General features: G+C 39.4%; 1 protein-coding gene across 3 annotated transcripts; it reads right to left on the bottom strand.

The window, feature by feature from the left end:
• Positions 1 to 5920: 5920 nt before the first annotated feature.
• On the bottom strand, positions 5921 to 117505 carry SLC12A1 (solute carrier family 12 member 1). Of its 3 annotated transcripts, none has more exons than XM_055131928.1 (26): positions 117086 to 117505; positions 103615 to 103746; positions 103414 to 103489; positions 94734 to 94829; positions 91452 to 91591; positions 90190 to 90300; positions 85404 to 85515; positions 82946 to 83073; positions 74473 to 74557; positions 70338 to 70489; positions 68177 to 68284; positions 67748 to 67871; positions 65970 to 66071; positions 63685 to 63840; positions 62000 to 62099; positions 60985 to 61096; positions 47968 to 48108; positions 45171 to 45277; positions 39871 to 39953; positions 26412 to 26555; positions 22720 to 22851; positions 22368 to 22479; positions 19601 to 19687; positions 10163 to 10298; positions 8084 to 8151; positions 5921 to 6056 (listed from the first exon to the last, which is right to left on the bottom strand). In XM_055131928.1, the coding sequence occupies exons 1-26, from the start codon at positions 117503 to 117505 to the stop codon at positions 5921 to 5923; spliced, it is 3300 nt and encodes a 1099-aa protein (XP_054987903.1). The 3 variants fall into 3 exon arrangements, with proteins under 3 accessions (XP_054987903.1, XP_004609709.2, XP_004609710.2); XM_004609652.2 differs by lacking the exon at positions 94734 to 94829 and adding an exon at positions 94097 to 94192; XM_004609653.2 differs by lacking the exon at positions 94734 to 94829 and adding an exon at positions 93493 to 93588.
• Positions 117506 to 120907: the final 3402 nt, after the last annotated feature.

Genomic DNA, 120907 nt, shown 5'->3' with positions numbered 1-120907 from the left:
CTGAGTTAGAGCTCAGGCTCCACATGACCTTTGAGCACCACTGGCAGCAACCTCTAAGCACCAATTTAAGAGTAGCTTTTGAGCACTGCTAGGTATGCCCTCATCCCCACCCCCCTAGAAAGAGTCTCACAATTTATTTATTTATGGATTTAATTTCAAAATATTGTTTTGTTTTTTGAGAAATAATTATGGAGTGTTATAAAAATTGAATCTCTCTGACACTCCTATACTACATTTTGTCTTGTTTTCCTCCCCAGAGTCAGCCCTTAACAATTATATATAAATTATATGAGACAGTATATGTGGCTACAAATGCATATTCAAACAATTCTACATATTCAAACAATTCTGAATTATTGGAATGGCAACTAATGATCACTAAATATGATTGATTATGTTACCTTATTTTCTAATAATGAAATATATCTATATTCCTAGAGTATTGGAGTGTCCCTGATTAGGGTAGATTATTATTTGAATATGTTAATAAAACTGTGCTGCTAATATTTTGTTTTGGTTGTTTCCTCATTTGTTTATTAAGAGAATGACTTGAACTTCTGGGTTTTGTGGACTGCCATGTTTTGATATTAAATTTGTTTAGGATTTTCAGAATAACTGAAAAAGGGAAAGAAAAGTTTCCTCTTTTTCTGTTTAACAATAGGTTAGGGGCTGGAGCAATAGCACAGCGGGTAGGGTGTTTGCCTCGCACACACCCAACCTGGGTTTGATTCCCAGCATCCCATGTGGTCCCCCTAGCACCGCCAGGAGTAATTCCTGAGTGCAGAGCCAGGAGTAACCCCTGTACATCGCCGGATGTGACCCAAAAAGCAAAATAATAATAAATAAATAAATAAATAACAATAGGTTTAACAGAATATTGCTATATTCAGTATTATTTATTCAATAATGAGCTTTTAAAAATTAAGAAAAGTAACATAGAAGAGAACATTTGCATTGACTTTTATGGAGTAAATTATTTGTCAACTGTTTCTGAAATTATATGTGTGTGTACACATGTATATATATATCAAACTATAGTTTTTAAAGGTCATTATTCTCCAAAGAGTTACCTGTAGTCCCATTATTCCTTTGGTTATGTATTTTCATTTTTTCATTTGACATCTTATCAGTCTTTTTTATTTTTTTAAAGCAGTAGCAAGAAAGAGCATCTGAATTTATGAGTGTGCCATTTTTGTCTGTTCTGAAAATAATGTCTAACACCTAGTTAAGTATTTACCATAAAGTTCTCAGCAGGTACTCTGTTTGGCTATTAATATACATGATCTCATTTCCTGGCAACAACACTCACAGGAAGATTCTTTTGATAATTTTCATGGTATTCATGAGAAAATGGGCTTTTCCAGAAGCTAGATAGCTATCTGTAAACCAGTAAGTGAAAAAATCAGATTTTTCTCCTCTTTCAGCTCCAAAACATCAACTTTTAATTTTACTTTCCCACTTCACTTCTTCCTCATGCTTTCTTGCTAGTTTATACTCTCCTTCCTTCCCTTCCCTTCCCTCTCCCTTCCCTTCCCTCCCTCCTTCCTTTCCCTCCTTCCTTTCCCTCCTTCCTTTCCCTCCCTCCTTCCTTCCCTCCTTCCCTCTTTCCCTCCCTCCCTCCTTCCTTCCCTCCCTCCTTCCCTCTTTCCTTCCTTCATCCTTCCTTCCTTCCTTCCTTCCTTCCTTCCTTCCTTCCTTCCTTCCTTCCTTCCTTCCTTCCTTCCTTCCTTCCTTCCTTCCTTCCTTCCTTCCTTCCTTCCTTCCTTCCTCCCCTTCTTTCTTTACTTCTTTTTTTTCCACATCCAATGGTTCTTAGACCTTACTCTTGGCTCTGTGGTCAGAGATCACTTCTGGATAGGGATCAGAGGACAATATGGAGTACCATGGATCAAACCCTAGCTAGTCATGTGCAAGGCAAGTGGTGCTATCTCTCCTGCCCAATACTGTCTTCATTTTTTTTGCTATTTATGTATTTTGACTTATACACAGTGTTTCACATTGTTAGAAGACATGTGAACTATTTTAAACTATTTTAGGGGAATCAAAAATATTAATATTTAACATTTCATTTAAAAATTATTTTAAGATGTCATGTAATTTTTTCCCGCTGATAAAATTTGAACTATGTTTAAATAATTACACTTTGGCTGGAGAAATAGCACAGCGGGTAAGGTGTTTGCCTTGCATGCGGCCGACCTGGGTTCGATTCCCAGCATCCCATATGGTCCCCTGAGCACTGCCAGGAGTAATTCCTGAGTGCAGAGCCAGGAGTAACCCCTGAGCATTGCCAGGTGTGACCCAAAAAGAAAAAAAAATAAATAATCACACTTAAGCCTGTAACTATTCAAATCATTAATGTCAATAACAAATGGTGCCTGTTGGTTTTCCCTTGCAAGAGATGTTAGATCTCTACTGATCCTTCTGGGAGAGAGGGACTGTCTGGTGGAAAAACAGAAACTTCAGCTCAGAATAGAAAGGTGAATAGAAGAGCAGGAGTCTGGAGTGGATCAAAACTTAAGTTATATTTTCCTTTTTTTTAAACACACACAAAGAATAACATACAATCTTAAATTCCTATACCTAATAAGGTATCTCATTTATAACAAGGCTATGTGATAGACTATGTTATCCCATGCTAAATGGCAGATACTTTTCCTTACAGGGACCTAAAATAATGCTGTCTAGAGTTGTATCATGAGAACGAGATTTGGTGGGGAGGAAGGGGGGCGAGTGGGGAGAAGAAAGTGTATTATCTTTGACATCTTTCTGTAGCCTCTAAAAGGAAAGTGAGATGGCTTTCTACTTCTGAAATTTTCAAGGAGGTTAAACTGTCCACTATGCCCGATTTTGAGGAGTTCTAGCTGCTGGCCAGGTGTGGAAGAGCTGGTCACTCTGTGGGAGTTCCTGGGTCTTGGGCAAACAAACAACTGGGCCTTGGGCAAAGCTCTTAAAGCCTTTGGTAGGGATGTCAGGATCCACGTACTTTGTGTAAGAGACATCTTAGCTCCCAAATGTCTCATACCTTCTGGGAAATGTTTCCTGTTTTTGCCTGGTAAAGAGCAGGCAGATCTCAGTCTGGCCTCTGAATCTCTGCAGAGGAAAACATCTTAAGAGCTGGGTGAACTGAGTGCTGCTGAGCCAGCATCTAACCTTCCAGGACATTGAGGGTGCTAAGTCACTACAAAAACTTATGGCTGGTCCTTTGTGATTGGCACAGAGGCGCCACCCCACTACCTGATTGTCCTTAGGGTACTTCCACTTAATCAGAGTGAGAGTCCTGGTTGATGCCAGCCTGCAACTGACCGGCTCAGTGAGGCACAAGGGATCTCTGTGAGTTTCCTGGCTGCTAGGTTTGACGTTTTTTGAGCACTCAGGGCAGATTCTGTGACTTGAACTCTGTGGCCGTGTCTTCCTGGAGCTTTTCCCAGTCATCTGTGAAGAGCTCCTCTGAGTCCATGTCCTCTGTTAAACTGGAGCCCACAGGATATATATGACTGTAGTCATTCTCCTGCTAGAAGCCTCAGAAAACAAAATAGTTTAAGGTCTGCCAATAAATGGTGAGACCAAGATAGGAACTTAGGCCAGTGAGAGCTTCTGGTATTTTTTTTTAGCTGCTCTTGCCATGGCTCCTGGGGTTGAGTGGTGAAGCCCCATATAGACTCTCTTCAGTGAAGGTGTTACTGCCCTAGGCAGAGCGAATGGCAGCAGTGAACATACTTCAGCTCTCAGGCCTTCAGGGCCCTCTCACCCCAGTCCACATCGGTGACAATCATGTCAGGAGTACAAAAGCCTGGACCTCTCATCTTTGTTAGGATGGTTTGAAGGAAACTTCTTTTTCCTGTGTGGTTCTCTAAGGCTCAGGCTGTCCTGAGGCCTGGCCTCCCTCCCAACATCCTTCAGACTCACTTCTTCTCTCCGCACCCATGCTGGCCATAGAACTTCATGGAAAAGCTCCCCTCCAAATTTTCTCTTGGAGTTTGTTTCCCAGAGAAATGGGGCCTACATCAGAGCCTCAAAGAAACAAGAGCCAGAACTCCTGGGTAGAGAAGTCACATGACTTCTCATTCATTCTAGGGTCCCTGAGTGCCTTTCCAGTGTTTCTGGGAACTGTAAGCCTAGGTGGAGAAGGAACTTCATCTACTGGGCATGAGTGACTCTCCTGGTCATTTGAGTTTCTGATATAGGGAGAGTCTGCTGCTTAAACTTCATTATTTGATTCCCTTTTCCTCTTCAGATGCCCGGAGTCCAGAATTTGGCTTAAAATTTTTCATCTTGAATCTCAGTTTAATGCTGTTATTATTTAAAATGTAGATTTTTTTTCATCTGATTTGGTTTGGGGGCCACATCTGATGATGCTCAGGGCTTGCCTCTGGCTCTGTGCTGAGAAGACTTCTGGTGGTGTTTCAGAAATCACACGCAGTCCTGTGGGTCGAACTGGGCTTGGCTGCATGAAACACGAAAACCTTACCCTGCACTCTCTCTCCAGCCCTGAACCCCACACTCAAACAACATGAAAGTAGAGCAGCTGATTGAAATGTTTAGGCTTACATTGGACACACCGTTACACCATGAGTTTAGACAAGCAAAGAAGTTTCAAGGTTTTTATTTAAGATTCGTGGTTTCCCTAATATTGTATGAGTCTATACGCTCAAAATAAGCCAGGAACAAAAGTCAAGCCATCAATTAGAAAAATTAATTTGTGCTCTTCCCACTTCATGAACTATTATAGAATTAACAAAATGAAAAAAATTAAAACTTGTATATTCAAAATTTTAAGGGGTTTTCACTTCACATTTTAATTATTGTTTCAGATCTATACAATCACTATATGAAACAATTAAGCATTAATTCAGGATATATTTCTTTCTAATAATTGGAACATTTGCAATGTCTGATTTTTGATTATATGTCTATGAAGTCTTCATCTGTGCCACTTAATTAGAAACAAAAATGCAAAGTAATATTATGATGGAAATTTCAAAACATTTAGTAAGCATAATTATTTAAAGCTTGCATTAAGAATAGAATTTTTTTTTTTTTTTGCTTTTTGGGTCATACCTGGCAAAGCACAGGAGTTACTCCTGGCTCTTCACTCAGGAATTACTCCTGGCGGTGCTCAGGGGACCATATGCGATGCTGGGACTCAAGCCCGGGTCAGCTGCATGCAAGGCAAACACCCTACCCTGTGCTATCGCTCCAGCCCCAGAATAGAATATTTTTCATTCTGTAGAAATATATGCTATCTTCTAATCCAGCTAATATATACTTTTCAATCTGCAGTAAATTAAAGCTGTACATTACCCATGGCCACTCAGACAGCTCTAAATATATAATCTGGCTCACATTAAATTACTTTATTTAGGAAACTACTTTAAACATTTCATAGACTCAAGTACTTCTTAAAGTTTTTAGTTATTGATTTTCAAATCTTCTTTGTAGGTATAAGCCTCTGACAGGGCCAGCCATAATCAGTTTCCTACCCAGTCGGTCTTTTCCTTTGATAACCACCCATGGCTACTCCACCAGTCTGTCAATAAGCACTTAATAAAGAGCCTGCTGTGTGCTGGGGCCCATATCAGGACCTGTGGCAAACAAAAGATTAAGTTTTCCTGGAGAAGCATACAATCCAGTTGGACTCTTTCATGAATAAAAAGCCAACATGGATTTTTAATTCTCTGATTTATCGATAGAACAACAAAGACATTTTTCTAGAACACAAGCTCTGACAACCAGTAAGCTGACTTCAAAAGTAGTTCCTAATTAACTGATTTTCTAAATAAGTCAACCTTTTTGGGAGAATGCTAGAAGATTGTCTTCTGAGGCTTGTATCTGCATAGATCAGATTTATAATACAAAATGTTGGAACATGTTCCTTAATTATTCATCTACTAAGTTAAACTGCATTAGAATCTTTCAGGTTTTAAGAGTAAAATGTTAGGACATTTTTGTGATTTCCTCTAACAAGTAAGACAGGTGGGAGGTTCTTTGTGAGAATTTCCAGCCAAGCCATGTACAACCAATCAGAGATAGATCCTTTTCTTGCCACTGGAAGGCTCCTGTTAAGTTGGAAGAAATTAAGACAAAGGTGATGATTATTACAGACAATAGCAGCACTAGCTACCTGAGCTATTTAATAATTTCTGGTATAAAATTCTTCATACCCAACCCCCCAAAAAAGAAAGTATTGAACTTATTTTGAATATAGATATTAAACAAATATATTTTTCAGATGACAAAGTAAAGTCAAATCAGGCCTAAGCATCATAGATGAACAATAAAGCACAGTTATAAAATTTTACACTGTTATAAATTTTATTTTAAAAATTCTTTGTTTTTTTATGGGGTGGGAAGTTGGTTTTATACTTGGCTGTGCTCAGGACTTACTCTTGGCTCTACACTCAGGTTTCTTTACTGGCAATACTCAGACAACCAGGTGATGCCAGGACCAAAAAAGAATCTAACCCCTCACTATCTCTTTTGTCCTATTTTACTTTCTTTTTCACATAAGCCTTTCCAAAAGTGTTTATGGAATCATGACATGGTGAGGATCTAATGCAGGGCCTTTCATGTACTAAGTATGTTTTCTACCACTTAAACCACATCCACAGCCATTCAGCCTATTTTTAGAAAAGAAAACTTGACATACTAATACCATACCTTTTTACTGTTTTGGAAGAAATGATTTTACTCTGATAATTAAAACTTTTACTTTGGGGAAAAATCTCAGAGATTTGAACTCTATCATCCAATTTGGGAGACCCTTCTAGGTCTTAGATGGAGAGTTAAGCTTTTGGTTAGGGACATTTTAACCTTTGTGAATAGGAGCCAGTTTATTTATTAACTTATTTTACTCATTTATGTTTGTATCAGACCTTCCAAGTAGTGCTCAAGAAGTCCCTGGACCCACTAGAGATTTTTGGCCAGCCAGACCAGAAAGCAGCTCAATGCAAGGACCTGAGGATGTGATTGATGCTTCTGAGGCCCTATGGCACTGGGATACCCAGGCTACCCCAGTCAGTGTGGGGAGGCCTTCAGGTTCATACTCAGTAGTTCCTAGTGGACCATCAGTGTTGCTGTGGTCCTCAGAGGGCCATGTAGTACTGGGTATCAAACCTGGGTTGGGTGTATATGTGCCTTAACTGCTATACTCTTTCCCAGTCCTAGGACACCGTTCTATAGGAAAGACATACAACAGTTAATCTTCATCTTTAGCTAACAATCCATAGTTAACATACGTTTGTATTTTCTGGAGGTAACACCCTAACACTTCAGGGGTGGAGGTCAAAGAGTTGAAATGGCAAAAACACTGCATTTTCCTGCAGCTTTGTCTTTCCCACCCAGCATGATTCAGGAGGATCACACTGAGGATCCCTCCTTTTAGGAGCACCTTCCCCTGGGTGGTTGGTGGCCTGAGGACCATATGAGTCTTGTTAACAGACAATTTTATGGATATTCTACCTGGAGTGTGGTCTGGAGGAGGAGCCTGTGTTCTAGTTGGGCCCCTTGAAATGGGGTGACTCTAAACAGAGGTACAAGGGCCCCCAGAAGCCTATGGTCTTCATTGTTGGCTTTTGTTTTCCTCCACCATCTAAAATTGCCCCATAGCTGGAAGCCTGCTTCATGCGCAGAGGGGAGAAGGCAGATGGAATAGAGAAGGGATCACTAGAAAATGATGGCTGTAGGAATCTGTCAAGATCGGAGATGCGTGCCGAAAATAGATAATGGACAAAACACTGATGACCTCTCAGTGTCTGTGTTGCGAGCCATAATGCCCAAAAGTAGAGAGAGAGTATGGGGAATATTGTCTGCCATGGAGGCAGGGAAAAGGTGGGGAGGGGGGTATACTGGGGATATTGGTGGTGGGGAATGTGCACTGGTGGAGGGATGGGTGTCTGATCATTGTGAGATTGTAACCCAAACATGAAAGTGTGTTACTATCTCATGGTGATTCAATAAAATTAAAAAAAAATCCCCCAGGCTTTGCATTTCTAAAAATGTTTTACCTGAATTGTCCTGACCTTTTACTTTCATTTTTTACCTGAAATTTCCTAGTTCATTCGTACACGTCTGCAGTGATACTTACAAGACAATGAGATTCGCAGCTCTTGAGTGCTCCTGCAGGAGTTCATTCAGCCGAACTTGGCGGTAACTCTGGGGACAACGCTCACAGTTATTAAGGACAGGACTCCCAGAATTACAAACTTATAAAGGAGAATTTTTCTTCAAATTTTAAACTATGGACAAGTAGAAAACCCTCCTTTTTAGCAGGGCTGGAGTGTGTTGGGGCCACACTCTGCAGTGCTCAGGGTCTGTTCCTGACTCTGTGCTCAGGGATCCATCCTGGAGGTGCTCAGGGGACCATAGGTGATATCAGGGATTTGAACCAGGGCTGTTGGGATACAAAGCAAGTGCCTTAGCCTCCATTTTATCACTTAGCCTTGAAACCTCCTTTTTTTTGTAAGTAAAATCAGGATCACTTCATTCAGGCTTTGAAATGACCAGTATTGGTGCTGGAACGATAGCATAGCTGGTAGGTTGTTTGCCTTGCACGTGGCCAACCAGGGTTTGATTCCCAGCATCCCATATAGTCCCCGAGCACTGCCAGGAGTAATTCCTGAGTGCATGAGCCAGGAGTAACCTCTGTGTATCGACGGATGTGACCCAAAAAAGCAAAAAAAAAAAAAAAAACCCAAACAAACAAAAAAATAAAATGACCAGTATTTTAGAAAAAAAAAGTCATGTGAGGAATGGGACAAATAAGTTCAGTTGCCACTGTGCTTCATGGCCTTATTTAATTTTAGTGAGGAGCAGTTGGGTGGGTGTGGGGTTGGCAGGGTGCGTGAGGGACAAGCAAGTAAACAACATACCAACCAGTTAAAGGAAGGCAAGAAGAATGAGAACGATGCATTCAAGGGAATTATGTTAGCCTAATCTTGCCACCAAATTGGTGGCCTAAGAACAGATTATCTTTAAAGCTCTTTGAATAGCTTATTTGCACAGGAGACTAGTTTCAAGTGAAAAAGTCACCAAAGACTCACTTGGAAAAAGAACAACATTAGCTACTTTGCAGAGATGACAGTAATCTTTATTATTCTAGGTCGCTGGTTCAGAAACCAAGGCTCAGAAGAGATTTGCTCAGTTACAAGGAAAGCCTTTGTTAGAATTGGGAAGTTTATTTTGCAGAGTTTATGATTCTTAGTTCAGTGTTTTTTTCCACGACATTGAAAAGACTTTCAGTATTTCTTCTAATTTGTTCCAACTTCAAGTGCCTAATGATGTTTACTTAAAAATTTGTAGATTTTGTGTTCCTCCCTCTTGCATGTCCAATCTGATTCAGATGTTAGTTTTCTCCTTAATTCTTGTGCCCCTGCACTTCTCATTGTCCTCACTAATGTGCCTTCTTCAGCAGAGGCAGGTAACTCCCTTTGCATTTGAGATATTTTTCCTATTCATTTTACAACTTGTTCCCAGCCCAACTTTCATATTCATTGCTCCAATTAATCTTGTCTCACATCCTTTTGTTAGTTTTTTATAGCTACCTTTCCTGGGGTTAAAATTCTTTATTATTGTGTCAAATTGTAAGTCAATCTACCTTTATCTACTTTGTACATGTGTTGATTTACATTATTTTAGATTGATGGGCCTGTCTCCTGTTCTATAAAATTAAACTTAAAAGGAAACTTCACAGTATGCATCAATAACCTGCTTTTTTCATATTTTAGAGAAACTGATTTTTTATTGAAAAAAAGGATCCAAGGAGATAGCTTGAAGGTTTTGCATGGGGGCGGGGAAATGAGTTTCCTCCCCAAAACTGCACTGGGTGTAGCCCTGATGGCCAGAATCAGAGCCAAATGTCTTCACTCAGCCCAAGCACTGAATCTATTGGCCCACACAGCTGTCACAAGGAGTGGCTCCCAGATTCTTTGAACACCGAGGGACAAGGCTCCTCATAAGCAAAGAAAGAAAATGGGGAAAAAAATGTTTTCTAACTTTTTATATCTTGGCAATATAACATGAAGCCTTTGAAACATGTAGACAGTAAAGATCTTGAATAATTAAATTCTATAATAGATTCATTACTTCTTGATCCTGAAGTCTACCACTGTTTTCTTTTTCAGTTAGTTAGTCAGCAAAGTGAAAATTAAGAAAGACAAGTTCTTACCTTTTCTTTCACTGTTTCCAGTTCTGCATCTGTAATTTTCCATGGAGTCTCTCTCTTTAATTTCTCAGCAGTTGTTAAATCTTTGCAGCTTTCATGGAGTCTATATGGTTCAATCATCTCTTCAAAGAGTTTCCAGCTGAAATTGGAATTATAAAGGAGGCCTCACAGTGGGAAACGAACTCATTATTTCACAGATACTCCAGGTATGACTGGCACTGCTGTCTGCAGAATCAGAGCTGAATGTCATGCAAATCTCTTAAGAATTATCTTTGCAGGGGACTAACTGTGAGTAAAACCAGGGCTACAGTCCTGCCTCCATGTCCAAGGAAGGGCTTAACATATCTGAGGCCTTGTTAGTCTACCAGTTATTAATATAAATGCACAAACACATAGACTAATTATCCTAGAAATACATTTTCTACATAGCATTGTCAAAGGTTCAGTTGAAAGGTAAACACTTTAGCCCATAAATGAATTTCCATCTGTATAATTGAGTTTGCATCAGCATGTCCAGTCTTTGCAAGACACATTCAGGAATTAATGTAGGAGATGAAACAGCTATTTTGGAAGTTGGATAGAAACCACGCTTCTCACCTTTTGTCCACATGACAACTCCCATTCATAGCAGAAGCTCCTTGGCAGGTAGAACAAACATTTCCCACAAGTTTAATAGCTAGAGAATAATTCAGATGTTTGCTGCAAATAGCATAGTATCGTAAAATTTTCAAGTGGCTATTGGTTAGGTACTTTTGAGAAAAGAATATGTCTGGGTGCTTCATGAGCAGAGGGGAGAAGGCAGATGGAATATAGAAGGGATCACTAAGAAAATGATGGCTGGAAAAATCAGTCGGGATGGGAGATACGTGCTGAAAGCAGATAATGGACAAAATATGTCCAGTGTCTGTGTTGCGAGCCATAATGCCCAAAAGTAGAGAGAGAGTATGGGGAATATTGTCTTCCATGGAGGCAGGGGGAGGGTGGGAAAGGGGGGGTATACCCGGTATATTGGTGGTGGGAAATGTGCACTGGTGAAGGGATGGGTGTTTGATCATTGTGAGATTGTAACCCAAACATGAAAGCTTGTAACTATCTCATGGTGATTCAATAAAATAAAATTTTAAAAAAGAACATATCTGGGCAGAAACGAGTCAATTGGCTAGAGCACATGCTTGCATGCAAGAGGCCTAGGTTCAATCCATAGCACTGCATGGTCTTCTGATTATCACAGGGAGTGACCCCTGAGCACAGAACTGAGAATAGCCACCAACTACCACTAAGCATGACCCAAACCAAGACCCCACCTGGAAAAAGAGAAATGCAGAAAAATAAGTATTTTAACATCTAAAAATCCGTCAATGTCACTTTCATCCCATTGCTCAATTTGCTCGAGTGGGCACCAGTAATGTCTCCATTGTGAGACTTGATGTTACTGTTTTTGGAGTATCAAATATGCCACGAGCAACTTGCCAGATTCTGCCATGCAGGCAAGATACTCTCGGTAGCTTGCCGCGCTCTCCAAGAGGGATGGAGGAATCAAACCCGGGTCACCTGCGTGCAAGGCAAACGCCCTATTTGCTGTGCTACTGCTCTAGCCCAGACATCTGAGGCCATTTTATTCTATTAAAAAATTCAAATTGCCAAGCAGTGTGGGGAGGTGTGGGGGAGAAGTAAGAGGCCATCTATAAGTAACATAAGGACTGTGGTGAAATGTGGTGAGCATGCACTAGCTTGCTACATCAAAATGTAAATGTTGACACTATTATAACCATGTTATCTAAAATATTATTTGAAATACAAGTCAAAAATTAAAAATACAATTATACAAATTAATAACAAGTATGGGATCTAGGAACAATACTGGAAAGATTTTGGAACTCCAGTTGTGAGTTGTAGTAATTTAAGTCTGAACATTTGGGGGCTGGAGTGATAGTACAGCGGATAGGGTGCTTGTCTTGCATGCAGCCAACCCACGTTTGATCCCTGGCATTCCATATGGTGCCCTGGTCAACCAACAGGAGTGATTCTTGAGTATAAAGCCAGGAATAAGCCCTGGGCCCGCCAGGGTGTGGCCCCCAGACCAAACCAAACCAAAAAGAGCCTTGAACATGAAATGCTAAACATTTTTTATTTAGCCTTGAATAAACATTTAGCCTTGAAATGCTAAACATTTTTTATTCATCAAAAAACTAAGGCCACTTTAGAGCAATCCAGTAGTAAGTAAACAACTGAGTAGTAAGCAGGAGCAATATCTCAAAACATTGGAACTATTTTTTTAAATTCTGGAAATTTGTCTTTCATTAGAATCCTATTTATTCATAAGAATCTCATAAGGGTCTAGGTACGGAGCTTTGGGGCTGGAGAGATAATATGAAGGTTGAGGCACTTGTCTTGCATGTAGTCAACCCTGGTTTTAAAATCCGGCACCACATTTGGTCCCTGAGCACTTTAAGGGTCATTCTTGAGCATAGAGCCAGAAGTAGTTCTTATCACTGCCTGAAGTAGCCCCCAAACAGAATCAAAATCTAGGTATGGGATTCAGTGGTAGAGGATAGGTGCAAGGTCATGGGTTCAATTCCCAGCACTGAACTGCAAGTGTACTGCAAGGTATGAATGCCCAACCCCATCACAGAAAAAAATCTAAAAAGACTCTCCTAAAATTAACTTCTTAAATGAGAGTACAAAACAAACTAGATATTTTCAGTATGCTACTACAAGCTGATCTCAAATACAAGCAATTTTCTTTGATTTCATATAATGCAGCTCATCTATAATTTAGTAACTTTGAAATGAGGGATAATTGGAATTAATGTGCTGTTAGATTAGGAAATTAAAATATGAAGTGGTGAATTCAATAATAACATCAGGTAGACTGGTTTAGGATTTACAGATTGAGTGCAGAGATTATCAAGGAATAAGATGTCCTTAGCAGTGTGCCTTTATTATGAGATTAAAAAGATAGGAAATGTGGTGGATTTTCTTTCCATTGATGACTTTAGAATGACAGGGAACATGAGGAAGGAAATGGGACTGATTCACCCTACTGTTCGTTCAACCACACAGTATTTATTCTTGTTATTTCTTCAATAATACCATGCCACTAGAAACCTCTGGCTGTAATCCATGCAATCGAAAGATGCTAGTTTAGGAGAGAAAACCCTGGGTTTTGGCTCTACCCAGATCTTCCTTGATCTTCCTTGATCATGGAAGAAGGAAGATCTTCTTCCATGATCTTCCTTGACTTTGTCTATCTATGAGGGAAATGATGTCGGTTTGGAGGAGTGAGTATTCTTCAATGGATGTCAGTGTGAGGACTGGTGTAAGGGTCATTGTAACTAGTTGGAGAATGTTACTCTGAAAAGTATGCCATGTCCTGTAAAAGAGAGGCCTTTATTTTACTGAATAGCCACAAGGACTCAGGTTAGTCATTTTGAACAGGGTCAGAGTTTTCTTTGCATCTTAGTCCAGGTGTTTGGGCTGGAGCGATAGCACAGTGGGTAGGGTGTTTGCCTTGCACGTAGCCGACCCGGGTTCAGTCCCCAGCATCCCATATGGTCCCCCGAGCACTGCCAAAAGTAATTCCTGAGTGCAGATCCAGGAGTAACCCCTGAGTATCGCCGTTTGTGACCCAAAAAGAAAAAATAAAAGATGTTGCAAACTCTGTTTAAAAAAAAAGCTTCCTAAGAAATGGAAGGTAGAGTAGAGGTTGCTGCTAAGCCCCCAGACTCCATACTATGCTGCTATGCCATTAAAATTTAGATGGGTGGGGCTGGAGTGATAGCACAGCAGGTAGGGCGTTTGCCTTGCACGCAGCCGGCCCGGGTTAGATTCCCAGCATCCCATATGGTCCCCTGAGCACTGCCAGGAGGAATTTCTGAGTGCAAAGCCAGGAGTAACCCCTGTGCATCACCAGATGTGACCCCAAAAGCAAAAAAAAAAATTAGATGGGAATGGATCTATATCTGACATCAGCCAATTAGCTGTTACATTCCTGCTGCTAGAGTCACGGGCCAGGAAGGATGCTAAACCAACACAAATCTGCCAATAGGAGCCAAGAATTCTATTGGCCATTAAATGTCTCAGTGACTAGTTTGGTACAACCTGAAAGATACTTAGGAGTTGAGTTCAATGATGTAAAAGAGACAAATGTCCCCTTTCTTTGCCTAAGAAGGAGCAGCTATGTACTGCTTGCTATTGGCAATGCTCTGGTCTTCATAAGCCAAATCAGCTTGGATTGATGATTTTGCAATGCAAGGTAGAATAGAGAAAATGGAAAAGAATCAGTCCTTGATTACAAAATTAACCTTCTAGATCAAGCTTTGTTTGAAAGCCAAAATATATTTGGGTTTATTCGTTATGTTTGACAATAATTTTTATTACTGAAATCACTGAGTTTTCTTTTACTTGCAATTGAAATATACCAAATGACACAGTAGGTTATAATGAGCTATATTTGCCCTGCTAATTTTCCTGAGCCCTTACTGAGCCTTGCCTTTGTTCATCTCTGATTTCTTCATCTCTGATTTCTTAAGGCTCAGTTTTGAGCTGGCCATTTTTCTATCTCCTAGCTAGGGAGTCTAAAGACATAAGATTTCTACTTTGGGGGTCAAAGAGATAGTACAACAGATAAGACACTTGCCACGCATCTGACCAACATCCCCTACACCCCATATGGTCCCATATGATCCCCCTGAATACCACTAGAAATGATTCCTTAGTGCAGATCCAGGAGTAACCCATGCACATTGCCAGGTGTGCCCCAAAAACAAAAATCAAAAATGATTTCTACTTTGATTTTCAGTAAATTTCTCTCCTTTTTCTGTGGGGATGGGATTTCCCAGATAGTGCTCAGAAGGTCTAGAGATTCCTCTCAGCTATTCTCAGTCAACTGGACCGGAAGCTCAATATGAGGCCCCCAGAATGTGGTGCCACTTGGGCCCATGGTATGAAGGATTCTCAGGGTCACCCCTGCAAGTGCTCAGGGAGCTTGCTAAGCTCTGTATCTGGAGATGCTCAGGGGACCATGTGATCCTGGGGATAGAACCAGGGTCAGCTGCATGCAAGACATGTGCCTGAATCCTATATTATCTTGCCAGTTCCTAAGCCTCAATTTTTAAATTGATTTTTATTAAAAATACCATGATTTACAATGTTGTTCATTACACAGTTGTTTTAAACACCTAGTGTTCCAACACCACCAGTGTGACCTCCCTTCACCAATATCCTGGTTCCTTTCCAATCTTAACCTGCCCTCACCAGCCTCATTATTTTTAAAGGATTTTAAAATCAGTGCTAAAGTAGCCCAAGAATTACATGCTAGTAAATGTAAAAATTAATTCAATTTTTAAAAGGCATAGTTTCTCTGCTTTCCCCACCCTAGTTCCTCATATTGAAAAATTCTTTTTTTTTCTTTTTGGGTCACACCCAGTGATGTACAGGGGTGACTCTGGCTCTGCACTCAGGAATTACTCCTGGTGGTGCTCAGGGGACCATATGGGATGCTGGGAATCGAACCCAGATCAACTGTGTGCAAGGCAAACACCCTACACACTGTGCTATTGGTCCAGCCCCCCAAAATTCTAAACTGTTTAAAAACTCCAAGTTCATATAAAGTCTCTCCTTTCAAAATAATGTACTACTTGTTTTGTAACCACCCTCACATCTTGAAACTAAATTATCTAGTTAATTGCTTCTAGTTTCTCTTTGATTTCTATATAAAGATGGTTGTCATTTTGGCCTATGAATTTGAATTCAGTCTCTACAATTAAAAATGATTTTAACCAGGAAAGCCTTCCAGTTTCTCTGGGCTCAATTATTTCTTCATTAATTTTGCTTTTGTTCTCCCTTCACCCTTGCCCTATCATATTTATAGATAACGTGTCTATGATAAAAAGTCTTCATCAAGACATACTGATATTTTACGGGTAGCTGAAAGCTTTATTAAAGGCACTTTAAGGGCACTCAACATTAGCTTCCAGCATGACACTCATAGACAAACTATTTTTGACAAACTATGTGTGACCCAGTGACCAGAGAAGAGCAGTGATTAGAATGGGTAGAGCAGAGGGGCTGGAGCAATAGCACAGCGGGTAGGGTGTTTGCCTTGTACGTGGCCACCTGGGTTCGATTCCCAGCATCCCATATGGTCCCCTGAGCACTGCCAAGGGTGATTCCTGAGTGCAGAGCCAGGAGTAACCCCTATACATTGCTAGGTGTGACCCCAAAAAGAAAAAAAAAAGAATGGATAGAGCTGGGCAGTTTGGCCAAGAAGGGCCCTGTGGGAGCTAAAATGGTGCCAGTGCTTGAGGCTTGAGAGAACTGAGAGGAAGAATTCTTTCTCAGACTGAGAAGATGCTTTTCAGGAAGGGGCCAGATGATTTAACCCGTGTCACTGGAGAGACAAACTCCATGACTACTGTCCCTTCCCAACTCTCCCTTTATACACAAGCTGCCATCGTCAGATCTGACTGTTCTTTGCCGCATTATGCCAGCAGTAGGAGCTGACATTGCTTTTCTCAAGGGGCCTCCATCTTCACACCCGAATGCGTACAAGGATTCTTTCAGTACAGTAGGGATGAGTTTGTCTTTCTATACCTTCCAAGGATCTTGAACTATCAGAGAGAAAAATCTCCAGAATTATGAAAACTAATTTGTTCTCTTGGTGGTGGTGGTGGTTGGGGCCACACCTGGCAATAGTTAAGGGAAAGGGGTGCCAGACAGGAATGGATATCATGCATGCAGGAAAGTAGCACTGTAACACTGTCACCCTGTTGCTCATCGAGTTGCTCGAGCGGGCACCAGTAACGTCTCCATTGTGAGACTTGTTACTGTTTTTGGCATATCGAATATGCCACGAGTAGCTTGCCAGGCTCTGCCGTATAGACGGGAGACTCTCGGTAGCTTGCCAAGCTCTCCGAGAGGGACAGAGGAATCGAACCCAGGTTGGCCACGTGCAAGGCAAACGCCCATCCACTGTGCTATCACTCCAGTCCATGCAAGGAAGTAGTTGTTTTAATTGCATGATGAGGTTTGGTGAAACATATTAAACAGGTGTCCAAAATCAAATTTAGGGGGCTGGAGCAATAGCACAGTGGGTAGGAGATTTGCCTTGCACGCAGCCGACTCGGGTTAGATTCCCAGCATCCCATATGGTTCCCTGAGCACCACCAAGAGTAATTCCTGAGTGCAGAGCCAGGAGTAAACCCTGTGCATTGCTGGGTGTGACCCAAAAGCAAAAAATAAAAAAATAAAAAAAGCAAAAATGAAGTAAAAGATAAAATCAAATTTAGGTGCTAGGATATACGTGAAAAGGCTTAGTCATTTATTTCTTGCTCATGTTTTAATTTTGTTATGTTTGTTGGGGGCTACACTCAGTGGTGCTCAGGGCTTAGTCTCAGCTTTGCAGTCAGTGATCACTCCTGGAGGGCCTACGAGACCCTATGGGATGCCAGGGATTGAACTCTGGCTGGCTGACCCTCTGTACTATCACTTCAGTCCTGTGTTTCTCACTCTTATGTATGGAGTTTGTACCAGGGAACAGAGATCAGGGGCAGTATGATGAAAAGGTTTTGACTCTGACTGATGCTCAAAGAATGAGGAGACATGGCAAGTGGGAATGAAAAACACATCATCATCTCCAGGGATCAAAGAGCAAAGCTGGGTTTGCAGAGAGAGTGATGGTGGCAGCAGGGAAGAGACTAACGTGAAGAGAGTAAGAGAAACAAGAACTTGGGCAGAGAAAACCAAACAAATGAATCAGTAGCACAGACAGACCTTAACAGCTGATAAGACAGATAACAGCAGCAAGAATTTGGCTATAAGAAAGAGAGAATGAATTAGTTCCCAGCACTGCGTCAGGGCTTAAAGAAAGGCAGTGATTAAGGGACTAACTAGCAGGTCTGCCCTTTAGACAACAGCAAAGGGCTTGTACTTGCAGAACCCCAGACCTATATGGCACATGTAAGGGTAACAAGAGGGATGAGGGTCCCAAGGTCCCTGCTGTTAGGAAAGAGAATTTGTTTCCAACATTTAGGGTATTATAATGAGACTGATTGACCAGATTCCTGCAAATGACAGAGGTAATGCCTGAGAACTTAGTCTTTAAACAAGAAGCAGTAGGCGGGAAAAAGTCTTTAAACTTTAAAATGTGGACAGCTGCTAGAGATGATTGCATGAGAATTTAGTTAATGTAAGAATGCTAATTCCATTTACCAAAATAAATAAATAAAATCTGTTCTTAATTTTTCTCAAATATTGATAGCTATAGATATATTGGAATATTAGACATTAGTGGTACATCTGAAACACAGTGAGAACCCAGGTCAACCCTGCAGATTCTAGCTCTCTTGTCACAGGGAGGGGGTTTCATAAAGCCCGTTAAACTGATTGGTAGCTTTGGAAATTTCACGGATACCCTCAAATAACATGAAGGTCAAGAGTTTATTGCTTGATCAATAAGGATGCAATTTGAAAATGGAATGATTTTCGGTTCCTATAGGAAAACAATGAACCTAAAGCATGGGAGAGGTGAGAGTACTTGGGGAAAACAGAATTGTAATTTATCAATTACTGTAAGGAAAGAGGAGAGCCAAGATAAATGAGGTTTCCAGTAGGCCAGCGAGAACCTTCCTGAGCCTTGGTGGTCCTCTGTACTCTCACTCTTGGCGCTGCACTCCACACAAATCATATTCATCCCAATCCAATCCAGAGGTCACAGTCAGTTTGACTTAGTACTACTAAAGTTACTGAGTTAAGAGGCTCTACGTGTTTAGTCCTCAGCATCCTCCAGCTGAAATGGCTAGGGAGCATCAGTACTGTCATTGTGTCAAGGTAAGACACAAGTTATTCCACATTTTCTTCACCACAGTTCCCATTCAGGAGGCCCCACCAGTAATTTTATTTATTTATTTATATTTTTTTATTTTTTGCTTTTTGGGTCACACCTGGCGATGCACAGGGGTTACTCCTGGCTCTGCACTCAGGAATCACCCCTGGCGGTGCTCAGGGGACCATATGGGATGCTGGGAATCGAACCCGGGTCGGCCGCGTGCAAGGCAAACTCCCTACCCGCTGTGCTATTGCTCTAGCCCCCCCACCAGTAATTTTAAATGATGAAAACACACCTCTATTTCTCTGGACAGAATCACCTGACCTGGTGATACCTGATACTTTGGCCACCATGGAAATCTCAAACCACAGGGCAATTCAAAAATGCTAACAGCATGAATCTCCACTCCTCTCCTCCTTCCCACACTCCCATTTTCTCCCTCTTAGAACATACCTGATACCTCTGCATTAGGATTTTAGGAAGTTCTTTTTACTATATCCTATGATGAAGTCATGGCAGCACATACATAATGTTTTTATCTTTTTATAATCAGCACAAAAGAGAATGTGCACAATTTTATTAATAAACAATGAAACTCATAGTATGTTTCATACCTCTCTTTGTTTGGCTTAATGTTGATGTCACCGATGATATGGATGTCTGCAAATTTTATTCGAAATTTGCTCAGAAGAGAAGCCATTCTGAAAAGATAAGAAATACTTTGTCATTTTCATTGAACTCATTTCAAAGAGGTTTTTGCTGGAGATAGCCAAAGCAATGGTGTCTTATTTTGGTTTTTGTTTTCAGACAGAGGCATTTGTTAGTGTTGGATTTTCATTCTAGCACTTGAGAGCTATGTTAAGCGTGGACTGGGCCAGTATAGGAGGCAAAGAGAAATGACTGCTGGCCCAGACACTGGGAAGAGCAGATCCAGTTCTGCGTTCCTCTTTCAGGGAAGGTAATGTAAAGCCATCCACACTTCTCAGCATTAAAAAAAAAAGAATAGTTTTATAGTTTTGAGAATTATCTTACTGATAACTATTGTAGAGTTACTAATAAACTCTAGTTTATATACAAGCAATAATTATAACACTTCATCATTTTCTAGAAGTTCTCTCTTGGCACCTGACCATTTTTATATGATTTCAAAGTTATGGAAAATTGAAATATATGAAGATTTATCAAAATTTTGTATTTTGCCTCATTTGATTGATTACACTCTTTTTGTGTATGTTCACACTGATCTCCATCTTAACTTTTTATTTGTTTTTTCCTACTTTTCTTATTTTACAGCTACCTGCTATTTTAAAGTAACTTGTAGATACCAGGCCTCTCTACCTCTAGACACTTCAGTGAGTATTTCTTAAGACAAAGAATTTTCTTCTTAACCAAAGGAAAGACTTTGAAATCAGGGAATTTAACGTTAATGTCACATTGTAATCTAATCCTAAATTTCTAAGCTGGGAGCCATATGGCTCCCTGTGGTTCTCCAGAATATTCCAAACAGGCCAGGTTTAAATCATATAAATGGGGAGGGGGTGTAGGAAGGAAACAAGGTTGGAAAGTCCAGTTAGAATAGGTTGAGCAACACTCACAGATCTCATCTACTGTTTTTAAATGTGATCAATTATCTCAATAGAATACCAGAGGCATTAGAAAATAATTATTACAGACATCATGCTTATTTCTATTTTAATATGCCTCTCTTTAAAATTAATGAAATATTGGGGCCAGAGCAATAGTACAGTGGGTAGGATGTTTGCCTTGCACATGGCCGACCCAGGTTCGATCCCTGGCATTCCCAATGGTCCCCCAGCACCACCAGGAGTTAATTCCTAAGAGAAGAGCCAGAAGTAACCCCTGAGCATTGCTGGATGTGCTGCCCCCATCTCATCCTTAAAATTAAAAAAAATTAATGAAATATTAATACAGATTTAGATAATAGATCTGTATGCTATCCCTGAGGGAGTGGGGATAAAAATAGGAACATTCCTGAGTAAGAACCCATAATTCATTTGGGAGTCTGGAAGTAGCAGTTCTGAGACTGAGCAGGTCAGGAACTAGGTGAGCTGTATGAGACCAGCTGTTGAAGGTAAAATTCCAGCTTGTCACGGAACATTCTGGAAAAGCCACTTGCTTGGGACACTGTTGTTGCAATCAGCTCTTCAGCCCTACATTAGGAAGGAAGACTTCTTAATTGTTTTTTTTGCTTTTTGGGTCACACCCGGCGATGCACAGGGGTTACTCCTGGTTCTACACTCAGGAATTACTCCTGGCGGTGCTCAGGGGACCATATGGGATGTTGGGAATCGAACCCGGGTCAGCTGCGTGCAAGGCAAACGCCCTACCCGCTGTGCTATCACTCCAGCCCCAATTTTATTTTCTTAATGAAGAGTTTCTCAACAATTATTTGAATAAACTCTTTCCTGCTAAAAATGAGATCCTGGGGACCCAGCTTCAGTTGATGGTTATGTCCTATTGCTCTGTGGTGTCGGGATGGGACCAGGATAGTTGATCAGGACAGGTGGGGCCCATCTGCTTTCTCTTCATTGTACTGAAAACAGCTGGAATTGACAGGTTTGGAACTTTCCCCCAAAAAAGTCTTGGATCCCAATTCCTCCCCACTTTGGGGGTATGTTTATGAGTCCGGACAAAAAATAACATGACACATATAATGATATTTTCATTCAAAACCAAGGTAAAGCTTCTATGCCAAATTATTTTGTGGGTATTGGGGGTCACACAGATGGTTCCAGGGCTTAGTTCTGGTTTTGGGCTCAGTGGTGCTTAGGGAACTATATGTAGTACCAGAGATTAAATACGGGTTATCCACATGCAAGGCAAGGGACTTACCCACTGTACTTTCTTCCCAGTCTTTCAAATTCCTTATTTTTGGTGGTGGTGGGCACTCCTGGCAGTGCATTGGGGTCCTTGGAGTTCTGGGGGTGAGATGAATAGCTCCCTCATGCAAAGCATGTTTTTCAGTGTTTTGGGCTATATTCCAGGTGTCCCAATTCCTTTTTGAAAGCGTTTATAGCAGGGGATAAAATAACTTGGAGACCATGATGAGAAAAATCACACAGATAATTGATTGTGTTTCAAGGATACCTACCGTTCTTTTTCATTTTCTTTTTTTTTTTTTGCGGGGGGGTCATCACATCCAGTAATGCTCAGAGGTTACTCCTGGCTCTGCACTCAGGAGTTACTCCTGGCAGTACTTGGGGGAACCATATGGGATGCCGGGTATTGAACCTGGGTTGACCACGTGCAAGGCAAACATCCTACCTGCTATACTATCACTCCAGCCCACCTAACATTCTTTACATTAAAGCATGTGAGCAAATGCCTCCAAATTTCTAATGCCTGAGTGATGTGACTTACGTAATTTTTTCTTCTTCAATGCGATTTATTTTTCCTCCGACATAGATTCTTAACTTACAATCTTTCCATTTTTTCCGGAGTGTCAAGATATAGGGGATGAGAAGGGTTAACCCTAAAAACAGGAGCAAACGATGACAAAAAGGATGAGTAAATCTAACTTCAAGTAAAAAACTCATTTTATATCTGTATTTTTTCCCACATTCATAGCTCTTCAATAATTTAAAATCTTTAGAGAACACTGAAATGTTATTCTTTAACCGGTATCGTTTTCAGATACCTTCCCATGCAGTTTGTTAATTTTATCAACATAGAAACTATGCTTCCCAGTGCTGATTCTGAAATTTTTTTTTACCTCCATCATCAAACAACCACCAAACATCAATGGTGCCTTTTCCTTGCTTCTTTTTGAATTGAGTGCTGGCCTCCACAAGTTTCTGGTTGAACTCCCCAACATGCATTGACTGGACGGTGTTGATACCGCTGTCTGTAACGAAAGAGAAAGTCATGTTCTTTTTCTTATTTGTTTTCTGGGTAAGAAACATGGTTACTTCCTTTGCTTGGGAAAACTGAAGGGCCATGAATTTGTGTCTGTTTCTGTTGCCTGGGGAAGTGATGTTAGAGAAGAAAACCCAGGGCCTCACAGATATGAGACAAGTTCTACTGGCTGAGCCACAACCCCCAGCCCGCTTCTGCTTCTTGTACTTCTATGTGAACAACCAATGATCTCTGTTCTCTGAAAAGGGGAAATAAATATTGAACCCTTAACTGTTGTAAAATGCAACAGTGAGGGGCTGGAGCAATAGCACAGCGGGGAGGGCATTTGCCATACACAAGGCCGACCTGGGTTTGATTCCCAGTATCCCATAGGGTCCTCTGAGCACTGCCAGGAGTAATTTCTGAGTGTATGAGCCAGGAGTAACCTCTGTGCATTGCTGGGTGTGACCCAAAAAGAAAAAAAAAAGATACTGGTTTTATAATTGCAGTTTTCATTACAGAGCAAGTGGATTATTTTCAGGTCCTCAGTATAATCTGTCTCAGAGAGGAATTATTAGTCATGAAATGTGGTTAAATTATCTAATACAGTTGCCAAGAGTTTCCAATTTATCTAAATATAACTCGATCTTACTTTCAGATTTACTAGGAGTAGAGCATGTGGTGGTTGGTTTTCTAGAGATGAACTAAAAAAAATTAATTAGGCAATTGACTCATTTGAGAGCAATTTTGGGGCAGTCTGAATGTCGGGTTTATAAATATTACTAGGGGCCATATGTATTTGACTCTCTATGACCCTTTCACAATGTCAGTCTGGCTTCCTTCTCTATTTTCTTTTAAGATGTCTTGTGAAGCAAAGGTAAAGTTTTGTATTTGAGCTACTTGTATCTCTGTTAATAACTTGAAAACCAATCCATAATAGGGAAAGACAAAATACCTTTACTTGAATTATAATTAAGACAACACAAAATACTCAGGAGTGGGTGGGATGTAAGGCTATTTGCACCCTAAGATGGGTATACAATGAAAGCAAAGCCAGGAACCGACCCAGAGCCAGCAAGATCCTCGGTCCTATTTGTTAGTAGTTGGGTTCTTTTGCTCCAACCATATATCTATATTTTTTTTCTCATTTCCACTTCTTTGAAAGTTGTGACTTCACTGCACTATTTCAAAGAGTTGTTGCAAGGAAGTGCTAGGAGTCGAGCTGACAGCCTCTTCAGCGCTGCCTCTGATCTAAGAGGTTCTGAAGATGCTTTGTTCTGCCTTTCTCTGTTTTCGTGTTTGGAGCTGTCAGTTCCCAAGCAATTATCATATGTTGTTTCTATTTCCCTAGGACAGCTAGGGGAGAAAGTAAATACACTTACAAAATGGACCAAACTCTGCCCCTGCTTGCATGCAAATTAAAGCATCCAGCGTTTCAGCGTAGGAGATCCTGGAGGCAGAGCAGGGCCTGGTGTAGAACTTAAAAGAATTGTCAACCGATGCCAGCCCAGCCCAGGGCATTAGAGATGTGTTTGAAATAGTAGGTGTTGGAAATAAAACAGAACACTGCGTTGTTTTTCTAAACAATGAGACATGTTAACTTTCTGAGGGGTACACTTTTGCCAAAGGATTCTGCTGCAGAAACAGGCTTTGTGAATAAATGCCGCTTTCATTTGTGAGAGCATTACTGCTGCCTGCATTCCCATCAGAGAGTCAACAGTCTTGGGCTAGGATGCTAAACAGTCTATTGTATTCCAGGCTGTACCAAAGAATATAGCGGATTTAAAGGCTGGGGAAATGGCTGAAGGGCATATACCGTGTGTGTTGGAGACCTGAGTCCCATTTCCTGCATTGTGTGGTACCCCAACAACCCTGGATATGCTCTCAAAAATAAAATAAATATATACTGTATTATATTATATAATGAACCCCTCTTAGTATTAAAGCAAATAATTGGCAAGAAAATAAGATAGCATTGGCACATAGATTTTTATTCTAATATTTTGTACACTGAAATCCCTGAAGTGCAACCAACTGTAGATTCAAACACATCATTTTATATTAGAAAATGTCATTTTAAAAGTGAACCATGCAATTTAGGCTCTCCTACATATTCCATGGGACTTTTTTTTTTTTTGCTTTTTGAGTCCCACCCATCAATGCACAGGGGTTACTCCTGGTTCTGCACTCAGAAACTACTCCTTGTGGTGCTCAGGGGACCATATGGGATGCTGGGAATTGAACCCAGGTCAGCTGCGTGCAAGGCAAACACTCTACTCACTGTACTATTGCTCCAGCCCCTCCCATGGGATTTTATGGGTACTTGAAGACACACTTAGCAATCTTTAAATTTCCTATCATTTTATGTAAATACCTAAGAATATTCTAAGTGAATTTTGTTCTTCGGTCATGGTCACAAAGAACTACTTTTTTTTTCACACGGTAGATGCATTCTGTAAAGAAATTCTTTGCAAGGTTGACTCACAGCAATGCAGAGAAAATCCAGCCAAGTCTTAATAAAGACCTGACTATTTAACTTGGAGACCCTTCTTGAACTGTCAGGCCAAGAAAGATAATTTCTTATGAATTCTTGTTGTGATTCAAACCCTGAATATACAAATAGCATAATTCTAAGTTTCTACCTGCAGATGGCACTGTGGCCCTTATGAAATTTAAACCAGTAGGGTTTTCAGAAGGAAAACAGTTTTCAAAAAGAAAGAAAACAAAATTGGATGTTTGAATCACCCCTCATTATATGATTCTCCATTCCTGTAACATACACCTGACATTCAGAGATAAGTATATTATTCATCAGAAATCTACAAATATCAGTGAAGTTCCAAGGTCAGAATTCTGCTTTGTGAGAAAGATGCTTTTGTCAAACTAGAATTTGAGCTGAACTCATTCAACTGTAATGGTCTTCTAATCTCCAGAAACATCTTCAAGGAGTGTGGTATATTTGTGGAAGGGCAGGGACGGTATATAACGTAAGAACAAGTACCCAACCATTTTGGGTACTGGTTCTTATATTATTTCATGGACCCAAACTACTTCTGAATAAAAAACTGCACTGTGGCACTGTCGTCCCGATGTTTATTCATTGGCTCTAGTGGGCACCAGTAACATCTAGATTGTGAGACTGAATAAAAAACTATCACTTAAAAATAGGGTTTTTTTAATGGTAAGATGCCAAACAGGGCTTTATGTTATTGATAAAAACAGTCGCTTCCACCTTTTGCCCTATGTCACCTTCTCAAAAGAAATATTCTTTAATCCTTACTACAGTCACTGTATCAACACTACAGGTGACTTCTAACCAGATCCCGGTCATGGTTCATTTTTAGCCTTCCCGGGGAAGTGTTAAAAACACTTACTTTTTTTGGGCTGGAGTGATAGCACAGCAGGTAGGGTGTTTGCCTTGCATGCGGCTGACCCGGATTCGATTCCCAGTACCCCATATGGTCCCCTGAGCACCGCCCGGAGTAATTCCTGAGTGCAGAGCCAGGAGTAACCCCTGTGTATTGAAAAGGTGTGACCCAAAAAGAAAAAAACAAAAACAAAAACGCTTACCTTTTTTAGGTGTTGGTTTGGTAATGTTCAATTTGCCAGCTTTTTTAAACAAGCCTCGGATGCCCCCACTTCCTTCTTCACATTCATTATCTTTGATAGTAGCTTCCAAAGCCAGTCTCTCCTGTTCTAATTTCTCTAATTCATCTGGTGAAAGAAGACAAAATCACAACTCAGAGTAACACCATTTCTAGGAATACTTATAAACTATTTTCTATTAGAGATGGTACCCATGCAATAAAGTAATTCTAAGAATATGATTTTTCTAAATGATTACAAAAGTGTTAGCCAGTAAGCTGTATTTAGAAATAATAACTAGCTCAGGAAAAGAGCCCCATGTGTCAAATTATAGCTCACAAAGTCACTAGGTTTTATTTGAATAGGCAAGGCAGGCTATTTAATGCCATTTTTGTTTGCTCTTGGCATAACCCAAAAGTCCAGAGTCACTATACATCAGATGCTGTACATTGAAAACCACTGATTTACTGACCTGACCTACCACCTCAGATATTTTACAACTGGAGTAAAGTAAACACAAAGGGACAGAAATATACTGAATATACATTGGGCACATAACAAAGCCTCCTTGAATTGATATCTAAAATTAGACTGGAGAACAAGAATAAAGAAAAGATAAGCAAATCTTTTAATAAACTGCATGGGCTCTACCTACAAACTACAGGGAAAATATTCACCAGCGGTGATTTCTGATAAGCAAAATACTTTCTGGAATAGACAAAGTGAAAGGAACAAAAGCTGTGGCTGTACCAGGGCCTTCACAGTGTAAATTTCTAAAAGGAATGTGGAGGAGTAAGAGTTGAACTTGGCAATATTTCCAATTTAGGCTTCAGATCCCTGGTCAAAGTTTAGGGGCTGCTCCTGACTGCCTTTGATGCATGTATGTATGTGTTTTAAACTGAAGCATCATTACAGACAATAAAATTGATATTAATGTTTTGGGCACATACTATCATGGCATCACACCCAACACCAGAGTGGCAATATCCCTCCAGTGCTGTCCTTTCTCACCCCCCAACTTTCCCTAGTTTAGCAGACTAAGTCTATGAACAGATGCTTAAGGTTTGTCTTCATTGGCCTTTGTCTAGTCCTTCACTTTGTTTCATTATACTCCACATGTCTGTAGATCATCCAGTATTTTTCCTTCTCTTTCTGATTCAATTTGCTTTTTTTTGAGAATCTGGTGCTGACGAAAAATTTCTATCTGCTACATAATGGGTTGCATCCTGCTCTGACCTCAACATGCATGGATTCAGGAGAAAGAAGACTTTAAAAGTAGTCAACTTGGGACCTGAAGTGATACAGTACAGTGGATAGGGAGCTTGCCTTGCACATGGCTGGCCCAAGTTTGATCCTCAGCATCCCATATGGTCCCGCAAGCACCACCTGGAATAATTTCTGAGAGTGCAGAACCAGGAGTAACCCCTGAGCACCTGTGAGTATGAACCCTAAGTCAAACCAAATAAATAAAAAAACAGTCTCGGGGCTGGAGCAATAGCATAGCAGGTAGGGCATTTGCCTTGCACGCGACCGACCTGGGTTCAATTCCCAGCATCCCATATGGTCCCCTGAGCACCACCAGGGGCAATTCCTGAGTGCAGAGCCAGGAGTAACCCCTGTGCATTGCTGGGTGTGACCCAAAAGGCAAAAAAGAAGAAAGAAAGAAAAAAGAAAAAAACAACAAAAAAAGTAGTCTCCTGAAAGTGTCTAAACCAAATGAGCACTCCTGTTTATACCAGACCAGGGCAACTCTTTGTCAGACCCTCTCACCTTACTGCCTGCTGAGAACAGAGCCTCAGAAAAAGAGAGCGGTGTTGGAAGGAGGACAGTAGGAAGCCTAGAATCAGTATTTCAAAACGCTGGCCTGGCTTCTGTAAATGTCAACCGTACGAGAGCATGCTGTCTTATCTATCTGGGAAGCGAAGCTAGACACACTCTAGAATGATCAATTATGTACTAACTAAATCTGTCAGGACAGTCACATCCCTCGATGAGCCTGCTCGTCAGCTCCACAGAATTGCCTGGCTCCTTTCCAGGTCTTAGCCATTAATCTTTTGCCAGTGGCATGAGATTTAAGGTCAAATCACCCATGTGATTTCCCTGAAGCTTCAAAGGGTTCTCAAGACCAGCAGCAGTAGAAAATTTGTGAAACTAGATGCATGGTATTAAAGTTCAGGCAGGAGTGGGTTTCCCCTGGCTTCAAAAGGTGAACAAAGTTGCATGACCCTGGGGGTTAGGACAAACTGCAACTGAGCTGTAAGCTTTCTGTGACATTAGGGAAGTCTTTTACTTTTTTCTATGACTCTGATTTCCAATCTGTGAAATGGAAAATTGTAATCCTTCCCCTTTCCCACCCTTCTAACTTGGCAGGAAGAATAAACTCCAGTGCCTTCACAGTTCTTTGGAGATCCTAAAAGAACAAAACAACGAGGGCAGGTATAAGACCGTGTATTTATGTAACTCCTGGAAATGGGCTTAGTCATGCAAAGTAAATGAGTATTTTGAGAAGCCTGGGAGGTATTTGAGTGGTTATTATTTATTGCACACCCATTGAGCACAGGGGTTAGATTGCGCTTTCGTCCTTTCCAAATCACTCTAAGAGAGTTACTTTTATCCTTATCACATTTTTTTCTTTTTTATACTTTTTGGTTTGTGGGTCACAGAGCTGTTCAGGGTTTACTCCTGACTCTGTGCTCAGGGATTATTTCTGGAAGTGCTTAGATGATATGCAGTACTAGGGTTCACATCCATGTCAGGCACATTCAGGGCAAGCACCTGAGCCCCTGTACTAATTCTCCAGCTCTATTCTCATGTTGTAGATGAAGGAACTGATGCTCAGAAAGGTTCAGGACCCTTATATGATGTCACCTAGCCAGTGACAGAAGTCAAATGCAAAGAGGCCTGCTTGATTCCAAATTCTGTAAGCTTTCCATTGGGGAGAGAATCCTCTTTTGGCTTATAAATGTTATTCCAGGCTGTCTTATCAACACCAATCATCAGCATTAGGTGAACCAGAACTCAGGCAAGAGGTTCAATGTCAAGTTAATGTCCCCCAGTGATGCCCATCTACACAGTTTAGAGGGAGAATTGCTAAGAGAGAGCCCTGTGGCTGGCTACCCCATAGTCTCTGTTCTGGGCATGGCTCTCTGGCTTTTTCAGGCTCTGGGGTGATGCAAAGGTACAGCAGTGGGTAATCTGATCTTTTCAATCACCTGGAAGGTGCACATGTCTGACCTTTTGGGGGACAATTTCTAAAGCCACACTATGGAGAGGATTCCTTTTCTTTCTCCTTTTTTGGGGGAAGGCCTCCTTCAGTGGTACTCAGGAGCCCTAGAGGCCCCCTTGTGATTCCCCATCAAACGGTCCTGTGGTTTAACACAAGAGCCTTAGGATGCTATACTGCTCAGGCACTGCATTGTAGGGATGCCTGTGCTACCTTGGCAATGCTTGGGGCCATCCAGGGCTGCACTCAGCAATGCTCAGGGGGACCATAGGATGCCAGAGATGGAACCTGGGTCAGGCATATGTCAGGCACACACCTTGCCTACTAGCACAGCCCTCTTTTGTTCCTTCATTTCTTTTGATGGGGGATCACACCCAGTTGTATTATCATGCTACTTTCTCAGCTTGGTGCTTGGGGATCATTCTCAGCCTCCTGCACGCAAAGCATGTGTTCCAGTCCGTGAGCTCTCTCCGGGCACCTACTTTCTTTCTTCATTTGGCATGGTGCAGCATTTGTGATTAGCTACTAGTTGTCACGGTTTTTTTTGTCTTCTAGCTTGGACAAAGGACTGGGTAAAATCTACTTTGTAACAGACTCGGCTGACTAAACTGGGAGCTACTCCAAGAATTTGCTTGAAGGTATGTGCACAACCTATCCTGGACTGAGGAAACTGCAAAATCCCAGGCCCGAGAGACAAAAATCAGACTTTGCTTGAGCAAATCCGATTCAACCAAAATATCTTCAGAGACAGAGATTGACAGAGTCTATTTTAAAGGCTAAAATCTGCTTGGTTGGCCAGCTCAGATTCTCGGATGCAAGCAGAAGCATATGATCATCAGTGATTCTGCAAATTCTCATTAGAATTAATTCTTAATTATTCATTTTGCTGATGATCTAAGGCCTCCTTCTGTGCATCCCCTCCTTTCCTCGTTTCTGTGCTAAATAGAAGTGATGTTTTGATTATCTCTTCTGAATTATCTATCTGGTATACTGCTTGCCTCTGTTTGTGTGGAGTATCAAGAGGAGACTGTCAAAACATTTCTTTCAGCAGGAGTGCTGGCTAGCTGATTTGTAAAACTGTACCATTAGCCACAAGGGGGTAAGCCAAGGAAGTATGAATGGAGAGACAGAAACAGATTTCCTTAAGGCTGGAGATGCAAATGACTCACCCCTTCCTTCCTCCCACACCTCCCACCACTTTTACAATGTTCAGGCTTTATAAAACCCTTTCCATATTGGAGATTATTGGATTATTGGGGATTATTGAATCTCAAACTAATTCTGGGATGCAGGCAAGCTAGCAGGATTATGTCTATTGTTATGTTAAGGAAACTGGGGTTCAGATAAGCATTCAAGAATCATCTGTTTTTGAAATAAAAGCACAGCCCAAGTTCAAATCGTTTGTTGAAGCTCGTCCAGCTAGTGACCTAAGTCTTCTGCTTCCATTTCTATTGTCCATATTTACCGGGCTTCTTCAGGGATATCTCTCACTGCTAACTCTTCTTATTAAAAAAATGGAATGTCTGCTTGTTTTAAACAACCATCCTGAATTTCTCAATCAGCAAAAGTTCTATAACATTCAACCACTTCAGAAGACACTACATCTCATTATATTCCACTAACTATAATTATGTGACATGACACAGAATTGAATTTTAAGATTCTTACCTATCAGATAGGGTGTTTGCCTTGCACACAGCTTACCCAAGTTCAATTTTTCTGTCCCTCTCGGCAGAGCCCGGCAAGCTACTGAGAATATCTCACCTGCACGGCAGTGCCTGGCAAGCTCCCCATGACATATTAGATATGCCAAAAACAGTAACAACGAGTCTCACTATGGAGATGTTACTGGTGCTCACTTGAGCAAATTAAGCAATGGAATGACAGTGATACAGTGATACCTATGTCATGGCCCCTAGAGTATTATTCTCCTAGAGGGTAGCGTGCAGGTTTCTTGTTTTCAAGAACAATGCCAAACAAACTGCAGCCTTTTTCCTTTTTATCCCAACTATAGTACCTGTATTATTATCCTCATTTGGGAAAGTAAAACAGAAAGAATGAGTTATTTGATTAAGATCACAAAGCCAAAAGATGTCAAACTGGGATCTAAATGCAGTTCTGCCTAAAAGCAAAGTTTATGATTAGATTTCACATATCTCCTCCCCTCTTCTTAATTATGGCCATACCTCTCTGTTAGTGTTAACCCCATAATATGTATTCAAGAATCATTTGTTTTTGAAATAAAAGCACAGTTCAATGTTGTTCAGTATAGTTCATCATATATGATATATAGGACTGGAGCAATAGCACAATGGGTAGGAAATTTGCCTTGCATTCAGCTGACCGGGGTTTGATTCCTCCGTCCCCCTCGGCGAGCCCAACAAGCTACTGAGAGTATCCCGCCCGCACAGCAGAGCCTGGCAAGCTATCCGTGGCGTATTTGATAAACCAAAAACAGTAACAATGAGTCTCACCATGGAGACGTTACTGGTGCCCGCTCAAGCAAATCAATGAACAACGGATGACAGTGCTACAGTGATACATATATATAAAAGTATTTTTCTCTTTAAAGGAAAAGAAAGTAAATAGTTGTTAGTGATTGGAGATAAGGAAAAGTGTATGTATGTTGGGGGTGGGGGTCTCAATACAAAAAGCGAAGTTAGATAAAATAAAGTTAGTTCTCTACAGAGTTACAAAAAAGAGGGTCTGATGGTACAGGCCAGGTTGGAATGTAACTGACAAATTCATCAGAAGAATGAGAAAGAAAAAGGGGTCCTTTCCTTGAAGGGTCACCACGAGGAAATCTAAAGCCTGCATATTTGATAATTCCATAGATAGTATGATAGAAAGAGATAGAGAGAAGAAAAGAGACAGAGACAGGAAGAGTAGACTTTCCTTCCATTCCAAGGTTAAAAGAATTGCTGAAGTTTTAATGATAGAAGAAAAAGCTTAGACATTAAGTTATATCACTTGAGTAGGTTTCGTTTGTTTGCTTGTTAATTATTAACCATTTTTGTTAAATGAATGACTTCATGTTCCTTGACTACTGGTTGGACAATTTGCCAGTATTTTATTAAAGCACTGACAGAACAGAAATTTAAAAATCAGTACGTTGATTCATTTTGATTGAGTGTTTAGAAACACTGGGGTTTTTTTGTTTGGTTGGTTTTTGGTTGGTTGGTTTGGGGATTTTGTTATGGACTGGAGTGGGTAGGGCATTTGCCTTGCACATGTCCCACCGGGTTTGATTCCTCCATCCCTCTCCGAGAGCCAGGCAAGCTACCGAGAGTATCCCGCCCACACGGCAAAGCCTGGCAAGCTACCCGTGGCATATTCGGTATGTCAAAAACAGTAACAAGTCTCACAATGGAGACATTACTGGTGCCTGCTCGAGCAAATCAATGAGCAGTGGGACTACAGTGCTACAGTGCTTTACTGGGTGCCAGGATTTACAAAACTGGTAATCATACTTTTCATGCAGACATCATTTCAATACTACCAGGAGGTTGACTCCATGGCTTCGAGGCTGGCCTCACGTTCCGGGGAAAGGTCAACTCAGAGAAGCGATCACCAACTACATTGTAGTCGAAGGCCATGTGGGGGAAGGGAGTTGCGGGCTGAATGAGGGCTAGAGACTGAGCACAGCGGTCACTCAACACCTTTATTGCAAACCACAACAGCTAATTAGAGAGAGAAAACAGAAGGGAATGCCTTGCCACAGTGGCAGGGTGGGGTGGGGGGGAGATGGGATTGGGGAGGGTGGGAGGGACACTGGGTTTATGGGTGGTGGAGAATGGGCACTGGTGAAGGGATGGGTTCCCAAACTTTGTATGAGGGAAGTATAAGCACAAAAGTGTATAAATCTGTAACTGTACCCTCACGGTGATTCTCTAATTAAAAATAAAGAAATAGGGGGCTGGAGCGATAGCACAGCGGGTAGGGCGTTTGCCTTGCACGCGGCCGACCCGGGTTCGAATCCCAGCATCCCATATGGTCCCCTGAGCACCGCCAGGGGTGATTCCTGAGTGCATGAGCCAGGAGTGACCCCTGTGCATCGCCGGGTGTGACCCAAAAAGAAAAAAAAAAATAAAGAAATAAAAAAAAAATACTACCTCAGAGCTCACTTCCCTTCACTAGTGTCCCAAGGAACGCTCCCAATTCCCCTTCACCCTCCATATAAGCTCCATAGATGAAATCTTTAGTTCCAATGGCTTTGTTGTTCCCTGGCTATGTTTCCTATTTATCCCACATATGGGAAAGATTTTTTTTTAGTTGTGGAAATAGTGACACCTATACACAGATAGACAGATGAATAAATTCCACAAAATTGTAAGTCAGTGATAAGTTAATAAAGCAAAATTTTTTTCAAAAATGATCTTTTTTCAGAGGTATATAAATTAAAAAATTATCATTAATATTCTATGCTAATGTATTTTAAAATTTACATAAAATTGATAAATTCTACAAATGTTCAATTTAGTAAGAGTAAAAGGAATTAATAAAATTTTAAGGGGAAAATATGAATATGGTTTTAAAATATAAAGTGAGTTTTATCCTAAGAAAGAGAATATTTATTGTATTACAGGTACTATTTAAGAGTCTGTATTAGTAAGTAGAAGATTGTAATAAAAATCTCTCTGAATGCTTAAAATAATCCTGATCAGACATAAGCATTAGTTCAAGAGGAACGATTTAAGAATTATTGGAGTTCCTGAGCAATAGTAAGACATATTTGACTAAGAACTAATAGCTAAACAAATAATTGATATGGATATCCCAGAATTGAGAAAAATAGGCAAGCCTAAAGGGTCCCAGCAAAAAACAGACTCAAGTAGGAAAACTCTGAGATGCATTGTGATCAGAATGACAAAAACCAAAGACAGAGACAGAATATGAAAAAGAGTGAAATAAAAAGAAACAAAAAAATAAAACTTACATACAAAGAAAAGCCCAGATCTATCAAATGAGTTCAGTGTGTGGATTTCTAAGCCAGAAGAGAATAGATCATGCAAAAAGTCAACAAAAGAAACACCTCTCCAAGAGTACTCTATTCACAGCTGGATTATAATTTAGATGTGAAGAAAGATAGAGTTTCATAAACAGGTTATAGCTTAAGGCATCCATAGCCTTGAAACCAGCTTTGCGAGAAACACTAAGGGACTTTCTTTAAAGGACAGGACAAACTTCCCAGCACATGGCATTGAGGATGGTACTCACCTGTGGCACTTACGGTAGCCCTCTACTAGATTAAGAAATGTATGTTTACTCCCAACTTGCTAAAAGATTTTATACATTTTCAATGTCAAATTAACATATCCTTAATGTTGAGTGGGCTTCTAACACTTTACATATGCTCCAAACAATTCTCATTGTAAGAACAAAGAAAGACTTCCGAGCCCTATCTTTATTCAAATGTCAAGCCACTGAATCATTAACTATTCTAATTTTCAATCGCTTTATAAATGGGTTGAATGGCAACCAACAGGAGTCACTATATCTTAAAATTCAATTTAGTTGTCAAGATTGCCTCAAATAGTCTATTCCGACAAACTCCTTCTCTCTTTTTTACTCTCTCTCTCTCTCTTTAAAGATCTCTTTTAGAAATAAAGAGGTGTCTGCACATTATAATTTACTTTGAATATTTTTAATTAATTTTTTTAATTAGTGAGTTACCATTTACTTTGAATCTTAAGGAGAAAAAGCAATCAATTATGTAAGGGATACGGGAGAGCTCGAAAACCCATTGAGGAACTGCATGCTTTCTTATTGCTCTGCGTTCTTTTTCTATATTAATTATTAAATTACAGTTCTTGCCTTGGTCAATCAACTCAAAGCTGTAAAGACTCTTGCAAATCAATGTGTCATACCCCAGGCAAAGTCTAGTTGAATTGAAGGCAGGAAGCAATCCTGTGGTGGTTGACTTCCAATCAAGTAATTATTTACTACCCTGCCATCTGTCTTTATTTTGCTAAACCACTCCATCAGACACAGCAGAAAGCTCAGGCTCTGGGATGGTCATAAATTGTGTAGTACTTGCATGGAACCCTTGACTGTAATCTACTGTGAATCCCATTTTATTGCCTAATGCCCTCTTAGTACAGTTAGAACTATTGGTTGTAGTTGGCAAACATGCTAACTGCTCCTGGGAAGTAAACACTATAAAGTGCCAGGTTATTTTTTGTGAGAAAATATATTAATTTATGCAGCAAAGTTATCAGTATTGGGTGAGTGGCTACAGTCGACCAGTTAGGAAGTTACGAGCATCAATCTTCTTTATATAAAATTATTATCTTCACTAAGCCGGTGACACAGTATAGAAATAATTGTCATTAGCTGGTAAATTACCTTTAAAGCTGATTTCTATTCACTGCTTTATTAAGTACAGTAGATGGGCACTCTGAATTGCTAATATTTCCTTTAAATTATGATCTGTGATGACACCATGGTTTCTGTGTTAGAAAAGCTATGATGATAATCATTAACATTGTGTAATGCCATATTGAAGATTTACCAGGCTCTTATTAAGCCTTATATTACAGTACAAAATAATGAAATGCAAGTTTATTTCTTCCCATTCAAAATCTAATATGAGGGCTGTGTCATAAATTTCATAAACTTCAAAACAATGCATGGAAATGTGACAGAGTTAATTTTATATCATTATTTTGTTGTTTTTCTGCACGTTCTTCATGTGTTTGTGCAACAGAACTTCTTTTGATTACCCCAGATAATTGGTACTTATAATTATTTTATTAGCATCCAGCTATATTTGCCCTTTCTCGACTAAGATGCAGAAATACTTCAAACATCAAAGTTGATTTAAATCAGACACTTCCCTTGGGAAATTAAAGGGGATGCAGTTCACTGCCAGGATTTTTCAGAAATACTACAGATTTTGCTTGCTGTCTGGCTTTGTGGAACTAAATTGATGGTGCATTTTGGTGAAATGAGCAGTGAGAGGTGGGAACAATATTTTTCAGTTACATCACATCTTTCAGCTTGAAGAGATCAATATAACACGTAGAGCAAATGTGTAATCTAAATACAAATTGTATTTAATATTCTCATGTTTATGTGAAAAACATTAAAGCACAAAAGGCAGAAAAAAATAATGTAATATATAGAAATTTAGAAAGAGAATATGCTCTTGTAATTGTCCTGGTTATCCTGTCTGAATTATCACAAACAGATGCCCTTTGTGGGTTTTAAAGAACACATAGAAATCACTTTGTTCCATTCCTGTGTCTCAGATTTCACTATTACTGCTCATTAAGTAAGTTGGTGTCTTCACTAGCTTTCTCTTTATAAAGTTATAATGGCTGTAAACAAAACAAACTAGGTTTGAATCTCAGTTATACCAATTACTAACCTGGTGAGTATTGAATGTCTCAGTTTTGTTAACTACAAAATAGGAACAATGGTAGTATTTTACTCATAACATAGCTGGGATGATTAATAACTATAGTATGGGTGAACATGAAGCACAGTAAGTACACAGTGCATAATATGTGTGAAAACTGTTAGCTATTGTTGCGTTTAATGTTTTAAATTCTCTTAGGAAAGAATATAAATTAACCATTGAGTGGGAATACATATGTCTGACCCAGATATATAAGGTCATAAAAGAGAAAATGGCATAAAAAATTAAGGCTGGACTGTAGGTTTATTTTTCTGAGGCTCTTCCCTTTTATAAGGTCACCACCATCTTGAATTTGGACCCATCCTAATGACCTCATTTATCTTACCTCCATAGAGATTCTATCTTCCTAGCTACATTCTGAAGTAAAACTACGCACATAAATCTTGGGGCAGCATACTTTAGCCAGAATATCCACATTCCCCCCCCAAAAAAAAATCTCTATTTTGTTGTTGTTGTTGTCAAGAATCAAACCCAGGGCCTCACATATGCAGGATAAAAACTCTACCACACAGTTACATCCCTGGTCACTAATTTGTCCTTTAAGACAAGGATTGGGTAATCCCAAAAGGATTTCCCAGAGGAGACAATTTCCCTGTTTCAAGTTGAACAGGATTTTCTGCTTATTTTTTTAGCAGGGAGACAGCCTCTCATGCAGGGCTCAGGGGACCCTGGGGCCACTTTCACTTTCACCATTCACCTAGGGGGTTCAGTGTGAGGACCTGAGGATGTGGTCCTGCTCAGGATCTTCATCACTGGGACCACCTGGCAGTAGTCAGGGCCTTCAAGAAAGCACCTCGCATTGGGGGAGGGGGGTTGTCAGGGGTCACACCAGCACGTGCCCTCACCTCTGTACTAATTTCCCTAGCTCCTTTCTCAAAGCTTCTCTTCCTCTTTGCTTTCAGTTTCCACTTTCCCCCACACCACATATTAACTCACAGGGCTGTCTCTCTTGCTTGAAATTTTTTAAAAATTCTTTTGTTTTGCCTCCCAAGTGACGCTCAGGCAGCGGGTGGAGGTGTGGGGGCAAGCTTCCCCATTATTCTCAGACTATTTCTGAGCTCAGGTCTTCAGGTTCTGTGATGAGTGAATTTCCCACATTATCTGGTGCAGTGGGGTTGGGACCACCAGGGAGATGTTCCAGGGACCACTGGTGCCAGGAATCAAACCCCACAAGCAAGGCGTGTTTCATAAATCCTTCAGCAAGTCCTCTGAGCCCTCCCTGCAGGCTACTCTCTATATCTATCTCCAAAGTACTTTTCCCCCCACTCTTTCCTACCAAAGGTGCTCCGGGTCAGATTCTCACCTTTTTTTCTCTTCCTTCGATTTATTAGAAAATAATTTTAATTTGTCTCTTTTTTTTATTCATTGTGGTCTTGAGTTTATGCTCAGTTACTAGAGATGGATGACATATAAATTCCACATTTGATTCGACAGTAATTCCCTCACTTAAATCTTTTCAATGATTCCTTATTGTCTACAGAGTATGGTCTATGGTTTTAAAACAATTACAGGGGCCACATTCGGGGTTGCCTTGACTAATTTCGGTGATGCTGGGTGCTGGGGGACGTTCAGTGCTGGAGATCAATCCTAGGATTTTCCACACATGAGGCGTGTACTCTGCGACTTTAGGACCCCCTGCCTTTGGTCTATATAGTCTTTAATATGGAAAATAAGACTGAAATTCTAAGGGTTCTTGACAAATCATAATTTTATATCTACAGTCCCATTGATTTAGCTTTGTCTCTTTGGTGGTACAGATTGCTTTTGATTGTTCATATATCTCATTCTTCTGTATGCCCAGGTAGTTACATTATTGCTAATCTTTTCCTATTTGTTAGAATGTTCTTCTCTAAAGTATTATTACCTACTTAATTCCAAAACTCATCCACTAGATCTCAACCCAAAGTCAATTTCCTTGAGCATTTATTTTTGAAGTTATCTGCTCTTCTCTCTTTTACATTAAACACATACACATGTCATATGTGTATATAAAGTATATATATTCAAATGAATACTATGTCCATTTCATTCTTTGGCAGAGGACACTTGAGAATACAGGAAGACTTCTATTAATTTAAATCTATCTAGCACTGATGCCTACATCATGTCTGCTACATAAGAAGTATCCCCCACACCAAATATCCTTTTGTTTGAGAGTCTGTCATCAGTGGACTTTATTCTGAGGGTCAGCTAAAGAGATGAATGATAGATCAATGTTCTGTCTAAATATTCCAGTGACTTTTCAGATGTGTTCTCTATTCCACACACAAGAGGGCACGTTTAAATTCTAAAAGTGAACAAATACACAAAATCCTCTGCAGAGATACGCAGTCACTAATCTGAATTAGTGTTTCTGCCTCCCACTTAGATTAGCCAGTTCACAGCATGACACACTCAGTCTCATTTCCCTGGTAGCTAAGAACCAGATCATAGAGTCTCAAAAACAAAATACAAAGTTTTCTAAGGAAAGAATTAATCTTCATTTTCCTAAAACATCTTGCAAAAATTAATTTGGCAGGCTATTTTACCAAAGGTGTTTATTTTCAGTGGGGTTGGCTTTGTGGTTTTCTGATAAAATAAAAAAAGAATTATTAATGACTACCCTGAATTAGTCTATATTTTTAATGAAAGCAGTTTGAGTTAGCAATGGGGAAAACAGTGGGGAAAGAGCATAGACCTTGAGTCAGCACAAGAATATAATATTGGAGTGAGGTTTATTGTACACTATTTGGTCTCCTAGAGCTACAGTAGACATGAAGTAGGTGCTTAATAAATATTTTTTGAGTAAAAAAAGTACATACCTTGCACCTGAAGAACTGGAGAGATATCAAATCCCTGGCTGATTCGAACAATGACCACACCAATCTCAAAATCAAAAGCATCACTGGAAGTGAATACAAAGTGGTTAGTGATTTAAATGACTCCGTTTATCTTTAAGCTTTGGATTAAAGGAAAGCTTTCTTCTAAAATTTTAATGTGATTAAACTATAAAATTTTAATTTAGAATATAGCCAAATGTTGAAGTTTTCTTTGTGAGTTTATTCTCTTTTTATTTCTTTTATAAATGTCTTTTGGGTAAGAGTAACTAACTCATTCGCTCTGGAACTAATTTATTCAAATAATACTGTCAATTAAAATTTTGATGAAGAGCTTTCATATACTTCTGAAATAATTTATTCTTTTTAACATAAAGAAAACAATCACTGACATCTTCAGAACAGTTTCTAGTCAACAAAGACACTTTGGAATTGTCAGTAATACACCAACATATTGAAGGTCAGTTCCTAGTTTGGGGCCTTGAGTGATAGTCCAGTGGGTAGGGTGCTTGCCTTGCATACAGCCAACCCAGTTTTGGTCCTCAGTGTCCCATCTGATCCTCCAAGTCCCCCCAGGAGTGTAGAGCCAGGAGTGGCCTCTGAGCACTGCTGGATGTGACCCAAAATATACAATATACATGTAATAAAATATCTTTTATTCCTCTAAAAATCTTTTAACTTTCATTTTTTTTAAGGTTACATCTAGAAATGGGCTGGAGCAATAGTGCAGCAGGTAGGGCGTTTGCCTTGTATGTGGCCAACCCGGGTTTGATTCTTCTGCCCCTTTCAGAGAGCCCGGCAAGCTACTGAGAGTATCCCTCCCTCACTGCAGAGCCTGGCAAGCTACCCGTGGCATACTCGATATGCCAAAAACAAAACCGAGCCTCACAATGGAGACATTACTGGTGCCCACTTGAGCAAATAAATGAGCAACGGGATGACAGTGTCAGTGACAGTGATATCTAGAAATGCTACTACCCTACTACCAGTTTCTTGCTCAGGGGACCATGCAGTACTGGGGATTGAACCCAAGTCAAGCAAAGCATGGCTCAGCCTTTTGTGCTCTCTGGCCTGAGAGAGATCTTTAGCAGGGATGCTTCTTGCAATTGACTTTGCTTTTGAATTGCAATTGAAGTTGATTATACCCAACCTGAAGAATTAAACTGTCGAGAAGGGAGAGTCTCTCCTTAATCCTTTTTGTTGAATATATTTTATGACTCTAAATATGGAACAAAATCAATTATTATTTTTGAGTTCATATGAAATTTTCTTTTTGGGGTCCTTTATTCCATCTTCTGTGGAACTGAAGCCTCGGACACTTTCTACTAGCCCTCATCTATCCCAAAATAATGTAGTAGTTTGAGTTTACCTTAGTATATTAATATGTTTCCAATCACCAAAGTAAAACTGAATTTTAAAATAATGACATAAGTAAATTTAGTATACTACTCAGAATTTAAATCCTAGGTAATGTTTTTACTTAACAAAATAAATTCATTCTAAACAATGAATTTAAGAAAAAATATTTAACAAAATAAACTCATTCTATCACAAAGAAAATTCGTGATAAATGTCACTTCTAAGATTTTATTAGCACTCTAGCACTGTCATCCCATTGTTCATCGATTTGTTCGAGCGGGTACCAGTAACGTCTCTATTGTGAGACTTGTTGTTACTGTTTTTGGCATATCAAATACACCACGGGTAGCTGCCCAGGCTCTGCCGTGTGGGTGGAATACTTTTGGTAGCTTGCTGGGCTCTCTGAGAGGGAGGGAGGTATCAAACCCGGGTCGGCTGTGTGCAGGGCAAATACCCTACCCACTGAGCTATCATTCTAGACCAAGATTTTATTATAAAATAAAACTTTTTTTTTAATCAGAGGTAGACAATGTATTCCATAACAAGATACTTGGGTTCTGAGCCAGAGAGATGGTTTAATGTGGGGTTGGGGGGGAGCACATGCTTTTGCATGTAGGATTCCTGGGCTCAATATCCAGCATTACCTGATTCCCTGAACACCAAGTGGGGAAACATATTTTTGGATTCCATGTTAGCGGAATAATGGATCCTGGCAGTCATTCTCTTTTTTATTCCTGGGACCTGTGACAATGTGGCAAAAGGGACCTTGCAAATGTGACTTGGTAAAGATTGTTAAATGGTCAGGTTACTCTGTTTTATTTGGGAGGGTCCAGCATAGTCACCAGGATCCTTACAAGTGGGTTTGGAGATGAAAGAGGGTGTGAGAGTCACGAGATGTGAGAAAGACTCCATCGATTGCTGACTAATTTTGTTGGCTTTGCAGTTGAAAAAAAGGTCCATGCATAATGGGCAGTCTCTTGAGCTAATAAAGACAAGACCAAGAGTTGTTTCCTAGAGCACTGAAGAGGTTCTTTACCCATCACCTTGATTTTAGCTCAGTGATTTCACGTAAAACTGCTACCCCACATAAGTGTAAGATGATCACTTTGTCTTGTTTCAAGCTAAGTTTAAAGCAATTAGTCACCATCAGTCAACAAAACCAATTTCAGAATATAATTAAAAGTAAACTATTATACTTAATGAATATTACAGACATTTAAACTACCTCATTTAAAGGAAAGATTAGCACAATATATATTAACAATAATAGCAATGCTTTAAATTGTAAACATCACTGTCATCCCGTTGCTCATTGATTTGTTCGAACAGCCACCAGTAACGTCTCTCATTGAGAGACTTATTGTTACTGTTTTTTGCATATCCAATACGCACGAGTAGCTTGCCGGGCTCTCTGAGAGGGGCAGAGGAATCGAACTTGGGTCGGCCGCGTGAAATTGCCCAATCGCTGTGCTATCGCTCCAGCCCCAATTGTAAACATAACAAAAGAATAACAAAAGTATAGAATAACATCACCCAAGGACCCCGTAGATACAAGGGCCAGGAAGATTGCCCAATAGCTGGAAGACTGCTTCATGAGAGGAGGGGAGAAGGCAGATGGAATAGAGAAGGGATCACTAAGAAAATGATGGCTGGAGGAATCAGTCAGGATGAGAGATGTGTGTTGAAAGTAGATAATGGACCAAACATGATGACCTCTCAGTGTCTGTGTTTCAAGCCATAATGTCCAGAAGTAGAGAGAGATTATGGGGAATATTGTCTGCCATGGAGGCAGGGGGAGGGTAGGAAATGAGGGGCATCCCGGGGATATTGATAGTGGGGAATGTGCACTGGTGGAGGGATAGGTATTTGATCATTGTGTGATTGTAACCCAAACATGAAGCTTGTAAGTACCACATGGTGACTCAATAAAAAAAAATTAAGAAGCTGGAAAGGGAAACAACTTGAATGTTTCCTTTTGGTAGCCAGGAGATGGCACGCTATTGTCACCCATCTCCCCACTAACCCCATCTAACCCCACTACCAAGAGGGTAAAGTCATGAAACTTTATCAAGCCAGCTAACTTTAACCTGTACAAATTTGGAACATCTAGTATCATGAAGCCAATCATTCACTTATTTGATATAAGAGCCAGAAATCTTGTCAGTTTAAGATTGTCAGTCTTAATTATTTTGTTCCCTTTGAATTTCTAGTATGTTTGGAATTGGAGAGGTTGAAAGATGAACTCAGGTATTTTTGTATCAAATATGCTCAATAACGATTCAGGTATTTTGTTGTTGTTGTTATCATTGGTTTTATTCCTCCATATCTACTCTCCCTACTGCCCCCAGGGAAAAATGAAATATTGCTGAAGAATTTGGATAACAGCACAAATCTACTTCCAAGATTATGTGTTCAGTGACAATGACTCTGAATATACGAAAATGCCATTTGCTGAGCCTGGTGAAATTCTAACTCTGATTTAGTCTTTAAAACTTTAGAGTACCAGCAGGAGTGCTAATGTCATATGCATCAGTCAGGCTTTGTAAATGTGTTTGGGGAACACAACTCAGAATACAGTTAATACATGGGTTTCCAAAACTGGGAGAACTGTTAAATAAATTTTTTGTCAGTATGCATATAATTTTAAAACATAAAAATCATTTTCGTATACTTTTTATTTAAAAGTAACATAGAACACCTCTGGAATGTTTTCAAAATTCCCTCCAAACAATGACAAATGTGATACTCATTCTAGCAGGAAGCATGAGACACAATCTGGTATAAGCAGACCTGAAGGGATGCCATTTTATAGTGAGGATTTCATGCCTGTGCAGTATGGACTTTAAGTGCAGTGGGATCTCTGAGGACACGTTCTTTACCCTGTGGTAGGAAATCAGAACTGAGCCAGATACCAGAGAGAAGTGTTCAATTTTCAGAGGTACTGACAGAAGAAATGACTTTCCGGTGCAGCTAACACTATCCCTCTTGAGACAAATCTAGCTAAGTTTTTCCAAACCTAGAAGAAATACTCAATTTTCTACAATGGTCTTTAAGGACAGCCTCATTTCTTTCTTGTGCCAAATTTGTTCTCTTTTATTCAAAAGATGGAGACAATTGAGGTAATACTTAGGGTCTACATGAATTTTTGGAAGTAGGACAACAATTACGACTTAAACTTGGAATTTGGAGGGTTGAAATTGTAGCTCCGTCACTTACAAAACCCAAACATGGCATATGCATAAAATGCATATGCATAAAATCCTAGTATTTTATGTGTGCATAAGATAATAGTACTCCAAAGGCTTCTTGTGAGAGCAAAGTGGGTTCATTCAAATGAAGGATATGATGCATGTTCTTAAGCTGGTGCACAGTATCCGTGAAACACTCTCAATATTACCTCTATTCCAAGGCTCCTGTATTTAGATATCTGATCTCACATGTCATTTAAAACTCACTTTCCATGTATAAACCAACACTGCTATGTGTCAGAGACACCCAGCCTATGAGATAATCATATCAGCAAAGGCAGGTCGGAGGCTCTGAGGCAGTGAATATTTAATCCAGGGCTCAGAGGATAATGACTGAACTGGGCACTCCAGCCAGCCCAAGATTCTGGATGTTTTGAATGAACAATTCCTTCTACATTGAGCTGTCCTCTGGTTTTAATCTTATAAATAGGTTTTAGAGCAGTAACTCAATATTCACCTTTTCCTTGGGCACCAAAACTCCCCCACCCTGCTTCTCAGGACACCATGCTGTTCTCCAGTTCTATTATTCGTGATGCAATATTTTTTCACTTTAAGAATTCTGAGAACCAAAGGCATGTCCTTATCTCACTCAGTTTAATCTGACACAACAATGTCGGTTAAGTTGGGCCCTGTTTGGTGCTGTGTTAGCAAGAATACATCTGGGAAGCTGACACTTACTGTATGATTCCCAAGTAGTTTTCAATCTCTGTCAAGGGAGCTTTCCTCCAGTTTTTTTTGTATCCAATCACCAGAGTGTTGGGTTTCATTCTTCCTAAGCCTGAGGCCTAAACATAGGAGATAAACACATGGGTAATCCTTAATGTATCAGGAAACCACCACCACAAATGAAAAATAATGTCCAAAAGGGCACTGAAGTAATGTTCTGGAGATTCTGAAGATTAGATTACACTTTAGTGCATGTCCTTCATGCCTGTACCCAAGCATAAAATAGAAAGATTAGTTCTAAATCATCTCAGCCATAAATGGATTTTAGATGACAGAAACGTAGTTTTTCTAAATTAGCAGTCATTTGCATTTCTTCTGACACACTCATTAAAATGGTTCAATAATTTAAAATCAAGTGAGGGTCGGCTTAACTGTTGGCATGCTTGTTGTTACTTAGTGGTTCAAAGCTCATTTCCACCTGTTATATCCACAATGTCATTAGCAATAAAATCCATGTTTGGAAAAATTCTTACGTACAAGGGTCACTGAAACTTCTGCTTCTGCTATGTATTGAAGAGTAACTGAGTGATATTTCCAGGACCTAATCCTCTTACAATGGCAGCATCATTAATAGCCATCTTCCATATCAGAAGTTTCATTCCTCTCCATTAGCTGAGAGGATATAGCTTCCAGTTAATTAAATTTAATTTGGCAATATCATTGAGCACCTATTAATTGCAAATTGCTATGTTGGGTGCTGTGGGAGTCTTGAGGCATAATTATTGGCCTTAAGGAGCTTAGATTAAGGGGAAGAAGGCAAGAGACACATAAATAAAAGTAGGTACCCCAGGAACATGTGGAAGCATAATAGGGAGAACCTGAACTCAGGCTAAGGATTCATGGATAGCTTCGTGGAGAGGTGGTGTTTGTTCTGGATCCTGCACACTGATTCCATGTTGACAAGGAAAGATAGAGATGGTGGAGGGGCTGAGGGAAGGATATTTGAAGTCAGTGAAAGGAATAACCAAAGTAGAATAGTTCAGAGTGGACAGTGCCAAGGAGGGTTCCTAAAATAAACGTTGCTTCAATCCCATTTAATGGCTAGCTCATAGAAATCTATAGGGAGCAGAACAGCACCTAAAAGCTGTCATTCAACACTCAGTAGACACCTGGCCATATGGAATCCATCTTTTTCAAGTCTGCAATTTGGAGATGTGGCCATTTGTACTTTTGAAATGCAAAGAAGCATGACCCAAACTGACATAGTTGTACAGTTTCTCTGCTGGCCATTTTTCTTATGAGGTCTCTGTACGCCACTTTTCTTGAAAGAAATTCAGGTGAACCAGATTTTTGCTTTGTCAACATTTTTACAGTTTCCTCCAGATTAATCTGAGAGTTGCTTTCGGTATCTATGTTTCTCCTTTCCCTGTTTTATTCTGTGCCTATTGTGCCACTTTTAGTTGGAAATTTTACATTTTACCAAGCTTCCAGGATAGTTTTACATTAGGCCATGTGACTTCCTTAACATTTAGCAAAAGAGCTACTGAAAAGTCACTTACTACTAAAGGAAAAATCAGTATCTTGCAATGATGTCTCTTTTTCTGTTTTAGTATCTTAATAGCAGATGAAAGAGACTCTTTGGGGGCAACAGGTCTTTCAGAAATTGTTTTTCTGCATATGGAGCAACTTTGCAAGTATTCTTGAGAGTAATAGTGCTGGTAATGCATCAAATATTCTTAATCTCTAAGACATTATAACATAATCATATTTTCTTGCTTGCTTGTATAAACATCAGAGTTATATGAATAACATCCTGAATTTTTATATTCTTTTACATGGCAAACCTGAGAGCTAAATGCATTATTTGATATCAGTCGAATCAGGGCTTTCAATCATATTAAAGTGAAAAAACCCTGCAATGTCAAACTCAACCATTTCTGAGGATCTCTTGCATTCTTTTGAAGAGTCTCTGATAGTCTAACAAGTGAAGATCAGGGGCTGGAGTAATAGCACAGTGGGTAGAGCGTTTGCCTTGCACTCGGCCAATCCGGGTTCTATTCCCAGCATCCCATATGGTCCCCTGAGCACAGCCAGGGGTAATTCCTGAGTGCAGAGCCAGGAGTAACCCCTGTGCATCGCCAGGTGTGACCCAAAAAGAGAAAAAAAAATTCTAACAATGAAGATCAGAACGAGAGGAAGATTCTATGTACTTATTATAGAAGGGGAGGAAAAGAAAAGAATAACAGAAAAGTTTGTGTACTTTCATGTTGGGCCACAGAGATTATGGCATTTTGTTCATCATTCTGGAAGTAAATTAGAAGGATAGGGAGATTTTTCTGCCCAAATCACTATGCTTTTATTTAGTGGAGTCTGGCAGCTGTACTCATAGTACTTGCAAAAGAAAAAAGGCAAAGGTGTCTGACTTGAGCATTGCTCTAATGCAATATGAGATGCAAAAATAGTTTGAAGTTTTAATAGAATCCTGACTGTCGACAACCATCAGAACAAATTTGCATTTCAATAAATGTGAGGACAAAATGTATGCTGGTGGCCAAAAGCAACCTCCTTTTCTATTTCTAGGATATCACTCAGAGTTCTTGCAATAGAACCTCTCTGCTTTTGTTTTAGTGTAGCCTATTCCCAGGAATTCCGAATGAATTCCTGAACCATCTACATTGATCTCTGAGGTTGGGCTGTTTAACAAGAGCCTTTTGCTATGAATGCTTCATTAGCATGAGATGCTAATTGCCTTTTGTCTTGGTCTACAGTCCTGTCGCCCTTTCCCCACCCCCATACACACCAGCCTTACCTGAAGGAGACTTCGGACACCATCCCTGAAACAATCCGCTGCCACTGCAGCATAAAAGGCCTTGATTTTGTTCTTTATAAGCCAGGCCTGCTTTTTTGCCATGCCACTGTTCATCTCTTTAACACACAGCTTGCGCGGTCCCTGTACGACACAATGAAATATTGGTTAGAAGCCCTGCTATTATATATCACATTGCTGTTGTTTTCCACAGGACAAAAATAGCCAGCAATGCCCCCTTTGAGCTACAAAATGGGAAAGAGGGGGAAAAAAATCTGCACAGAACAGGGCTCAATCAGATCTAGCCTTTGGGAGAGGACCTAGGAGCTCCCATTATTCACTTTCCATCCAGAATGTCTTCATGTATTAACACCTGCTTAATTATATGACTCCTGATTAAAGAGAGAAAGAGCTGAGGTTCTTGTGGCACACAGGAAAAATACTGAAAATGTGATCAAAGTAGTTTAGGATAAATACACCACCTATGATACGGTCAAACTTAGCCATAATTTTATGAATCACATTTAAGAATACTTAGGACATCTCAGCTGGAGTTCAATTTCAAGAAAAGGGCGATATTGCTGGAAGACAGAGTATGGTGAACTGCAGATTCTTCTGTAGACACCTTGACAATTCTACGCAGCACAGCGGTAGGGCATTTGCCTTTCACTCGGCCGACCCGTGTTCGATTCTTCCGGCCCTCTCGGAGAGCCGGGCAAGCTACCGAGAGTATTGTGCCGCATGGCAGAGCCTGGCAAGCTACCCATGGCATATTGGATATGCCAAAAACGGTAACAATAGGTCTCACAATGAAAGACATTACTGGTGCCCACTTGAACAATTCGATGAGCAATTGGATGACAGTGACAGTGACCATTTGTAGTGTGTGTGTGTGTGTGTGTGTGTGTGTGTGTGTGTGAAAAATACCTTTGCATCAGTCTTCCTTGAGTAATTTTTTTGTGGGGACCCACACCTAGTTATACTTGAGAGCAACTCCTGGCTTAGTATCGACACTTTACTCCTGACGGTGCTTGGGGGAGCAGGAGGTGCCTGGGTCAAACCTGAGGCTTCTGCAGGCGAGTCTGTGGTGATCTCCCCCGCCCTCCTGTGTGATTAATGTCAATGTTTTCCCACTCAGTAACTTAACACTGCCCTTTCAATGAACATGGTGGGAGCTAATGACATGCCTAAGACATAGAAAGAATAGAAGAGAGAATAAAGGAGGCAGCTGTGGTGGTGGTGTAGATTATATATTCTCCAGGTTTTAGTTCCAGAAACTTATATTTTTCTTTTGTTTTATAATTTTTAAAATTTGAGGGGGAGTCTCTTAAGTGGTGCTCAGGAGGCTCAGGCCCCTCCTTGGCAATTCTCAGCCAACCCAGCCAGAAGTTCAGTGCAGGGGCTTGAAGATGTAGTCTACTCGGGCCCTGTGCTCCTGGGGATACCCAGACCATCCCAGCATGCTTGGGGGTCAACATTGGTGCATGCATCTGCAGTTCTTGTGGAGCTACGTGGTGCCAAGGAGACGACTGAGGCCAGCTGCATGCAAGGCAAGTGTGTTAGCTCTTGCAGGCTCAAAATTTGATTCTTATTTTTCCTTCCTTGATTGGAGCAACAGCACAGAAGGTAGGATGTCTGCCTTGCACACGGCTGACCTGGGTTCGATTCCTCCGTCCCTCTTGGAGAGCCCAGCAAGCTACTGAGAGTATCTCGCCCGCACGGCAGAGCCTGGAAAGCTACCTATGGCGTATTCAATATGCCAAAAACAGTAACAACAAGTCTCACAATGGAGACATTACTGGTGCCCACTCGAGCAAATCGATGAACAACGAGCAACAGGATGATAGTGATACAGTGATAAAGTGAATTTTCCTTCCTTAAAGTACTGGCTAGGGGCTGGAGCAATAGCACAGTGGGTAGGGTGTTTGCCTTGCAGGCAGCTGACCTGAGTTCAATTCCCAGCATCCCATATTGTCCCCTGAGCACTCCCAGGGGTGATTCCTGAGTTCAGAGCCAGGAGTAACCCCTGTGCATCACCAGGTGTGACCCAAAAAGCAAAAAAAAAAAAGTACTGGCTAATTCTTTAGTTTTAATGTTTCAAATCAACCCCAAATCTGCTTCTGATTATCTGCTATGTGCCTGACAGAGTACAAATCTTTAATTTTCCTGGGAATTTATTTTGGTACATGGTAGGATGTGGTCTTTTGTTGACTTAGAAACCATCTTACATATCATCATTTGGATGACTTACATTTCTTACAAGTCCCCTGTGACTTTGAGAGTGCCATGTGCAGGCTTGGCAAAAAGCTCTGCACTACTAACAAATGGCCACGTGATGTGAAAGTTTCTGCTCCTCAGAGCCTGCTTGGAATCACTGTCTTAGATTGGAGAGAAAGAGTTTAAGATGTATCAAAAAAGGCATCAGACTTTGTGACCAGTCAGTATTGGTTTCAAATCGAAGCCTGGAAAAGTAATATCAATGAAATTTGTCTTGTTATCTTAGAATGGGGACCCAGTCTTGTAAATTTGTTTGAAATAGTAGTGAGCAAGAGTTTCAAACAATATCAGGAATAAAGTAGGTGCTCATCTAAAGTTTATTTTTATTTATTTATTTTCTTTTTGGGTCACACCTGGTGATGCACAGGGGTTACTCCTGCCTCATGCACTTAGGAATCACTCCTGGTGGTGCTCAGGGGACCATATGGGATGCTGGGAATTGAACCCGGGTCAACCGCACACAAGACAAATGCCCTACCCGCTATGCTATCACTCCAGTCCTAAAGTTTATTTTCATTCTCTTAAATGAGAGTTCCCAATCTCATTGAAATTCCAGACCTTATCCCATGCCTGTCTTTGTTCTACAGCAGAGTGAAAGAGAATTGACCTGGGAACCAGAATTTTCAGTAGTCTCTATAAATCTATACTCTCCTGTAATGTAGATTTGGCTCTGGTACTAACCAGGCAATCCTCTGACTATGCCAGATGCAAGCCTGAAGTGGGCTGTCCACACGCACAGGGAGAAGGAAATTGTTTAGATGATGACTGTCTGGTAAGATAGTCTATTGATATGACTATGGAACATTTGAAATTTGACTAGTGCACTCTGATATACACTGGAAATGCACACTAGGTTCCAAAGATTTAGTATGGATAAAATGAATGCAAAACATCTTTGCGTTTTTGTATTGACTATGTGGTGAAATGATAATATTTTATATGTGTAACACTAAATAAGGACTGGAGCAATAGCATAGTGGGTAGGGTGTTTGCCTTGCACGAGGCTGACCCGAATTCAATTCCTCTGTCCCTCTCCCCGACAAGCTACCGAAAGTATCCCACCCGCACAGCAGAGCCTGGCAAGCTACCCGTGGCATATTCGATATGCCAAAAACAGTAACAACAAGTCTTACAATGGAGACATTACTGGTGCCCGCTCGAGCAAATCGGTGAACAATAGGATGACAGTGCTACAGTGCTACATTAAATAAAATCTGATTGTTTTTGTTTGGGGTGACACCTAGCTGTATTCAAGGCTTACTCTTGGTTCTGTGCTTAGGGATCACTCCTGATGGGGCTCAGAAGATCATAGGTGGTGCTGGGATTAAAACTCAGGTTGATTCTGTGCAAGGCCAGCATCTTACACATTATGTTATCAATCTGTCTCAACTTGACCCGCTTTCCTTTCCTCTTATTTTTATTTACATATTTAATTTTTTAACTTGATTGAGATTCTGTGACTTTCAATACTGTTACTTCTCATGAACATAATTCTGACACCACATCATCACCCGCGTGCCCACCTACCTCCTCCAAATATTTCGTTACTTTTTGTTTTGGAGACACACCTGGCAGTACTCAGGCAATAGGATGGCTCAGGGCTTGGAAGTCACTTCCAGAAGTGCTCAAAGGGCTGTATAGTCCCAGAAGGGTGTGTGTGTGTGTGTGTGTGGAGTGGGGGGCGGTGATTGAATCCAGGCCTCCTGCATGCAAGGCATGTTCTCAGCCCACTAAGTTCTCTCTGACCTCTGTTTTCACTTTTAACTTTACTGTTTCATTTTAAATTTATTTTTATTTTGGTGGGGGGCACACCTGATGGTGCTGAAACATCACTCCTGTCTTACAGGGTCACTTTCCTGTAGTACTTAGGGAAACATATGAGGTGCCAGAATACATGAGGTACCAGGTACAGGGGTCGGCTGAGTACAAGGCAAATGCCTGATTTCCTATACTATAACAGCTACTGGAAAGTTTTACATTAATAAGGAGCACATATTATACTATACAAGGTGATCTCTGGGTTTCCTTCTATGTTAATATCTGTTTAAATTAAATCATATTCCTTCTATATATGTTTCTATCCATGTGTTTTTGAGAATATGTCAACTTTGCAAAAACAGTTCAGGTGACTTATTAAAGTTATAAAGAAAAACACTTTAATAAAGTTAAGAAGTTAAAGATACAGAGAGGATAGAAGACCCAGTCTAAGGGAAGATAATATTTGGATATTCTGGATAAAATTTTGATTGGAATTCTAGACATCAATACATTTTCAATCTTTACTTGTTTTTGGTCATCCACTTTAAATGTTTTCTTATAAAATATTTCTTTATAAGAAATATTCGTTCGGGGCTGGAGCAATAGCATAGCAGGTAGGGTGTTTGCCTTGCATATGGTCAACCCAGGTTTAATTCCCAGCATCCCGTATGGTTCCCCAAGCACCGCCAGGAATTATTCCTGAGTGCAGAGTCAGAAGTAACCCCTGAGCATTGCAGGGTGTGACCCAAAAAGCAAAAAAATATTTGTTTAAGAACACTCGATGGTAATAATGGTTATGAGAAACAAGAATGACCACTAACCAAGGTATTCAATCATCAGTCTATTGAGTTCTACCATAATTAATCATAAACTGTGAACCTCTGGAGAAAGCAGCATTTATTTAAATATAGTCTAACATATATCTACTAGTTTTAGCAAAATTCAGATTAAACATTAATTGTGGCAGAGAGATTTATTTTGATTCCTGAATCTGTCATATTGAAAAGTCATAAACATATTTCATGCAGTGTTTCTCTTTGCTAAATAAGTGATTATAATATCCTTGTAGCACACTTATTAATGAGAGCCAAGGCAGCAATAGCAATGCAGACTAATAAAAAACTAACAGAGGGAAAACATACTGAAATATAATTATTCAATGTTCAAATATGTGATAGTCACAAAAATGGATTTTACCATCAATTAAAATATTAGAGATTAGCTTCAATTTGGATCCAAAATGTGAGTGCAGAAATGAATTTAGGATTTGAACAAAGAAACTTTAAAGATCTTTTATATCTTAAAACTTTGACATTGATTGAGAAAGGAGTTGAGAATTTCTAATTATTTGCTCTGGAGGAGTTAATGTGATGCTGCTTCCATTAAATGAGTATTATAGGGATTGGAGAGATAGCTTCATCAGCTGAGGTTAAGGGCTAGCTTTTCATGCAGGTGGCCCAGGGTCACTTCCTAGCACATCATGGTTACCCAACTATCACCAGGAGTGACCCTGAAGCACAGAGTTAGAAGAGGGCCCCAAACATGTGTGCTAACCCCCCCAAAATAAAAAATATATCTATTACTTTTTATATATTGCAAAGGAGTTCCAATACCATTAGAATCTTATAGAGACATTTGGGCCAAGTAGAGTGTTCTTATAACAGCTACTTTTCAGCCCATAGAGTCTTACTGATATGTCTCTGCTTTCCTTGCTGCTCTGGTTGGAAGCGTGGGAAAGAGGGTTTTTCTCTTTGCGCTTTGGTTCATATTTCATCTCACCTTGCGTCCTAGAGCTTACTCAATTTCATTACTCCTGTATTTGATCACGTCACTATTTTAACATCATAACAGAAATTCACTGATCTTAAAAAAGTAGAGGTGCATCCAAAGATGCATTTTTCTTTTTGATGAACAGAAGCTGAGATTAAGAGAAGGTTGAAGATAGGAGAAGAAATGAGAATAATCATTTTCGCTCAGTTATTTGTAACTCAGCTACTCAGCATTGTATCACAGTTAAGAATTAGTTGTCTTCAGGGGCTGGAGCAATAGCACAGCGGGTAGGCATTTGCCTTGCATGCAGCCAACCCGGTTTCAATTCCCAGCATCCCGTATGGTCCCCTGAGCACCGGCAGGGGTAATTCCTGAGTGCAGAGCCAGGAGTAACCCCTGAGCATCGCTGGGTGTGACCCAAAAAGAAAAAAGTAAAAAGAATCCGTTGTCTTCAATGATAGAGGGTAGAGGCTAGCCCGGAGAAGGAGGTGCTGAAAGGTGAGCAAAGTGCTTTATTGAAAAACCCTATCTGGAACAATGCTGCAAACCTTAGTGCCATACGTTATTAAAAAGTGTCTGTTTAGAGGTGGACTGGTGAGTGGGAAGGAAATATAGGGCATTGGTGGAGGAAAATGGACACTGGTGAAAGGATTGGTGTTGGAACATTGCGTGCCCAAAACACAATGGGGAAACTTTGTAATTAATCCATGATGACTAAAAAAAATTTTTTTAAGTGGTTATCTTCTTGGAGTTTTCTTTAACACTCCTTTGAATTCAAATGGTGCTTCATGTTTAACTAAATTGTTTTAATAATTTATAGAAAGTCAGAGGGAGTTAGTTCAGGTAAATTTTGTTAAAAAATAAGCTGAAAGGTACAAGCTTACAATGTTGTGATTCCTGGCAGACATTTCACTAGACTTAGTTACTAAAATACAGAAATCCAAAACTATGCTGCTGCTAGTGTGGCCTCCTGACCTCATATCTCTTCATTCTCAGCAATGGAAAACAAATTACCAAATGCTTTCTTTTCAGCAGATTGACTTTAGCGGGGAGAAACTCCAAATCAATAATAGTGAATTTTTTTATTGAAATATTGAATGTAATCAAAGTAGAGTGAAAGTAAAGTGAAATTTACCAGTTACATATGCGGGGTGGGGGGCTGGGGAGGTGGGGGGAAGGGGGGAGGTATATTATGATTCTTGGTGGTGGAATATGTGCACTGGTGAAGGGACGGGTGTTTGAGCATCGTATAACTGAGACTTAAACCTGAAAGCTTTGTAACTTTCCACATGGTGAATTAATAAAAGAAAAAAATAAAATAAAAAAAATAAAGTTATGTAGAGTTACAAAAAAAATAATCTGTTTGGTTCAAATCAACCATTTTCTCCTTTATAATGGAAGGACAATCTAAAGAATATTAAAGGATAAGAAAACTATAAATCAGAATATAATCTACCACTCAGCACATATATGTGAAATGACAAAAAGAATAGTTATAAAACTCAGATAGCATTGACTTTAGAGTAAAAGAACTGGTAAACTGAATTTACATAAAGTCCATACACACACACGTGCCCACATATATATTGCTTGTTTGTTTTGTTTTTTATGTACTTATTTATAAAGGTGACGTGGTTTGATCTGTTTTATTTCAGTTAAAAGAATAATGGAAGCATATATGACAAACAACTAACAGTTGTTAATTAGAAGAAAAATATTGACAAATTTATTTTATATTAGTCAAGTCATAAAATCAGAATTCATCAGTATTATATTTATGTAAATATAAAATTTTTATGAGTCAACCTAATATTTTATTTTTGTTAGTTAATAGGAAATAATAAAAGCAGAGTGTAATAAAAAACTTTTTGTTTTTCAACCACTAACACCACACAACATGCTAAATGAAAGTTGTTACTCTAGACTTGAAAGTCTTTTGTTAATTTTTAATTTATTATTATTATTTTGCTTTTTGGGTCATACCTGGTAATGCTCAAGGGTTACTCCTGCTCTGCACTCAGTAATTACTCCTGGTGGTGCTTAGGTGACCGTACAGGATGCCAGGGATTGAACCCGGGTTAGCCTCATGCAAGACAAATGCCTTACCCACTATATTACTGTCCTGGCCTTGTCTTTTGAAATTTTAAGACAAACAAGATGTAGAGGAATGTGTTTCATTTTGGGCAATAATGGCTTTATTTGATTTGCATTCTAAATCCCAGATCAATTGAATACACTTTCCATCTTTAAGTGTGCTTTCCACTTTCCACCTTTGATTTGCCATAACTTAAAAAATATTCTATCTTAAAACACAAAACTGAGAGGCATAGGTGTGTGTGATGCTGAAGCCCGAAACTATCTCACATGGGAAAGTTAAACGTGAGCTAACACTATAAACTAGTTTTATAATTGAATTCAGTATGCTTAAGAATAAAGCATATATTTATATATGCTAACTTTTCTCTAGTGACTGGCTTTATTATCCTTTAAACTATCAATAAGAAATCCAGTAAAGAGACTGAATGACAAAGAATGGCCTTGTTTTCTCTTCCTTGGTATAGATAGAATAGGTAGGTATTGTACCCTTTACTTAATAGGTGTCTGTTGCTGAACTTGGCTGTGCTCCAAAATATGAGGACATGCAAAAGGCAGAGTCCTATGCCCTATTATCTGATGATGATAGGAAAGAGACAAAAAAATTAAAAAGCTTACTTGTATGTGGAGTAACAGCTCTCCAAGGACATAAGTATGTCACTGAATTATTATATGGTAATTCAAAAGACAGACAATATTTTAAAAGATACCAAGAGAGATGCTTTTAAAAGGATTCTTAAATTTGATGTCTAAATTTTGTTAGGCTGAGTAGGAATAGAAAAATAAAGAGGAAAGAGGAGCCTCTGACAAGAATTGTTGGAGTCAGCTGAATATCTGGAAGGTCCAGTGAAAGAATAATTCATTTCAGTTTCCACAGAGTAGAAGGCTATGTAATCTCCTAGCACCTCCTTCAATTATGCCTCTGCTGGGACAAGAGAGATAGTATAGGGGAGAATGCACATGCCAGGCATGTGGCCAACCCTAGTTCAATGACAGTAAGCACTGGTCCCTGGTCCCTCTTTGCTAGTGTACAGCATTTAAAACATTTCAAATAAGGCAGTCCACAAGCTTGCTCTCCTGTGGTGGATGAAGGGGTGTAAGATAACATTGGTTTGTCCTTTCTGCCTTGTCACAGGGAGCTTAGGTTTATTGGGTTACTCCTACCACAGTGCTCCCATTTCTCTGTGTTTATTTGTAACCTCTTTCTTTGTGCTCTGCTTCCCCAAAGGGTCAATTGCCTTCATCTCTTAATCAGACTCTGTTAACTTCTAAATATTTCTTTACTCATCTCCTTAAATCCTTTGCATTCAGAGCAAAGTCCTTTATGGATAGACACAGGAAGACTATGCTTTTGTAACTTGTGACTTAATTGACTCCGAATAATAACCACTCCTGGGCATCTGTTGCCCTTACTTTCTACTACCCTCAAAGCAGGGTCCCAACAAGGAACTAGATGAACCTAGGGCAAGCAGTGAGCTACCCTGGCATCAAAATGAGCCAGGCCAAAGTGCCATAATACTTAACTATAAGTTAAGACCATGGCCATGGACAAATTCTGTCATGATTCAAAAAGTAACAACTAGATTAGGACCTTACTACAGGTTAAGATTAATCTGGCCTGAGCATTGTAGTCAGATCTATAGTGAGATGTCCCCAGAAAAGCCACCCTACAAGCTTAATGTATCTCTTACTGTGTCCATACAAAATAACTAATATTAAGAAGTAGAATTAAGATGTTGGACTGGAGCAGTAGCACAGCAGGTAGGGGGTTTGCCTTGCACAAGACCGACCTGGATTTGATTCCTCCATCCCTCTTGGAGGGTCCAGCAAGCTACCAAGAGTATCCTGCCCACACAGCAGAGCCTGGCAAGCTACCTGTGGTGTATTAGATATGCCAAAAACAGTAACAAGTCTCACAATGGAGACGTTACTGGTGCCCCTCCAGCAAATCAATGAACAATGGGACAGTACTACCTGTAACAGAATTAAGATGTTAATTAAGTTATTGGACTAAGGAAAGGAGAAAAAGCCCTAGGTGGTATTTCACCTTTGAGCTGGGATCTCCTGACCTAAGGCAATCAGGAAGGGCTTTGACATGTTGATTGTGCTACCCAACCTAGGTGTGGTTGCTATCCCCAAAGCTGAGAGGTTGAAAGAAATGAGAGAGACCAAGGTGTTGAGTCAGAACCTGCAGAGGGACAAGCAAGGGAGACTGGAGGAGATGGGAATGAAGGGCAGTATGAGACTGGAACGAGGAGCTTAGTAAGATTGGAACAGGCACGTGGAGAGAATGAATAAATGGCAACTGATCACCAACCAGCCTGGCCCTCGTTCCTCCTTCGTCCACACATGGCATCAGCCTTCCCCAGTGAGGAAGCGGCCTGAGACCACCTAACGCAGTGGCGAGAAAGAGCCATGGAATTCCTAGTCATTTTTGTGATTACACAAAAGGGGTCGACATATCTCACTGTTCCATCATGACCAAATACCTACAAAGACTAAAATCTATTATCTAGATTGGACTTTGCTAAGAGGTTACTGTGAATTTAAAAGGCAGCCATTACATGCCAATAATAATGATAATGATAGTAACTTTACCAACAAAAGAACCTAAAATTAATTAAGCATTACTAGTTGACAAATAGTGAACTGGACAGTTTTAGGTGGATATATCCAATTTTAACAACACTTGCAGGTTTCAAAGCTAGAAACTTGTCTTCTAGAATTTTCACAATCCTATAATAGGCATGATGATGATGATGATGATGATGATGATGATGATGATGATGCTCATTCTATATAACTAAGAAAATTGAGGTAGGGAAGACTAATTAACTGCTTAAGGGAGCATAGCAATGATTCAAACTTAAATGTTTTAAAAGTCCATGAGCACCAACTTCCTAGAGTTCAAAACTATCACTATTATTCCCTAATATTATCTGTACTGTTTAACCTTTCCTACAAGGTTGGCCAAACACCAACCCTGAATTTTGCTAATATTTGGAAAAAGTTTTTTTTCTCTTTGTGTCACACCCAGCAATGGCGTTAACTCAGGGGTGTTACTCCTGGCTCTGCACTCAGGAATTACTCCTGGCTATGCTCAGGGGACCATACGGGATTTCAAGGATAGAACTCAGGTCAGCTGCATGCAAGGCAAATACCCTGCTCACTGTGCTATTGTTCCAGGCCCAATATTTTGAAAACATTTTGATAATAATAAGTCAACACTCCCCATTTACCTTTCCATCTGTTTTTGCAAAAATGGTTGACAAATGAACAAAGAGGCAAAACAAGCTCTCAGTAACTTCTGCCCCAGAAACCCATCAAATATAATGAACTGGAAACTCATTAACTATGGCAATACCTATTTTACATCATCAAGACAACTTTGTACCTGGGTGCAAGACTCTTGGAACTTAATTAGAGGGTCCAGCACAGAGTAGTGCAATGTGGCTCAACATGCTTGTCAAACCAGAGCCACTTAAAGACTCAGACTTGGGTACCTATCTCAAATAAAAAAATTTTCAAAATTAGTATCTTTTATCTCACATAAAGCAACAAAGGGTTAATTAAAAGCAATGTCTCCTTGTTTCTCTGGGGAGCTCCTTCTCCCCTGTCAATATATGACTATTTACACTACCAGTTCATTTCCTCTGTCCGAAAGATACTTTATTGCCCACTAAATCAAGTTTTCTGTAAATTGCAGAAGGAGAAAAGCTCCCCAAACTGCTTATTCCATCAAAACCAACTCCCGTATTATATTGGCCAAAATGAAATCCACTAATCCAGGGCACCAAAGCTGATAATGTGAGAAAAGGGTGCGCGATAAGATTTTTTTAAATCCTCTGGAGTCATAGCTGGTCATTACTTAACCTGTCAATCATACATAGTAGAATTCCCTTTACCCCCCACCAGATAATTGCATTGAGTTATATTTGTTTGAGCTACTATCATATAAGCACTGAGAAGAAAGAGGATATGCCTAACTTGCTTCCAATAGCATTTTGGGTATCATTCAGGATAAACAATGCTGAAGTGCTGGCAGAGACATGGGGTAATTAGCTCATGCATTTGGATGCAGTGATCCTGCTCCAGGTCCATACAAGTTCTTGTGAGCCTGAATCCCTGGCAGGTACTGGAAATGTAGTAGCCGTACCATTTTTAACAGCAATCCCCAAAAAACGGCATCTGCTCAGACTTTCTCCTTAGCATAGCAGAGCAGAGTTGAGGTATGCAGATTGCCACTTTTTACCATTTGACTTGGTGAAACACTTCCATTTTCTGAGATCTCACTTTTCCATTAGAAAAATGAGAATAGGACTTAGGTTTCTTTCCTTCCTGAAAATATGGTTATGTAGATCAAATATTAAAATCTATGGGAAAATTCTTTGGATAATAGGGTATTACTATAAAATGCATTGAGGTAACTGCGAAATTTGAAGGGTGTGTTGTTTTGGAGGACTAGAGTTTAGTCTTTAATTATGATTTTAATATTCTCTCCACTTCTCAGTGCTCATTGGTAAATAAATGGTTAAATTTTAACATCTATGTTGCATATCTTCTGAGAAAAATCACCAATAAGTTATCATTTGTTATCACATACTATATTTATTTTAAAAAGGGAGGTTATGTTAGTACCGAATATTTACTTAAGACTTGAGAAACTTGGCTTAATTCCCTAGACATCTGTAGTGTCATCAAGATTATCCAAATATTTCATCTAAATTCTATGTGCTATCATTTGCGGCCATTATGTGTGGCTCTCTCATCAATCTACATAATAGTGCTTTCTGGCTCATTCCATCCTTTTAAAATTTTGTAGCCAGTTATCACCTTAGGTACCTTTATGTTATTTCAGTACCAGTTCTCTTTTCCTTGGCTCAAAGGTCATCAGTAGGAAATATTTATCACTTTTAGTTGGTTTCCCCATGAAATCTTAAGCACATTTTATCCATTTATTTGAATTCAGGATCACAAGCCTTGCTAGTCTCTGCTCTATGAATCAAGGGGAAAGGGCTCTTGTCAAAATTGCTTTATCGTCCACTGCAGAACCTGTTCCTCTCACCCGAAACAACACAAGGTGAACAGGAAGACGAGCACTTGGAATAAAGAAGCTCTTACCACAAAGACTTCACAGCAGATGCAAAGGCCACTGTTCTTGGTAAAGGCATGAGTGATGTCCAACAGGGCAGGTCTTGTCATGGGTCCTCCTGTTAAGACAATGCACTGGGGCCTGTAAGTGGTGAGAAGAAGCTATGAGAATTGGCCACCCCGGAGTCCAGAAACCTAACTACAGAAGTCTTGTGCAAATGCAACAATCCTTCCCCGGCATAGTTCTTGGGTTTCAAAATTCTGGGGACATTCTTCTTTTCCATCTTTGAATTCTTGATTTGTTCATGATGCAACATGTGATGTAAGGAAAAGGTGGCCACTGATGCCATGTTTACGCCCCAATGCAGCTTGTCCCTCTCTGGCTAGAATTTTCCTGCTACTCTCATTCAGCCTCCTTGCCAGCTTTTGCTTTCAGGTTCTATTCAAAATACCAAATAATAAAGAGCTTAAAGGGTCAATTCTCCTAAGAGAATTCAATAAGCTTCAAAACCTAACCTGAATGAAGATGGCACCCATCAGTATGGACTATGGGGCCATCTCTCTGAAATCCAGTCACTTACACCAACCTCTCTACCTTCGTGCATAGGAGACAACCCTGAGCAACTCTGGGGGCTCATCCTCCAGGGAAGGTATAGCTCAGAGCAGAAGAAAAGAGAACTCTTACAGAAGATGTAAGAGAATATGTGGCAGGTTTATGTGACTGCCTGTTCTAAGATAGGACCATAAAACACATAGCTCTTTATGTATATTTGTCTCAGTAAAAGAAGGTCACTTCTGTTTCTTTTCTTTTCTTTTCTTTTTTTCTTTTTGGGTCACACCCAGCAATGCACAGGGGTTACTCCTGGCTCTGCACTCAGAAATTACCCCTGGCGGTGCTCAGGGGACCATATGGGATGCTGGGATTTGAACCTGGGTCAGCCGCATGCAAGGCAAATGCCCTACCCGCTGTGCTATCCATCCAGCCCCAAAGAAGGTCACTTCTGATGTGAAAAAACAGTAGGATGTCTGAGAAAACCATTTTTACCTAAAATTTTTCACATGGTCTTCCACTGTCGTTAACTCCAGAGCATTGTCCAAAGCACTCACATAGGACAGAGCTTGTGTAGATGAGCCCCAGTTCACATCTGTGGAGGAAAGAGAGATCTGACATAGGGAACGCTGACCTTCTCTCTGTACACTGTAAGTAAGTTCCATGGACTGTGCCCTTCTGTGATTTTCCTTGGGTGGGTTAGCCGTGACAAGTGCCCAAATAAGAGGACTATTTCCTGGAAAGTGTTTCCTAGAAAGAGTAAGGCCCCCTTCTATGAGCACTATGGATTCTTAGAAGTGGGACTTGTCTTTCAGGCTAGTGAACAAATGTTAGATTTCTGGTGGTCCATCTTCTTCCCCCAAGCTGTGTGATAACCAAAGTGTAGTCAGATAGGAGAAAAATGGGGAAGGTTGGTCCTAGAACAAATTCAGGGGTCTTTGAAAACTATAAAATCAAAAAGAAAAGAAAAATTCTTATACATAGAGAAAGTAATACAGGAATCTCTCTTTCTCTTTCAAGTTTTTCATTATTATTTTTTGAAACCTGATTTATAGTTTTTTGATAGTTTTTTTTTGCTTGTAACATAAGAAAGCTTCTTAATTCAAGTTCACAAACTTCTTCTAGGAGTTTTAGTGCTTCAGATTTTATGTCTTAAAAATATTTTTAATAATTGTTATTAATTATTAATTATTCTAGGAGTTTTAGTGCTTCAGATTTTATGTCTTAAAGGATTTTAATAATAATTATTAATTATTAATAATTATAGTTTTAGTTCTTCAGATTTTATGTCTTTAAAAATAATTATTATTATTTATTATTATTATTATTCCTCCACCCTTCTTGGAAAGCTCGGCAAGCTACCGAGAGTATCTTGCCCTCACGGAAGAGCCTGGTAATCTACCCATGGCATATTCGATATGCCAAAAACAGTAACAACAAGTCTCACACTATAACCTCTCACTAGAGTAGTCTTCTCTGACTTAACCAACCCCTCCTTCTTGCTTTTAATTTTTAAAAGCAGTTTGCTTGCTCATTTAACAAAAATTCATTCAGTGCCTACTAATAGCTTGGTCCTAGGAACACAAATCATTAGTTGGGAAAATTTTCTTGGACAATGCTAAGGAGAGTAAATCTTTTCCTCTCCTTTTTTTTTCACCAATTCCTTCATCATTCTCAAGATGCTTGCTATATCACATTATAGTAAATGATATGTGTGGATCCTTTGTGCGTATCTGTGAAATCCTGGAAGGAAGGCAAAAGATTTCATGATCATGACATTGCAGGGTGATAGAATGGAAAATTGGTGGGGCTTTGGCATCACACACACACACACACACACACACACACACACACACAGATGTGAATATTTCAGCTACTCAGCTATGTCACAGTCTGATTCTTACTAGGGCAACGTTTTGAACTCCAGTTTTCTTCATCCGTGAAATAAGACCAATAAGCCCTAATGTGAAGAATTTTGAGGAGGACCCCCATAAGTTCAAGGCATGTAATAGGTACTTAGCTGAGTTAACTGCTGTCATTATTATTTCAGATTATTATTATCTGTTGCACTCAGGGTCCACCTCAGCCCATGGAAGGCACTCAATGTTTATTGAATATGAGAGTAGCTAGAATGGAATTTGGACACCCTCCCCCCCACAACCACATAGTTCTTATCTTACCTGGCTTCTTATATGTTACGTAGATATAGAGGAAGAACTCAATGACATAGGTGATGACAGCTGCCCACCAGTTGATGACAAACATGACAGCACAGCACAAAATGGCTCCGAAAAGAGACACCCACATGTTGTAAATTCCATATGCAGGTCTCCAGCCTGAAAGTGAAATAAAAATAATCTTGGGCAAGAAAAACTCTGCCACCATCACACACTGACCACTGGATATTTTTTCCTAGCATATACACCTAGGCTTTAATTTTTAAAGCTATTCATTTTCTGTGATTTTTGATCACTGAATTTCAAGGTCTAAATATACCCAAAAAAGATGCTATAAAACATAAAATATGTGTCACTCATGTCCCGGTCATACCCTCTGCATGCCCCCAAATATCTTCATCTGATATCTAACACTCTTTCATGTTCCAAGAAAGTCAAGATCAAGATAATGAGCTTAGAGTTCTTACAATGAAGAGAGAACAGTTTCGAAAAGCCAATTGAATGACTTGCTGAAAACCCTTTATTTTTTCCGAGAGGAAAATGCTTGGTCTTTCAACCTTTATAATATATGGAAAAGGAGAGTTTTTGTTTTTCCCCTTGTGTGTTTTATAATGAAATTATTTGTCATGGTCCATATGTGCTTAGAATTTCCCATGTTTGTCTATTCTATGGAATGAAAAAAAAATTAGAGAAATTATGAGGCAGTACTGTCAGGAGGGGAAGCTATCGTTTGAAGGCACTTTTTGGTCTCATAGTCAAGTCCACTTTAGAATTGCCCAAACACAACCACAACAGAACCTTGAACATCTTCAGGAGCAATTTCCTAAATGGCCACAAGATGGAAATAGCACGTTGAAAACATTGCTGAAAATGCCCTTATTTGTCTCTGAATTTTGCTGTGTAAATGTGAAGGAGAGAGAGAGAGAGAGAGAGAGAGAGAGAGAGAGAGAGAGAGAGAGAGAGAGAGAGAGAGAGAGAGAGAGAGAGAGAGAGAGAGGTGGGGGTAAGGGGACAGGGGAAGAGGGAAAGACAGACAGAGAGAGAGAGAGAGTTAAGGTGTTAAGTGTATATATAGGGGATGGGAGAGAAATTGATTTTTTATTTCCATGTATCCATGTATGTTCCTCTATGTGTTTTTTCATGTGTGTTTTTGGGTTATACCTGGCAGTGTTCAGGGACTACTGTTAACTACGTGCTTGAGAGTCATTCCTGGTGGTACTCTGGGGACCACACATCAGTGGGGATTGATCCCAGACTTCCCCCATGCTGAATGTGCATCCAGCCCTTTTTGTCTGGCCTTCTGTGTGCTTCTCAGTCTCCCTCGCCTTTATCTTATCTGCTCTTTTCGTCCTGTCTCTTCATGTTCTTTCCTGTATTTGCCATCTTTATTCCTTTACCTTGTTTTTTCAAAACTAGATGTACTATGGCATGGAGGCACACATGGATGTATTGCTTTCCAGACTTGAACATAATGTCCTCAGCTTAAAAGCAGACAAAGCTACACAAATTGTCCTTGGTTATCTGCCACAACCTAGTGGCCTCCGGTGGTTGAAAGTTTTCATCTATATTTTACCTTATTGACAACAGACCCTCCAAAGGAGAGTTAAGACCATGACAGGCCTGAAAGAAAGAAGTGTGTTCCTATCCCTGGCCAAAGTCCTTTTGAGAAAGACTTTCTGGAGGTTGGTGCTGGCAAATCTCCAGTCTTGGGGAAAGGCAGGCGCCATTCTATTGGTCAATGGAAGCAGAGAAAAGCAAGGAAGCTGCAGAATTGGTGTGGAATCTTGCCAGAATCTGGCACTTTAAGCCAGAACTTGAGGGATGCAGGGATGTCACCGGAGTCCATGTGAATCTGCATCGACTGTGCTCAGCAGGTAATTACAGGAACTACTCATCCTTCTCTTCAGCACCATGGGCAAGAAACAAATTGATAGTAAGGAAGTTTCAAATATATACATTTATTCCACTTCTGTGGTCACTTTCACCCTGGAAATAAATAGTGGTGTTTTTCTACTGCTGAAATAAATGTGGTTTCTCTTGCAATGAATAATTTATTGCCACAGGAGAAAATTGACTTTACGGTTGGTCAAAAAGGCCATTGCTCAAATGATTCTTTTTTATTTCAGGAGCCATCCCCCTGACTCACTAAAATAAAGTGGATTACACTGCCCACCAGGATATGGAGAAAGACATAGGCACCGATTGATCACTTTTTTGCTGGCTTATTTCACTTGGAGACAAATAAACTGTTTATTTGGGCTAATTTTAGTTTTGGAAGGTCAACTTACCTGGAGACTTGGCGTAAGAGGCATGGAAGCAGGAGAAGTTAATAAGTGCGTAGGAAGCCAGGAAAAAGTTGGAGATGATGGGAGCTATGGTGTTTAGTTCCGCTGTGAAAGAAGCAGAATTGAGCATGTACGTATGAGAGATGAGACCAGGAGCTGAACAGCTGTTACAGCCTGGAAGCTTGACTTTATTTGGAAATTGAAAACATAGCTAGCATCTGTCAAAGTTTAAGAAGCTGGTGATTTTTCTTTGAGGCTGCATTCATTTAAAAATATATTGTTGGCCAGGACTTCCAAAAGGTAAGAAGCAAGAAAGCCTATCAGTGCAAATCAGGCACTCAAGACCTCTACGTACAAAACACTCAGGTAGAAATGGGTAGAGAGTTTGGGGGCTGGGCGGATAGTAAATTCTCCTAAGATCTATTCTGGAGCTGCTGAAGCCTGTGTTCTTTATCTGCTATGCATACAATCAAAAGGCTGTCAGGTGATATATTAATAAGTTCCTGATTGAAAATATTTCTGCATATACCCCTCTTGTTCTCTCTGCCTTTCAGAACCCTTGTTAGTGTTTTGAATGTTTTCTACATCTGCAGAGATTCTTTCAAGGATTGCAATGAAAAAAAATCTTTTACTTTAGCAGTTAAACATCCAGTATGATTTAATCCTAGCCTTATTGTTTACTTTGTGAGACAAGAGACAGAGACATTCTCATTTATCCGAAGGTCAGATACCTGTCAAACTCAAGGATGCAAGCACAACTGAATGTGATTCTAGAACATGAATCTTGGCAAGTGGGTAGGTCAAAAAAGCTGTCAGAGAGCACCCCTACATTTTTATCACAGAGCAGTTTTAAAGGATGCTATTTCATTGGTACGTTTTTCTAACCTTGGTTACTTGATCATTTCAGGATAGGATGGTGCTTATTAAGTCTGAAAGCCTAAATTACAAATTCAGAAATGTGTATATAATCACGTTTGTCTTTTGCAATCACCTCACAAGGAAGTCAACCTTTCCCCTCATAAACCTCACAAAACTTATGAGGATATTGGAGGCAGCTGGGTGTGGCTTTTATGGGATGAGGAGAAACACTTCTTCCTTGGGACTACTGTGCAGAGGACGGGTCTGTTCATCTGTTACTACGATCCTCTCCATTTCCTTCTTTTCCTTGAAGAGGCTCACCAACCACAGTGGCGCCTTAGAGAGGAGAAAGAAGCACGCAAACTAAAGCTATTGAGCATGCCTTGCTTGGTTATATAAGTTCCTTAGCAAGAAGGAGCTGAGTATGGTCCAGGTGAGTAGTTTGCAAACATTAGCGGTCAATGAATCTCTTGATGCACTAGCAAAAATGCAGAGTCCTATCCTCTCGGATTCTTCTCCTAACTCTAGGGTTGCTTGAGAAGCATACACGTTAACAATAATGTCGGTAAGTTTTATCCTAGACATATGTGGTCATTTTTGAGAAAAGATGATACTGGCTGCCAGGCCAGGGGATAAAAGGACAGGGCAGCTGGAAAAGACTCTGTAATTAGACAATGTCAGCCAGAGTGGAGGAAGAATTCAGTTGCATTTGGTTGAATGGATTCAGATTCATAGAATAAAGTCCTGAGATTCCCTCAGGTCCTCAAAGAGTTTCGATGTTCAAGAGTTTCCTATTTCCTGCTTTGCCTCAATATTCCCAACAGGGATCTAAAGAACAAATAAGTCATTTCTCCCATTAAAAGGGACATCCTCTGGGTAATCAGAATTCTTTGGCTTTCAGTGAGAACAAGCAAACTACGAACCAATAAGGATGAACGCCATGGCTATGACAAAGGTGAGAATGTATCCTCTCAGCGGCTCATTGTTCTTCCCATAGCCCTTTGCAAAGAACTGCAGAGCTTTGTAGATGTTGTCCTTGCACAGGGCCTAACGGGAAAGAAGCGGAGAAATCTGTCATTCTTGTCTATGCACAGTCATTTTCCCTAGGGGATATGAAGCAAACAGATTTGGGGAAAGACAAAGTAGTACACAATATGAGGCACAAGTTAATACAGCTGTTTATCATTCTTTATATTATTTGAATCGATCTTGACTCTGTGACAGACATAGCATGTGAGCCAGATGCAAATGTTAAGTGGTTTCAGAAAGGATGGAAAACGGTTCCCAGTAAGTTTGAGTATGCAGAGGACAGAGCAGCAGGGAGCAGAGGAGGTCCCCTGTGCCTGGGTCACCTGGAACACTTTGGGGGCGCTGACGAGGGAGGCCAAGGCAGAGGAGAGGGTGGCTGAAAAGATGCCCGCAGTGATGAGGGGACCAAATCCAGATACCATGCTCATAACCTGGGGAAAAGACAGTCAAGTAAGGAGGAGGGTCCAACAGACAGTTTAAACATACACGTGGTCATATCTCAATAAAAATACTTCCTGTTCCACTTTGTGTGATTTGGAATCTCCTTTATAAGTTCAGTGCTCTTAACCAGGTTGGTTTTATTTTATTATTATTATTATTTTACTTTTTGGGGTACACCTGGCGATGCACAGAGGTTAGTCCTGGTTTTGTACTCAGGAATTACTCCTGGCAATGCCGGGGGACCATTTGGGATACTGGGAATCGAACCCGGGTTGGCCGCGTGCAAGGCAAATGCCCTACCCGCTGTGTTATTGCTCCAGCCCCATTAACCAGGTTGGTTTTGCTTTTGAAAATTTTTTCCCTGTCCCTGTTTCATTTGCAAGTCGTTAATATTTTGGTTTTACTTTTAATCCAAAATGGAAGCAACCTTTTTTTGGTTGTTGTTATTTTAGAAAAGTGGCAAATGCTCAGTGCCACACATCTAGAAGATACTGGAAAGAATAAAGGAGGAAATGGTTTCAAGAATTTTGACATTTCCTCCTTTTGCTCTTTGTGGGCATATGTTCCTTTGATGAGAGGAAATGGTATCCAGCAGAAAGTGGTATTTTAATAAGGTTTGGGGAGGGGCTCAGCTGTTGACCTTCTTTTTAAAGTCATTATTAGTCTTTCTTGTTCTTCCTGCACATTGAAGCTTTTCAAACTTTTGCCTGTTTCCTGTGCTCATTAAACATAATTTCAAATCTGAAACCTGATGAGATTCTATCAGTGTAAGTCATCTTTTCAAATAATGACTTTAGCTAAGCTAATTTCTTTTATCCCATTTTTTAAAAATTTATTTTAATGAATCACCATGAGATACAGTTACAGACTTACTGACTTTCATGATTGTGTTTCAGTCAAACAATGTTCTAGTACCCATCCCTCTACCAGTGCTCATTCTCCATCACCAATGTTTTCAGTATCCCTCCCCCCCACCGCATCCCTTTCCACCCCCTGCCTCTGTGGCAGGCACATTCTCTCCTACTCTCTCTGTCCTTTTGGGTGTTATGGTTTGCCATACAGGTATCAAGTATCCATCATGTTTAGCCCATGCATTTACTATGCTGAGCGATTCCTCCAACCATCACATACTTAGTGCTCCTTTCTCCATCCCAGTTAACTTTTCCCCCAGTACATGAAATTGGCTTCCAAGCCATGGGGCAATTCTCCTGACTCTTATTTCTACTGTCCTCAGGTGTTAGTCTCCTATTATGTTACTTTATATTCCACAAATGAGTGCAGTCATTCTATGTCTGTCTCTCTCTTTCTGACTCATTTCACTCAGGTAATCTCCATGTTGAACCACTTGCATGCAAATTTCATTATTTTATTTCCCCTAATAACTGCATAGTATTCCATTGTGTATTATGTACCAAAGTTTATTTAACCAGTCATCTGTACTGGGCCACTAGGGTTTTTTCCAGATTCTGGCTATTGCAAGCTAATTTCTTTTTGTTGGTTGTTCAACTAGATGAATGATGCTTTCATGATAAATTTGCTTCTCCTCCTGCTCAGAAATCATTCAAACTCATAGGCTTCAAGTTCCATAGTTCTCCCAGTTTCCCTTTTCTCATGCCCCTTATTTACATCCTTTTCTGCCACTCACAGTTTCCTTTTTGTCTTTGTCTTCTGGGCATTCCAAGACCCTATGTGTGAAATGCTCCTCAAGTGCAAACAGGCTGAGTTTCTCATTCTCCCAACCTTAAAACTTTGCATAGTCGATTGGAAAATACATAATATTGCTTGGAAAAGCTTTCCCTGGTGATACAATTTATAGAACAGTCTGATCTTCCCCACCCCGGTCAATGTAACCTCAGGATTTGCTTCCACATCATGCCCATATGTGTCCCTTCCCTCCCACAGAAAATGTGCTCTGCTGAGTAGAAATCAATTAGTAACCGACCAGCTGCACAGTCAGAAATTTCATCACACGTGATATTCTAAACATGAAAACATGAGTAATAAGCAGAATTCTTATAATATATTGTTTTCTGCAGGTCGAACCTGGAAATTGTTCATCAGTCCATACTGACATGGCTCGTGTCGACATCTTGAGAAGTCATAGCCCAACCCACAGGCTGCTGAGCCATTGCAGTTCATCCCAGAAATGATGGTGTCATTCATGCTCCCAGTGGCATCTCGGACCACACAGGCTCCTGGGGAAACAAAGGTGGCTTGTCATTCCTTAGTAAACCCTTGAGATCTGAAAACACTGTCACTGTCATCCTGTGGCTCATCGATTTGCTCTACTGGGCACTCATAACATCTCCATTTTGAGACTCGTTACTGTTTTTGGCATATCGAATACGGCACAGGTAGCTTGCCAGGCTCTGCCATGCAAGTGAGATACTCTCGGTAGCTTGCTGGGCTCTCCGAGAGGGGCAGAGGAATTGAACCTGGGTTGGCCACGTGCAAGGCAAACACCCTGCCGCTGTGCTATTTCTCCAGCCCATCTGAAAACATACTAAGTTTAATTTGAGTTTGAACAGTTCTCTTACCTATCCTATCCCATTATCTGTCTGATATTCATTGTCTGGCTTCCCAGGCCATAGTCCTTGGAAATTTCCATCTTCTGAAGCCTGGGATTATCCTCCATCCCTAACAAATTGCCATGTCTAGTGCCTTGGGTGGTTTAAATCCAGGCTGAAACCTAACCACCCTTTAAGGGGGTCAAGATGTTCTTTCTTAAGTGCATATGGCTATAATTTGCATGTAATACACATTGAATTTGTATTTCCTCACTTAAAGCTACTTATTGGACTGTTTTCAATAATTTGTGTCTGTAAAAGATCCTAGGGTAGCATTGTAAATTTCTAATACTTAAGAGAACTTATCCCTTGTCTTTCACTGTATCACTGTCATCCTGTTGCAGGCACCAGTAACATTTCCACTGTTACTGTTTTTGGCATATCTAATATGCCACAGGTAGCTTGACAGGCTCTGCCTTGCAGCCTAGATACTCTCAGTAGCTTGCCGGGCTCTCGGAGAAGGGCGGAGAAATTGAACTCAGGTCAGCAACATGCAAGGCAAATGCCCTATCTGCTCTGCTATCGCTCCAGCCTTTCGGGATGGTAGTAAGCTATGCTGATCGGGTGTCCGCACTAAGTTCAGCATCAATATGGTGACCCTCCGGCAGCAGAGAACCACCAGGTTGCCTAAGGAGGGATCAATTGGTCCAGGTTGGAAACTCCCTTGTCTTTAACAAATAATTTTTTTGTGTGTAGATTTTAAGCAGTTATTCTACTTCCTATGCAATTTTAACAGATTAAATAAATACACATAAATTTTGGGATATTAAAATGTTGCAGGTAACAAACATTGATGGTCAGATATTTATCTGCTTAACTAGTTCATCATTTTCTTTTCTGTGGGGGGTATACCTGGTGGAGCTCAAGGACCACTCCTGGCTCTGTACTCAGAGGCCACCCCTACTGGTGCCCAGGGAATCATCTGCAGTGCCTGGACTTGAACCAAAGTCAGCCACATACAAGATAAATGTCTTAATCCCTGTATTGTCTCTCTGATCCCTTAAGTCTATTATTTTCATACCTTTGGGTACTTCTGTTATTTCTATTATAAACATTATGTGATGGGTATTTTTGTGCTTCCATTATTTTTTTCTGTAGTTCAGATATTTTTCCCTCTAGGATAGATTCCTAGAAATGGAATATGGACTTAATCACTGATCTTCTTTATGCAGTTTTCTAACTAATCTCTGCTATAACATATCAGTCACATGAGAATTGAAATATGTGACTATAAGTGCTAAATACAGATGACTTTTCTGAGCTACCTAACGGTAAATAGCTTATAAACCAAATGCTCACCAACAAGCTATTCATTTTGCTTTTTGAACCCCACCTGGAATGAGTTCTCATTCCTTGCTAATAACTCGAGAGGACTCCGACAGGTATTAATGAATTCTTTTAGTCATAAAATTCACATTCTTTGAATCTGAATTCTTAATTATAGATCTTCAAGTTGAAAGAGTCATTTAAAATAACCAGTGCATGAATTTTGCTTATGTAGCCCTAAGAGGTAGCCTGCCAACTTCACCTTAAATACTTAAAATTATAGATATTGGTTACCAAACAAAACTCTCAATTCCAGATTTTACCTTTTTGCATTTATCATTTATGTTGAGCTGATTTTTATGAATAATGTAATTTAAACTTCTTTGTGATAGATCTCTCAAAATTCTCACAAAACCAAGCCATAAGCCATTATTTGCACAAATGACAGACCATGGACCACCATGACTATTCTCTTATCCTGGGAAAAGTATTTCTACCCATTGGGGAAAACTAGAAGAATCTTTGAAATTAGGTCTATAACTTTATTATTCCTTAATCTATATTTTGTGAAAGATAATTATTTGAGAAATTTAACTCTAGATCATTTCGATATCATTTAAAAATATTGTTTCTTAAAATATTGGAATGGGCTGGAGTGATAGCACAACGGCAGGATGTTTTCCTTGCACGTGGCCGACCTGGGTTCGATTCCTCCGCCCCTCTCGGAGAGCCTGGCAAGCTACCGAGAGTATCTCGCCCGCACGGCAGAGCTTGGCAAGCTACCCGTGGTGTATTCAATATGCCAAAAACAGTAACAACGAGTCTCACAATGGAAATGTTATTGGTGCCCGCCCGAGCAAATCGATGAGCAATGGGATGACAATGACAGTGACAATGAAAATATTGGAATAAAGTCTCTACATGTACCCAAACGTGGATGTGCAAAAATGCAGTTAACAATAGTGTCCAATTTACTCTATAAGGAGGCAGTGGGAGAAACAGAAATTTAAGTCAATTGTTTTTTCTGTTTTCTCCAGAAACCAAGTCAAAGCATTCTACAGGCACGTTCCCAATATCCCCTAGAGTAGACAGAGGACAACCAGGAAATGGCCTTCATTGAAATGGACATCAAGACCTCCAGAATAGATCTGTTTGCAGCTGTATTCCCTGGTGCACAAAGAAAAAAGAGTTTTCTTCCTGGAACATTATTCCACATTTGTTCCTCTCCTCCTATGGCATAAAAATGAGGTGACCTCCAACTAGGAGGAGGTGTGACTGCTGGCGGCAGGTAGAACAAAAGCCAGTTTAGGAACAGCAGGCAAATGCACACATTTTCTGCTCACTGAGCAATGTGGGGGCTGGCCGCCCACATGGCTGACAGCCAGGTCGTGTTCTGATCTCCTGCCAGTTGGTAACAGTGACAGTTCCATATTAGGGATGGCAGTAGAAGGAGGAGATATAGTCATCAAGCCTACATCCTTTGTCTTTGGCTAAGGCCTTTTTGAGTTTGGGGTTTGTTTTGTTTGGGTGTTTCTTTTGCTCCATTTTCCACCTGCCTCTGAGGCAAGGGACCACAAGGACTGGCTTTCTTTGTAAGTGGAATTATCATCTTAAGTAGCACAATGGGACGGGACCCTCTGTGTGCTCAGGTCAAAGGACAATCTGATTAGCTGTCTCCAACCTTGATCTAGAGATGCTTACATTAAAGCTTCATTGCATTCAAATACCTCCAGCACCCAAAAGAGGAATTTTAATTATTGCCTTTAAAAATGTTTCTCTTGGGGGGCTGGAGAGATAGTACAGTGGGTAGGGCACTTGCCTGGAATGTGGTTGACCCGGGTTCATTCCTGGTACCACATATGGTACCCAGAGCACTGCCAGGAGTAACTCCTGAGTTCAGAGCCAGAAGTAACTTCTGAATCTCACTAGATGTGATCCAGAAACAAATGTATTTTTTGCGGCCGCGTGATATCTTTATCCTATTTCTCCCTCTAGGAGAAACTGGCAATCTTCTGAGAGTTTCTTGCCCACATGGGACAGCCTTGCAAGCTTCCCATGGTGTATTCATATGCAAAATCCAGTAACAAGCTGGATCTCATTCCCCTGACCCTGGAGAGCCCCCCAGTGCAACATCGTTAGGAGGGCCAAGTCGAGATAGACTTCTAAGGTTCCAGGGAAAGGACGAAATGAGATGTTACTGAGCCCGCCCAAGAAATCGGTGATTAATGGGATATTGTATGTGATTGTGAAATGTTCCTACTTATGTTCCACTGAACACCTATTGGCTCTGATAAGTGAAGGACCACTGAATCCCTTGCAATTCTGGCATTCTGCTTCCAACTTACCGACGCAAATAGCAACTCCTATGTAGGCAATAGTGGTGATCAAAATTGCCAGCATGGTTCCTCTGGGGATGGCATCTTGGGGATCCTTTGAAAAAAGTAATATGGAAAATATGAGGAGGTGAAATAAGAACTTGAGTTTATCTGTTGTTATTTCTGTATTTTCAAATTTTAGTTTACTCTTCCCAAGGCAAGTTTAGAAAAGACCAAGCAAATGGGAAAGTAGTGAATCTGAGTTCTTTTTTGGACAATGGCCAGGCTTTTAGCAATGAATGAGGTAATCTGTCAAAGGGTCAAGGATGTGGCTCAGGGGCAAAACAGGGGTCTTGATAATGTATGAGGACTAGGTTCAATCCCAGGTACCACGAAGCAACAACTGTAAAACTTTGCACTAGATAGAAGAGGTCTTCGACTGTTCAGAAGTTCTTATAGAAAACTTCATTAACACCTCTCCTTCCTCTTTACCTCTTGTGATTCCAAGCAGATATATCAGACCGTATAGTTCGAGGAAATGTACAAGTATAACTGTCTCATTGACAATCTCTGTATGTGATCTTTGTTTTGTTTTTATTAAGCTTAGGCGTGCCTTTAAAATAAGTCACTTTTGGAAAAAAAATAAAAAAGAGGATCTACTTAATTCCCCAGTCCCTCAATTTTTACCATTTGGAATCTAGTTTAGAAAGTACTGTAACAGGTGATGTTTAATTTCCATAAGCAGGCATAAAAAGACAAATTTAACCTTTTACCAGAAAATGGGCTTTCCCCCCCTTCGCTTATAAATGTGTATAAATTTACTAAATAGAGCTCGCCTTGTATATAATGTACCATTATATATCCTATTTAGAGGGCTGAATCACATCATAATCAATTTTCAAGGAGGAAAACTTCTAAATAATTGAATTCAACTTAACAGGGATTATTAGATGGAGATTTTACTTGGAATAAAGTAGAAGTCAATAAGAATTGAATGGAACGAAATGCAATCTCTGCAGGCATTTGTTCCTCCACAAGAGAATGGAAGATTATCAATACAAATAGACAACCAATGCAGCCAACCAAAGTTTCAGTTTTTTAAAACTGAAATCGACTGATAAAAACTCATCAGAAATGTCAACTCCTGGTCCTGACAGTTGGTACAAGCAAGCAAATCTGTCATTCCACAGAAGAGGTAAACTGGCCTGACAAGACCATCTTGTGAGAGACCACACTTTCTGTTTCAGAAACATGTTTGTTAGGATATGTACCTACCTATTCTCCTTATTTTTAAATTCTTATCTCCAAAAATGTAAAAGTGAACATGGCCAGCAGTCATGATCACACAGAAGAACAAAGGCAGGCAGAGCTGAAAGGGGACCCTGCCACCTCCCAATTCACAGGGTGGTCCCTACTTAGTTTTACCAGATTGAGAGGAGTCAAGGAATTGGGGCACATGCTTTGCAGTCTAAGACCCCAAGTACAATCTCTGGCATCGTGGGGCCTCTCTCACTCCCTGGTGTCCCTCACGCAGTGTTGGGGAGGCCCCCCCTAAATTTAGAAAAAATATTTATTTTGTTGGTTTAGGATTTTATTGGAATCTAAGTGAAATGTGAATAATTGATTTAGGTGGGAATAAGAGGTATACATTCTAAGGCTGAGAAGTGGGGAGATGGAAGATTATTTGTCCCTAAAATATGAAACTTCATTTTACTTTAATACTAGTTGCTGGGCTCGAGCGATACCATAGCGGGTAGGACATTTGCCTTGTGTGCAGCCAATCTGGGTTTGATTGTTCCATCCCTCTCAGAGAGCCCGGCAAGCTACCGAGAGTACCCCACCTGCACGGCAGAGCCTGGCAAGCTACCCGTGGCATATTCGATATGCCAAAAACAGTAACAAGAAGTCTCACAGTGGAGATGTTACTGGTGCCCACTCGAGAAAATTAATGAAACACGGGATGACAGTGCTACAGTGCTAGTGCTAGTAGTTGCTTAAACTCACTTTTTCCTCACTGGGAGTGGTACTTGGTGCTCAGGGGCTACACCTGATTCTGTACGTGGGGGATATTCTTGGTGGTGCTCAGGGAGCCATATGCTAGTGGGGGTGACATCTGGCTGACCACAATCAAGGAGAACACCTTAATTTTTATACTATGACTCAACCTTCCCCCCCACACTCTAAAATTACTTAAAAATTTTTTTTTACCAAGGTCTGACTGGGCCATAAATTGGGCCCCAATATCTTAGTTCATGATATGTTCACGTTGCCTGGTCTGGCTACATTTTCCATAGGAAAGACTCAGGACTTTAAGAAGTCCTTCCTTCCTTCCTTCCTTCCTTCCTTCCTTCCTTCCTTCCTTCCTTCCTTCCTTCCTTCCTTCCTTCCTTCCTTCCTTCCTTCCTTCCTTCCTTCCTTCCTTCCTTCCTTCCTTTCTTCTTTCCTTCCTTCCTTCCTTCCTTCCCAAACAAATATTTTGTTTTGTTTTGTTTTGTTTTGGGACCAAACCTAGTGGTACTCAGGGATTTCTCCTGGCTCTGTGCTCAGATATCACTTCTGGAGGGACTCCAGGGATCAGATGGGCTGTCAGGGATCAAATTTTGGTCAGCTGCATGCAAATGTCCTACCCTCTATATTATCTCTCTAACCCAACTTCAACAAATTCTTATTTTTTATCCAAAGTTTTAGTTTCCATTCTCTCTAAAGTAACCCAAACTCTAATCTTTCTTTACCTTACTTCATTAAATATTGCACCTATTTTTCTTGTACTGAATGCAAGTAATTTACTAGGTCTGCTTTCTGAGTATGTTAGCCATAATCCAATGTTTCACTGCTGAAATGGCACCTTAGTTCTTTTGATTAGACTTGGCTTCTTTCCAAATCTTCTCCCAAATCACATATTTTTCCAGCTACATATTTACAGATCATCAATTAGTGTGCTAAAAAAAATTCAGGATGGAACTTGATAGCATATATTGTACCAACCACTGCCGAATGCCACTGTGGTATCTTAAAAAAGATTCTGAGACCCTGAGCAGGCAATAGCATTTTATATATCCCCTAGAGCATGTAGATAATAAATATTTATTAAGCTGAACCAAATCTCTTATGTTTTGATTATTTTTAATTTTAACTTCAGTGAGGAATTGTATCTCTAGCTATTGGGAGTTCCTGGATGCTTCCCCATATGTCCTTAACATGGCTGATCACTCCAGTCTTTGAGAGCATTTGTTAATGCTTCAAATAGCATTCTCCTTTCTTTCTTTCTTTTTCTTTTTCTTCTTTTTGGGACACACCAGAAAATGTACAGGGGTTACCCTTGACTCTGCATCCAAGAATTACTTCTGGCAGTGCTCAGGGGACCATATGGGATGCTAGTAATCAAACCCTGGTTGGCCATGTGTAAAGTAAATACTCTAACTGCTGCACTATCACTCCAGCCCCGCATTCTCCTTTCTTTTTTTTAACCATCTTTTGCTCTTTTTATTTATTTTTTAAAATATTGCAACTTTTTAAAATTTTCTATTGAATCACCATGTGAAAAGTTACAAAGCTTTCAGGCTTAAGTCTCAGTCATACAATGATTAAACATTCATCCCTTCACCAGAGCATATGTTCCACCACCAAGAACCCCAGCATACCTCCCATCCTCCACACCCCCCTCCCTGCCTGTGTGGCTGATGATTTTCACTTTACTTTCGCTTTACTTTGATTACATTCAATATTTCAACAGAAAACTCACTATTATTATTTGGAATTTTCCTCCAACAATCAGACTTGCCAAAACCAAAGTACTGTGGTAGTAGTACAAGCTCATACCTCTGTTTAGTGGGCCTTATAAGATGGCGGTCACCACACCGCTGGGGAAAGGAAAGGCCGAGAGTGAAAAACCTTTCCCCTCCCAGGCGGCATGGGGCCATAGATTAGTTCACAGTCTAGAGGCATTTCTGCAAGAAGCCGCTGGGTGTCGAAAGTAGTTAGTTGGCCTCCGGGATCATGGATTCAGGAACAGAGGAGCCGTTCATGTGCGGCCACTTGGGGTCACATCTGGGCGAAGAACAGCGCCAGTAACACCCCCCATCCCGAGATCTCCCGTGCATTTTCCTTTCTTAACTTTCATGGTGTCACTCTTTCTCTGTTCCCTCCAACTTCCCAGATAGCTCCCCTCTTGCCTCTTCATGGATCCTATTTCTACCACAGTACTTTGTTAATCTCCCCGAGGGCTATCTTGGTCCTTTTCTCTCTGCCTTCTAGCATGAACCCAGATAAATAAATCCAGGCCATTGCTTGAAACCCTCACCTCATTCCTTTCTAGAGCCACAGACTTATAAATCTAGCCAGCCACTGACATCTGTCTCCATTCTTATATTCTTCCACTTCAACCTCAGTTGTCAAAGTTAAGTTTCCTGTTCCTCATCTACTACGCCACGGAACCAATTCAGGAGGTTTTCAATAACATTAAAAAATAATAATAAAACAGGTCTGATGTAAAAATTTGAGGAGGAGCTGCGTGGTTTGTAAAAAAAAAGCAAAGAACTGGAGAAAATTGTGTGTGTCTTTGGCTGTGATATATAGCAGTCTCTTACTGATGATCATAAGAAAAAGCATCTTTGCCATTCCATCTTCCAACGCTCACAGAAACTGACCTCTTTGATCCATTTCCACTGCCACGGCCTTAATTCAGGCTCATATGATCACATGTCCAAACTACTGCTAACAGCCTTTAACTTATCTTCCTGCCTCTGGTCTTCCTACCATCACTAAGTACCTTTAATCCATCATCATGAACCTCAAGCAGATTCTCCTGAAACACATATATTCAATATTAGCAAGTGCTAGCTAACTGTACATATTAGCAAGTATGTACATAATAGCTAGTACATATTAGCAAGTACTCCTAATTGCTAACTTTATGAGGATTTCTAGCTAGCTTGAGGATAATATTCAAACTGCATTTTCTTTAATTTAAAGGATCCTTGTATTTTTTTATATTGTACGTAATATTATTTGTGGGCTGGAGCAATAGCACAGCGGGTAGGGTGTTTGCCTTGCACGCAGCTGACCTAGGTTTGATTCCTCCGTCCCTCTCGGAGATCCCAGCAAGCTACCAAGAGTATCCCGCCCACCCGCACAGCAGATCCTGGCAAGCTACATGTGGCATATTCAATATGCCAAAAATAGTCTCACTTGGAGACATTACTGGTGCCTGCTCGAGCAAATCGATGAGCAACAGGATGATAGTAATACAGTGAATATTATTTCTACTATAATGTTAGGGATTTTTTTGTGGGGGAAGGTTCGCAGTATCACTGAAGAGACCTGGAGGTCTTTCCTGGCCACATGCAGCCAACTGGGCCAGTGGTTCTGTACAAGGGCCCAAGGACACAATACTTCTCAAGTCCTGCAGTATCAGGTGCCATTTTGGCTACCCTAGCATGCTTGGGGTCTCCAGGATTATACCAGGTATTTCTGAGGACTTCCAGAGCTACGTCTAGTAGTGCTCAATAGGAGGCTGTGGGTTAAACCCAGGTGAGGAGCAACCCAAGCAAGCTAGTGCCCTAAATCCTGTAATATCTGCCCAGTCCTGAAAATTCATTTTAATTGTAAGATCACCCAAATATCTTTTAAAATATTTTATCTGAGGTACTGCGGTTTACAATACTCTTAATGATAGGTCCTAGTACCAGACCCTCCACCAAATTGTCTGCTCCCTTCCACAGTTGTCTAGGGGTCCCCACTCACCATAACTTCTTATCTTTATCATAGTAAGTTCAGTTCTTTAGACCAGTTCTTAGGTTCTGTTGTCTTTGGGCATTTGTTATTCCCTTGCTATGTTTTTTTTTTTACATCCCATATATGAGAGATCATTATAGGTCCTTCTCCTGATTAAAAATGCAATTTTTTACAATAATTCTGTTACCACATATGCCCAAAAAATCAAGACAGGAATTCTTCTGCATTTTCTTTACATATAAAGTAAAAAATCAGAGACTTCTGGCCAACATATTAAACATTCTTTCCTAAGATTGCAGTCTTAAATTACATTGAGAGAAAGGAATTTTGAGCCTGGCATTTTCTGATGGGAGATCTGCTTTTTATCTTACTCCCAGAGCACTGTAGAGATGATCCTAAAGTTTTGAAATTTATAAATCCATCTCCCAATTCTAATACAAACTGGGTTCTAAAAGAGCTTAAGGGGAATCTGCTACTCCTTTTGTTATCGTTTTTTGTTTGGGCCACATCCAGTGGTACTCAGGGCTTACTCCTGACTGCACTCAGGGGTCATTCCTGGTGGGTTTGGGGGACTATCTAGGCTGCCAGGGATTGAGTTTGGGTCAGCCATGTACAAGGCAAACACTATACCCACTGAACTATTTCTCTGGCCCTCTCAATGTGATATTCTTTAATTTGCTTGTGGAGTACTGGTTTACAGCACTGGAAGTCAGTGAACTTCAACCCTTTTTTTTAAAAAAAAAAGTGAAACATAAAACTCAACCAATAGTTACATTTCATTACACAGTGATTCATTCTATCTATATCATTTTGGAAAAGCTAACTAAATTTTTCTGACCCTTGCGTAACTTTTCTTATGCTGTATCTCTATGCAACAATTTACCATACCATTATAGCCTTTAATATAAAAAAATCTAAATGCCATCATTCATTCAGTAAATTTTGAAATCTATCTATTTCTGAGGATATAGAGGATATAGCAATTTACAAAATGAAAAGCAAAATCCCATTTTTCATAAAGTTATAGTTTAGGACAATGTCTTCATTCTTATTTCCCATAGTTCTTTCCCCTTGCCTAAAAAGATTTCCACCCTCACTGGGGCTTCTCCAGTTAGAGCAAAAGAGACTTCTGTCTTTGGTGTCCCTATGCCTGACTGTTTTTCCTGTTTTCTTTATCTAGAATACCTTTGCATTTTATCACCAATAATCAATATCATTCTTTGCTCTCCCATGCCCCAAAATTACTTCTCTGAGGAAATAATCCCCAATGTAAAATTATCTCTTGAATTTTTTATTTCATAATCAACTTGGGCAATGGCCTATAGACAACTTAGACAAATTTCTTGACAGATCTTACAAGTACACTTTTTATCTTCTAACACTGATCATAAACCTATTGAGGTTCCTTCCTTTCTGCATACAGTAGAGGCAGGTTACTGTCCTTATATCCATTCTCACATTCCTCGTTTAATACTGTAGCACTGTCATCCCATTGTTCATCGATTTGCTCAAGCAGGCATTAGTAATGTCTCCATTGTGAGACTTGTTGTTACTGCTTTTAGCATATTGAATATGCCATAGGTAGCTTGCCAGGCTCTGCCGGGCAGGCGGGATACTCTAGGTAGCTTGTGGGGGTCTCTGACAGGGACGAAGGAATCAAACCCAGGTCGGCCGCATGCAAGGCAAACGCCCTACCCACTGTGTTATTGCTCCAGCCCAAAAAACCCTTATAATTTATTTAGGCACATGACTGCCCAGCTAGAGACTGGATTTCCCAATCTTCTTTGTAACTAATTAAGGCCACACACCAATTTCTGACCAATGGAAGGTCAACACGAAGATATACATGCAAATTTGAGAAGTTGCTTGTCCACCATTTTCTTATTCTCCTTCCTATGTTCTGAAACAGAAATTATTTGTCGTCCTGGATCTTGCAGAAAAAGGAAAACCCCAAGGGAATGATAAAAAAAATGGGGAAGCCATCTGGCTTTCAGGGTTTTCCTTTGAAACAGATGGTACTTAGCCACTGAATAACCAGTGAACTCAAAATTTTTGAGTTAGAAAAAGAACTGTTACTAGTTGTTAGGGACTATCATTACTTTACAAAACATTCCAACCAATATCATAACTAATACAAAGATCCCTATAGCACTTAACACAAAGTAACATGGGCTCTAAATAAATACCTATTAAATAAGTGATTATGTCTCTGAATTTAATGACCTAGGCATTCAACAATAAAGGGATTTTTGAGGAGTTTCATTTTCTACAGAATGTTTCAGTTTCTCATTCATTATGTGAATTAGAAAGAATAAAAAGAGAAAGAGTAGTTTTGACATGTTCTTCACTGATGATATTAATTTTGTTGGAAATGTGACACACTCTCAATGTGCCTTGTCCTCCTTACATCACTGAACACTCTATCTTTTTGGAGGGGGAACCACACCAAGCAATGCTCAGGGCTTACTCCTGCTTCTCTTCTCAGGGATCAGTTCTTGAGGGCTCAAGGGACCATTTGCTTGAGTTGGCCACATGCAAGGCAAGCATCCACCCACTATATGACCTCTCTAGCTCCTGAATACAAATTTTGAGAAAACTGTATGTCAAGGACAGCTTGGCATTCAAAAAAATCTCTTTAAAGGACCAGACAACTTTGCAGAAATCGTATAGCTTTAAAGAAACATGGACACAGTCAATATATACAACCTCTTATGGCACCCACCACCTGAACCTCCACCTCTCTGGATGGCAAGACAGAGGAAATTCATACCTCTAAGTCTCCTGAGATATTGGCACCAGCAAGAATTCCAGTAGCAGCTGGGAAAAAAATGGCAAAGACGGAGAAGAAACCTTCACCTTTTGTGAAGCTCGGCCCAAAGTTTTCTGCAAATATTGATGCTGAAACACAAAAAATTAGACAACTATAAAGTAGAGTTTCTCTACAGAGTAGGAGATACACTGGCATTTGACTTTGATATCTCTCAGTGCAAATGGGACCCTATATTCGAAATGAAATTAACTGGATTACAGATGTTGCTACAGCTTGAAGAAACTTATGTCACATTTACCAAAAGTCAAAATATGTATTTGAGAGTTTCAAATCTCTAGAGCATATTTTTATAAATCGCTAATTTTTGTGCCAACAGACTTAAATTGCCTGATATTTTTAATACAGATGATTGAAAAGGGAGGAAATGGGGAATTTTCATGTGACCATGTAGTGTAAATACATATACATGAGACATATTCACCTCTCTTTCACACACACGACTCCTTTGTCACGTGCATAAAAGCTGTAATACATTGCTTTCTTTTGTGTTTTTTTTTAAACTTGTGGCAAGTCTCTCAGCATTTTGCTACTAAAGTTAAAAGTCTTTTGCTTCTATATAGTCCTCTCAAATTTATATACCAAATTCAAGGAAGAATAAAATAGTGAGGAATTTTTCTCATAAGATAATACTATTCAACATAATTGTTTAAATGAAAAAGAAATGATCTAGAAGAAAAAAATTAGAAGGAAGAAAAATGTGGTCTGGAGTGATAGCACAGCAGGTAGGGCATTTGCCTTGCACTCGGCCGACCCGGGTTCAAATTCCAGCATCCCATATGGTCCCCTGAGCACCGCCAGTGGTGATTCCTGAGTGCATGAGCCAGGAGTGACCCCTGTGCATTGCTAGGTGTGATCCAGAAAGCAAAATAAATAAATAAATGAATAAAAAATAAAATAATAGAAGGAAGAAAAATGTGAACAAAAATTCTGAGATGATGAAAATGTAAAGAAATATTTTTTTCTTTTTATTTACTAGGAAGTTTTTGGACCACAATTGGCAGTGCTCACAGGCAACTCCTGCCTCTGTCTTGGGGGGTTGGTTCTGGCAGAGTTCTGGGGACCATGAGGTACCAGGGATTAAACCGGGGTCAGCTACATGCAAGACAAACACTTAGTGGTGCTCAGGGCTTATTCCTGGCTCTTTGCTCAGGGATTACTCTTGATGGGACTCAGAAGACCATATGGCATGCTGGAGATCAAACCTGTGTAGGTTGCATACAAGGTGAGCACAAGGTGAGCACTCTACTCACCGTGTATTGCTCTGGCTCCAAGATAAACATCTTAAGACCTGTACTATCTCTTAGGTGCAACAAATGAAGTTTTTAGACTGTGAACCAATGATATTTGCCTTGTAGGCCTGAGGCCAAGACTTCAATCCCTGGAACTGCTCCATGCTCAGTATGATCCCAGGTATTGCCACCAGGGTGATTTCTGACACTACAACAAAGTATGTGCTAACATTGCAAGCAAGTGTGCAACCACAACACAATGACAACAATAATGATGATAGGAAGAGAAAGGAAGGGCTGATGGGAAGGAAATTTGAAACGTAAAAAAAAAATGCAGCAAGAACTGGAAGAATGGGAAATAATAGGAAGGTAGATAATATTAAAATGCAAAAAAAGGACCACCAAGATTATATTTTCAAAGGAAAAGGAACAGGAATACATAGTTGATATGACACAATAAGTATATAAAATGCTGACAACTGAGTGAATGTGAAGAAAAATGTAAAAAATGCAAAATCTCACAAACAAAAAAGTAGTTTGTGAATAAGCTAAAGTAGAAAACTGGGAGATTAATGGAAGAATTAGTGGAGTAAACTAGAGGAGAACAGATGAATTTCATGCCCAGTCTTACAATCACAGAATACTGTCCTGAATAATGCCTATAATCTTTGATGCTTGAAAACCTGACAATGATGGTTAACTACATAATGAAAGAGGACTGGAATGTGAAAAAACCTAGTGGGAACGAGACAATGACTATGCTTGATTTTAGTGTTCTTAGTGGTTGAATAAACTGAGTTGTGTTTTCTTTCCCTGTCTGAGCAGTCTCCTTATGATCTTAAATTGTGAAAGCAATTTGTCAGGCTCAATTAAGTTTTCAAATCACTTTCATATACACTATCCTATTTGATTCTCAAAATTCCCTCTGAAAGTTATTATGATCACCCACAATGTAGCGATAAACTCCAAGGCCCAAGAGTGTTAGGTTGTCTTGTCTGGCTGACAAGCAGGAGAGCTGAGACTCATTCTGGCTTTCTTGATTCCAACTCCAGGCTCTTCCCTGAATTTCACTGGGATTCTAGTGGCAGGGGTGGGGGTTATAGGGATGATAACTGGGGAGGAGGGACAGGCAGGGAAGAACCATTTACCACAAAGTAACTCACACATACCTTGGTAATTAAAGAAACCTCTGGACTTCTTCTCATTGTTGGATGGAATGACGGTTCCAATGAAGAAGTTTGCAATAGCAATGAGAAGGATGATCAGAAGAATCACTTGAGCCTGCAATGGAAAAGAAAAAGGAGACCAAATTAGATGGATGCATCAAGAATTTTAAATAATTATAAATTTGAAGGATCCCCTGAAAAAATTCTGTTCTATTATTACTGTTACTACTAGAACTGGAGAGGTGATGCTTGCCTTGCATGTGGTCACTCCAGTTTGACAACTGGCATTACACAGCCCTCCAAGCATCTCTGACTACGGCTTTGGAGGCCCTTGAGCACCATCAGGGTGGCCTGGTAGTTCCTAAGTCTGCAGTGTCTTATCAGCGTCACATCCTCAGACCCTGGCATTGAACTGCCAGCCTCATTGAACAGAATTTGTGGGAGTAATCCCTGAGCTTCCTGAACATACTGCTTGAGAGGTCCTTTTTGCCCAAACTTTTCAAAAAATTCTATTGCCCATAGCAGGTAATAAATGTCTTCTTGTAGAAAGGCATTTTAATAAAACTTATTTGATCTGTGCCTGTAAGATGGCATTGCTTTGTCCTTTTTCCCCTTGCAACAAGGAGCTCAGGTTTATCCCGGTCACACCCATCAAGGTGCTCCTGCGTCATCACTCCCATTCCTTTGTTTATCTGTAACTACTTCTCTATGCTTTCTTCCCCAAACAGTTAATCAGCTTCCCCCCCTAATCAGACTGTTAATTTGTAAGGTCAGATCTTTCTAGGAAACTGAACTTATATTGTAAGTTAATATTGCCTTTCTCCTCTCCTTATGCTTTTTGAACAATTTACTTTAAACCAATGTCCTTTTTGTATAGACATAAGAAGACAATATTATGCTTTTGTAACTTGGAATTTAATTGGCTTTGAATATTATTCATTCCTGGGCATCTGCTTTCTCGACTTAAGCCTCAGTTGCCCTCAGTTCCTAGCACCCCAAAAGTAAGGTCAGAATGGACCCAGGGCAAGCAGTGAGTTATGTGCTACCCTGGCATCGAGAAGGGCCTGGCCAAAGTGCCTAATTCTTTACTATAAATTAAGAGCTTGATCGTGGACAAATGCTGTCATGATCCAAAAGTAATGATGAGACTAGGACCCTGCTAGGGATAGGAAAGACTAATCTGGCCTGAGCACTGTAGTCTGAGATTGAGATGGCCCCAGGAGAGCAATTCTATAAGCTTAATGCATCTCTTACTGTGTCCATATAAAATGATTAATATTATGGATGCTTATATGTTTTCTGGACGAGGAGAGGAGAAACACACTCATGGGACTCTGCCCTTGGGTGGATGGTCCTCCTGAAGGAGAATCTGTCCTAGAAGCAGCATCCCCTGAGGGAAAGCACTTTACCCCTATTGATTGTGACCATACCTTCGTGTAATCCCCAACCCCCTCGTGCTGGGGGGATTTAACTAGGCTGTAAGAGTAGGTTGCAGGGAGAGATCAAGAGCCGGGAGAGAAGAAGAGAGAGAGACAGGAATGAATGCAATAAATGGCAACTGATCAATCAAACGGATTGGACCTCATTTTCTCCTCCATCTGCCCCATGGCCCGGGCCGCTCTGGTAGGGCGAGCAGCCCCGGATCAACCCCCCCAAAGCCCCAGATGTGGCCTACGGGGAGAGCCGCTGGGGCTCATCCCCCCGTTGCCCCCTAGCAGATGTTTTTTACATGTGCAAATGTTACATTTTCAATGGAGGTATGAGCATACTTAGGCATTTGAGGTGCCATTTCAGTAATATTTCAATTATGTGATTCAATCCCACCATTGTTGCCTCTGGATCTTTGTTGCTACTTCACTTTGTATCTTTCATTGACAGAGCTCCTGTAGAATCCTTCCCATTTTGACACTTACTGAGGAATGACAACAGTCAGGAAGAAAATTCTCCTGGCAACTCACACGGCAGATGCCAAGTTGCCAGTGTGTAACCCTTCACATGCAGTCTGGAAGGTGGGATGGGCCAAGTAGTCTTTGATCCTTCCACATTTCAAGTTCTCTATTGATCTATTTATTTATTTATTATCATTATGGAGACTATATGACTATATTCATTGGCGTTAAGAGTCAGCAGGACCACTCCTGGTGACACTGGGGTGGTAGAGATGTCGGAGATCAAACCCAGGACTTCATACATAAAAGACACATGCCCAGCCCCTCAAGTAATTTATTGACTTTGCAGTCACAAATTCTGTCCCCTCAGCTAGGAACACTGTTATATTATTCCCTACTCTACAAATAATGTCCTTCCCTCATTCTTTAAGCCATGGTTAACTTCAGAGAAATATTTTGTGGCTCTTGAGTTTAAAGAACAGCTCGAGCTCATGTAAAGCTCACAGTATAACAGATAGAGCCTTAATTTTGCCAAAATTATTTGAGTAAATAATGCTACCAACAATTATAAAAAGTAGGCAATACTATCATCATCTTAAAGATCAAGAAACAAGCATGAGAGGTTAAGTAATTTACCAAAGATTCACTGTCACTGTAATTCCGTTGCTCGTCGATCAAAAAATCGATGTCCCTACCTGCTACGTCACCCACGGGTGACTTTCGTGAAGCGGGGAGGAGAAAGACGGTCACTTTCTCTCCCACCGCCTCAAACACCCGGGACCCACGGTAACTGGGTTCTTGTCTCGCTCGTGGAAAAGAATTTCAGGAGTAGACAAGCAGTGAAGTAAAAGATTTTATTCAGAGATTTCTAAGAGAGGGAGGAAGGGATAAGTAGAAAAGAAAAAACCAGTAGGAGTAACGCGCTCAAGAGAGAACGCGGGCTTCTCCAAGGGTGGAGGAAGCCTCGAATGGGCTATTGGGCTGGTTCTTATAGGGTTTCTCCAACCTGCCCTCACGTGGGGGCTTCTTTCCAGGTGAAAGTCCGTTACCAGGGAGGCTGGGTCAGTCTCAGGATTCTCCCTCCTAGAGGCTTTGTTAATCTGTTTCATTGCCAAGGGCCTTTCCCTATCTACCTACCTACATCATATTCCCCCCTAGAGATTTCCAAGGGAGCATACCTCCACAGCAGATTTTCCACGGATTACCTCCTTCCTCGCGGATTTCTTCACTGCAGTCCCTTCGTGGTCGCCAGATGATGTATATATATATATATATACATATATATATGATGTATATATACATCATATATATATGTATATATATACATATGTGTATATATATATACATATACATATGTATATGTATATATATACACATATGGAAGAGCCTGGCAAGCTCCCCGTGGCGTATTCGATATGCCAAACACAGTAACAATAACAGGCCTTATTCCCCTGACCCTGAAAGAGCCTCCAATTGTTGGGAGAGATGAGTAAGGAGAAGCTGCTAAAATCTCAGGGCTGGGACGAATAGAGACGTTACTGGTGCCCACTCGAATAAATCGATGAACAATGGGATGAGAGTGACAGTGAATCTTTGGTAAATTACTTAACCTCTCATGTTTGTTTCTTGATCTTTAAGATGATGATAGTATTGCCTACTTTTTATGATCATTGACAGCATTATTTACTCAAATCTCTATGATTTGTTGCCTACTGTCTTAATTCGATCAAATATGGTGTTGTAATTATGGAAAATGGGTAGGAAGGGTCTTAAGGTGCACCAGGTGACCAGAAAGCTGCCTGGCGGTTGGATAGTGGAGGTCAACTGCTGGGGCTGGGTCCCTTGGGGCGGGGAGGGTTCTCACCCGTCCCCCTCTGGGGCACCCTGAGTGAAAACAGCCTGGCATGGAGTCCCTTACCAAAGATTATATTGATATAATCAAAGTCAAATCCAAGGGCCATTTTGGATGCTTGGGATTAAGCTCAAGTTGACTGCATGCAAGGAGATGGCCCTCCCAAGCTCTATTATTTCTCCAACCCCTGTGCTTTCTAATTTATCTACTAGCTTATTTATCATTTCCTCAAGGTGCATATGCTCATCTAAGGCAGAAACTGCCTGTTCTGATCATACCTGATGATCCAGAGTCTAGCCGGATGCCTAGCTCACAACTGGAACTTAGTTAATGTTTTCTGAATATGTGAATTGGTAATGCACAGCGAATGCTATGTACAAATGCTTTCTATCATCTCATGTAGGTGAGAGGCTCATGCTATCTTTTCACATCCAGTAGTCAGTACCCATGTCTCCAGACACACAGGAAAGTTTCAACTGCAATGGTCACTGCATAAACTTAAAGATGGGCAGAAGACTAGTTTCCCATTATTCTGAAATTCATCAACAGTTTTACTACAAGTCAAGACAGATGTTCTTTAGTGCCAGGATCTGTAATGCCCTAAAACAGGCTGAATAAGTGTTGGGCTTCAGAGAATGATAGCTTCCAGTCCATTAGCTTCTCACCTTCTCCTAACATACATGTAATCCTTTTAGACTTCAGCACCTATGCCTAACTTGGGAGGAGAGGCAAGGAATGTGACTTTAAAAAAAGGCTTCTAGCATACACAATTACTGGAATCATAGGGGACAGTGCCTGGAGATGGCAGTGTAACTGCAATGAAGGAAGGACAGACATAGACCCAATTACACGAACTTTGAGCTGTGAGTGTCTAGAAGGACCTTGTGCTCTGAGAGTTTGCTGTGGCACCAGGTGCTAACTTATAACTTAGAACATAGCAGGTAATAACAGTAATTCTTTTTTTTTTGAATGTGAGGTTATTTCTATTCCTATAATTTCTTCTGGACCTGACCAGCAGTCTTTGATAGCATCATTTTGAAAAATTTACCTTTGCTTCCCATTCCATTCCAGCTACTGAAATTCCCAAAAGAATCACCACTGTGATGGAACCTATTATTCGGATGTCATTGGTTGGATCCACCATCATTGAATCACTCTCCTATAATAAAAGTAAAATCATAAAAATTACTAGAAAAGGTGTCTTTCTCTCCCCATATGATGTATGATAGCAGTAAACAGTCAGCATATATACTTTGTGCTTATGCCTGGCGCCCTATAGGTTAATAGGCAAAATGAAGTGCTCATACATGTGAGAAGAGAAATAATATAATTTTTTCTCTGATAATATGTCTTATACTCAAGACTGGGGTTGGAAAATTTAGAAATTTATTCTAGTCAAATATTTTGGAATTATTGCAATGCTAAGTTAAAATATGCTATATATCACATATACATTCTTTGTTTCAGACTACTAACTAGTATTTTTGTGTGAGGGGAAATCTTAGAAGAACAAAACTGAGTGGTTTCCTATGTCATGGTAGGATAGAGCTATTTCATTAAAGGACAAACTAGACAACAAACTATAAATTGCATTTCTAGGAGATAATGTATCCTATGAACTATACAATCTGCAGATTCATATATATAGAATATTGTCAGTATTATGGGAGGTGGACTAGAAGTTAGATTGTATATCAGCTATTTAGCACACTCACAATATAATTCAGACTATATACTATATATTATGGGGATATATATAAGTATGTGTATATCTACACATTTATATGCATATATGCACACAAATATATATACCTAAACTGTGTCATACCTTGTTTTTTTTGCAGTGAGTTATTCTAATGTTTGAACTCACTTTTCCTTTAGAAATTTACAATTATATTAGTAGTATTACTACTGAAAATAATACCCATTATTTATCTGATGGTTACAATTTTATATAGCATTTCATATGCATAATTTCATTATATTTTTACCACAATTTTATTAAACATATAGTATGCTCTATAGAACAATTCTATATAGCATATGTAGATGAGCTATTAGCTCATATTAAAGATCTGGAATACAAGGTTCAGATGAATAGAGGGACTTATTCACAGTGTCTCATTCATGAGCACCAGGACTCTATGTCAGATTGATGGCAACTAGAGGTTTCCTTCAACTGTACCCAACTTCTATAGCCCATAAAATATATTTGTTCTCGTCTTTCCATTAAAAGATCCCCACATGTCCTAAAAGAGAAAAGTGAGTCAAATTATCTGGCGTGGCAGAAGAAAACAAGCTTTTTATTACCTTCAGAAGATCTACCACAGTCTCAGCAAATCCCACAACATACATAGCAACAGCCACTGCATTGGCAAAAGCAAAGATCAAGCCTATAGACCCACCAAACTCGGGCCCTAAGCTTCTGGAAATAAGGTAGTAGGCCCCACCTGAAACAAAAAATGAGCAGACTTTACACGGAGAATAGATGACACATAAATTATTTTGATAAAAAGATGGCAACTTCCTTGTGACTTTAGGAATAATTCATGGTGCTTCTTTTAATGACTTAACCCTTCCCTTTGGTATATAGTCTACAATAGAACTATCTTTTGACTTAGCAAAATAGACGTTATTGGAACCTAATCATATATAAAGATTACATATAACAAAACATAAGACTTAATTGAAAAAAATGTGCTTTGTCTGAAAATATTTCACTGAAGAGTTCAAATCAATAATGCAGCAGAAAATTTTACAACTGAAATGTTTAGGAACAGGCAGAACTAGGCAGAAAGTGCAGTGGGTGAAGTTTATCATTGTTCTAACTTATTTTTGGGTATAGTTTGCTGGCATATATTTTCACATTTTTTATATATTCTTTTCTGCTGTAATCTTCTGGCTGCATAGAAAAGATTTAGTGTATTTCTGTGCATTTCCCTTTTTATAAATTAGGTTTGATAGCTGATGTTTTGTATCTCAAAAAGGCAAGATTATTGCCAAATAAAAACCCCTGTTAGTAAAGGGATGGCAAATGGGAGTAAAGGATGAAAGGTCTTGGAATATTTGCTTCTCCCTTAGACTTTGAAAAGGTGATTCTTTTTGACTATACATGTTTGTGCACACAAATGACTAAACTGGACTAACTAACTCTTAGAAAGATATTGACAGCAGATTACTGAACGTAAAAGGAGACTATTTATTGAAAGGCCTAGATAGCTAGATGATACCATAGTCTGTGCTAAAAGTATGGCTTCCTATACCAAATTATCTCTGAGGTGGACAGAACTGGCAGAGAAATGATACTAAAGAAACTGAAGAAATATCCCATATCAAAACAAAACTATATTTATAGAAAATAGAATTTGGGGACTATAATAGCTAGTTTGGATGAAGAAGTCAAACACTCTCTAAAAATGTGTTATTATATATGACCACAATGGGATGGGTCAAACCCCTGTTATTTTTTGTATAGATTATACTTAATATATGAACCAACCAGGTACCTAGGCTTGGTCAAAATGAAATAGTGCTGGAGAGATAATATAGGAGGTAAGACATTTGCCTTGATGTGTCTTACGTGTAATTTGAATTCCAACCATCAAATATGATCTCCTGAGCACTTCCTGGGATCACTCCCAAGTACAGAGCCATTAGCCTTCAGTAACACTGAGTATACCAACCCCATACCCCCCAGTGCCCACCAAAATGAAAGATAAACAAACAGGAATATTGTGGGTCTGTGGGTGGGTCTCCATGGAAAAGAAGACCAGGAACAGTACTCATGTGAGTCCCAAAGAGGTTTCATAGAAAGGAAAGAGGAAGAAAGGAAGTTAGAACAATGATAAATGCCAACCACTTCATTTCCTGTGCATGCTGCCCGCTCCGAGATAATTGGAAAGTAACTGTTTTTATTTGATTTTACTTCTTTTTTAAAGGCTCTCGTCTTGTTGGTTGGCCATAGGTACATCCTGTTGGGTAACTGTAAGATCTTCCTGAATAACTAGTGGGAGTAATTAATTTGGATGCTGGAGAAGACCTATGCTGGGGACATCTGGGAGAACCCAAGAGCTGTCTAAATACTGAAATACTGAAATACTCTGTACTTCTTCCAAGCTACCTGGTTATTCTCTCTTTTATTAGTACATCCCATCACTGAATACAGGCCAGAACATTTTTTTTTACCAAAGGGCTTGTTTTAGCAAAGAGCTTTACTGGCTGTTTAAATTTTGTGTTGCTTTGTTTTTAAGACTTTGGAGACTAAGCAAATTATACAGTTGTCTACTCAAGTTAAACCAATGTTTGTTGTAAGTAACCAGCGCTTGTATCATAAGCAAATGAACTGACTTACCTCCTCTGACTACTCCATTTGTGCAAATAGCAGACATAGAAATACCTGTGAGCGTTGTTACAACCACACTCAGGCCAATGATGATGACTCCAAGACCTGTAAAATGCCCCAAGAAAGGTGTATGACTCCAGTACTGAGATTAGTTACCAATATTTCGGCAGCAGCATTCTGAGTCTTGTGACTGAAGGATCCATCTTTCCACAAAACATCTGAAATGTTCTAAAGACTCCATTTTGTGAAGGTCACGGAAGCACCTGAAATGTACTAAACTGAAATATGGAACCATATGCAGGGGGTCACTGTCCAAGAAACACCAGCATGAGATGCACAGATAACCTGAAAAGGAAAACATTTACCAGAGACATTTCCATGTCTGGAATCCACAGCCTGAAAGGTGCCAGCAAGGTCTGTGAGGAAAGAGATCACAACTGACTGGAGTAGGTCTGGACTAAACACACAGTACCTTGGGTTTCTTTTGCATCCAGCTCATCCAATTAGGCTTCAGGGACTAATTCCTTTCTCCCATCACAAAGAAATAGATAAAAAAATGCATTTGCCTACCCTTTGCCAGTGATGATAGCATTAGTTATCTTAGAAATTTTACCTCCACGGACAAACCCGTTAGTTGCTATTGCAGAAGTTGACAACCCAGTAATAGAAGTTACCATGGTGGAAAGAAGAATTACGAGAACTCCAAGACCTGTTAGCAATGAAAGATAGAAAATATTACATTTTAGGTTTCTTTCTTGAGTTCCTTATGGCTGCCTTTCAACTAAGTTTTCAGTCAAACCTTGGGCCTCTCTGGAATTCCTTTGTGCTAAAGAGAAACTGATGCCTGGCATAAAGATCAAGTCAGAGAGCTGCTTATTAAGATGAAGGATGGCTTCCATAAGTCAACACAATCTAAAATACAGCCTGCAAAGGAAAAGTCGACTTATGATGATGTCCTGGGAGAGAAATGACCCTGGTTGTGAAAAAGAAGAAACTTGACATTTAACCTTCTTTCTTGCTTGGGAGGAACCTGAAGGGAAAAATTGGGGTGTTACAAAGGTTAAATTCTGCTCCATTTTTCTTTCACGTCTCTAGCCTGTGTGGTAGTGGAGTACAGGGTGGTGGAGAGGGAAAAAATAATCCAGCTTCGATTACCTTTGAAAACACTCCAGAAAGGTCAGTGGTGAACTATGTTGAGCCTGTGTTGCTTTTACCTTACAAATGATCATGTAAACTACACATTTTATTACCTCCTCTAACATATCCATTTGTGGCAATAGCAGAGGTGGATAAACCAGTGATAGCAGTCACTGTCACGGCTAAGCCGATGATAATCACACCAAGACCTCAGTTGAGAGAGGAAAAATAAAGACGATTAAACAGTGGAACAACCCATTGCACCATTTACATAACAGACAGCAAATCTAGTCAAGCCTAATTAAAAGGACCATATTCGAATTTAACATGTGGACTGACGCACAGTGGGGATGCTCAGCTGTGAAGTTTCAGCTTAAATAACAGACATCCAAGTAACCCAGGACCTAGGATGTACATGGCTGAACAATTATGACTGGCCAAATTCTAATGTGAAACCATTTTAAAGGAAGTCTTATGTACCTATAAGCAGAATTATTAGTCTATACAATCCTCAACTGCTAAAATAATGACAGTCAATTTCCCTTTTTCTGAGCCACTATTTGTTTATGTCCTTTTGGTTGTTCAAGAATAGGAAAATTGCATGCATGAGAGTAAGAGCAAATTATTTATGTGGAAAATGAGTAAAGTGGAAAGAGTCAAATTGAAATACATTCATTTATTGACTGTCTGACCTCTGGCAACTTATTTATCTTCTGAGTCAAGAATGGCAATGAAATTAGAAAGAATGCTATGTAAAGCATCATGCTTAAAACATAGAATGTGATCAATGGTATTGTATTGATCTACAGCAGTTATAGTGACTACTACTTACAAAAGATGGCTTTTCATATATATATATGTATATATATATATATATAATGGCATGAGATATGGAAGGGACAAATAAAATAGCATAAAAAAAGCAAAAGCTGCCATCAGCGATTTTATAGTACAGATATCCAATGATTATGACTGGAAGAAATTAGGACAGGCCAGAATTCAAAGGAAACTAAAGCTGTTTTTAGCGTAGAAAATATACAGTAAGATGATAAGGAGCATGGCAGAACACACTTCCTCGAAAGAGAAATCTTTAGCTTAAGGATCACTTCAGTATTTGAAGGAAGTTAGGAAAAAGAGAATATTTCTATTTACTCAAAAGCAAGAGATAAATCTGTGACGGTATGCTCCTTTCCCTCTACACAAGGAAGGACAGAAGTTAATCCTTGGAGAAAACTCTACATCTTATGAGCTGGCTAGGGTACTAACAAGCTTGGCCAACTAGCCCTTATCTTCCATTTGTTGCTCCCTAAATTTGCTTCCCTACAATTTGTTATTTTAGAAATTCAGTCTTGTCTTTTTGTCCTATAACTTCTCTAAAATTCTTTTATTTTAAAAATCCTACAACAATTCTAGTTGAAGCTATAATTATTGGCAAGCTCTCTTGTTCTAAAGATGATTAAAGGGTAAGGCGAAGACAAGCTGTGATATTTCTGGCCATGTTCTGAGAGGAGAAATAGATCATTGGACAAGATTCAGTACACATTTGTGATAAAAAAATTAATTAAATTGGGATATATGGGATATATCTTAGCATAATATTTGCCATGTATTATAAACCACAGCTAATATCATACCCAATGGCACAAAACTAAAAGATTTTTTTTTTTTTTTTTTTGCTTTTTGGGTCACACCTGGCGATGCACAGGGGTTACTCCTGGCTCTGCACTCAGGAATTACCCCTGGCAGTGCTCAGGGGACCATATGGGATGCTGGGATTCGAACCCGGGTTGGCCGCGTGCAAGGCAAACGCCCTACCCGCTGTGCTATCACTCCAGCCCCAAAACTGAAAGATTTTTTATTTTAGGGGGAGAGGTACAGTATGTGGAGTAGAGGACCACTCCTGTGTTCAAAATATGTACCAACCTTTTAAGCCACCTACTCAATAACATGTTTTCCTTTAAGATCAGGACTAGAGAGGTTTTTATTACAGAAGGTAGGTAAGGCACTTGCCTTGAATATGGTCAGCCATGGATCAATCCCTGGTACTGTATATGGGCCAAACGCAATATAGCAAATGCAATTCCAATCAAAAGTCCAATAAAAGGGATAGAATAAAATACTAAAGTGTCTTAGAATCATAAAAGACCTTGAATAACTGGGGCAATCTTCTAGAAGAGAAGAAAAACTGGAAGCAATAAGCTTCCTCACTTCAAACAATACAACAAGGTAACAGTAATTAAAACTGCATGGCATTAGAATAAAGCTAAATACATAGTTCAATGTAGTCAAATTAAAAACCCCGAAATAAACCCACAAATGTATTAATATTTAGTTATGACAAAAGATATAAGACCATGCAATGGAGAAAAAAGTCTTTTTAATACGATGTTAGGAAAAACTGGATAGCCACAGGCAAAAGAATGAAATTGGTTTACTCTCTAACCCTGTATACGTGCAAAAAGAAATTCAAAATTGATTAAAGACTGACTCTAAGACATGAATCCAAAAAATACATAGATGATAACAATAGTAAAACATTCCATGGCATCAGTACCAGAGACGCTTGACCTTAATAGCTAGGAAAATGAAAGAAAACATAAATCACTGGAACAACATTAAATTGAAAAACTTTGTACAGGTAAAGAAAATATTAACTGATGAAATACAGTGTATTTAATGACTGAAAACATTTGAACATCTTAATCTTGGTAAGGGGCAAATATCCAATGTAAATGAAGAACTTATACAACTTAACAAAAACTACCAATGAATAGAAAATGAATGAATAGAAAATGAAATCATTCTAAAAAATGAACAGATAATTTTAATAAACATCCCTCAAAAATGATATAAAAATGACCAGTAACATATTAAGAGATGCTGATCATCAATAATTATCAGGGAACTATAAATTAAAACTAGGTGAGAATGACTTACATGGAAAGGAACAACACATCTTGGAGAAGATATAGAGAAAAATTAACTGTCTTGCGCTGTTGGTGGGAATATAAATAGCTTCAACTATTTTTCTAAAATGTTATGGCATTTCCCTAAGAAAAAAAGGAGAACTGTTGGATATTAACCTAAGTGTTTTAGGTTTCATCAGTGAATTGTCCCTTATCCTCCTCCCAGAGAGCTATCATGTGATCCAATAATCCCGCTTTTGGGTATCTACTGAAAAAAAGGAAAAATTAACACAAAAGCTATATCCAGTCCAATTATATTGCCTCATTATTTACACTAGTTAGAATATGGAAGCAATCAATTTACTGTTCCCTCCCACTCTCCTCAAAATGGGTCTATAGATGGTGAATAAATATGCATTTTATTCATACAATGGAATACTATTCACAATGAAAAAGGTAATATTTACTTCTTAGCTATAAAACATTGTTTCAGCAAATTATAACAGGTAATATAAAATAAATTATTGAGAGCCTGCTATGAGGTCAGGCTTAAGAGGTGGTTGGGCAAACTAGAGATAAGGGAGGGAAGGTGCAATGAAGGTAGGATTGGTGTTGGAATATTGAATGTCTGTAACAAATTGTCATAAACAACTTTGTAAACCACAGTGTTTATATCATGTGTAAGGGGGAAATTAAACTTGTTTTACATGAAATTTAAGGGGATTATGCAAAACAAAATAATTCTAAGGAAAAAGAAAAAGACAAGTATTAGATGATCTTATCTGTTTGTGCAATATAATCATGTGAAGTTGGCAAGCATATAAATTTAAAAAAAGAAAAAAAAAGCTGTGGACATGGACAACAACATTCAAGTAACCTAAGGGGAAGAGAGTGGAGGTAGGAAACAAGCTGAGTAGGGTGGGGTGGTAGGGGAAGGTAATGGGTTCAAAAAGTTTTGGATTGTAGGAAAGAGTTCCGCTGAATTCTTCAAATTAATTTCAGAGATGTAGTGGCAAACATCACCTCCACTTTACTATGTGGTCTTATTAGACAGTTACACAACAAATGATATAGGTGAGGTCTCGGGAGTATGAGGAAAGACCGGGGGAAGCAAAGCAGGCCTAGAGTCTGAACCCAATATCCAGCAGAGTGACGCCATAGCCAAATTTCTGGTGAGGAGAACACCCACCTCCCCCAGCTTTCTGGCTCCTTGTGAAGTCTCACCCTTTGTTATCAATGGGGAACAGCATAGTTCCAGGAGACTGCTGATGAAACTTAGCTATTTATATAATTATTATGATGCTTGGATTGGACATGTAATATGATTTAGAGATAACCGCTGGACTAGAGCTGTTGCCAACAGGATTCTACAGGACATCAAAAGACCGCATGTCCACCCACCTACGAGACGGTCAGACTTCTTCATCAAAACCCTGAACAAATGGTTTGAGGCATTTCGTGTTCCTGGAGTGAGCAGATGCCACTGGGCTACACTAGCACATGACAGGGACAAATGGAGACATTGCTGGCCCCCGCTCAAGCAAATTGAAGATCAACGGGATGACAAGTGATACAAGCGGTACAAGTGCTTGAACATATCAAATACACCCCCGCACCAGGACAGTTTATAGCTATCATGACAACCTATAAAAGTGGTCAACTATGGTCAGAAGGTCAGACCCTGGATATTCTCACCCATTTTGAGGAGAATGGGGGGAAACAGTACAGACAGAAAGCCTGAAAGCATGAAAAGAGGTGAAATAGGGACTGGAGCGATAGCACAGTGGATAGGGCGTTTGCTTTGCATGCCGGTGACCCGGTTCAATTCCTAGCATCCCATATGGTCCCTCCAGGAGTAATTCCTGAGTGCAGAGCCAGGAGTAACCCATATGCATGGTCAGGTGTGACCCAAAAAGAAAAAAAAAAAGATGTGAGATATAGTCAAAGTGTTCCCTCATAACCTCTCCACTTGTGGGAGTGTCTTGGCTACTTTCTCTTTCCCAGTAACTTAATACTCTACTTTGTCCCCAGCAAGGGGCTAGCTTTTTTTACATGCCTCTTCACCTTCTTTAAATAAATGCCTACTTTAATTATTTTGTGCTCTCTATGAAATCCTTCTTGCAGGGTTCATGAATCAGCGTATAGAGGGAGGCTCTGCTTTTCATGTGCCCTAGCTCATCATGCTTTATCAGTCTCAGGTCTTTAAACCACTAAAAACAATTTATTGCATATTATTTTGTGATAATACACATATTATCTTATGACAATTTGTTACAGACATTCAATATTCTAACACCAATCCTACCTTCATTGCACTTCCCACCCCATTATCTCCAGTTTGCCCAACCACCTCTTAAGCCTGCCCTCATAGCAGGCTCTCTTTAGCATATTATTTTGCTCATGACTTTGTTCTGAGAAAGACTGATACCAAATATTTCATTTAGACCAGAAATTATATGGAACTATATAGTTTGCATATCAGGGTATTAAACTTTGCTTTATTATGTCTCCATCCTAGTTCTCCCTTTGCCTCTCCCCCCGCCAACCTCCTAAAAGTATCAATTTCCTGTTGCTCATCGATTTGTTCGAGCAGGCACCAGTAATATCTCTCATTGTGAGACTTATTATTACTGTTTTTGGCATATCCAATACGCCACGGGTAGCTTGCCAGGCTCTGCCGTGCAGGTGTGATACTCTCGGTAGCTTGCCAGGCTCTCTGAGAGGGGCGGAGGAATCGAACACGGGTCGGCTGCATGAAAGGCGAACGCCCTACTGCTGTGCTATCACTCCAGCCCAAAATTATCAATTTAGTCTTGATAATTGTGTTGTATATATTTGTAAACTATGCAATATCATAAAACAAAGTTTTAGACATTCTAACAGGAAGCGATTTGCTTCTTTCACAGTCAAACATAAAGTCTCAGGTAAAAAGCAACATTTCCAGAACATTCAGTTCATAGTTTTCCCAAAGTGAAGTTCTAGAACCACCTGCTTCAAGAAATACCTGACATACTTGTTTGGAAAATGTCCAGACCACTGGGTTTGAAACTTTCAAAGGGAATCCCAGTATTTTTCAGTTCTGTAACCAGTTTTCCTGTGGAATTTTCATTGACCACAGTCTGAATCATCAATCTGCCTCAATTTGTGTCTTCCTGTTCAACAAGATTCTTTAGCTTTATCTTGAAATCCAACTCCCTAATTTCAGGTAAGACAAAACTCAAGGAGTATAATGACTTACTCCTACACATACCTATTCTTCATACTTTTCTTTGCCTGATAGTTCACTGTATCATTGTATCACTGTCATCCTGTTGCTCATAGATTTGCTCCAGCGGACACCAATAACATCTCCATTGTGAGACTTCTTGTTACTGTTTTTGGCATATGAAATACGCCATGGGTAGTTTTCCAGGCTCTGTCGTGTGGGCAGGATACTCTTTTGATAGCTTGCCGGGCTCTCCAAGAGGGATAGAGGAATCGAACCTGGGTTGGCCACATGCAAGACAAATGCCCTACCCGCTGTGTTATGGCTTCATTCCACCAGATAGTTAAGTTATTAAAAATCATCTTGCCCCCTCCAAGGTCTCTAAGAGAGGCATCAGCTGACTATATTACCATCTCGAAGCAGACACAGACATTCCGGTTCTTGTGCTTAAGCAATAAAAAATTGAAAGCAAAGAATAGGAGAGAAAATGGCCAAATTCAGATTACTTTAGTAAAGATTTTAAAACAAGACTTTATTTAGGGAAACAGGAAGGAGAGTAAGGCAGGAAAGCTCCAAGAGTAGGGGAGGGGCCTCCTAAAGAAGGATACCAAAGAAAGGCTGAAAGCCTTCCTATTTTATAGTTTTTTAACAAAGGTGAGTGGGTGGGCATTTGCTTACTAATGCCAAGAATGTGAGCCACTGAAATAAGGGAGAGGATACTGAGATGATTCTCTTCTGGTGCCAGGATCTAGAACTTTTTCATCCAAGTTATCAGATTCCACCTAAGCCTTCCTTGTGACCTTCCTTTTAGTAAGGGCCACAGCCAACCTCAACTTTCTGTTCCCTGTGTCACTATGAATCTAATTTTCTATTTGCTTTGGGAATGGTTACCCAGGCCTATAGCTACTCCAGCTTCCTGGCTTTGTCCTCTGGGTCTGGACCTGAAAGTATCTTCAGCTTTCTTCTCCAAATGACTTCCAGAGCAAAAAAAAAAATTTCTTGTATATGTTCTTTTTCCCAATAATGGGAACCCAAATGGAACCCAGATGGTGACTTAATCAACTCATTTAGCTTTAAGTTCACAGCAAAGGCCAGTAAAACTGAGTGAGGTAGCAATAAGTTTCTAAATACTTACTAGAGTTAATTTTCTGAGAATTAAAAATAATAGCAAAGCCCCCATTTAAAGGAAAAACATACCGGACATCCAGTTAGGTAAATCCCTATTCTCTTCTAAAGAGAAATTCGACTACTTACTATTACAGCACTGATGTCTCAAAGTGTAATAAATATCTTAGCAAGACGTGGGATCTTTATAATTTTGCAACAAACTGGATTGACTGTGGGGAGTAATGTAAGATCTGATTAAAGTTCAGATTATAACCCAGACATATGGATGTTAAATAAGTTATATTAGAAAGAATTACTCTTGCCCTTGGCTACAGTCACACCTCCAAATAAAGTAATGTTTCTTGATGATCTCAATAAGTTACTAAACTGCCCTTAAAAACCTAATTTTGCATGAAACCCTGGAGCAAAAACTTGGCAATATTAAGATACAGATTTTCCATGGAACAGCATATACTTATTTTGGCCCCCGCGGCTGTAAGTGTTCATTTGATATGCATCATAAAGTCAGCAACAAGCCCTTTGTCAGGAACCCAGCAGCTGCCAAACAGGAAACATGGAAAAAACGAGGGGTCCAGGTTCCAGTTTTTCAATTTACAAGTCAGTCCTTTCTTTTTTGAGAGTCTTCTGGTGTTTACCAAAGTGTTTTTGAGGAGCAAAGGCAATAAGCAAGAACTTATAAATGTGAGTTTTGTTATATCCTACATTAAAGTCTGAAAGTGCATCTGAGTTTCTAAGTTCTGGCTACCCATGATTTATATAATTCTTCCTCCAAAGTGAATCTATAATGTATTCTCCATATATTGAAAAGAACATGATTAATTTTTATCGCATTAAATCAGTAACTTTGATAAAGTCAAATGAATTTTTCATAAACATTTTTACTAATAAAAAAGATTGGCACAGAACTAATACTGTCAATGGAATATGATATATTAAAACATTAAAAAATCATTCAAAGCAATTTCAACATCATCCATTTTCCATTTAGAGAAATCAGTAATAGATACATGATCATAGTCATTTTATCTAGCACTTCTAACTGCTACCTGGAAATATTTAATTAACTTTTGTTTTCTTATTGCTGGTACCTGAAAGTAATAATACAATTATTTTCTTTGGAAAACATCCAACAATTTCAGCATTTTCATTAGGTCACATTTTCACTTTTCCCAGAAGTTATTTTTATTCTAAGATATTTTGCCAATAATCAACAGAAAAACTCTGATAAATGTCTGCATATCTCAAAATGTGAATATCATTATTTAAAATTAATGCATCTCTACATAACTGTAAAACTAAAAATTTATGAGAAGGTACAAATATTTACTAGAAATTTTATCTGGTTGGTTAGCTGGAAAATTCCAGCCCCCCAGGAGTTAACTCTTCACCTTTCCTCTCTAACAAACATTGTCCAAGAGGCAAAGTTAAAGAGCTTAAGTATAGATTAACTCTGTGACCTTCATCTCACATTCAACATTATTAGTGAACACCAGTTTCACTTATCCAGTTTAAAGCTTTCATCAGAAATCACAGAAGAAGAGAAGAGGTGCTTACCAATCCCAGCTTCTCCAACAATCCAAGAGAGGCGGATGAAGAGCATGACCCCCCAGATATTCAGCATGCATCTTACCTGCAGGAAGAGGAATAGTGAAAAAGACTGAGGGTGGAAGGGAGGCCATTTTAAGCCTGATGTCCAGAACCTGTCAATACTTTGATCCCTAGGACCTTGAAGGGTAAATAGAGGAGTTCTCTCACCAGCACACCTTTCACCCATCCAAACTTCACGGCACCACCCTTTTCTTCCTCCTTGCTGTCATCTTGCTCATCTCCAGGCATTCCATCACCATTAGCAACCCTGTCAGTTGGACCTGGAGCAGCTGCCACATTCTGCATGGAGAACAAAGCACAGTGTTTACTTAACAACTTAACAAAACATTCAGGCTCTGTAGCACTATACTGTGTTTGAATGCTTTGTCCTCCCATTCATTATTCATCCATTTGCTCAAGCGGGCACCAGTAACGTCTCCATTGTGAGACTTGTTACTGTTTTTTGGCATATCGAATACACCACAGGTAGCATGCCAGGCTCTGCCTTGCAGGCAGGATACTCTTGGTAGCTTGCCAGGCTCTCCGAGAGGGATGGAGGAATTGAACCCAGGTCCGCTGTGTGCAAGGCAAATGCCCTACCCTCTGTGCTATCACTCCAGGTAAATTAAAAATCATTGACCTAAAACTCTTGGGGGAAGAAATGGAGAATCGCTTTGGATGCTGATTGGTGAGTTCTGAGTGATTTTAGATGCTTCAATGACTAATGACTGTAGGAGTGCTTAAAAAAACAGCGTTTCTTCCACTGGTAAGACCTTTAGGAGAGGGGCTGGAGTGACAGCACAGCGGGTAGGGCATTTGCCTTCCACGCGGCTAACCTCGGTTCAATTCCCAGCAACCCATATGGTCCTCTGAACACTGCCATGAGTAATTCCTGAATGCATGAGCCAGGAGTAACCCCTGTGCATCGCCAGGTGTGACCCAAAAAGAAAAAAAAAAGAATCTTAGTAGAAAATGGTCCAATTTGGGTAAATTTAGAATGCTGAAAGAGAAGGAAGGGATGCAAAGAAAGGCGAGAGGAAAACCTAACAAGAGAGTGTCTTCAAAATCTGATGTCAAGTCACTTCATTTAAGATCTCACTAGTACATTTTTTTGCTGTCTCCCCTCATCCCAAATCTGAAGATCATTTTTGCATATACAATGAAAGTCCACAAGCAAAAAGAGCTGAGTGTTTCTCGACAGCAGGTAATACCCTCAGGGAGAGTGGTCCCACCAGGAGCTGCTTTAAGCTGCATATGTTTCAGACCATTTCTGCTTTCATCATCGGTTTGTGTGATTTTAGGTTTTCCTGGTATAGCTGGGAAGTTGCTTTTTGGATTGGTAGCACACAGAGTGTTTCCAGGGTCAGGAGATAGCTCAAGGGGTTAAAGCATAGGCTTTGCAGAGAAGGCTTTAGTTCCCCTTTCCAGACCATCAAGTCTCTGGGGAAGTAGCCCTAAGCACCTGAAATAACCACCAGCACTAGCTGGGCGTGACCCCCAAACAAAAACAAAATGTTTCCATATAAATGAATGGCAATGCCTTCATTGTTTTTCATCTTTAGAGATGAAATGAAATGAAAGAGTTTTTAGTGAGTCTACTTTTGGATTGTGATGGAAATCTGTATTCTAATATAGTTTAAAGGTCCTGCCTGGCTACACTTTTTTTAGGGGAAGCTTCTTTCAGATTATATACGACTTTGACTAAGAATTGTTGGAAGTGTTGGCAGTACTATACAAGAGGTAAGAAGCCGCAGAACTAAAAAGAAGATGCATAGAATAAAAGAAACAGTACATATAAAGGTTCAAACTTTTATTTAGTCTTTTTTTTCCCTTTTTTCCCCAGGGGAGACCCTAATTAATTATGAAAGACTTCCTTCTCAACTGAAATCTTCTCTGAATTCACTAGTAGAGTAAGCTGTTTAAAGTTTTTTTTCAGTTATGACATTGATTGATGTTAGATGTACCTACTAAGCTTACCCCAGCTGGCACTTACGTAATTCTCTAATGGATAGTGTACACTCAATTTGAGCTCATAAAAAGCAATTCTTTTAATACAAGTTTTGAAACTATTTTGAGAAGACTGTGATTCGGCACATTCAGTCACCATTATAACATAAAAATTTTATCTTTTGGTTAAGGTAAAGCACTCTGACGATACTAACGGATCTTGGAAAAAGAGATTTTACTTCCTTTTAAATGAGACAGATATAAAACAAATATTCAGTATTAATTATAAAATCTTTAGTTGAGACGTTGTATAATAGACTGAACATATATTTTGCATGTGGGAGACCCAGGTATGAGCTCTGGCATAAATTGTCCCCCAAGCACTGCTGGGGGCAACTCTTGAGCACAAACTCAGAATAGACTCCCAAGGCTTAATGGATCCATACCTCTATGGATAGAAAACCAAAATGTACCCCAACCACAAACTTTTATTTGGGAAAGTTCTTGCATTTTCTATATTCACAGGGCTCTTGCTCCTTTGGGCTTTTTTCTCTGCTTTGTTTGTTTGGTGTTTTTTTTTGTTTTGCTTGTTTTTCTTTTTTTGCTTTTTTGGGTCACACCTGGCTCTGCACAGGGATTACTCCTGGCTCTGCACTCAGAAATTACTCCTGGTGATGCTCAGGGGACTCTAAGGGATGCTGGGAATCAAACCCAGGTCAGCCTAGTGCAAGGCAAACGCCCTACCCGCTGTGCTATCCTTCCAACCCCTCCTTTGGGCTTTGGTGTACTATTTGCATCTGTAATGTGTCCCTGACCCTGTTCATCTACTTATTCCCAATACTCTGACTTGTCACCTTCAAGACTGTTTTGCTACTTCTCTATGTAACTAAGGATTTCTCTCAATTGTGAGCTCCCCTAAAGCTTTTTGTTATTAGTGTGACCTTTGGGTAACTAATACACTATGAAGCCCTAGAATCACTATAAGGAAAATGAATTGGAGCAATCCAATAATGCAGTTTATTTCTCCTCAATGCTAATGAAGTTTCTGTCAAGCCATGTTGAAAACAGAAGTGGACTTGCAGGTCACCTGATCTCTTCCAATTAGGAACAGATGATTTTGTTTCTTGTCTCTGGTTTTTGCTTCTCAACTCTTTCTTCCCTACCAAGTATCCCATTTCTCTCTTTGTGCAGGCCACATAAAAATGGGAGAGAAAGGGAATGTGGCTCAAGACAGATGATATATTATATATTTATTTTGTCATTTCTGGGAGTTGGAGAAGAATGAGTGATACAGAATACTAAAATCAATAGCTAAAATTTAGTATTAAATTACCTGAGGAAGCTCTTAAGTATCTTTAACATCTGTTTAATTATCTGTTTGGACAGGTAATTAAAAGGTGACAGGATATATTCATATCAATACAAATTGCTAATAAATAAATTTCATAGAAATTACAGATGAAATAGGAAGCAGCAACTGAGAATCTGCACCAGCCAAAAGGGCAAGCCATGTACATAATTCAAAGCTTTCCAAGCTGCTTAAAAAATATTAAAACAATTAGTGACAACTTGAGTTAAGATACAGGATTTTAAATTTCAAAATAATTCTTAATTTTGTAGAATGTAATTTCTAATGTTTCCAACTTTCACTAGCAGTAATGGTACCTCCAATTGTAAAAGAGACCTAAATAACATTAATTTAATGAGATTTTAACTTAGTAGAATATATATGATATTATTGTTTCAACATAAATCATTATTAGTAAACATTTTACTTTTTTTTCAGGCTGTGTATTTTAAATATGCTGTATCTTTTCACTGTAAGCACATCTAAATTTGAATTACTCATATTTTCTTGTCTTACTCTCTTTGTTTTTCATTGTTAGACCACTCCTGGCAGCATTTTGAGGGCCATGGATCTAAATCAAATTTCACCATACATTTCCATCCTTTGAGAAATTTCTTCAGCTCTCAAAAAGTTATATTTTCAATGTTTAATAGCCACAGGTGACTGCCACGTTGGATTGTACCCACCTGTCTATACAATAGTCACTTATGGGTGGTTGAAACATTGGAGGTCATTCTCCAGTAAATTAAATTTTTATTTTTCTCTGAAAGGATTCTACACACATAAGGCAGCGAAGTGGGTCAAGTGTAACTTTCATTTTCTGTAACTGAAAAATCAATGAGAGCAGGGAATTGAGGAATATGTTAAAATATCCAAGAGTGTTGAAAAGATTATTTGGTTAGGAGGTTCATTTATTTGAATTGATTTGAGGAAAACTTTTAAAATGGTCAATATTCTATTTAATCTGGATACTATGGCCAGCTCATCAGCAGTTACTCATTCAAGAAGGCAATTTCCTTTCTCTGGATTAATTGGCGATCCCATGGGATCAAGCCTTTGTCACCTACTTTTCGATGTCAGTAAAACCCATGTTTTCTGATTAAACTTGAACTTGATGAGTTAGTTGAGGAAATTACTCTACTCTCTATTGAACTTTGTTAGTAACTGTGGCTCTTAGATCTGAATTAGTGAGAATGTCAATGACAGTAAAATAATATTTTATAAAGTAGGCCAGAGGATGAATAACAATATTAAATGATTCCTTGAGTGAACATTTCTTCCTGTTGGATACCCATCATTACAGTTTAACAGCTCCTTGGCATATCAATAGAACATCACATCATGATGCAAAAAGAATATTCTGTGAGGTTATGGAACAGAAATTACGATATATGAAAATTATCATAATTTAACTTTAGAGGATTATGACCATACCCGGCAGTTTTTAGGACTTAGCCCTGGCTGTGTGCTCAGGGTCATTTTTGGTAGTACTTGAGGAACTATATGCAATGCCAGGGGTTGAACCAGGGTCAGCATATGCAAGGAAAGTGCCTAAACCCTTATACTATTTCTTTGGTTCCCCAAATTACCGTAATTTCTACATAGATTATTATGCATATATCTAAAGTAATAATTTTCTAAATTATTTAAAAGTCAGAGAGCTCTCAACTCCTGTAGGTAAATATATTAAAGCTCCTACAGTTCAAAGTTTTATACAAATTATATCATAGACGTACGTGTGTTGTTTATTATAAAGACCTGATAGTAAAGTTACAAATACAGATCCCATTTATTGCTTATTCTTGTGCAGGAGCTGTCACATGTAAACAAGGAGATTAACAAATTTAGTTTTGGGGGCTGGATCGATAGTACAGCGGGTAGGGCTTTTGCCTTGCATGCGGCTGCCCAGGGTTTGATTCTCAGCATCCCATATAGTCCCCTGAGCACCGCCAAGACTAATTCCTGAGTGCAAAGGCAGGAGTAAACCCCTGAGCATTGCCAGATGTGACCCAAAAAGAAAAAAAAAACCTCAAAAACCAAACCAAACAAACAAAAAACTAGTTTTGGTTATGCAATAAATTGAGGTTATATCCCCCACTAAGTAATGGTGTTTTTATTTCTTAAAATAAAACTCTGAACACTGCCAATGAATATAAATCTAAGGGGTTTTTTAAAAGTTTTGCTTTAAAGTAGTTTCCACTAAGGCAAATCATTTTTTTTTGTCTGCCATCTTCTTCTCTATCCACATGTCTAATCTAAATGTGTCCTGGTTTTATTCTTTAAGAAAGCCATCCTAATTAGCCTAAAGAACAATTAGAAAGTTACAATCAAAGTACTGAGCAAATCTTCAGTTCAAAGGTTTGTGGCAACTTGATGACTGTGCTGTAAGCAGGGATTGGCACACAGCTGACTGGTGCAAAATCTTGAGACCAAAGTCTCAAAGTTTTATGATTGCTATCTAAACCCACTTTTTTTCCCTTGAACTTTCAATTAGCTTATTGATACCATGAATGATGACCTATAATATTTCATAAATGTACTTCAATTTTTTTAGGGAATGCTTTAATTTTTTAAATTTACCTATAATTTTTGTCTATGTATGAAACATTTAGGGAAGATAGGATAAAGTGAAGAGATAAAAGATTTTTCCCCCCTCCAATACTGATAATGCTTTGGCCATATGCAGATCTAGATGGTAAATTCTAGGTAATGAAACATTGAATTGCTTTTTAGCAAGAAATATAATTTTTTCATATTTCACAAAAATGACAAGTGCTTTTCTAATCTTGCAGTACCATCAAAACAAAAGAGTATGACTCTACTATTTAAATATAGTTGCTGCTTCTACCTATTTTTGTCTCAGGATGAAATCTCAGTATGGTAGAAATCATAGATTATAATTGAAAAGTAGATCCATAAATATTTAGGCCTGTATTATCTCTCCACTTAGGCTTTTTGCTATAAAAATATTAAAAATTTTCAGTAATAGAATAATACACCCCAGGTACCCTTATTAGTATCATAATTATCAACATAAGATCAATATAATTGTAGCTAAATCCCACAGGTGAATGCAACTGGAAAATTCTAAAGCTCATTTTAGTAAGGATCAGATAACCCCAAATATTCATTTGAAAATAAAAGTTCACATGAATTTTCACATAAAAATTATATTTTTAAAATTTTTATCAATAATACCTATGTATAATAAATAGTTTTTAAAAAGAGCTAATAACAATATAGTTGCCCTGTATCACTGTATCACTGTCATCCCATTGATCATTGATTTGCTCAAGCGGGCACCAGTAATGTCTCCATTCGTCCTAGCCCTGAAATTTTGGCAGCCTTCCTTTACTTGTTTTTTCCAGCGGTGCTGCATTGGAGGTTCTTTCAAGATAAGGGGAATGAGACCCATCATTGTTACTGTATTTGTACATGTTACTGTTTATGTACATGGCATATCGAATACACCACGGAGAGTTTACCAGGCTCTGCCATGCAGGCAGGATGCTCTCAGTACCTTACCATAGTTGCCCTGTACATAGCTAAACTTAGTTCTATTCCTGGCACAGCATATGGTCCCCTGAGACTGCCAGAAGTGGTCCCTGGGCACATCTGGGTGAGGCCCAACTGCCAAAAAATTAACAATAAATAATAACAAATCAGAAACCAAACAATTCTTAATATATTTCCACACTATTTAGAGGAAACTTCCGCTCTACCTATATGTCACTGAACTATTTCTAATGAGAAACAAATAATTTTTTAAAATTTTGTTTTGTTTTCAAAGATTGTTTTAATAGTGTGAACTCCCAGGTAGGACCTCAGATACTATGAAACTTATAAATATTAGAATGAGCCCTTAGTTTTACTCTGGCATGTATTTTAGAAGAGGTTTCTTTTCATTATGACCCTCCAAAGAATTTATTCCTAATGATAATATCTATTTTGTGAAGAAGCCGGGCATTCTGGTGAGCAACGCGGCCGAAGAATGCTCCGGACCCGAGACCGGGTCAGCAACACCGGGGATCCAGACGGAGGAGGTACAGCCGGTACACCTTCTCCAGATGGAGCCCCGGCGACAATGAGCAGCAACTAACACGGCTCTGGGATGCGGGACCGGGACAGCTCCGAACTGCGCGGCCAGTAACGCGGCCGCGCAACCTTTTCTAAAAACTGAAAACATACAATCTTTTAATGGAAAACTAATTATCAAATGCTTCCTTGGTAGTAGAGCTGTCTTTCTTGGGGGGAAACTCCAACAACAATAGTGAGTTTTGTGTTGAAATATGGAACGTAATCAAGGTAAAGAGAAAATGAAGTGAAATTCATCAGTTATACAGTTGGAGGTGGGGGCGTGGGGACGGGGGATATACTGGGGTTTTTGGTGGTGGAATATGGGCACTGGTGAAGGGATGGATGTTTGAATATTGTATAACTGAAACATAAACCTGAGAACTTTGTAACTTTCCACATGGTGATTCAATAAAAATTTAAAAAAATATATCTGTTTTGAGTTCATGATTATTTCTAATCTCAAAGATCCCAATCTAAAGGCTAAAATTTAAAAATCTGAACTCTGAAACACCTTAGAAAAGGTTTATTTTCTTGGAGCTCATTAAACATCCACATCATGGTATTTGCAAAGTCCTTATCTTAGAGGTTGTAGAGCTGGTTGGTGCCGGCCAGTTTTCTGAGCAACTCACTCCTTGGTGGGATTCTACACAGCCTCCCCCGTGTGCATACTGTTGACTGGGATGCATCTTCTTACTTCATTTCTATAGAAACACTCTGAATGATTCAGATTCCAGAAGCAGTGAAGGGTACCCTAGGATTATTGACTTCCATAGTATCTTCAATTATGAAGCTGGAGGAATAGAAGTCTCCTGCAGTCACATATGTACATGTAGTTAAGTGGTTCAGTATTCAGTGGTTCAGAATACTAAGACCTAAGAGATCTCCTAAGGATCTTAAATTTGCTGGGATGGAGAAGGTGATGGGGAAGAGCACAGGCCAGCAACCAGGTACTCAGTTCAGAAAAGGTAATTTTCTAGGGAATGCATATGTACACTTTCGTTTATCCTTTTCTCTAAACAATAATTCACTGATTTGTGTGGTTGATGGCTTTTAATTTGACCACTCGTCTTTTAGTTCTACTCATAACAACCACATTTCACTTATGAAGTTCAGAAAGTGGAGATAACATTTCTAAGTTCACTTTGTAAGAGTTTTTGCAAATAAATGCCTACTAAATACCTTTAATTATGATAATGAAAATGATTGAGACCTAGAATTAACTTTGTAGAGACCTAATGTGACTTCTTGCAGAAAAATCTGAAACAAGTACAGAATTGGGACTATCTACTCAGACTGTAATTACCTAGGTTCTTTAGACTTGATTTCGACTATTTCTCTGCAGCTTTTGATAGCCTGAAGCTTTTGATCAAAAACCTGAAGACAAAGGGCCATGAAAGGAAGCTGAGGATGGTAAACTCTGGAGTAAAGAAGACATGTCATTTGACGTTTCAATCTTTCACCACTTATAAAATAGCAATAGTAATAGTACCTACCTTGAAGAGCTGTTTTAAAAATTAAATGAGTAAGTGTCATGTGTGGGAACTTGACATAAAAATTTCTCAAGAAAAAAATGTTTGGGGTTTTCTTTTATAGCAATATCCAGCGATGCTCAGGGGCTGTACTTGACTCCATACTTAGGGGTTATTCCTGGCAATGCTTGGTGGGCCATTTTGAATGTCAGAGATTGAACCTGTATGCAGAGCATGTACACTAGTCCATCGAGCTATCTCTTTCAACTAGTTTGCTATTAATGCATTGGTTTATGAATTATTTTAGTTACTAACAGCTTAATAATGCAAATGTGAATCTACCAGTGTGATTTTGGAGCAGTTTCTATAGAGCTAACATCCTTAAAATATTTCTGGGGGCCAGAATGATAGTCCAGCAGGTTGGGAGTTTGCTTTGCACACAGCTGACCTGGATTTGATTGCTAACACCTAGAATCACCATGAATGAGCCCTGAGCACAGAGCCAGGATAAACCCTGAGAATTACTAGATGTGGTCCCCAAACAACAACCAAAAAACCCCAATAATATCTCTACCTTTATATTTATATAATTTTCTTTTTTTTTCTTTTTTGGTCACACCCAGCGATGCTCAGGGGTTACTTCTAGCTCTGCACTCAGGAATTACTCCTCGCAGTGCTTGGGGGACCATATGGGATGCTGGGAATCCAACCCGGGTGGACCTCGTGCAAGGCAAACACCCGACCCGCTGTGCTATTGCTCTAGCCCCCTATATTTGTATTATTTTATGCTGTTTACAGAGACCAGAATTTTTCATTCACTTTGATGGAAAGGTAATATATTTTTTGAATCTTTTATAATTGTATTTTTCTAAACTATTTAAGCAATGGTGCTTATTAAGACTGAAAACAAGTTCCCTTTAGTAGTCTTATAGCAAGAAATGTGTAATAAATTGTGGCTACAAGATTAAGCTAGATGTTAAAAGTAGAATTAGTTTTACAAAGTAAAAATGCCAAATTATGATCTGCCAATTTCTTGTTTCAGTGCCGGGGATTGAATCCAGCACCTCACACATGCAAGACAAGAGCTCTACCACTGAGCTATACAACCCCAGCCCCCATCCCAGTTCTGCCATATGTTTAAGAATCATTATAAATGATTTTATGTAAAAAGATAATCAAGGTATATTATCTATAAAAACAAGCCAAGTGTAGAACAATGAAGAAAATAAATCTCTCTAAGTGTTTGAAAAACATAGCAAGAAAACAGTAGATAATTAGGAATATACATTTTTATAGATATGTGTACTTTTATATAAGTATAGGAGATTTCTGGAAGGAAGAGTCAGTATTGGTTGTACTGGAGAGAATAATTTAAAATTTAAGTTAGATAAGAGACATTTCATTACATGCTTTCTTAGTACATGTTAACTATTTATTAGTGTACTTTTAAAGTAAAAATTTACTATTATCAAAATTGCTATCTTCATCAATAACTATTCATTCATTAACCATTCTTATTCATTATAGGGAATGTGTTAGATTTATATCCATATGAGCTCTAATATTCACAAGCATCCTGAAAGATCAATGGAAATTATATAGCTTGTACAGTGTAGCACAGCAAGGAAGGAAGGGAGTCGTTCTGCCCCCCCCACGAGCTTTTAAGTAGAGCTTTCAGAAACCCATAATTCATAGCCAACAGTATAGGCATTTAGCTCTTTACTACACAGAAAATAAAAAGGATTTCTTCCACTGATCTCAAATCATTAGAATTACAAATTCTGTCAATATCACTCCTAGAGTTTCATTTAAAGTAGATACTTAAAATAATGTCATTTCAACCTATTTTTCATTTTACCTATAAGCATGAACTTGTCATGCATTTTTTTTCCCTGACTTGACGGTTATAACCAAGATTTGCACAAAATCCAACTGGTTTCTGCTAAATATGTCCTGTCAGTTAGTATGAATGTGCCATTCCTATATGGCTTTTAAAGCATTTCAATCTTGGGGACTGAAAAGATCACCTAACTTCTATAGAAACAACTTTCCAATTTAAATTCAGTAAGTAAACACATTATTTATAGTTTTTGCACACAAATTCTGTGAAGTGCCAGAGATATATAACTATAACAAAAGTATATAGTATTTGTACTATTGATGATTTTCTGTTGTGATTTGAGGAAGTACCATAAAAATGTTAAGAACCACACAAAATTGATAGGAATTATAGAGCTTCCTCTTTCATTTGCTGAGAGAAAGCTAATGGAGTAACTGAAACTCCATTGCAATGAATAAAGAGAAATATTGAAGCAGGCCCAAACTGCTAATATTCACAATTAAAGTACAGAAGAAGTAACATACAGAGAGGTGGACTGGCCACAATAGGCACTACTTTAGTGATCCCGGAACGGGCCTGGCCTTAGAAAGAGACCTGTTGTAGAATTTGTGGTGGTATTTGAATTCTTCTGTCATTATAAGTATGGAGATACTTTTATTTGATTTAATTAGTATGAAATATCTTAAGTATGGGATGACTAAATTCATTTAAAAACAGTATTTCTATATCTGTTCAGAAAGATTTATTTAAGACATTGATCTGATCCCAGCTGAACTTAACCAAAAATTAGGCCTGCCATTTCTTTAAAACTTTTGGGAAAAAAGTTTTAAGTCAAAGTTAACTTCCTTAGTCTTATTTCAGTTTTTCACAACTACGATGATCTTCCAAGAACAATTTAAAACAGTTCACTGTATCAAATGCACTCTTACAATTTGGTTACTCCAGCGACTCTCTTAGAACAGTAGTCTCAGGATGCTTATTTATTTAAGGTATGGCTTTAGAAATTATAAAAAGTTATTTCACGACAGGGGTTAGAACTTCACATGACTGAAACCCAATCTTGAACAACTTTGCAATTGTGTATCACTGTGATTCATTTTTTTTTCAAAAGCCACTTCCCCCTTTAAAATACCCTAAAAACAGTGTGAGTTTATTCCACTTCCCTCCTAGTAGAGGTAAAAGTTTACTTTCTTTTTTAGGAATCTATTTAATGAGAATATTCAAACATTTTATCACACTGTCAGCAAAGGAAACCACTTTAGTAATAATAATTATATATGGTGTTGTATAACATGTTGGAATGGAATTTCAGATCATTTAAGAAAAATAGAACTTTTAAATTTTTATTTCACCAGAAGAGATGGAAATTTCTTTATAATGCCCTGCATTTCTTTTCTGCTTTTCCACACCTTGGGAACCCCAATGCCCTCTCCTCTTGACCTTTTCTCCTTTCTTTTCTTCTCCCTGAGGTCTTCCCCTCTTATCCTCTCAGGTAGAAAAAGAAATGCTTTCATCAGATTTCAGCTACTTCCAAATGCCCCCTTTCTCAGAAATCTTAAAACTCTCTTTTTGTCTGAAAGCAGCACATCGCTAACTTATTTTTATTAGAACTCTAAATATTCTTTCTTTGGTGGGGGATAAAGGATGACTCACACCTGGCAGTGGTCAGTTTTTACTACTGGTTCTGCATGCAGGGATTACTTCTGGCAGGCTCAGAGGACTATATAAGGTGCCAGGGTTGGAATTCCTGTAGGCTTCATGCATAGCAAACTCCCTACCTGCTGTACTATTGTTTTGACCCATAGTTCCAAATATCTTATGTACAAAAAGGAACCAGCCATTTAATGGAGATCACCTAGTGTTTGGTGGTGGGTCTTGAAGTAGAGAACCCAGAAAAGCCAAAAGAATACTCTTTGGAAAGGGGTTTCTTTGTCAAAAGAAGAAGGAACAAAAACTAAAGATTTTTTTTTCACCTTTGCTAGCTTCCCCCGTGAGAGCAATATTACTAAAATCCTTATAGTAGGTAATCATTTAATTAAAATTTTGTTGAATGAATATAAAAATAATTGTTCTAACCAATGTTTTATTTACTCAAAAGTTGGGTGAGTAAATTGAATTTAAATATGTAACAGTTAATTTTTGTCCTTATGCGCCATAAAAAAAACTCTCATTTCACCTGGTATTCCAGAAGACCAGGAAGATAAAGTACATCATGAGATCTTGGAGCAAGTTCTGGAAGAATAAAGTCTACTCGGCTTATAAATTATTTTCTACAAGATTAGAAGAAGTGCTGCTTCATGCTTATAGCAGATTTGGGAACGTGACCATATTCCTTAAGTAATGAAAAGTTTGGCCACTCCTGCTGCTTCTGAACTTAAATTTAATTTAGTTACTTTTATATGCTTAAGTGCATTCAGGAGCCTCAGGCAAAGTTTTGAAGAGGACAGTATAAAATGCTGAATCTTATAAATCTCTACTTTCTGTAAAGAATTTTATATATATATATATATATATATATATATATATATATATATAGCCACCACCCTCTCCTACAGTCCCACACACTATAGTCTGGCACTATCGGATTAGTTACAGCAAGAGCCAGTAATATTTTTTCACACCTGTCACAGATGCATTAGAACTCAGGTGAAACTGGCCAAGTATTCAGTTTGACATGTTTAACCAAGTGTGAACTGAGTAGGCTATAAACAAGATCTAGCATATTGACTAACATCCAGAGTTAATTCTCTAGTTCTTTGTCCTCAGGCAGCATCTGTGAAAGACTCCTTTGGTACGTTTTCTGTTCGTTGGGGACTGCAGATAGTGGTGGAAGAAAGAGGGTTGGTTTGGGAACAGCAAGCTTCAGTGGACTGGTCTGTCCTCCTAGCGTGTGGACAGAGAGTAAGAAACTCCTGCAAGGGCTCAGGGAGGATGCTTGCCTGGACACGGTAAGCTTACCTTTGCAAGTTGCTCATGGATCTCTAGGAGGCTGGGTCGGTTGACTTTGGGCCCGCTGACGCTGCCGGTGTTGCGATAGTACTCAATCTTGGGAACAGCATCCATGGTGTTGTGGCCAAAAGTTTGTAGGTAGTATGTGTTTGTGTGAGAGTCGTAAGCGTGAAAACTTGCATCTGTTCTAGCAGTTTCTCCGTTTTGGAGGAAATTGTCATAGCACTCCTGATTCCCAGGCCTAAAGCTAATTCTGAATCTGTTCTGGGCTTCCTCCCCAAAAGAGGTTTCTTCATAATGGGGAGGGGAGGTATTAACATCTGCAGTGGCACAGCCCTCATGACTCTCGTTTATAACATTAACTTGAAAGCGGTTGGTATTACTAGGCACTGAATCCAGAAATACACTGGAAGCGTTGCTCAGTGACATCTTACAAAATGGATTTTTGAACTTAGCTCTATACTTGATGGCTTTGGTTTTGAAAATAGTCTATATAGTTTTTCCTCAAGATAAATACTAATGTATTTACATGATGGAACTTCTGGCTTTTGTTCTAGAGGAATTCAGTCAATGCTTAATGTGTCGTCTTCTGTAGAATCTCCTGAATAGTCTTCAAAGCTGTCATTTAAAAGAAAATTAAGCTTCTTTCAAGTAACATAACAATATTTGAGATGAGGGTATGAGGGAACAGGTTTCCTTGAGAATCATACAATTTAAAATTCATTCTTCTAAAAGTCATCAAGCAACGTTAGTCACCTGAGCACTTAAATCCCACAATAAATTACTGTAGACCTGCTTCAGCAGAAAGAACTTCCAGTGGTCATTAAAGTGGTACCTGCTTGGCAGTATTTGCTAAAACTCTGCAGTGCAATTGGATTCAATGTGAGCAGTAAAAAGTCTAACTTTACTAAAACTGCATACAATAAAAACTTACATGAACATTCCCAGCCTGAAATGATTCATTATCAGATTAAATATAGAAGTCACAATGTACTTAATGATTAGTGATATACATTATATCATGAATAAACTTAAAAATATTCAAAACTATCCTTGTTAACACATAAAAATAAAATATTCCTGGACATACTTAGATCTTCAGTTTGCCTTGAGAATATTTCATTGGATCACATGGTTGTTTTAAAAATGCTGGTTGAAACCTTTAAAAACAATTTGAGTATTTATGTAATAAGTAAATCACAATTCAATAAATGCCCTGTTTAGGTAAACTAATTATTACGATACTGATTACTTTCAATGGAATAGTCTCAACTTTTGTTGAGATGTTTTATTTTACTATAGAAAATAGACTACAGAATCATTTTCATAGTTCATGGTATGAGCCCATTTTAGACCATTCCTTGATTAGAATAATATCTCTTCAGCATTATACCGTAAAATTTTGGCCTTTTAAAGAAATTTTTTAAAAAGTAGAGAAATCCAAATAAAATCTTGCCTATGTTTTGCATTTCTTAGAACTTTTTCTATGACTTCGAAATTTACAATTTCAACCTTTTCTGGGAAAATTATAAGTGAAACTGTTATTTCCTTAGTTGTTATTAAAAACATCTCTTCATAATTTCCATAAAGCATCCCTTCACTTTTCATAGCTTTTGATATCCATGCCTTTATTTCCCCCTTTTTTTGGCTTTTGTTCCATTCCCCAGAATCTTTTTTTATGACATAAATTTATTCCTTTTTTTCCCAAAAGAATTGGACCACAGTGAGATACGTAGTTACAAAGTTCCAACACTCGTCCTTTCACCGGTATACATTTCCCATCACCAGTATCCAGTATCCCATTTTCTTCCTGCCCACCCTTCTCCTGGCTGCCTCTATGGCAGGCATTTTTCTTCTTACTTTCTCTCTCTCTCCCTCTCCCTCTCTCTCTCTCTCTCTCTCTCTCTCTCTCTCTCTCTCTCTCTCTTCTCTCTCTCTCTCTCTATCTCTCTCTCTCCTTCTTATTGAGCTTTATGGTTTGCATTTCAGGTACTGAAAGGTTATCATGTATATTTCTTTACCTACTTTTCAACATTCAGTTCTTTTCCAGAGTGATCATTTCTAGCTATTATTGTATGACATAAAATTAAGTGTGATGTTTATCCTTCCATGAAGAAATATTTCACTTACCCCTCCCAGGAGACTTCTCAGGAAGGAGAAGCTGCTAGAGCATCACTCAGGCATATATGGCATATCTAGCTTTCTGCCTAGAACCTCAGGCTTCTTCTTATTGGTTAGAATCTTCTTGGAAAACTGTGACTGAGCAGTGATTGGCCTGAAACCATTCAGTGTGTCCCACCCTGTTATTAGCCCCGAGGAACCTTAAGTACTGTGTCAACTAGTAACTAGTAGTAAAACATTAATCCTTTTAGAGTAGAATTAAAGTTTCTTTAATTCATAAGGGGAGTTGAATTGCTCAAGAGCAATCAACCAACAAAATACGGGCAGTGAGTGCCCCAGTTGTTCGAGCCTAAATAAATCGAGTCTGCTATCTTATATCACTCATTTCCTCGTAACCCCCTATTAACCAGCACAGCAGCAAAATTGAGGCCCCCAGAGACAGTTCTGTATTTTGTAAATAGAAAATTGTATTTGAGATGATTTTATCTTGCATATACTAGATATTTCCCGAACCCTCTTTTGTATGTGCAGATTGTGAGTCAAATCAATGGTTTATTGAAAATATTTCTACCTGGTGGGAAAACAGTTTCAGCAGTATCAATCAAACTGCTCAGGGTAAGTATCCCAGCAGCACTGTTAAAGAACGTTTTTATTTCACTTGGAAGAGTGTTTTTATAAAACCTGTTTTAGCCTTATGTAGAGGGAGAATGGTGTTTCTCAAATGTGAAATGGTGAGGACTAAGGTAGCACCAGTAAAACAAGCAGATTCCTTTGTTCCTGTTTTGTCCTTGATTTTCAGTTGGGTTGGCTGAATCAGTCTTTGTCCTTTTGCTTATTTTTCAGTTGCTGAGCAGCAGGTTTATGATGGAATATAGTGCATGGCTGGAGTTGGATCCCTCCACTCACACCACAATCTACCACGTCCTATCTCTGTGAACTCTAACAAGCTACTCAAATTCTCTGCATCTTAATGTAGTTGTGGGTAACACAGGTACCTATCTTGTTGCAGAGTGAACACAAAGATTGAGTTCATTTGTGTCTGACATTTAGAGCAGCACGGATTGGTACCTAGCACTTGCTTTTGCTATTTTAGAGCTTTTTTATAATTAATTGGTGACAAGATTTGGATGGAGTGGGGAACAACTATTAGGGATTACAATTGATATTCTGATTCATAGCATTCTAGCACTGTCATCCCATTGTTCATTGATTTGCTCGAGCGGGCACCAGTAACGTCTCCATTGTGAGACTTGTTACTGTTTTTGACATATCGAATATGCCACAGGTAGCTTGCTGGGCTCTCCAAGAATCTAACCCGGGTCAGCCGTGTGCAAGGCAAACATGCTACCTGCTGTGCTACCACTTCAGTTCATTCTTATTCATATAGGGAGAAAAAGAGTTTGGAAAACAGATACTAAATTAGAGAAGATGGAAGTTCCCATAAAAATCCTTAAGATGCTCTTAGCTGGGTAGATCATGGGAGTCATTTAGGGAAATATCCTGTGGCTCACTTAGAAATAGTGACAGAGTTGCAAGTAAATACCTGTAACTCACTTTTCTGGTATGAGGAGGCATTTTTTTCTACAAACGGTTCTTTATTTGCCATATAAAATTACTCAGCATAGGAATTAGTCACATCTCAGATTCAGATGGGAGGCAAGTTGTCTGGATCTAGGGAGCAGGCAGCCAAAACAAGTTTTACTCGTTGAC

Source organism: Sorex araneus, chromosome 3 (genome assembly GCF_027595985.1).
Source record: "Sorex araneus isolate mSorAra2 chromosome 3, mSorAra2.pri, whole genome shotgun sequence".
In the NCBI taxonomy this organism is placed as follows: domain Eukaryota; kingdom Metazoa; phylum Chordata; class Mammalia; order Eulipotyphla; family Soricidae; genus Sorex; species Sorex araneus.
Note: the sequence above shows the minus strand (reverse complement) of the source record. Positions and strands in the feature narration are given on the sequence as shown.

Bases quoted from the DNA above. Each gene is read 5' to 3' on its own strand.
- SLC12A1 (XM_055131928.1), bottom strand. From the start codon at position 117,505: ATGTCACTGAGCAACGCTTCCAGTGTATTTCTGGATTCAGTGCCTAGT. The intron at 67,872-68,176 runs GTGACCCAGGCA...CTTTCCCGTTAG, and splicing joins GCGCCCCCAAAGTGTTCCAG to GCCCTGTGCAAGGACAACAT. The intron at 22,852-26,411 runs GTAAGCGTTTTT...CTTTCGTTACAG, and splicing joins CAAACCAACACCTAAAAAAG to ACAGCGGTATCAACACCGTC.